Source organism: Lissotriton helveticus, chromosome 4_1, assembly GCF_964261635.1.
Source record: "Lissotriton helveticus chromosome 4_1, aLisHel1.1, whole genome shotgun sequence".
NCBI lineage: Eukaryota > Metazoa > Chordata > Amphibia > Caudata > Salamandridae > Lissotriton > Lissotriton helveticus.
The window spans coordinates 115,647,480-115,791,658 of NC_136063.1; positions in this window are offsets into that span (position 1 = coordinate 115,647,480).

Consider the following 144,179-nt stretch of genomic DNA (forward strand, 5'->3'; position numbering starts at 1 on the left):
GTCTTTGACGTTTTGCAGCCTTTCTCAGTCTTTCTTTCGTTGGCATGGTGAAATGTTGAAATGATCTGCAGTTGAATCTGTGGTAAAATATATTAAAAAATGTTATTAACCACTATTACCCAACAGTACATCAATAACAGTAATCAAAAACTTAAAACACTACTTTACATTTTTACATATAAGATTTTTTAGTGCATGGCAATTTTAGAATACAGAAATAGCAGAAAAGAAATGGAATTTATATTCATGTTACCTGTGCTATCTTATATGTGAATCTGATCTAATTTTATGAGCATATTTTAATATTTTATTGAAGACACTACACATAACCTGTTTTTGAAGGTGTCTTTATTTTTAAATTAAACGGTTTACATTTTTACTTTTTATTTATTATAAATTTTAAAAATAAATGTTTATAGTTCCATAGGATCAAGCAGGTCAGCTTCCCACCCTATGTCATATAATTTGGACAAATCTGCATCCTCATCACGTTCTTCTTCATCCTCAGGATTTAAATCATCCAAGGGATCAACATCCACTGATGTTTCAATTACAAGTTCAATGATGAGGTCAAAATCAACTGATTGCAGATTATCGCTCATGTTGATGTTGTCTTTATCTTTAAAGAAAGATAACAACAATGAGATGTTGCAGAGTAAGAGACAAATCTCAGAGATTATAATAGTAAAATTGTTTAACAAGAGTAACATTTTGCAGCTATTATTTAGCCATGTCCAGCGATGCTGAGCAGGTGAAGCCTATGTCTGATTTTTCAGTGAACAGGACTCATCTCTTCTTAACCCCTTTAGAGCTTGTAAATAAACCTCCCCAGTGCTGCGCTGTCCATTGGAACTAGTGCTGAATGGACGTCCAACGGTCGTGCGCAGCACTGGGGAGGTAGTGGCCGTGACGACCGTTGGCCGACGGCAGCAATTAAGGGGTTAACCTTGGATAAGCCTCACCGACTCTGTGTCCCCTGCACATACTTAAATGTAAAGGGGCAGATTTATGTTAAATGGCACATCCCCAGGCATGCACCAGTTAACGTGCACCGCTGCTCTGCCACCCATGGTGTGCCGCATTTACAATCAGATAGGAGAAAGCTGCGTCAAAACCCTGCGCCTGCTTTAAGCAGGCATAGGTCTTGACGCAACATTGTGGAGATGGGGCACCCCTGAGCCTTGCTGGAGCTGCATCGCACTTGCGATACAACTCCAGCAATGCGCCACCTTTACAGCACAGATACGTCACGCATCTGTGCCATTTTTGCCCCATGCTGCGCCGCATTGTAAATGCAGCACACCATGGGTGGCGGAACAGCGGCGCAGGATGACTGGCACATCCCTGGTGATGCGCCAGTCATCATAAATCTATCCCTAAGCTTCTTATCTTGTTACAGATGAACCGCCATATGTATCATCAAACTATTTTGCATTTCCTAAATAGCGAATTTTAAGGAATAAATAGCAATTCTTTACCATTCCTAATTTGCAATGAGCAAATTGCTAATTGCAAATTACCCATTCATTTCCATGGGCTAGGAGGCTCATAGGAATGAAGGTGCAATTTGCGATTAGCAATTAGCTCATCGCAAATTAGGAATTTTTCCAAGGGTGCAGGGGTGTCTCAAGAACACCCTGCTGCACCCCTGAAAAAGAAATTTGGGGGCATATGGCGCACATACATGCCCTAAGGGCATGTATTGGCGTCATATGGCACCTTTTGTTTTTTGGAAAAAAAGCTTTTTGAAAAGAATTCGCAAATTACCACCAACTAGAAGTTGGTGGTAATTTGCAAATCCTTAATGGCATTTTTTGCATATTTTTTGTTTGATACATTGCATTTAAGGAATCGCAAAATTTGCAAATCCTTCAGTGCAATCGCAAAATAAGGAATAGCAAATATTGCTATTCCTTATTTTGCATCAAACTTGTTTGATACATACCATTTGTCTAATTAGCATTCGCAAAGGCCGAAATTTGCAGAATTTTGATCTTTGCGAATGCTAATTATCTTGATACATATGGCCCCAAGTGAGGCCTGTCTTGCAACATGGTGCATCTTTTGCATCACTGCTGCATCGGTTTCATGTGGCACGTTTTATTTACACCATGACACATCTGCCTAAATGCATCAATTTGTAATTTTGTCGCCTCATAGCAAATCTTTTGCACCGCCGCTGCATCATAAAAGTGACGCACAGTGGCGCAAAAGAGGCATACACCTATCATAAATCTGTCCCTAGCATTTTAAATGATTAATCCAGGATGACGATAAGGTGTGGCCTATCCAGAGGTTTGTTTAAGGTGAGGCCTACTCAGGATTGCAGATTAAAGTTACGCTTGATGAAGAATACAGAGGAGATAATACATGTAAAGGCCTACCAATGAAGTAAGTAATGTCCACTTTATTGCGCCAGTCATCATAAATGTATCCCTAAGCTTCTTATCTTGTTACAGATGAACCGCCATATGTATCATCAAACTATTTTGCATTTCCTAAATAGCGAATTTTAAGGAATAAATAGCGATTCTTTACCATTCCTAATTTGCAATGAGCAAATTGCTAATTGCAAATTACCCATTCATTTCCATGGGCTAGGAGGCTCATAGGAATGAAGGTGCAATTTGCGATTAGCAATTAGCTCATCGCAAATTAGGAATTTTTTCAAGGGTGCAGGGGTGTCTCAAGAACACCCTGCTGCAACCCTGAAAAAGAAATTTGGGGGCATATGGCGCACATAAATGCCCTAAGGGCATGTATTGGCGTCATATGGCACCTTTTGTTTTTTGGAAAAAAAGCTTTTTGAAAAGAATTAGCAAATTACCACAAACTAGAAGTTGGTGGTAGTTTCCAAATCCTTAATGTCATTTTTTACATATTTTTTGTTTGATACATTGCATTTAAGGAATCGCAAAATTTGCAAATCCTTCAGTGCAATCGCAAAATAAGGAATAGCAAATTTTGAATTAAGGACATTTTAAGTCATTTCCACACGTGCAGTGTTTTCAAATTTTGATTTGAAAATCGTTTTTAGGGAAAAGGAATGGTTTGTAAATTTATGACAAGGACATAATGGTGTATGCTTCTTTATAAGGCATTTCACTGTCTCTGATGTCATTTTTCCCATATTACATTATAAGACCTTTCCCCATGGAGCACATTCCTTGTAAATATGCTCCCACCTGTGCATGGTGAATTTAGATTTTGACTGTTTGAGTCACATAGCCATGTCAAAAGTGACCCAAAAAAATTGCAAAGGCTTTAAAAAAACACTTTCATGTGTCTTAAGGACATTTTAAGTCATTTCCCCATGGGCAGTGTTTTGTAAGTGGCGCAAAAGAGGCATACACCTATCATAAATCTGTCCCTAGCATTTTAAATGATTAATTCATGATGACGATAAGGTGTGGCCTATCCAGAGGTTTGTTTAAGGTGAGGCCTACTCAGGATTGCAGATTAAAGTTACGCTTGATGAAGAATACAGAGGAGATAATACATGTAAAGCTCTACCAATGAAGTAAGTGATGTCCACTTCATTGCGCCAGTCATCATAAATGTATCTCTAAGCTTCTTATCTTGTTAGAGATCAACCGCCATATGTATCATCAAACTATTTTGCATTTCCAAAATAGCGAATTTTAAGGAATAAATAGCGATTCTTTACCATTCCTAATTTGCGATGAGCAAATTGCTAATTGCAAATTACCCATTCATTTCCATGGGCCAGGATGCCCATAGGAATGAAGGTGCAATTTGCGATTAGCAATTAGCTCATCGCAAATTAGGAATTTTTCCAAAGGTGCAGGGGTGTCTCAAGAACACCCTGCTGCACCCCTGAAAAAGAAATTTGGGGGCATATGGCGCACATAAAATTTAACAACATCCCTTTACCTCAAAAACGATTTTCAAGTCATAATTTGAAAACACTGCCCACAGGGAAATGACTTAAAATGTCCTTAAGACACATGAAAGTGTTTTTTGAAAGCCTTTGCAATTTTTTTGGGTCACTTTTAACATGGTTATGTAACTCAAACAGTCAAAATCTAAATTTACCATGCACAAGTGTAACCATATTTACAAGGAATATGCCCCACGGAGAAAGGTCTTTTAATGTAATATGGGAAAAATGACAGCAAATGTCCTTAAGACACATAAAAGCGTTTTTTGATTGCCTTTGCAGCATGTTTGTATCACTTTTAACATGGCTATGTAACACAAACATTCAAAATCTAAATTTGCCATGCACAGGTGGGAGCATATTTACAAGCAATTTGCGCCACAGAGAAAGGTCTTACATTGAAATGGGAAAAATAACATCAGAGACAGTCAATTGCCTTATAAAGAAGCATACACCATTATGTCCTTGTCATAAATTTAAAAACAATTTTCCCCAAAAACGATTTTCAAATCATAATTTCAAAACACTGCACATGGGAAAATTACTTAAAATGTCCTTAAGACACATAAAAGCGTTTTTTTGATTGCCTTTGCAGCATGTTTGTATCACTTTTAACATGGCTATGTAACACAAACATTCAAAATCTAAATTTGCCATGCACAGGTGGGAGCATATTTACAAGCAATTTGCGCCACAGAGAAAGGTCTTACATTAAAATGGGAAAAATAACATCAGAGACAGTCAATTGCATTATAAAGAAGCATACACCATTATGTCATTGTCAGAAATATTATAACCATTCATTTTCCTCAAAAACGATTTTCAAGTCATAATTTGAAAAGACTCCACAGCTCCTATGCAGAAAAACACCCTGTCAGTACTAATACTTCACATTTTCTCCAATTACATTTTCTCAAAGAAACAAAATCTATTTGTAAAACACTTGAGACAAAGCAACATTTGAAAAACACAACTTTCTTCATAATTTTCTCCTTAAAGCACACTATTCTCTATCTAAATTAAAGAAATATTTTCTCACCTTAGCAAATACTTTGAGTTTGAAAACAGTCTCAGAAACACACCAATTTGTCTTCAGCAGAGCAAAAGGTATGCACTCCAGAGTCTGCAGCTATCAAAAGCACAGAAATGCTGTAATTCTTCACACATATCTCTCATGTCACCCAATCAAAACTCTTCCCTCACTTTTTTTCAAATGAAAACCCTTCCCCCTCTGCCATTTCATGCCTTTTCTGCATGGCAATCACCTCTTGGAAGACCTGTGGTGTTTGCAAGTTCACAGAACAATGTTTCAATTGAACTCTGAACTCTCAGTGCACCTGCGTATCCACTGCAATCTTTCATTTAATGACTTTTTATTGACCATTCAAAATACATCTTTCAAAGAACTCATCCATGCACCCTAACTTTCTGTTTTCAGCAATCAAAATCCACCAATCACTGTTACTGCTTCATTAACACAGAAACTCCACAGTTTTTTTCATTTTAAAATCTCATTTTTTCAACTGCCATTTCATTGCCACACTTCATCTGACTGCAGCAGAACCTTCTCTCACCATGTTTTCTGTCTGGATTGTTGGACATAGTTATATCCACTGGGCTCACAGGTATGCTGAGAACAGAAATTTACCTAACCTCAATTTACAAGATGTGGAAATTAAGTGGTTTGGCCACAGAGGATTAAAATGTCACCAATTGATACCATTGGTGAAAACCTTTATGCATTTGCCAAAACCTGACCTGTTAATTGTGCACTGTGGAGGTAATGATTTGGGCACTTTGACTGGGGTAGGTCTGGAAATGCTTTTAAAGGACACCTTTGAGCAATTGATGGCACTTTTTCCTCAAACTGCCTTGTTATATTCAAATATATGCCAAAGACAGAAATGGAGGTGGTCAAACCAATTTTGTCCACAAATTGAGAAGTCGAGGAAGCATGTAAACAAATCTGTTTCAGCTTACATGAGAGACCATGGAATGGGCTCCCTGTACAACAATAACTTGCGTTACTACATGCAAGATATCTACAGAGGAGATGGAGTTCACTTCTCAGATGAGGGCAACAGAATTTTCATTCTGAATTTAAGACTGTGCATTGGTACCTACTTATAAGTACCTAAATGTACCATAAACCCAAAAGCTCTTCTCAGAGCTACCCTACATCTGATCACTCACAATTATTATTTTACTCTAACATTTTTCACTAATTTTCAACAAAGTAATCTCCCTGGGGCGCTTCCCGGTACGCGAACCGGGAGCTAACCTCGCAAAATTTTTTAAAAAAAATGTGTTTTTTTCGCACATATAAGCCTCCTCAGCCACCCTCAGAAAACCTAGGGGGTCAAAATAAGTCTACCGTGCCCCCTTCTACCCATTCTGAACATTATTTGCCCTCCATCTTGTATCTTAATTAGACCGAAACACAAAATGGTGGACTCCCGTAACGCTTAAGGTTCGCGAACCGGGGCGCTCACCAGTTCGCGTACCGGGTCGCTCCCTGGGAAGCGCACCATCAAAAAAGGTGGGAAAGTAGTTTACAGAAAAGCAACTGGAGACAATTTCACCAAATATAGATTAGCTCATACTACATACCAATCCCTACCATTTTCACAAATTTGATTGGAATTCCATTTAGCCATTTAGCCTGTAGACCTCTCTAAATACCCTGAGGTAAATTACTTCTCAAAACACATCTGAAGTGTTGGAATTGACAACCAATTAAAATGTTACTTTCATTTTCTACTTTTTTTACCTGACATTTGATTGGTTATGTACCTGAATATATATAAAGAAAGAGAGAGAAACACAGCCATTTTGACTACTACTTCCTGAATTACATTGCAAGATCATTTTAACTCACAACTTAAACTTGTTTTTAGAAGGTGAGATATTATTTTATAAATTTGAAAACATTTTCAGATAGTTATATACTATCCCTCTGTAAGAGTTAGACATTGAGAAAGGCTTCTTTATTATAATTATGGATTGATTTATGTTTCTGTGGTATAATTATGAATTTACTTAGGCTTCTTCACAGGCACTTTTTAATAGTACTACTTCACGCCTGAAACCATACAGTGCCCATAGATTACTTCTCTGTTATAAACTCACAAGTACCTGTCTGAACTTAAACCCAACAGTGCCCTATCACTACTGATATATTTATTTTTTATGCAAATTACAGCAATAAAATGGAAGGTGAGCATAATGTTTCCTTCGAAATTGTTCTGGACAGCAACAATGAACAAGTTATGGAACCCATTGATGACTTAGAATTCATGGATGAGTCACGGGACTATGAATTACTTCAATGTGTAGAATCTGTCGATCATTTACTCCATTATGATGACGGTCAAATGTGGGAACTTATGTTCACTCAACAAGAGGACATATCGGACAGTCAAATGCTAGACGTTCTATTAAATTTTGAAAAACAATCTGAAAAATAAAATTGTATGTAATATTAAAACATTTTTGAGTCTTTAATCATTTTTATATGTAATTCATAAACTAGTTAAATGTTAGAAATGTTATTAAATTTTGAAACACAATCACAATAATAAATAATTGCTTAAAAAATAAAAAAATTAAAAAATAATCAACAAAACCAACAATCAATTAACATACAGTATTTGAAAAGTCTATCATTCATTATAGTACGCTGCCCAGAACGCTTCCCGGTTCGCGAACCGGGCGCTACCCACGCAAAAAAACAAAAAATTATTTTTTTTTTGACCCGCGGGGCCCTTTTAAAGCCTCCACATTAAACCTAGGGGGTCAGGGAGGATATACTATGCCCCCTTATGGTCATTTCCCCCTTTGTTTTGGCCTCCTCTTGTCTCTCAATCCTACCGAGAGACAAGATGGCGGCCGCTCCGGACTGTTTAGAATGTTGACAGACACCGGAGAGCCAATCAGCTTCGCTACGCGAAGTTCCGGTACGCGTAATGTCCGCGAACCTACATACGCACTCACTGATTCCTACGTCTACACACACATTCACTCATTCACCCATACAATCACTCATACATACAGTCACTCATTATTACAACACTATCATATGCACTCATACACCTATGCAGACACTCACACACTGCCACTCATCCATGGAGTTACTCACACACCTAGTCAGTCCTGTAAAGAATCAATCACACTTCCATTTCCTCATCTATACAGTTAAACACAGAACACCATACTTCAGTGACATCACTGATGACATCACTGATGACATCTCAAATGACATCACTGATGACATCTCAAATGACATCACTGATGACATCATGACACAGCAATACCAGTTACTAAATACGCACTCACTGATTCCTACGTCTACACACACATTCAGTCATTCACCCATACAATCACTCATACATACAGTCACTCATTATTACAACACTATCATATGCACTCATACACCTAGTCAGTCCTGTGAAGAATCAATCACACTTCGATTTCCTCATCTATACAGTTAAACACAGAACACCATACTTTTTCACACATATACTAACACATACTTACTCTCTTATACAATCACTGATACAAGTACACATTGATATGCACAGTCACACACCTCCCAGCCAGCCACACACACACTCAGTCTTCCATACATCCACTCATTCTTCAATATGTAAAACATATTTAAACTTTACAAAAACACACAGACACTAGATGATGTCATCAGTGATGTCATTTGAGATGTCATCAGTGATGTCATCAGTGATGTCATTTGAGATGTCATCAGTGATGTCATCAGTGATGTCACTGACCATGTTATGAATGATGTAATATGTGACATCATCAGCAGTGGATTGCGGGTGCGCGATATATAGTTAGTGCAACTAACTATATATGGAATTTCATTGGTTTTATGTCAATAAAATGTCCAGCTAACTATATATGGTCTCTAACCTATGGTTTTTTCAGTGAATTTTCAAGGTTTTGTAAATGCAAATTCCTAACTATATATGGTCTATAACCTATGGTTTTTTCAGTGAATTTCATTGGTTTTTTAAAAGCTAATATCTATAGCTGTAAAATATATTCTTTATTACGTGACGTATCACGTAGCCACGTGAGACGCCTCATGACGCGTCGCATAACCGTGACGTATCGGCTCTGCAGCGCAAACAAAACCCGTAACGTAAGCGTGCCGGAGCACGCTTACAGATATATATATTTTTTTAACCTTAATTAGACAAAATCCACACGTGCACATATCTTGAGGCCTTGCAAAGGCACATCAAACAAACAGTCCCTACAATTTTGCCAAGTTTGTTGGAAATCTATTCCCTTCATTTTTTTTTACTGTTTCTCTTGGTTTTCCCCTTGTTACGCTTACCGGGACGCTACCCGGTACGCGAACCGGACGCTCCAAAAACACAAGATGGCGGACTCCCGTTACGCTGCCGGTTAGCTGCCCGGTTCGCGTACCGGGAAGCGCCTCTACCGCGAAAAATCGCGGGGGACTTTAATATCCCCCTCATCAATCCTAGGGGGTCAGGAGGGGTTTACCTTGCCCCCTTTCCTTCATTTCCCCCTTCTTTTTTCACCACATCTTGTCTCTCGAACCTACCGAGAGACAAGATGGCGGCCGCTCCGGACTGTTTACAATGTTGACAGCTACGGTGCCGGTTAGCTGCCTGGTTAGCTGCCCGGTTCGCGTACCGGGACGCGCCTCTACGGTGTAAAATCGCAAAAAAAAAAAATATATATATTTTTGGGCCCGCGGGGCACTGTAATATCCCCCTCATCAATCCTAGGGGGTCAGGAGGGGTCTACCTTGCCCCCTTTCCTTCATTTCCCCCTTCGTTTTTCACCACATCTTGTCTCTCGATCCTACCGAGAGACAAGATGGCAGCCGCTCCGGACTGTTTAGAATGTTGACAGACACCGGAGAGCCAATCAGCTTCGCTTCGCGAAGTTCCGTTATGTGTCAGGTACGCGAACCGGGGCGCTAACCGGAGCGCTGTCACAGATATATATATTTTTTTAAACGTTAATTTCTCAAAATCCACTGGAGCACATATATTGAGACATAGCAAAGGCACGTCGGGCAAACCATATCTACAATTTTGCCAAGTTTCATGTAAATCTATTCAGCCGTTCGAGCTAAAAGTGAGTCCAACCGCCCTATGGAAAAATGAATGTGAAAAACGCGTTTTGGACCCCCCTTTTTTCTCGGCCCCCCCCTTGAGAAAACCCCCCCAAGTTTTCAGGGGCTGCTCAGGAACAAAATGTGCCATTTTCCTGAAAATGTCAGCCAATTCCGTCCACAAACGCCAAAGTTATTAGACATACAATTTTCAGAAATCCCATAGAGAAAAAATCCTAACTATATATACCCACTGGCTATCGCCAGTAGGTAATATACATATATAAACATATATAATCTGCATATCTATATAAATATAAATGCATGCATACATATACATATATGCATACATATGCATGTTATTTACATGAAAGTTTTAAAAACACTAATAAAAGCAAAGCTAAAAAGCCACCTCATTACAAACAGAATGGCTTTAACTTAAACGAGGGCGAGATCTATTGCATTTTCAATGCTTGTTTACTTTGGTTCTATCAAGAAGGCATTCAGATGTGTCATACATTTGCCATGAATTCTGAATGTTAGCACTCTAGTTGCTCATTAGATCACTGTAGTAAAGCTAGTGCTCACCAGGGAAGTCTGCTGCTAATCATGGTATGCAGCCATTTTCCCGCATTTTTTATCCCGCAGACTTTCAGTCCGCATACCATTATCCCGCAAGGTCATTGACCTCGCATACCATTATCCCGCATTTTTTCAAAACGCATGTGCATTTATCGTGCATGCCTTTACAGAGAATTACGTTTTAAAGGCATGTATGGTAAATGCATTTGCGTTGTGAAAACCACGATGACGAGAGAGGTAAGTGGGTTTGTGTTAATTTTTTCGTGGGTTAGTGATTGTGTAGTGTTGTGTAGTGTAGTGTTGTGTTAGTGTAGTGTAGAGTTGTGGTGGTTGTTTAGTGTAGGGTCATGCTGGGGGTAGTGTTTTAGGGTTTAGGGTTGTGTTGTAGTGTTTGCGTAGTGTAGGGTCATGCTGGGGCTAGTGTTTTAGGGTTTAGGGTAGTGTTGTAGTGTTTGCGTAGTGTAGGGTCATGCTGGGGGTAGTGTTTTAGGGTGTAGGGTAGTGTTGTAGTGTTTGCGTAGTGTAGGGTCATGCTGGGGGTAGTGTTTTAGGGTTTTGGGTAGTGTTGTAGTGTTTGCGTAGTGTAGGGTCATGCTGGGGGTAGTGTTTAGGGTTTAGGGTAGTGTTGTAGTGTTTGCGTAGTGTAGGGTCATGCGGGGGGGTAGTGTTTTAGGGTTTAGGGTAGTGTTGTAGTGTTTGCGTAGTGTAGGGTCATGCTGGGTGTAGTGTTTTAGGGTTTAGGGTAGTGTTGTAGTGTTTGCGTAGTGTAGGGTCATGCTGGGGGTAGTGTTTTAGGGTTTAGGGTAGTGTTGTAGCGTTTGCGTAGTGTAGGGTCATGCTGAGGTGTAGTGTTTTAGGGTTTAGGGTAGTGTTGTAGTGTTTGCGTTGTGTAGGGTCATGCTGGGGGTAGTGTTTTAGGGTTTAGGGTAGTGTTGTAGTGTTTGCGTAGTGTAGGGTCATGCTGGGGGTAGTGTTTTAGGGTTTAGGGTAGTGTTGTAGTGTTTGCGTAGTGTAGGGTCATGCTGGGGGTTGTGTTTTAGGGTTTAGGGTAGTGTTGTAGTGTTTGCGTAGTGTAGGGTCATGCTGGGGGTAGTGTTTTAGGGTTTAGGGTAGTGTTGTAGTGTTTGCATAGTGTAGGGTCATGCTGGGGGTAGTGTTTTAGGGTTTAGGGTAGTGTTGTAGTGTTTGCGTAGTGTAGGGTCATGCTGGGGTGTAGTGTTTTAGGGTTTTGGGTAGTGTTGTAGTGTTTGCGTAGAGTAGGGTCATGCTGGGGGTAGTGTTTTAGGGTTTAGGGTAGTGTTGTAGTGTTTGCGTAGTGTAGGGTCATGCTGGGGGTAGTGTTTTAGGGTGTAGGGTAGTGTTGTAGTGTTTGCGTAGTGTAGGGTCATGCTGGGGGTAGTTTTTTAGGGTTTAGGGTTGTGTTGTAGTGTTTGCGTAGTGTAGGGTCATGCTGGGGCTAGTGTTTTAGGGTTTAGGGTAGTGTTATAGTGTTTGCGTAGTGTAGGGTCATGCTGGGGGTAGTGTTTTACGGTGTAGGGTAGTGTTGTAGTGTTTGCGTAGTGTAGGGTCATGCTGGGGGTAGTGTTTTAGGGTTTTGGGTAGTGTTGTAGTGTTTGCGTAGTGTAGGGTCATGCTGGGGGTAGTGTTTTAGGGTTTAGGGTAGTGTTGTAGTGTTTGCGTAGTGTAGGGTCATGCTGGGTGTAGTGTTTTAGGGTTTAGGGTAGTGTTGTAGTGTTTGCGTAGTGTAGGGTCATGCTGGGGGTAGTGTTTTAGGGTTTAGGGTAGTGTTGTAGTGTTTGCGTAGTGTAGGGTCATGCTGGGGTGTAGTGTTTTAGGGTTTAGGGTAGTGTTGTAGTGTTTGCGTAGTGTAGGGTCATGCTGGGGGTAGTGTTTTAGGGTTTAGGGTAGTGTTGTAGTGTTTGCGTAGTGTAGGGTCATGCTGGGGGTAGTGTTTTAGGGTTTAGGGTAGTGTTGTAGTGTTTGCGTAGTGTAGGGTCATGCTGGGGGTTGTGTTTTAGGGTTTAGGGTAGTGTTGTAGTGTTTGCGTAGTGTAGGGTCATGCTGGGGGTAGTGTTTTAGGGTTTAGGGTAGTGTTGTAGTGTTTGCGTAGTGTAGGGTCATGCTGGGGGTAGTGTTTTAGGGTTTAGGGTAGTGTTGTAGTGTTTGCATAGTGTAGGGTCATGCTGGGGGCAGTGTTTTAGGGTTTAGGGTAGTGTTGTAGTGTTTGCATAGTGTAGGGTCATGCTGGGGTGTAGTGTTTTAGGGTTTTGGGTAATGTTGTAGTGTTTGCGTAGTGTAGGGTCATGCTGGGGGTAGTGTTTTAGGGTTTAGGGTAGTGTTGTAATGTTTGCGTAGTGTAGGGTCATGCTGGGGGTAGTGGTTTAGGGTTTAGGGTAGTGTTGTAGTGTTTGCGTAGTGTAGGGTCATGCTGGGGTGTAGTGTTTTAGGGTTTTGGGTAGTGTTGTAGTGTTTGCGTAGTGTAGGGTCATGCTGGGGGTAGTGTTTTAGGGTTTAGGGTAGTGTTGTAGTGTTTGCGTAGTGTAGGGTCATGCTGGGGTTAGTGTTTTAGGGTTTAGGGTAGTGTTGTAGTGTTTGTGTAGTGTAGGGTCATGCTGGGGGTAGTGTTTTAGGGTTTAGGGTAGTGTTGTAGTGTTTGCGTAGTGTAGGGTCATGCTGGGGTGTAGTGTTTTAGGGTTTTGCGTAGTGTTGTAGTGTTTGCGTAGTGTAGGGTCATGCTGGGGGTAGTGTTTTAGGGTTTAGGGTAGTGTTGTAGTGTTTGTGTAGTGTAGGGTCATGCTGGGGGTAGTGTTTTAGGGTTTAGGGTAGTGTTGTACTGTTTGTGTAGTGTAGGGTCATGCTGGGGGTAGTGTTTTAGGGTTTAGGGTAGTTTAGTTGTTTAGTGTATGCTAAAGGCATATTCGTTCTAAAAGTTTTCGTTATTTTAATTTGCGGCCTTATAGTACATGCAGGATTTTTTTTGCGGACTGATGGTATGCGGGATTTCGTCATATATTCGCTAATCATACTTTCTATGGCAAAATGAACCCCCTCATTTTGTTCCTTTTTAAATTAAATGTTTTAAGAGTTACCACTTTATTCCAATCAAGATGGCTTCAGGTGTGCCATACCTTTGTAATAAGTAGGACTGTTAGAACTCTAGTTGTTCTTTAGAACACTCTGGGACATTCTGTCATTGGGCTATAGTTGGGCTACATCTGGCTGATATTTGGGCTACATTTGGTTTTTTTTGTCTCTGGTGGCCATCTTTGGGCTACATTGGGCTACATTGGGCTACATTGGGCTACATTTGGGCTCCAACATATATATAGCCCAATGTAGCCCAATATATATTTTTCAAAGTAAATTTTCGTAAAAACCACTGGAGCCTATATCTTGAGACATAGCAAAGGCACATCGGGCTACCAGTCCCTACAATTTTGCCAAGTTTGGTGTAAATCCATTCAGCCGTTCGGGCTAAAAGTGAGGCCAACCGCCCTATGGAAAATTGCATGGGAAAAACACGTTTTGGGACGCCACTTTTTTCTCGGCCCCCCCTTGACGAAACCCCCCCAAATTTTCTGGGGCTGCTCAGAAACAAAATGTTCCATTTTCCTGAAAATTTCAGCCAATTCTGTCGTCAAACGCCAAAGTTATTCGACATAGAATTTTCAATATTTCCCATAGGAAAAAAATCCTAACTATATATACCTACTGGCTATCGCCAGTAGGTAATATATATATATATATATATATGTAATATTACCTATATATATATATATATATTCACTGAAAAAACCATAGGTTATAGACCATATATAGTTAGGAATTAGCATTTAAAAAACCTTATTTTACTCACACAAAACCATTGAAATTCCATATATAGTTAGTTGCACTAACTATATATCGCACACCCGCAATCCACTGCTGATCATGTCACATATTACATCATTCATGACATGGTCAGTGACATCACTGATGACATCACTGATGACATCTCAAATGACATCACTGATGACATCTCAAATGACATCACTGATGACATCATCTAGTGTCTGTGTGTTTTTGTAAAGTTTAAATATGTTTTACATATTGAAGAATGAGTGGATGTATAAGTGTCTGGATGAAGGATTTAGTAGGTGCGTGACTGACTGTATGAGTGAGTGATTAAATGTGTCTCACTGAATGCATGGGTTAGTGACTAAACTGTCTTAATTTGTGCATCATTATGTCTGTTGTTCTGTAAACTGCTGCATGTGTTGATCATTAGCTATACGAGAGGCTATATGTGTTATTAATTGGTTGCCCAAGTATTTCTATGGGAGATTGAGTTTGTGTAGGGGTGGCTGGAAGGTGTGTGACTCTATGCATAGATGTGTGAGCAGTTTATTCACTAGGTGTATGAGTTCAAGAGTGCATGTGGAAACAGCTACATGGGCAGTTGACTGTGTGCATGAGTGTATTGATGAGTGAATGGATATCTCAATGCTACATGTCATAGTAAGTACATATGTAAAACACAGTACATGTGAGAGTTGGCATATATAAATAACTGTGCATGAGAGCCACTGAATGAGTGAGTAGTTGTATCGATCATTGTGAACTTGTATCAGGGATTGTATAAGAGAGTAAATATGTGTTAGTATATGTTTCAATAAGTAAGGTGTGTTTAACTGTATAGTTGAAGAAATGGAGGTGAGATTGTTTCTTTGCATGACTGACTGGGTGTGTGAGTAACTCCATGGATGAGTGGCAGTGTGTGAGTGTCTGTATACACTGAGTGTATCTAAGGTTATATTAGAGTCTGAAGAGGTTTATCGTATTAGCACAAGAATGATGTCAAATGAGATGTCATCAGTGATGTCATCAGTGATGTCATTTGAGATGTCATCAGTGATGTCATCAGTGATGTCACTGACCATGTCATGAATGATGTAATATGTGACATGATCAGCAGTGGATTGCGGGTGCGCGATATATAGTTAGTGCAACTAACTATATATGGAATTTCAATGGTTTTGTGTGAGTAAAATAAGGTTTTTTAAATGCTAATTCCTAACTATATATGGTCTATAACCTATGGTTTTTTCAGTGAATTTTCAAGGTTTTGTAAATGCTAATTCCTAACTATATATGGTCTATAACCTATGGTTTTTTCAGTGAATTTCAATGGTTTTTTAATAGCAAATATCATAAGCTGTCGAATGTCAAGTACGTGGTAAGTGAAAACATTTTCGTGTTTATGCACACTGATCTGCTTTGAATGGTGCCCCCCCCCCTCATTTCTATTAGGAGTACTCTCTCTTTGCAGATAGTGAAAGGTAGTTAACGCAGGCCTTTGCCCCCATTGTAATCCGTCGTGCCTGCTTCTCTCTCCATTTGATTGATTGTTATCCAAGTATTTACTGTTTTAGAATTAGTTCTCTTTGGTTCATTCTCTATTTACAAACAAACACAGAGTCGCAATACTCTGTTTAGTCTTTGCAGATAACGAAAAATCGTGTAAAAAAAAAGAAAAGGAATCGAGCAAAATCAGTAGGCCACTAATGGGATCTCTTTTTGACCTCGCTAAAATAGAAACATTAGGAACAACCCCTCATGACAAATACAAAACTAGTGAGATGAACTGAACTCCACACAATGATGGCTGCAAAACAGCTCGGCTCCGCCACCCACCCCGCCCAAAATAACGATAAAGAACGGCTGCCATGATTGGTTGCGGAATGACCACGACGGAGCTACGAAATGGTGCTGCTCTCATGCTAACCCCAGCTTCAGTCTGAAACATCCAGAAACACTGTAGACTACCAATTTGATCAGTTCCGGTAGCGCCCCAATTTAACCCGGTAGAGAAGAACTAGCCCTCCCCTCTTTGACTGATGGTTCTTGTTGCCTGTCCCTTCTGTTGTCATTTAACAGAACTATTTAGCCTGCTGAAAGGGGTTGTGTTCCGACCGCTGGTTGGTGGAGACATTTTGACTATATTCTGTACCTGCGTTGTCGCGTAATGCGTCATATGATGCGCCGCGTTAGCGCATCCGGAAGTCATCCGGGGCGCGCAGCGCGTAACGTAAGCATAACAAGTCATGTGACTTGTTAATAAAACTTTTCATTGGTTCATTTTACTTTTCTTATTGTAATGATGAAAGGCTTGGTCATATGACCTAAAAATTACGCTTTTCATTACTTCCGAACATTATTTTTTCTTAAATATATGTTATAATGTTCCAGGCTAATGTACTTTCCCGGAAATTTTACAACTGTCCTGCAAGTAAAATATATTCTTTTTTCGAGAAAAAGAGCGTTTCTTCGTCCCATGACGGAGCCGTTGAGCAAAAGAGGGTCGACCTGCTGTCTTAGTCGCCGATACGCCTGAATATGAGATTCTTATCGATCACTTTATGTTGCAGGAATAGAAAACACAACAGCCCTTGACCATTTATCTTTACTGCGTTCCTTCGTATTATACCTTTTACCCTTCATGTAATTGGTCTGCTTTATTTCACTTGCCTTTTAATGATTCTAAAACAGTCACTATTATTAAAAACTTTACCAATGTATATACTACTACCATGTTTTCTTTTAAAAACCTTTATTGTGAAAATTTCATTATACAAATACGAGCCTATAACCACGTGGGCCTGCCACAGAGCAAACTGTAATTGTATATGATGAATAGACATTTACACTGTAGAGGAACGTAACGGGCGGGCCATTAGGTTGCAAGAACTAAGGTGTCTAACAGTTACGGAATCGGTGGACGTACATTTTATAATTAAAATACGACAGGGCCAGTTACAATAAAATTATCTAGATATACATTTGCGGGCAAGTACCATGGGTGACGTTAATTCGAACTTTCAACAGTACAGTAATCAATAACACATCAGAACTTAATATCAATAGGGATTTCGAAATATTCAATCAATTCTCGTCCCCGCCCGCCATGTGCTTCAAAACTGCATACGTATCTCGTGATTTCAAGGTTCTGCAACCAGTACACAACAAGGAGTTACGAGTCCCATTTATTCCGGCGCCATTTTGGGCGAGGACGGGCAGGTCCAGGATATAGTCAAAATGTCTCTACCAACCATCGACTATGATGATGTTCATATGCTGTATTTATTAGAGTAACACTCATCTGTCCACATGAAATTAATTTGCCACAATCTAAACATGTCATTTTAATCTTTCCAAAGTTCTTCTAAATATTTGGGACCGTTTCCCTTGCCTCTGAAGCTCTCAGTGCCACTTCTTTGATGAATGTACTAGCAGGTCAGGGGTTCTCCTCCAAATCCCTCTTTTATGCAGCACTATAATTAATTGGTGCCACCTCTCCATATGACGATGCATGGTATAGTTACCACAACTATATTTTTTTTCGGTTCCTCTGGAGAGTTCATCGTGGCAGATGAAGCGTGTAACGTACCGGGCATTTACCTTTTTTTGCATGTACAGGAAAGGAAAAAAAAATCGAGCGTCCGAGTTCTAAGGTGTCCCAGGGCCATTTTAGTGGACCAGGCCCAAATCCAAAGAACAGGCCGCCATTTTGAGAGTCCTCTTGCAGCCGCCTGTCGCTGTAGCATCAAGAGCAGCCGAAACTCAGCTGAATGGCAACTGAAACGGTAAAGGGGCGCCCCACTACAGCAGACGAGCCTCCACCTAGGAAGGCCCATTCACGCCAGCTCCCCCCCCCTTCGGGCACCCCACGCCGTTATTCGGAGCAGTATTGTAGGATGGCCACACCAGTGCGGCAACTTGCTAGACATCACCTCGGTGGTAACCGAATCTCAACGCCTTGTGGTGTCTCCTATTCAGAAAACATTGTTATGCTGCCTTCGACCTATTCGCCGCAAGTGCGCACACAACTCAACTGCATAGCTTGCTAGACACCACCTCGGTGCCATCCGGATCTTGGAATGTCAGCACCTTTTGGTGTCTTCTCTTCAGAAAATATGGTTGCGCTGCCTTTGGCCCCATTCGCACATCGGTCCGCTACTGACGCCATCTCACAGGCTAATGGGGCGCCCCACGCCGAGTTTCAGCATTGTAGAATAACCACACCAGTACAGCAACTTGCTAGACATCACCTCGGTGCCATCCGGATCTCGGCGCCCCACTGCAGATGAAGTGCCTCTCAACTATGAAACCACCACGGTGACATCCGGATCTTGGCGCGTTGTGCTGCCTTCGGCCTATTCGCACATCGGTCCGCTACTGACGCCATCTCACAGGCTAATGGGGCGACCCACGCCGAGTTTCAGCATTGTAGGATGACCACACCAGTACAGCAACTTGCTAGACATCACCTCGGTGCCATCCGGATCTCGGCGCCCCACTGCAGATGAAGTGCCTCTCAACTATGAAACCACCACGGTGACATCCGGATCTTGGCGCGTTGTGCTGCCTTCGGCCTATTCGCACATCGGTCCGCTACTGACGCCATCTCACAGGCTAATGGGGCGACCCACGCCGAGTTTCAGCATTGTAGGATGACCACACCAACTTGCTAGACATCACCTCAGTGCCATCCGAATCTTGGCATCTCAACGCCTAGTGGTATCTTCCATACAAAAAATATTGTTACGCTGCCTTTGGCCCCATTCGCACATCAGTCCGCAACTTAGACATCACCTCGGTGCCATCCGGATCTTGGCATCTCAGCGCCTTGTGGTGTCAGTCAGAAAATATTGTTGCGCTGCCTTTGGCCCCATTCGCACATCGGTCCGCTACTGACGCCATCTCACAGGCCAACGGGGCGCCCCACGCCGACTTTCAACATTGTAGGATGGCCACAGAAGTGCGACAACTTACTAGACACCACCTCGGTGCCATCCGGATCTTGGCGCGTTGTGCTGCCTTCGGCCTATTCGCACATCGGTCCGCTACTGACGCAAACTCACAGGCCAACGGGGCGCCCCACGCCGACTTTCAGCATTGTAGGATGGCCACACCAGTGCTGCAACTTGCTGGACACCACCTCGGTGCCATCCGGATCTTGGCGCGTTGTATTGCCTTCGGCCTATTCGCACATCGGTCCGCTACTGACGCCGCCTCACGTGCCAACGTATTTTCTCCGCATTTTATACCCTATGCCGCATAACAGGTCATGTGACTTGTTTATAAAACTTTTCATTGGTTCATTTTACTTTTAGTTTCCTAATGATGGAAGGCTTGATCATATGACCTAAAAACAACACTTTTCATTGGATGAAAACTTTTTTTTTCCCCCAAACGATGAAAGCCCCACCTTGTTTCTGGATGTTTCAGACTAAACTGGCGTCAGCATGAGAGCACCACCATCTCGTAGCTCCGTCGTGGTCATTCCGCGAGCAATCATGGCAGCCGCTCCCCACCAGAAGCCTGCAGGAGTCGGGGCCCCCAAAACTTTTGATGAATTCTCAAGGCGGAGGGGACGCTTTCGAGAATGGGGTCCAAGACCTAGCAGACAAGCGTCCGATTTCCAAGGTGTCCCAGGGCCATTTCAGTGGACCACGCCCAAAAAGGAAAGCGCCTGCCGCCATTTTGAGAGTCCTGTGGCAGCCGCCTATCGCTGCACCGCAAGAGTGGGCGCAACTCAGCTGAATGGCGGATTCTGACACAGTGGACCAAAAGCGGACGGAATGGCAACTGAAACGGTAAAGGGGCGCCCCACTAAAACAGATGAGACTCCACCTGGAGAGGCCCGTTCACGCCGCCTCCCCCGGGGCGCCCCACGCCGTTATTCGGAGCAGCATTGTAGGATACCAAAACCAGTGCGGCAACTTACTGGACATCACCTTGGTGCCATCGTTCTGCTGCCTTGGAACTATTCGCACAACAGTTTGCTACTGATGACCCACCCCCCGCGACGCCCCACGCCGTTATTTGCTGGGTGGCAACTTACTAGACATCACTTTCGTGTCATCTAGATTTCGGCGCGTTCTGCTGCCTTGGAACTATTCGCACAACAGTTTGCTACTGATGACCCACCCCCCGCGACGCCCCACGCCGGAAATCTGGACGTTGTGCTGCGTTGGGACTATTCGCACAGCCGACCGCTACTTCGTTGTTTTTCCCTAAAAATGTTTATATGTTATTACTATTTTTGTTTTCTTGTATATATTTATAAATTATTAAAGTTTTATAATCTTACTACTTTGTCGGAGTGCTATATATTTTTAATGTGACACATAATTGTAAAAACTTTGATGTACAAAGAGTCATCCCTGGAATCTTCCGCTTCACGCTCGGTCCCCTCCCCAATCACAATACAGGATGGTTTTCAGATAATAGCAACGCTTCTGCTGTGACGGATCTCATCGAGTGTGGGCCTTGATCTACTATAACTCCTTTGAAGAGGGGTGATTCTTTACAGCTGTGGCCATAAACTACATCTGCAGGGCTAGCTGATAGCCTAGGACCGGCCTGGACAATCGGACACAGAGGAAAAGGAGTGTCAGAGGGTGCGGTAGTGAATAGGGCGAAAGGGAGGTGTCGGGCGGGCACAGGGTGTGATTCTCAGGGAAGAGCAGCGCAGATGGGGGGAGGTTTATTACCCATGCATAAGACAGAGAGCGGGGGTGACCACTGCCTGGGTGAGATGCTTGCGAGGGTGGGGAGCCATGCTAAGGATCGACAGCGTGCACAGAGTGGGTCTGGTCAAGGCATCTAAAATGGCTGCCGTGCACGACAAAAGTGTGGCATTTGAAAAAAGACAAGATGGCGCACACAATGTTTTTCAACAATTCCTGATTTCCTTCGAATCGAACGTTAACAGACGTTGGGGCATATTACCAAAGTTAAGCGATATTTATCCCTAACGATGCATTGCAAAGATTTTTTTACCGTCAGAAATTATCGCAGATAAACCTTGCTATTATCAAGGTTTATCGCAAATACGATAAAAAACGACCGCAATGCATTAATATCGCTGAAAACTCAGCGATATTCATGCATTACCGAGCTAATGCTCTTAGCCATGTTATCCACCTCCCATTGGATAACATGGCTAAGAACTGCTCAGGGCAGCTGTTACTTTTTGGAGATATTCGCGCTTATCTCGAATATTTCCAAAAGTTGATAATAGGAGATAGCGATGTTAGCGACTGTTTCCAGTTGCTAACATCTTGGCATGCCCACTTTGCATGTCATTAGTGATAAATATCACTCACATGCAAAGTGGGACCCAAGATGGTCGCTATCTCCTACTAGCCGTCGCTAACTGGTGTTAGCAACAGCTAGGTAATACAGATATAATTTTATCTCCGCGAAGCGGAGCGCTGTTACAGATATATATCTTGTTTTTGAACGTTAATTTCTCAAAATGCACTGAAGCACATATATTGAGACATAGCAAAGGCACATCGGGCTACCAGTCCCTAGGAGATAGCGATGTTAGCGACTGTTTCCAGTCGCTAACATCTTGGCATGCCCACTTTGCATGTCATTAGTGATAAATATCACTCACATGCAAAGTGGGACCCAAGATGGTCGCTATCTCCTACTAGCCGTCGCTAACTGGTGTTAGCAACAGCTAGGTAATACAGATATAATTTTATCTCCGCGAAGCGGAGCGCTGTTACAGATATATATCTTGTTTTTGAACGTTAATTTCTCAAAATGCACTGAAGCATATATATTGAGACATAGCAAAGGCACATCGGGCTACCAGTCCCTAATATTTTACCAAGTTTCGTGCAAATCCATTCAGCCGTTCGATTATTATTATTATTTTTTTTTTTTGCCCCGCGGGGCCCTTTTAAAACCTCCACATCAAACCTAGGGGGTCAGCGAGGATCTACTATGCCCCCTTATGGTCATTTGCCCCTTCGCTTTGGCCTCCTCTTGTCTCTCGATCCTACCGGGAGACAAGATGGCGGCCGCTACGTACTGTTTGGAATGTTTACAGACACCGGAGAGCCAATCAGCTTCGCTTCGCAAAGCTCCGTAACGCGAAAAGTACGCGAAGCGGTGCGCTGTTACAGATATATATCTTTTTTTGAACGTTAATTTCTCAAAATCCACTGAAGCACATATATTGAGACCTAGCAAAGGCACATCGGGCTACCAGTCCCTACAATTTTGCCAAGTTTCGTGCAAATCCATTCAGCCGTTCGATTATTATTATTATTTTTTTTTTTTGCCCCGCGGGGCCCTTTTAAAACCTCCACATCAAACCTAGGGGGTCAGCGAGGATCTACTATTCCCCCTTATGGTCATTTGCCCCTTCGCTTTGGCCTCCTCTTGTCTCTCGATCCTACCGAGAGACAAGATGGCGGCCGCTACGGACTGTTTGGAATGTTGACAGACGCCAGAGAACCAATCAGCTTCGCTTCACAAAGCTCCGTTGCGCGAAAAGTACGCGTCCTAGGCCGCTGCCCGGTCCGCTGTTACAGATATATATCTTTTTTTAAACGTTCATTTCTCAAAATCCACTGGAGCACATATATTGAGACCTACAAAAGGCACATCGGGCTACCAGTCCCTACAATTTTGCCAAGTTTCGTGCAAATCCATTCAGCCGTTCGGGCTAAAAGTGAGGCCAACCGCCCTATGGAAAACTCAATGTTAAAAACATGTTTTGGGACCCCCCTTTTTTCTCGGCCCCCACTGGACGAACCCCCCCCCAAATTTTCAAGGGCTGCTCAGAAACAAAATGTGCCATTTTCCTGAAAATTTCAGCCAATTCCGTCCACAAACGCCAAAGTTATTAGACATAGAATTTTCAAAAAACCCATAGAGAAAAAATCCTAACTATATATACCTACTGGCGACCGCCAGTAGGTAATATATTACCTGCTGGCGGTCGCCAGTAGGTATATATAGTTAGGATTTTTTCCCTATGGTATGTTTGAAAATTCTATGTCTAATAACGTTGGCGTTTGTGGACGGAATTGGCTGAAATTTTCTGGAAAATTGAACATTTTGTTTCTGAGCAGCCCTTGAAAATTTGGGGGGGGTTCGTCCAGGGGGGGCCGAGAAAAAAGGGGGGTCCCAAAACGTGTTTTTAACATTGAGTTTTCCATAGGGCGGTTGGCCTCACTTTTAGCCCGAACGGCTGAATGGATTTGCACGAAACTTGGCAAAATTGTAGGGACTGGTAGCCCGATGTGCCTTTTGTAGGTCTCAATATATGTGCTCCAGTGGATTTTGAGAAATTAACGTTTAAAAAAAGATATATATCTGTAAGCGCGCTCCGGTCCGCGCCCCGGTTCGCGGACCGGGGCGCGTACCGGAACTTCGCGTAGCGAAGCTGATTGGCTCTCCGGTGTCTGTCAACATTCTAAACAGTCCGTAGCGGCCGCCATCTTGTCTCTCGGTAGGATTGAGAGACAAGAGGAGGCCAAAACAAAGGGGGAAATGACCATAAGGGGGCATAGTAGATCCTCCCTGACCCCCTAGGTTTAATGTGGAGGCTTTAAAAGGGCCCCGCGGGGCAAAAAAAAATAAAAAATGTTTTTGTTTTTTTTGCGTGGGTAGCGCCCGGTACGCGAACCGGGAAGCGTTCTGGGCAGCGTACTACAATGAAAAAAGAATGAGAGACTTTTCAAATGCAGTATGTTAATTGATTGTTGGTTTTGTTGATTATTTTTTATTTTCTTTATTTTTTAAGCATTTTTTTTTATTGTGATTGTGTTTCATAATTTATTAAACTTTCTAACATTTCATTGTCAGAAATTTCATAATTATCATGGAATATACATTGTAGTCTCTGAGGGTGTAAAATGTCCTCATTTGCAAGGAGGTTATCTACTGCTTGTACACATTGCAGTAGTTCATTGTCCCAAGTTTCATCGAAAAATTCAATGTCAATTTGATCAATTGTATCAATCAATTCTTGGCTGCTCTCTTGCAGGTCCATTTCAAAAGAAACTTGGTTTTCGCCTTCCATTTTGCCTGAAATTTGGATTAAAAAAATATATATTAGTAGAGATAGGGCAATGTTGGGAATAATTTTAGATAGGCATTTTTTATCAGTGAATTTATCTTTGGGCAGTGTATAGTATCAGAGTGGAAGTAGGAATTTAAAAAAGTGTATGTGATTTAACGTAAGTAAATTCATAATTATACAAGAGAAGCCTAACTCCATCCATAACTATAACAGAGAAGTCTCTCTAAATCTATAACTACTACAGAGGGATAGTATATATCTATCAGAAAAAGTTTACCATATTAACTTATAGTGCACAATATACTTCAGTTTTAAAAATAAAAACTTACCTTTAGAAAGAAGTTGAAGGAATTAGTGAAAATACTATTGAAATGTACAGCAAGAAGTAGTAGTCAAAATGGCTGTGTTTTCTTCTCTTCCTTTATATATATTCAGGTATATAACCAATGAAATGTCAGGTAAAAAAAGTAGAAAATGAAAGTAACATTTTCATTGGTTGTCAATTCCAACACTTCAGATGTGTTTTGTGAAGTAATTTACCTCAGGGTATTTAGAGAGGTCTACAGGCTAAATGACTAAATGGAATTCCAATCAAATTTGTGAAAATGGTAGGGATTGGTATGTAGTATGAGCTAATCTATATTTGGTGAAATTGTCTCCAGTGGCTTTTCTGTGAACTACTTTCCCACCTTTTTTGATGGTGCGCTTCCCAGCGAGCGACCCGGTACGCGAACCGGTGAGCGCCCCGGTACGCGAACCTTAAGCGTTACGGGAGTCCACCATTTTGTGTTTCGGTCGAATTAAGATACAAAATGGAGGGCAAATAATGTTCAGAATGGGTAGAAGGGGGCACGGTAGACTTATCTTGACACCCTAGGTTTTGTGAGGGTGGCTGAGGAGGCTTATATGTGCGGAAAAAAACCATTTTTTTTAAAAATTTCGCGAGGTTAGCTCCCGGTTCGCGTACCGGGTAGCGCCCCGGGGAGCGTACTTTGTTGAAAATTTGTGAAAAATGTTAGAGTAAAATAATAATTGTGAGTGATTAGATGTAGGGTAGCTCTGAGAAGAGCTTTTGGGTTTATGGTACATTTAGGTACTTATAAGTAGGTACCAATGCACATTCTTAAATTCAGAGTGAAAACTCTGTTGCCCTCATCTGAGAAGTGAACTCCATCTCCTCTGTAGATATCTTGCATGTAGTAACGCAAGTTATTGTTGTACAGGGAGCCCATTCCATGGTCTCTCATGTAAGCTGAAACAGATTTGTTTACATGCTTCCTCGACTTCTCAATTTGTGGACAAAATTGGTTTGACCACCTCCATTTCTGTCTTTGGCATATATTTGAATATACCAAGGCAGTCTGAGGAAAAAGTGCCATCAATTGCTCAAAGGTGTCCTTTAAAAGCATTTCCAGACCTACCCCAGTCAAAGTGCCCAAGTCATTACCTCCACAGTGCACAATTAACAGGTCAGGTTTGGGCAAATGCATAAAGGTTTTCACCAATGGTATCAATTGGTGACATTTTAATCCTCTGTGGCCAAACCACTTAATTTCCACATCTTGTAAATTGAGGTTAGGTAAATTCCTGTTTTCAACGTACCTTTGAGCCCAGTGAATATAACTATGTCCAACAATCCAGACAGAAAACATGGTGAGAGAAGGTTCTCCTGCAGTCAGATGAAGTGTGGCAATGAAATGGCAGTTGAAAAAATGAGAGTTTAAAATGAAAAAAACTGTGGAGTTTCTGTGTTCATGAAGCAGTAACAGTGATTGGTGGATTTTGATTGCTGAAAACAGAAAGTTAGGGTGCACGGATGTGTTCTTTGAAAGATGTATTTTGAATGGTCAATAAAAAATCATTAAATGAAAGAATGCACTGGATATGCAGGTGCACTGAGAGTTCAGAGTTCAATTGCAACAAAGTTGTGTGAACTTGCAAACACCAGAAGTCTTCCAATGAGGTGGTTGCCATGCAGAAAAGGCAAGAAATGGCAGAGGGGGGAAGGGTTTTCATTTGAAAAAAAGTGAGGGAAGAGTTTTGATTGGGTGACATGAGAGATATGTGTGAAGATTTACAGCATTTCTGTGCTTTTGATAGCTGCAGACTCTGGAGTGCATACCTTTTGCTCTGCTGAAGACAAATTGGTGTGTTTCTGAGACTGTTTTCAAACTCAAAGTATTTGCTAAGGTGAGAAAATATTTCTTTAATTTAGATAGAGAATAGTGTGCTTTAAGGAGAAAATTATGAATTATGTGGCGCAAATTGCTTGTAAATATGATCCCACATGTGCATGGAAAATTTAGATTTTGAATGTTTGTGTTACATAGCCATGTTAAAAGTGATACAAACATGCTGCAAAGGCAATCAAAAAACGCTTTTATGTGTCTTAAGGACATTTTAGGTAATTTTCCCATGTGCAGTGTTTTGAAATTATGATTTGAAAATCGTTTTTGGGGAAAAGGAATTGTTTTTAAATTTATGACAAGGACATAATGGTGTATGCTTCTTTATACGGCAATTGACTGTCCCTGATGTTATTTTTCCCATTTTAATGTAAGACCTTTCTCTGTGGCGCAAGTTGCTTGTAAATATGCTCAGACCTGTGCATGGGAAATTTAGATTTTAAATGTTTGTGTTACATAGCCATGTTAAAAGTGACCCAACCATGCTGGAAAGGCAATAAAAAAACACTTTCATGTGTCTTAAGGACATTTTAAGTAATTTCCCAGTGGGAAGTGTTTTCAAATTATGAATTGAAAATCGTTTTTGAGGTAAAGGAATGTTGTTAAAATTTATGTGCGCCATATGCCCACAAATTTCGTTTTCAGGGGTGCAGCAGGGTGTTCTTGAGACACCCCTGCACCTTTGGAAAAATTCCTAATTTGCGATGAGCTAATTGCTAATCGCAAATTGCACCTTCATTCCTATGGGCCTCCTGCTCCATGGAAATGAATGGGTAATTTGCAATTAGCAATTTGCTCATCGCAAATTAGGAATGGTAAAGAATCGCTATTTATTCCTTAAAATTCGCTATTTTGGAAATGCAAAATAGTTATATGATACATATGGCGGTTGATGTCTAACAAGATAAGAAGCTTAGGGATACATTTATGATGACTGGCGCAATGAAGTGGACATCACTTACTTCATTGGTAGAGCTTTACATGTATTATGTCCTCTGTATTCTTCATCAAGCGTAACTTTAATCTGCAATCCTGAGTAGGCCTCACCTTAAACAAACCTCTGGATAGGCCACACCTTATCGTCATCCTGAATTAATCATTTAAAATGCTAGGGACAGATTTATGATAGGTGTATGCCTCTTTTGCGCCACTTACAAAACACTGTCCACGGGGAAATGACTTAAAATGTCCTTAAGACACATGAATGTGTTTTTTTAAAGCGTTTGCAATTTTTTGGGGTGACTTTTAACATGGCTATGTGACTCAAACAGTCAAAATCTAAATTCACCATGCACAGGTGGGAGCATATTTACAAGGAATGTGCTCTATGGGGAAAGGTCTTATAATGTAATATGGGAAAAATGACATCAGAGACACTGAAATGCCTTATAGAGAAGCATACACCATTATGTCCTTGTCATAAATTTGCAAACCATTACTTTTCCCCAAAAACGATTTTCAAATCATAATTTGAAAATACTGCACATGTGGAAATTACTTAAAATGTCCTTAATTCTTAAATTTGCTATTCCTTATTTTGCGATTGCACTGAAGGATTTGCAAATTTTGCGATTCCTTAAATGCAATGTATCAAACAAAAAATATGTAAAAAATGATATTAAGGATTTGGAAACTACCACCAACTTCTAGTTTGTGGTAATTTGCGAATTCTTTTCAAAAAGCATATTTTTTCCAAAAAACAAAAGGTGCCATATGACGCCTATACATGTCCTTAGGGCATGTATGTGTGCCATATGCCCCCAAATTTCTTTTTCAGGGGTGTAGCACGGTGTTCTTGAGATACCCCTGCACGCTTGAAAAAATTCCTATTTTGTGATGAGCTAATTGCTAATCGCAAATTGCAACCTTCATTCCTATGAGCCTCCTAGCCCATGGAAGTGAATGGGTAACTTGCAATTAGCAATTTGCTCATTGCAAATTAGGAATGGTAAAGAATTGCTATTTATTCCTTAAAATTCGCTATTTAGGAAATGCAAAATAGTTTGATGGTACATATGGTGGTTCATCTGTAACAAGATAAGAAGCTTAGGGATACATTTATGATGACTGGCGCAATAAAGTGGACATTACTTACTTCATTGGTAGGCCTTTACATGTATTATCTCCTCTGTATTCTTCATCAAGCGTAACTTTAATCTGCAATCCTGAGTAGGCCTCACCTTAAACAAACCTTTGGATAGGCCACACCTTATTGTCATCCTGGATTAATCATTTAAAATGCTAGGGACAGATTTATGATAGGTGTATGCCTCTTTTGTGCCACTGTGCGTCACTTTTATGATGCAGCGGCGGTGCTAATTTGCAATTAGCAATTTGCTCATTGCAAATTAGAAATGGTAAAGAATTGCTATTTATTCCTTAAAATTTGCTATTTAGGAAATGCAAAATAGTTTGATGGTACATATGGTGGTTCATCTGTAACAAGATAAGAAGCTTAGGGATACATTTATGATGACTGGCGCAATAAAGTGCACATTACTTACTTCATTGGTAGGCCTTTACATGTATTATCTCCTCTGTATTCTTCATCAAGCGTAACTTTAATCTGCAATCCTGAGTAGGCCTCACCTTAAACAAACCTTTGGATAGGCCACACCTTATTGTCATCCTGGATTAATCATTTAAAATGCTAGGGACAGATTTATGATAGGTGTATGCCTCTTTTGTGCCACTGTGCGTCACTTTTATGATGCAGCGGCGGTGCTAATTTGCAATTAGCAATTTGCTCATTGCAAATTAGGAATGGTAAAGAATTGCTATTTATTCCTTAAAATTCGCTATTTAGGAAATGCAAAATAGTTTCATGCTACATATGGCGGTTCATCTGTAACAAGATAAGAAGCTTAGGGATAGATTTATGATGACTGGTGCATCACCAGGGATGTGTCAGTCATCCTGCGCCGCTGTTCCGCCACCCATGGTGTGCTGCATTTAGAATGCGGGGCATCATGGGGCAAAAATGGCACAGATGCGTGACGTATCTGTGCTGTAAAGGTAGTGATTGCTGGAGTTGTATCGCAAGTGCGATGCAGCTCAAGCAAGGCTCAGGGGTGCCCCATCTCCACAATGTTGCGTCAAGACCTATGCCTGCTTAAAGCAGGCGAAGGGTTTTGACGAAGCTTTCTCCAATCTGATTGTAAATACGGCACACCATGGGTGGCAGAGTAGTGGTGCACGTTAACTGGTGCATGCCTGGGGATGTGCCATTTAACATAAATCTGCCCCTTTACATTTAAGTATGTGCAGGACACACAGAGTCGGTGAGGCTTATCCAACGTTAAGAAGAGATGAGCCCTGTTCACTGAAAATTTAGACATAGTCTTCACCTGCTCAGCATTGCTGGACATGGCTAAATAATAGCTGCAAAATATTACTCTTGTTAAACAATTTTACTATTATAATCTCTGAGATTTGTCTCTTACTCTGCAACATCTCATTGTTGTTATCTTTCTTTAAAGATAAAGACAACCTCAACATGAGCGACAATCTGCAATCAGTTGATTTTGACCTCATCATTGAACTTGTAATTGAAACATCAGTGGATGTTGATCCCTTGGATGATTTAAATCCTGAGGATGAAGAAGAGCGTGATGAGGATGCAGATTTGTCCGAATTATATGACATAGGATGGGAAGCTGACCTGCTTGAGCCTATGGAAATATAAACATGTATTTTTAAAATTTATAATTAATAAAAAGTAAAAAGGTAAACCGTTTAATTTAAAAATAAAGACACCTTCAAAAGCAGGTTATGTGTAGTGTCTTCAATAAAATATTAAAATATGCTCATAAAATTAGATCAGATTCACATATAAAATAGCACAGGTAACATAAATATAAATGTCATTTCTTTTCTGCTATTTCTGTATTGTAAATTTGCAAGGACTAAAAAATCTTCTATTTAAAATGTCAAGTAGTGTGTTAAGTTTTTGATCACTGTTATTGTTTTACTGTTTGGTAATAATGGTTAATAACATTTTTTATTATATTTTACCACAGATTCAACTGCAGATTATTTCAAGATTTCACCATGCCAACAATAGAAAGACAGAGAAAGGCTGCAAAACGTCAAAGACAGCAGGTGAAACAAAATAAGCAGCCGTCCTCTAACAAAAAGATTTGTCAAGTCACGAAGAATGCACCGGGTAAGAGCACAAAATATTTCATAAGAAATATGTGTAGTAAAAAAAATATTACTACAGAAAATGTTTCAGTCCATAAAACGAGAAGGAATTCAAATGGAAAGGAAAGGCCAATGAAAAATGTTACTGCTAGAGCAAGAGATAACTCTGTGCATGATAGTAGAAGGAAACAACAGTTTAGGGAGATTCGTAAACGAATGTTCCGCAACAGGATAATTGGCAATTTGTTAAAAAATATTAAGAAAGGTCAACAGAAACTGGTTTTTTATAAGAGAAAAAAAAAAGTTGAGAAAGTTATTGATCAGGCATTTGAAATTAAACGTAAGTTATTTATTTTGATAATCAATAGAATTAGGAAGCTAAACAAGGCAATTTATGATTTCAAAAGAAATAGTAGATGGAAGAGAATAGTTAATCGTAGTAATTTTTGTGAAGTTTTTTCTGGAGAATGGATGCATAGTTCAAGCTGTGAGGCATTTTTTAATGAGGAGAGTTATTTCCAGGATAATGATTTGGTGCATGCAGTTGACACCAGTGGTCGTGCTTATGAAGTGAAAGATGGTTGTCCAGTTGAAAAAGAAAAACTTGTGACAACAGAGGCAGAAGAGGTGTTAGGTAATGAGGTTTTAGGAAGACGTGCTAAGGGTCCTGTGTACACCTGTAGTAGTATTTGCAGTGTGCGACAGGATTCCATCAATTTGCTTTGTGATTTTGTACGGTCATTTAATAAGAAAAGTTTGAAGCAGAAAATGATGTTGTTGCAAGAATTAGATCCTTGCAGAGTGAGAGAAGTGACAGGTTTGCATGGTCATTCACTGGCTAGTCTTTCCAGGAGAGTATGCCAGAGTGTTTTTCATCATTTCAGGATGCTAGCAGTGCATCATAATAAAGTGAGGAAATTAGTTAGAATGTTGTATTATGCTAAGAGTCCAGCAATTATGCTTAAACAATTATGCGCTGCTCTTTTGCATGGTTCTGAAATAGATGTGAAGAATATATGTGAAGAAATTGAGTTTTGTTACTTTGGAAGTAAAGAGGAGAATGTTGAAATTGACCAAGAAGAAGCGGGTAATGTGGAAGATAGTGTACAGGTTTCCAGTACAGATAATTTCCAGAGGGAAATTGCGACGTTTCAGGTCAAATCAAGTGAGAGGCCAAATTTCACTTGTGTGTGTTGTCGACGCACTTATTATAAGAATCAGACTAAGTTAGTGGATTTATATGCAAAAAGTGAAAGGGAAAATAATAGTGAATGGAAGGATTTCGCAACATACTTGATGGTAGAAAATTGTTTTGATTTGGGATTGGATCAACGTGTGTGTACTTATTGTTGTAACAAATTAAATCAAAACCAGATGCCTGCTAGAGCAGTTCATAATAATCTAGAATTGATTGAGATTCCTTCTGAATTGAAGGATTTAAATACTTATGAATCTATTTTGATTCAAAGTATCCATCCCTTTCAGGCTATTGTAAGAATGGAGCCAAAGACAGGGAAATTGCCTCCATCAGATTTACAGAGAGGATTAAAGGGAAGAGTTGTTTATTTGCCTCTAGATTTGAAGAAAAACATTAACACAATTGGAGTAGAAAAAGTGGAAGAGGAACCTCTGGTTATCTTAGTTAATGGGGTTCCGACAAAGAATAAGAAAATATGGCAAGATTTAGTAGATGTTAGGAAAGTTAAAAAGGCAACATTGTATTTGAAAAAAAATAATAAATACTATAAGAATGTATATGTTGCAGAAGAGGAAGTAAGTGAGGAAGAGGATAGCGATTTGTGTGCTGGTCAAATTGAGAAAGTAGAACCCTCTACTAGTGAAGAAATATATGAACATTATAGTGTTCATCCTTTGCATTCCAAGGAAGTCATGGGGAATGCTATTGAGTTGTTTCAAATGAAACAAGCCAAAGGGAGTCCCATTAGTGTTTGGGAGGAAAGTTTGGAAGCTCGGTGTTTCCCACAGCTTTTTCCAACAGGTCAGGGAGGAAGATATGATGAGCGACCTCATCAAATTCCTGCTTCTGAATACCGGACTTTGCGATTGTATGCAGGAGATGCTAGGTTTCGACAATGCATTCCCTATTTGTTTCATCTCCTGTTTGAAAGCGATCTGTCTGGACTGTCATATGCAGTGAACCACATCTTGAAAAGTGGTATACACATGCAAAACATCTCGGCAAGTGACTTTATGGATAAAGTCAATGTCCAAGACAGTATTTTGGATTCTCACCTGATTAATCTCATGGCGTGTCAGCGTGGTACTAATGAGTACTGGTACCGTCGTCATGGTGATTTAAAATGTATGTTGAGGAACTTAGGTACTCCCACATGGTTCCTCACTCTGAGCTGTGCCGAGTATGGCTGGGAAGACTTACTTGAATTTCTACGAGAGGCAAATGCTAACGTAGATAACATCAAATTCAAGACACCCGGAGAACTGTGCTCTTTGGATCCAGTCAATGTATGTAGGTACTTCAATCATAGATTTGAAGCTATGATGTCTTTCATCATGAATAAGAAGAATCCACCTCTTGGAGAGGTGTTGGATTTCTTCTGGAGAAAGGAGTACCAAGCAAGAGGTGCTCCTCATATACATATGTTGCTGTGGATCAAGGATGCACCTACATTTGGAACGGATCCAGAAGACTCAGTGATGAGTTTCATCCAACAGTATTGTACGTGTGCTGTTCCAAACGCAAAGGAGAAGAAAAGCCTAAGAGAAAAAGTTCTGCGTTTCCAAAGCCATCGATGTGGAAAGTACTGCCGTCGTAAATTCCGAAACAAGGACAAGTTCTACACTAAATGTCGTTTCGGCTTTCCACGACCGGTGATTTCTAAAGGAAGAGTAAACAGTTTGATGTCTTCGCTGCGACACAATGTCATGAAGAAATCACCTAAAAACACTTACAATTTGAAGAGGAACGAAGAGTCCAAGTACATCAACAACTACAACCCGGTGATTTTGTCCATGTGGAATGCTAACATGGATATACAGTTTGTGGCTGATAACTGTATGGCTGTGGCTCGGTATGTGACGTCTTACATCACCAAAAAAGAGAAGACAGAATTGAAGGATATGTGGGAGGACATTTCCCATGAAAAGAGCCTCAGCAAGAAGTTGTACAGTTTCAGTCTGAAGATGTTGTCGCATCGAGAAATCGGAGCGTACGAATGTTCTGACCGGTTGTCTTCAGCAAGTCTCTATGCCAAGTCCAAGAGTATCGTTTGGGCGAGTCTTGGTCTTGCAGCAACGCGTAATCGAGTTCTCAAACCTGTGCGGGAAATTGAGTATTTGGCGGAAAAGGAGCCAAACAGTACCGACATTTTGAAGACAAACATGTTGGATACATATTATCCAAATCGAAGCAGTCACCTCGAGAATGTTTGTCTGTATGAGGTTCTGCAAAATTACATATTCAAGAGGAACATCAAAGAAGATACTGAGAAAAGAGTGTATGCTGTAATAGGAAGTGAGGGATGTCTGGTCAAGCAAAGAAAATGCCACTTGGTAAACCATCGAAAATTGAGTGGCGAATCTCCTGAAAAAAAGGAGTTTTTCTATTTAGCACTTTTGCAACTTTTCAAGCCTTGGCGTGCAGAAGAGGAACTGCTTGGAGATTTCCTCTGTTACGAAGACTCTTTCAATGCCGCCAAGGAGACCATAGAATGTCCTGCTTTTCCCAAATATGTAGAAATGTTGAATGCGGAAATTGAGCAGGAAGCAACGATTGCAGCCGAGATTGCCAGAGACAGTTCTCAGGACAGTCAGAGTTCTGCTTCATTGAGTCAGGATCCACTAGGAGGACCTGTTATTGAAAATGAAGCTGCCACTGCTATGAATGAAGTGGAAAGAGCCATGGCACATGCTCAAGAGGATGCGGTTAACTTAGAAGAGTTGGAAAGACAACTCAACGTTGAGCAGAGGAAAATATATGACGAAGTTACCATGCAAATTGATCATGGATTAAGTCATGATAAGAAAGAGTGCTCATGTACGTCGTTGAAGCCTGTCCGACTGTACGTGAGTGGAGAAGCGGGAACTGGAAAAAGTTTCCTCATTAAAGCAATTTCATGCTATTTGCAGGAAAGGACAGAGTCATCGCTGTCTTGTGTTGTCACTGCTCCAACTGGACTGGCAGCACATAATATTAAAGGGATTACTTTACATCGTTTACTGATGCTGCCAGTGGAGCATGACAACAAATTACAATATCACAAGCTATCTGGAGATGCTTGTTTTGAAGTTTCAAGAATCTTGAGGAAAATGAAACTTCTTATCATTGACGAAGTAAGCATGGTTTCCAATGTCATGCTTGCCTTTGTGCATTTGAGGATGCAAGAAGTTCTCAAAACAGAGTATGATGTGTTATTTGGTGGCAAACACATCATTGTTTTCGGAGATCTTCTGCAACTGACACCAGTGAAAGGGCAACCTGTGTTCAAAATGCTCACGCATGAAGATACCAGGAAGTGCCTAGGCAGCATTGGCAATGTCAATATATGGTTAAACTTCAATTATGCTGAACTGCATGAAAATATGCGTCAGGCGAAGGATGAAGTTTACAAGACTATTCTACAAGATGTTAGAATTGGAAAAGTGACCGAGCATGGGAAAGAAGCTTTACATGCACGATTACTGTCAAATTTATATCCAGAACAAGATGTTGTGCCTGAGAATATTTTTCAGAAAATTACTGAGAAGAAATCTGGAATATGTTTGATGCCAACTCTTGCAGAATGTGCCAAATTTAACAACAAAATGTTGCATTTAGAAAAGCAAGAGATTGTGAAACTGGAAGCTATTGATAGAGTAGAGCATATGGGATCAACAATTATTTTGTCTGAGAATCTGAAAACAAAATTGGATTCATTAGAGAAGAGTATATCTAAAACTGCAGGTTTTGAAAAGACTCTGAATGTGTGCTTGAACTGCCGTATAATTTTAAGAAGGAATTTACATGTTGAAAGAGGTCTGGTAAATGGATCAATGGGTAATGTTGTTGATTTTGTGAAATACAGAAATAGAGATGGAATTGAATTTTTAAAAATTAAATTTGATGGCATTGAGGAAGTACAGCTAATTGCTCATTGTTCTGCTAGATTTTTGCTTGTAAAAGACTTATATGTTCGCCGTAAGCAGTTTCCTGTTTGCTTGGCATATGCAGTGACAATTCATAAATCGCAAGGTTTAAGTGTAGACAGTGCATTGGTGAATATTGGCAGTTCTGTGTTCAAGGAGGGTATGGCATATGTGGCATTGTCACGAGTTAGAACTTTATCGGGATTGTACTTGATTTAGTGTGATGTCACAAACATTTGTGCGGATCTAGATTGTGTTAAGGAATACAATAGGTTAAGAAGAGAGTATGCGCCACATTTGCCTCAGTATCCTTTGTTTGAGAAACGTGTGGTAGGCCGGAAACGAAGAAATGAGAACAATACTGGGGAGGTTGTAGCAAAAAGACAAAAAGTCAATGAACCTAAAATTACAAGCAGAAACAAAAAGGATTCTGTTGAAGATGTTGTTGGTTTTCAGTTTGAAAACAGTTCTGGTGTCAACTGCTATGCTAATGTAGTGGTTAATGTTTTGTTTTCTCTAAAAAATGTAAAAGAAGAGATTGTGGTCAATTCTGATCAAAGATTTTGCAGTTTGTTAAATTCTGTGTTAGAGAAATGTACCACTGATAGAAGAAACATAGAAAGTGTGTCTGAAATTCGAAATCTGTTAGACAGATGTTCAGGCCAAACACAATTCTCTCAAAATATTCAGCAAGATTGTCAGGAGTTTTTAATGTATATGCTTGATGTATTACATGCTGAAGGTGTAGATGTAGATCAGCTGTTTGGGCTTTCTTATCAATGGCAGCATGACTGCGAGAACTGTATGGTATCAAGTACTACTAGTGTAGACTCAGAAAGATTTATATATTTAACTTTGCCAGACAGTAAATCAGTTTCCTTTAATAAGCTAGTAAAAGCAGCTGATCACAACATGGAGTGTAGCCAATGTAAATCTGAAATGATGTCCACATTATTTATACGAACATATGGCCAGTATGTCATTTTAATGTTCCAACGATGTAGGCCTGATGGAACAAAATTGACAACTTTAATTAAAAATTTTGTAGCTTCGCAGTTGTCAATATCAGGAAGGACTTTTGTAACTGCAACAATTATATATCATGATGGCCCTTCAATAACATCAGGACATTACACAGCTTATTTAAAGTCTAGAAATGGCTGGTCATTCTGCAATGATTCTGTTTTAATTTTCAAAAAAAAATTGCCGTATGACCTTAAAAACTCTTACCTGGTGTTTTTAAAACCAAAATTTTAGGGAAATAATCTCGGGATGTGCTCTGTGGAATTTCAAGAAGTTCTAATGGCTCCTACACAATTTGGCCTTGAGGATAAGTGTATTTCAGAGACATAACTTCTAACCATAGGACTGGACATCATGGAGAAATATGTGCACTTTGAATGAGTTCAGAAAAACGGTTTCTTTTTATAAGCTAATTGAAGCAGCCAATCAAAACATGGAGTAGAGGGAATGTAAGTCTGCAATGCTGTCTACTGTTTTACATTGCTTTGTGATTAAAAGTGATGTAGAGAATTAAATAATTATAGTAGTCATAGAGGTAGTGTAAGTCTGCTTCATAGTAAGCAGTATCAGTGTCATAGGAAATGTAGAACATGACTGAGCAAGAAGGGGAAGATATTACTATTCCAGGATTGTGAAAATGATCTTCAACATTTTAATTCTGAAAGTTGCGGAAATGCCAAATGACGGGATTGGCTTACAAGAAATCCAAGAGTTATAAATGGCTCTGACCAGATTTGGCCTTGTGGAAACTTGTGGTAGAGAGCAAGAAGTCATTTATTGCATGTAACGTGTTTTTAAAAACGATGGAGATTTTCTTTCAGAAAGTGGCGGGCTAAAGTAATAACAGCACAAAAGAGTGTAAGCTGTTCATAGGACATCCTTGGACGTCATGGAAAGTAAGTTAACTTTAAGGAGTTCTGAATTTTCATTTCTTATGTTGTATGGGTTTTTTAAACACAATCATTTTGATTGTGTTTTTTTTTTCCCGCTGTTATATGATGAATACCTTCAAGTCACTGTTTTTAGTGAATTTTGATACATTCTGAGAACAGCAAAAATAAACCATTTAACATGTATAATTAATTCTGTACTGTTTGCATTTATGATGTATATGTAGAACTGTGTAGGAGGCATGGAGAAGCTGAGGCTTCTGTAAGTGTCAAAGTTGTTGCATGCAGTGCTGCACTTCTGCGTACTCTTTCATATGATAGACTACATCTGCACAATGAGATACCTAAGCAAAGGAAACACAAGTGATGTGATTGTGAAATGAGGAAAATAAATTGCACGTATTTCATTTACATCACCTGTGTTTCCTATCATTACGAATCACATTGTGCAGATCAAGTTTAGGTCTGTCCAGGGAAACATAGGAGGTTTGAACTTTGTTGAAGAGTGCAGTGGACATGACTCACTTCATTGGTAGACCTTCACATGTATTATCTCCTCTGTACTCTTCAACAAGTGTAAATCTCATCTGCAACCCTGAGTAGGCCTCACCTGAAACAAACCTCTGGATAGTAGACATCTTATTGGCATCCTGAAGCAATTATTTAAAATTTTAGTGTCTTGCGACACTTTTCTGAAACAACAGCAATGCAAAAGATGCACCATGTTTTAAGATAGGCCTCACTTCATCTGCATCAAGATACTGTTAGTTTAAAATGTATATCTTTAGGACTGTGTAGGGGGCCTGGAGAAGCAGAAGCTTCTGTAAGTGTCAAAGTTGTTGAAAAACTGTTTGTCCTTCAATCTTTTCCCTTGTCTTTTCTAATTTTTAAATACATGTTTTAATATTTTTCAAATGTTTGTTCTCTCTTTCACAGATTGAAAGTATAAAAACAAAAAGTGAGTAAGTTAATGACAATTATAAGGTAAATGTTTTGTACTCTTTTCGTTACATTTCTATCACATTCACCTACTAATAGTTTGACAGCTTCATTTCTTTAACCCTCAGTTTCCTGCCTTTGCTACTTCCCTCATTCCTTTCTCTATTACCTACTTACTCAACTCCTTCCACTCTTTTTCTCAGTCCCTCTCTTCTCATAGTTCCTCACTCTTGTTCACTCACTGCGTCTCTATTACTCTTAGGGTCTTTGACTGATCACTCTATCACTACTTGTTCATAATGCTTTCTCTGTGTAGTTGAAGCACACTAAGGGGAATATTATGAACACAGCCAATAAAATTATTGCTCTTTTTATTGGCAGAAAACTGGTGCAAAAGTGGTTTTAGTGGCAGTTTTCTGCCACAAAAGCAGCTTTAGCGACACATTTCTGCCAATAAAAGCTGCAAAACTTTTATTGCCTATGTTGATGATATGGCTCTATGTTACTTACATTTCTTTGCTGTTTCAATTAATCTTTTTCTGTTATTTTTTGTTTTCTGTTTTCTATTTTTTCTCTCTGTTATTCCTCATGTTTTAATCTTATTGTGAACATTCACTCACATTCTCCAAGAAACTCTTCTTTGTTAATGTTATACTCTCTTTTTTTTTCTTTCACTTCGTTATCTATTTTGTTTTTCACAATTATACCCTCTTCTGTCTTTTCTTCGGTAAATAGATCTATTAAACAGTATCTCTTCTTTACTCCCTATAGCTGTCTTTCTTTTAACATCACTCTCTGTTTCCTTTCCTTATACTTACACTTTTTTTTTTAAAAATTTTTTTTTGATTAGCTCCCGGTCCGCGTACCGGGAAGCTAACCCGGAAGCGAACCAAAAGAAATAGAGCTTGCCAGAGTGCTAAACATTCTAGCAATTTTTTGGGAAAGGGAAGGTAGTTCTGAAAAGAACTTTTTTTTTTATATTTTTGTTGTTTTATATATATTTTTTTTATTTTGTTTTTTTTGTATTTTTTGAACGATTTTATATTTTTTTTGGTTTTTTTGGGGGGGGGGAAACAACAAAAAACAGGCGTTGAAAAGGGCTCAACAGGAGCAAAAAAAATTACTGGGGGCGGTTAGGGCAATCATGGTGTTCATACGCCAGGTTGAGTGCATTGATGCTCATGTTGCCACAAGCTAATAATGCACGACAGTACATACATAAGTGAATCATGTGCCCAAAATTTTCTTGAATATTTGGCACAGTTTCCCGTGCCTCTTCTGGTGTTAAAGAAACCGGTATTGTTGGTCTGGCCACAGGAGTTGGTCTTGGATTATCGTGCATATCCCTTAATTCCGCCCGGCTGTAATTTAGGGGATGTTTCCTCGTCATGTGCCTGTGCATTGTATGATTTCCAAAGCTATATTTTTTGTCCGTCCCTCTGGACAATTGTTCCTTGCATATCAGGCAGGTGACATACCTCGCGTTGACTTTTTTTTGGCCACGAGGTATTGAAAAAAACTGCCAGATGAAACTGGCTTTCTTTCTGGAAACCCGGGGCAACTCTTCTAAAAATTGTGGTTCTTCTCCCTCCTCATCCATTTCTTCCTCTTCCTCCTCAGTGTTGGTCAGGACCTGGGGAGGTGGTCCTCTCTTCCCATGAGGAGGTGGTGGTGGTGGTGGGGGTCCACCAGCTGAAGCTACCAATGAAGCCATTTTCCAACAAGCAAAATAGGTCTTCCTCTCACAATGATGAAAGTCAGAGTGAGGAAAGAAGGAGGGGTTTTCATCATTTGGGAAAAAACAATACTTCTCAACCAATGAAAAGTGTTATTTTTAAGTCACCTGACCTAGCCTTCCATCATTATGAAACCAAAAGTGAAATGAACCAATGAAAAGTTTTATTAACAAGTCACATGACCTCTCACGCTCATGTTACGCGCTGCGGAACGCTCCCCGGTTAGCTTCCGGGTCGCTAAACTTCGCGCCCCGGTCCGCGCCCCGGGACACTTCCGGGTGCGCTAACGCGATACGTCACAAGACGCATTTCGCGGCAACGCGATACGTCGCGCTTTCGCGCCGCGGATCGCTTCCGGGGAGCTGCGTTTCGCGCCTCGGTCCGCGCCCCGGGGCACTTCCGGGTGCGCTAACGCAGTACGTCATAAGACGCATTACGCGGCAACGCGATACCGTCACTATGTTGATTTCTTACCGGTTCGCGTACCGGGTCGCGGAATTAAATTGAGCTAACGGGAAGCTTCCCGGTTCGCGGACCGGGAGCGAAACAAAAAAAATATTTGAAAAAAATTATTAATAAACATATCAAATATATTTTTGGATTTAAAGAAGAATACATTTTACAGCTATAGATATTAGCTTTTAAAAAACCAATGAAATTCACTGAAAAAACCATAGGTTATAGACCATATATAGTTAGGAATTAGCATTTACAAAACCTTGAAAATTCACTGAAAAAACCATAGGTTATAGACCATATATAGTTAGGAATTAGCATTTAAAAAACCTTATTTTACTCACACAAAACCATTGAAATTCCATATATAGTTAGTTGCACTAACTATATATCGCGCACCCGCAATCCACTGCTGATCATGTCACATATTACATCATTCATGACATGGTCAGTGACATCACTGATGACATCACTGATGACATCTCAAATGACATCACTGATGACATCACTGATGACATCTCAAATGACATCACTGATGACATCTCAAATGACATCACTGATGACATCACTGATGACATCTCATTTGACATTACTGATCACATCACTGATGACATCATTCATGTGATAATACGATGAACCTCTTCAGACTCTAATATAACCTTAGATACAATCAGTGTAAACAGACACTCATAGACTGTCACTCATCCATGGAGTTACTCAGACACTTAGTCAGTCATACAAAGAATCAATCACACCTTCATTTCCTCAACTATACAGTTATACACACCTTACTTATTCAAACATATACTAAAACATATTTACTCACTTATACAATCCTGGATACAAGTTCACAATCATCCATACAGCCACTCACACATTCACTGGCTCTTATGCACAGTTATTTATATATGTCAACTCTCACATGTACTGTATTTTACATATGTACTTACTTTAACATGTAGCAGTGAGATATCCATTCACTCACCAATACACTCATGCACACAGTCAACTGCCCATACAGCTGTTTCCACATGCACTTTTGAACCCATACATCTAGTCAATCAACTGCTCACACATCTATGCAGAGAGTCATACACCTCCCAGCCACCCACACACACACTCAGTCTCCCATACAAATGCTTGGGCAACCAATCAATAACCCATATAGTTAATCATATAGCTACTGATCAACACATGCAGCAGTTTACAGAACAACAGACATAATTATGCACAAATTAAGACAGTTTAGTCACTAACCCATGCACTCAGTGAGACACATTTAATCAGTCACTCATACAGTCAGTCATGCCCCTACTAAATCCTTCATCCAGACACTTATACATCCACTCAAGACATATTTTAACTTTACAGAAAAATACAGTCACTGGATGTTGTCATCAGTGATGTCATCAGTGATGTCATTTGAGATGTCATCAGTGATGTCATCAGTGATGTCACTGACCATGTCATGAATGATGTAATATGTGACATGATCAGCAGTGGATTGCGGGTGCGCGATATATAGTTAGTACAACTAACTATATATGGAATTTCAATGGTTTTGTGGGAGTAAAATAAGGTTTTTTAAATGCTAATTCCTAACTATATATGGTCTATAACCTATGGTTTTTTCAGTGAATATATATATATATATATATATATATATATATATAGGTAATATTACCTACTGGCGGTCGCCAGTAGGTATATATAGTTAGGATTTTTTCTCTATGGGATTTTTGAAAATTCTATGTCTAATAACTTTGGCGTTTGTCGACGGAATTGGCTGAAATTTTCAGGAAAATGGAACATTTTGTTTCTGAGCAGCCCCTTAAACTTTGGGGGGGTTTCGTCAAGGGGGGGCTGAGAAAAAAGGGGGGTCCCAAAACGTGTTTTTAACATTGAGTTTTCCATAGGGCGGTTGGCCTCACTTTTAGCCCGAACGGCTGAATGGATTTGCACGAAACTTGGCAAAATTGTAGGGACTGGTAGCCCGATGTGCCTTTGCTAGGTCTCAATATATGTGCTGCAGTGGATTTTGAGAAATTAACGTTCAAAAAAAGATATATATCTGTAACAGCGGACCGGGCAGCGCTCCAGTTCGCGTACTTTTCGCGTTACGGAGCTTTGTGAAGCGAAGCGGATTGGTTCTCCGGCGTCTGTAAACATTCCAAACAGTCCGTAGCGGCCGCCATCTTGTCTCTCGGTAGGATCGAGAGACAAGAGGAGGCCAAAGCGAAGGGGCAAATGACCATAAGGGGGCATAGTAGATCCTCCCTGACCCCCTAGGTTTGATGTGGAGGTTTTAAAAGGGCCCCGCGGGGCAAAAAAAAAGAAACATTTTTTTTTAGTTTTTTTGCGTGGGGAGCGTCCGGTTCGCGAACCGGGAAGCGTTCTGGGGAGCGTACTTTGTTGAAAATTAGTGAAAAAAGTTAGAGTAAAATAATAATTGTGAGTGATCAGATGTAGGGTAGCTCTGAGAAGAGCTTTTGGGTTTATGGTACATTTAGGTACTTATAAGTAGGTACCAATGCACATTCTTAAATTCAGAATGAAAATTCTGTTGCCCTCATCTGAGAAGTGAACTCCATCTCCTCTGTAGATATCTTGCATGTAGTAACACAAGTTATTGTTGTACAAGGAGCCCATTCCATGGTCTCTCATGTAAGCTGAAACAGATTTGTTTACATGCTTCCTCGACTTCTCAATTTGTGGACAAAATTGGTTCGACCACCTCCATTTCTGTCTTTGGCATATATTTGAATATACCAAGGCAGTCTGAGGAAAAAGTGCCATCAATTGCTCAAAGGTGTCCTTTAAAAGCATTTCCAGACCTACCCCAGTCAAAGTGCCCAAATCATTACCTCCACAGTGCACAATTAACAGGTCAGGTTTTGGCAAATGCATAAAGGTTTTCACCAATGGTATCAATTGGTGACATTTTAATCCTCTGTGGCCAAACCACTTAATTTCCACATCTTGTAAATTGAGGTTAGGTAAATTCCTGTTCTCAGCATACCTCTGAGCCCAATAGATGTAACTATGTCCAACAATCCAGACAGAAAACATGGTGAGAGAAGGTTCTCCTGCAGTCAGATGAAGTGTGGCAATGAAATGGCAGTTGAAAAAATAAGAGTGTAAAATGAAAAAAACTGTGGCGTTTCTGTGTTAATGAAGCAGTAAGAGTGATTGGTGGATTTTGAATACTGAAAACAGAAAGTTAGGGTGCATGGATGAGTTCTTTGAAAGATGTATTTTGAGTGGTGAAGAAAAAATCATTAAATGAAAGAATGCACTGGATATGCAGGTGCACTGAGAGTTCAGAGTTCAATTGCAACATTGTTGTGTGAACTTGCAAACACCAGAGGTCTTCCAAGAGGTGGTTGCTATGCATAAAAAGCAGAGAGGGCAGAGGGGGGAAGGGTTTTAATTTGAAAAAAAGTGAGGGAAGAGTTTTGATTGGGTGACATGAGAGATATGTGTGAAGAATTACAGCATTTCTGTGCTTTTGATAGCTGCAGACTCTGGAGTGCATACCTTTTGCTCTGCTGAAGACAAATTGGTGTGTTTCTGAGACTGTTTTGAAACTCAAAGTATTTGCTTAGGTGAGAAAAGATTTCTTTAATTTAGATACAGAATAGTGTGCTTTAAGGAGAAAATTATGAAGAAAGTTGTGTTTTTCAAATGTTGCTTTGTGTCAAGTGTTTTACAAATAGATTTTGTTTCTTTGAGAAATTGTAATTGGAGAAAATGTATTAGTACTGACAGGGTTTTTATGTGCATAGGAGCTGTGGAGTGTTTTCAAATTATGACTTGTAAAACGTTTTTGAGGAAAAGGAATGGTTTTAATATTTATGACAAGGACATAATGGTGTATGCTTCTTTATAAGGCAATTGAGTGTCTCTGATGTTATTTTTTCCATTTTAATGTAAGACCTTTCCCTGTGGAGCAAATTGCTTGTAAATATGCTCCCACCTGTGCATGGCAAATTTAGATTTTGAATGTTTGCGTTACATAGCCGTGTTAAAAGTGACCCAAGCATGCTGCAAAGGCAATCAAAAAACGCTTTCATGTGTCTTAAGGACATTTTAAGTCATTTCCCCATGTGGAGTGTTTTTAAATTATGACTTGAAAATCGTTTTTGGGGAAAAGGAATGCTTTTAAAATTTATGACAAGGACATAATGATGTATGCTTCTTTATAAGGCATTTCAGTGTCTCTGAAGTTATTTTTCCAATATTAAATTAAAAGACCTTTCCCCGTGGAGCAAATTCCTTGTAAATATGCTCCCACCTGTGCATGGTAAATTTAAATTTTGACTGTTTGAGTTACATAGCCATGTTAAAAGTGACCCAAAAAAGTTGCAAAGGCTTTAAAAAAACACTTTCATGTGTCTTGAGGACATTTTAAGTCATTTCGCCGTGGGCAGTGTTTTCAAATTATGAGTTGAAAATCGTTTTTGAGGTAAAGGAATGTTTTTAAAATTTATGTGCGCCATATGCCTCCAAATTTCTTTTTCAGGGGTGCAGAAGGGTGTTCTTGAGAGACCCCTGCACCCTCGAAAAAATTCCAAATTTGCGATGAGCTACATGCTAATCGCAAATTGCACCTTCATTCCTATGGGTCTCCTGCTCCATGGAAATGAATGGGTAATTTGCAATTAGCAATTTGCTCATCGCAAATTAGGAATGGAAAAGAATCGCTATTTATTCCTTAAAGTTCGCTATTTAGGAAATGCAAAAAACTTTGATGATACATATGGCGGTTCATCTCTAACAAGATAAGAAGCTTAGGGATAGATTTATGATGACTGGCGCATCACCAGGGATGTGCCAGTCATCCTGCGTCGCTGTTCCGACACCCATGGTGTGCTGCATTTACAATGCGGCGCACCATGGGGCAAAAACACCACAGATGCGTGACGCATCTGTGCCGTAAAGGTGGCGCATTGCTGGAGTTGTATCGCAAGTGTGATGAAGCTCCAGCAAGGCTCAGGGGTGCCCCTGTCGTAGGGTTTCTGTTCTCACACAGAACTAAGCACAGAGGATTGGAACCTCGGCGAATTAGGGTGCCCCAAAACTGACCTTAGTACCCAAAAACCCCCTAACAAGCTAGGTACAGTGTCACATTGGATATAACAAACTCCCAATCTTTAGACAATTCAGAACATGAACTTACAGTACCTCAGGATACGTGGAACTCATGAACACTCGGTTGTTATATATTCATTACAAACGAGAACATGGAGTTAAGAAGAACACATGTGCATTTGAAATGTTTATTTACTAATGCCGTCTTCTCAGGCGTAGTATCTTAGATAATACAAGTACACATATTATCAGTAGCAAAATTACCAGCATGGTTACTAGTACATCAAAAGCAAATGGTGACAGTATGTTAACATGCTGTAAATTAATAAGAGTTAGCAACACTTATATTTCACCCTCCCTAATACACATATTATATTATTTGTTAAGAAGGTCTCTTTGGGTTGGTTTAGGGCGGGCCCATACCTTAGTGTCCTAGATTTGAAGGAATCACATCAGCATACACCAGCTCTCTCTTCATGTGAACCGCATCAAGTGTTGTGTATGTGTGTTCGGCAAAGCAATATAAAACGCGCCTCATGCCCAGAATTGGCAGAAGCTGCACTTATGTTATGACTATGAAGTCGTGGAGATCAGACCTCATAACAATTCTGTATCGTGTTGTTCTTGAAACTTCAGCACTCGCTGTACAGATATAGTTTAACAAGCAAAGCAGATAGTAGAGCAATAACATATTATTGTCATGTAAACCACGATGAACTACTAGGTTGAAAGCTAAAGCAACAACTAAGTGTCGTGTGCAGAAGTTGCAAAAAAGGAAAAATGGCGTTTAAACCGGTAATGAGCCCATGCTAACTTAACACGGTGTAAAGATATCCAGGATCTACATGACACCCCCCCATGATCCGGAAACGAATTGAATAAGATAATAGAAGTGCCATTTCATGAGAGCAGATTGAACTTTATATGTGCACGGTCCACAAGGTAAAACATTAAAAACTAGCAAAATTTAATGCTAAAAAAAAATAAAACAGCCAACTACTTTATCGAGGCTTAAGCCAATAGGCAAGCTAAATAATAAAAACTTGACAAATAAGTAAATGAATTGTCAATGAAATGCTAGTACTCAGCATATCAAACATGAAAAAGGTCTATGACATAACTGTGTATGCAAAATAAGCTGCAACAGCCTCCAATAGGAAGTCACCGTCTTCATCCGAAAACAGTTCAGCCATCCAACTTAAAAGCGGAAAAGAACATACGTGCTCTCCCAGCACCGGATCCTCTATCACCATCAGAGGACAGCTCGGTGGGTTTTCAAGAAAGCTCTGTTCCAAGAAAGACTGTGTTGCCGCCAGTAAATTCCAGGGACCAATTAGTCCATGCATCAATGCCACAGCCATAATCCTTTCGCCAGGACAAACCAACTCGTGAGTAATGATAGCACTCATTAGCTGATTAAAGTCGACGTCAGGAGAAACCGGTCAGCAGAGACACAAATCAATGGCCCAATCGAAATCACAGGTTAGGCAGTGAAATACAGGTTGGACACCGGTGAAGTAGGAGAATCGAAAAGATAATCCATATGCCGTGCTTAATATCGCCAACGGCATTGTGCCATAATATTCAAGCATGCGATTGCGGAACAGCGTCAGCAGCTGCAGGGCGGGACCTTGCACAGGAAGGACATCCATATTTAAAAATGTAAAAAAACACAAGAGCGCCCGCTGCTAATGCAAGTAAAACTGGGAATCCACCAAACAAAGTGGAAAAAATAGAATGAAAGAAAGCAGGGATGACTCCAAAGATTTTCTCAAATGAAGTCACGAGACACTGCTAACAACTTTAAAAAAATGTGCCAGGTCCTTTGTGGAGGACGCGTTAAAGATAGTCCGAACCATCTCGGTGAAATGCAAAGGCGAATCAGTATTTAAAAGGGCCTGCACCTCTGTACGGGTGTTCGCTATGTGAAGGACGAAAGTTTTACGGGCCAAACTCAAGGCCACCTCTCTCTGAGACAAAAGAGCCCTTATTCTTGCCATGCCGTTGAAATCTGCACCCAAGGTTGGTATTTGTGGCCAGATTGAAAACTCCCTATGTTCATGTGTGGGAGGAAATAGAACATTTCTGCAGCAAATAACCCGTTCACTTACTGTTACGATAAAAGGAATACTTGTAATTAACCCACAACAATCTTCATTATTGAGCATCAAATAACTACCATTTTCAAACAACTTGAACGTGGGGATGATAGCAGGAACTGGCGTGCCTTGCAACACGCAAGCCATATTTGGTCGGTCTTTGTTGTATGAACCGTGTAACTGTATGTGCCTACACATTAGTGAATGATCTGGCGTCTCAGTGCATTCCTCTCCATTCAGATAAACTTCTTGGTCATCTTTGAAACATCTGTATGTGTATGGAAGCGACCAGACCTCATGAAGAAAACCACTACCTAAAGGTTCATAACGACCTATTGGTACATATTTCATACAATTTGAAAACTTATATAAAGCAAAACGCAGCGTTATTAAACCGTGGATAAGGCACGTTGCAGCATTGGCCTCTGCCACTGAAAAAGGCAAAGATTCTAACCTTTCAATATGTAACATTGAAAAGGAAGCATCACGCATTGACAGCAAGCGCTGTTTGTTAGTCAAATTGAATGGGGCAAATAAAGAAGAAACATTCATGTATCCCCAGGGAACTTTACCATTTTTCAGAGTTTGAAGGGTCCAAGCAAATTGCAAGAATCTGAACTACGTTGCCAAAGCAGCCAACCTTTTGGATTTATACTGGAAATGTTAAAGGAAGAATTACGGAGTAGGGCCTGTAAATCACTAATGGACAACCGAGTAAAATTACTCCAACCATCATATTCCTCTAACTCCGGGATAGTAGGGGTGTTTAATTTTTTAGAAGTAGCCAATCCAAAGCATGTGGTCTGGGAAATTGTTTCATTCAGAAACAACATATCATTCGGGATGAGACATGCACGGTGCAAAGCCTCAGTGCCTTGTACCTGCCAGGTTTGTGAACCCCAAACTGATGTAGATCCTTGATATCTTTACACCGTGTTAATTTAGCATGGGCTCATTACCGGTTTAAACGCCATTTTTCCTTTTTTGCAACTTCTGCACACGACACTTAGTTGTTGCTTTAGATTTCAGCCTACGTGCGTCAAGACGTATGCCTGCTTCAACCAGGCGCAGGGTTTTGACGCAGCTTTGTCCTATTTGATTGTAAATGCGGCACACCATGGGTGGCAGAGCAGCGGTGCACGTTAACTGGTGCATTCCTAGGGATGTGCTAGTTAACATCAATCTGCCCCTTTACATTTAAGTATGTGCAGGGGACACAGAGTCGGTGAGGCTTATCCAAGGTTAAGATGAGATGAGTCCTGTTCACTGAAAAATTGGACATAGGCTTCACCTCCTCAGCATCGCTGGACATGGCTAAATAATAGCTGCAAAATGTTACTCTTGTTAAACAATTTTACTATTATAATCTCTGAGATTTGTCTCTTACTCTGCAACATCTCATTGTTGTTATCTTTCTTTAAAGATAAAGACAACATCAACATGAGCGACAATCAGCAATCAGTTGATTTCGACCTCATCATTGAACTCGTAATTGAAACATCAGTGGATGTTGATCCCTTGGATGATTTAAATCCTGAGGATGAAGAAGAACGTGATGAGGATGCAGATTTGTCAGAATTGTATGACATAGGATGGGAAGCTGACGTGCTTGAGCCTATGGAACTATAAACATTTATTTAAAAAATTTATAACAAATAAAAAGTAAAAATGTAAACCGTTTAATTTAAAAATAAAGACACCTTCAAAAACAGGTTATGTGTAGTGTCTTCAATAAAATATTAAAATATGCTCATAAAATTAGATCAGATTCACATATAAAACAGCACAGGTAAAATGAATATAAATTTTATTTCTTTTCTGTTATTTCTGTGATTTAAATTTGCCAAGCACTAAAAAATCTTCTATGTAAAAATGTTAAGTAGTGTGTTAAGTTTTTGATGACTGTTATTGATTTACTGTTGGGTAATAGTGGTTAATAACATTTTTTATTATATTTTACCACAGATTCAACTGCAGATCATTTGAAGATTTCAGCATGCCAACCAAAGAAAGACTGAGAAAGGCTGCAAAACGTCAAAGACAGCAGGTTAATGAAAAAAAGCAGCAGTCCTCTAACAAAAATATTTGTCAAGTCACCAAGAAAGCACCGGGTAAGAGTACAAAAACATTCATAAGAAATATCTGTAGTAAAAAAAATATTACTACAGAAAATGTTTCAGTCCAGAAAAGGAGAAGCAATTCAAACGGAAAGGAAAGGCCAATGAAAATTGTTACTGCTAGAGCAAGAGATAACTCTGTGCATGATAGTAGAAGGAAACAACAGTTTAGGGACATTCGTAAACGAATGTTCCGCAACAGGATAATTGGCAATTTGTTAAAAAATATTAAGAAAGGTGAACAGAAAGTGGTTTTTTATAAGAGAAAAAAAATAGTTGAGAAAGTCATTGATCAGGCATTTGAAATTAAACGTAAGTTATTTATTTTGATAATCAATAGAATTAGGAAGGTAAACAAGGCAATTTATGATTTCAAAAGAAATAGTAGATGGAAGAGAATAGTTAATCGTAGTAATTTTTGTGAAGTTTTTTCTGGAGAATGGATGCATAGTTCAAGCTCTGAGGCATTTTTTAATGAGGAGAGTTATTTCCAGGATAATGATTTGGTGCATGCAGTTGACACCAGTGGTCGAGCTTATGAAGTGAAAGATGGTTGTCCAGTTGAAAAAGAAAAACTTGTGACAACAGAGATAGAAGAGGTGTTAGGTAATGAGGTTTTAGGAAGACGTCCTAAGGGTCCTGTGTACACCTGGAAGTGTAGTAGTATTTGCAGTGTACGACAGGATTCCATCAATTTGCTTTGTGATTTTATACGGTCATTTAATAAGAAAAGTTTGAAGCAGAAAATGAAGTTGTTGCAAGAATTAGATCCTTGCAGAGTGAGAGAAGTGACAGGTTTGCATGGGCATTCACTGGCTTGTCTTTCCAGGAGAGTATGCCAGAGTGTTTTTCATCATTTCAGGATGCTAGCAGTGCATCATAATAAAGTGAGGAAATTACTTAGAATGTTGTATTATGCTAACAGTCCAGCAATTATGCTTAAACAATTATGCACTGCTCTTTTGCATGGTTCTGAAATAGATGTGAAGAATATATGTGAAGAAATTGAGTTTTGTTACTTTGGAAGTAAAGAGGAGAATGTTGAAATTGACCAAGAAGAAGAGAGTAATGTGGAAGATAGTGTACAGGTTTCCAGTACAGATAATTTCCAGAGGGAAATTGCAACCTTTGAGGTGAAATCAAGTGAGAGGCCAAATTTCACTTGTGTGTGTTGTCGACGCACTTATTATAAGAATCAGACTAAGTTAGTGGATTTATATGCAAAAAGTGAAAGGGAAAATAATAGTGAATGGAAGGATTTTACAACATACTTGATGGTAGAAAATTGTTTTGATTTGGGATTGGATCAACGTGTGTGTACTTATTGTTGTAACAAATTAAATCAAAACCAGATGCCTGCTAGAGCAGTTCATAATAATCTGGAATTGGTTGAGATTCCTTCTGAATTGAAGGATTTAAATACTTATGAATCTATTTTGATTCAAAGTATCCATCCCTTTCAGGCTATTGTAAGAATGGAGCCAAAGACAGGGAAATTGCCTCCATCAGATTTACAGAGAGGATTAAAGGGAAGAGTTGTTTATTTGCCTCTAGATTTGAAGAAAAACATTAACACAATTGGAGTAGAAAAAGTGGAAGAGGAACCTCTGGTTATCTTAGTTAATGGGGTTCCGACAAAGAATAAGAAAATATGGCAAGATTTAGTGGATGTTAGGAAAGTCAAAAAGGCAACATTGTATTTGAAAAAAAATAATAAATACTATAAAAATGTATATGTTGCAGAAGAGGAAGTAAGTGAGGAAGAGGATAGCGATTTGTGTGCTGGTCAAATTGAGAAAGTAGAACCCTGTACTAGTGAAGAAATATATGAACATTATAGTGTTCATCCTTTGCATTCCAAGGAAGTCATGGGGAATGCTATTGAGTTGTTTCAAATGAAACAAGCCAAAGGGAGTCCCATTAGTGTTTGGGAGGAAAGTTTGGAAGCTCGGTGTTTCCCACAGCTTTTTCCAACAGGTCAGGGAGGAAGATATGATGAGCGACCTCATCAAATTCCTGCTTCTGAATACCGGACTTTGCGATTGTATGCAGGAGATGCTAGGTTTCGACAATGCATTCCCTATTTGTTTCATCTCCTGTTTGAAAGCGATCTGTCTGGACTGTCATATGCAGTGAACCACATCTTGAAAAGTGGTATACACATGCAAAACATGTCGGCAAGTGACTTTATGGATAAAGTCAATGTCCAAGACAGTATTTTGGATTCTCACCTGATTAATCTCATGGCGTGTCAGCGTGGTACTAATGAGTACTGGTACCGTCGTCATGGTGATTTAAAATGTATGCTGAGGAACTTAGGAACTCCCACATGGTTCCTCACTCTGAGCTGTGCCGAGTATGGCTGGGAAGACTTACTTGAATTTCTACGAGAGGCAAATGCAAACATCGAAAACATCGAATTCAAGACACCCGGAGAACTGTGCTCTTTGGATCCAGTCAATGTATGCAGGTACTTCAATCATAGATTTGAAGCTATGATGTCTTTCATCATGAATAAGAAGAATCCACCTCTTGGAGAGGTGTTGGATTTCTTCTGGAGAAAGGAGTACCAAGCAAGAGGTGCTCCTCATATACATATGCTGCTGTGGATCAAGGATGCACCTAAATTTGGAACGGATCCAGAAGAGTCAGTGATGAGTTTCATACAACAGTATTCTACGTGTGCTGTTCCAAACGCAAAGGAGAAGAAAAGCCTAAGAGAAAAAGTTCTACGTTTCCAAAGCCATCGATGTGGAAAGTACTGTCGTCGTAAATTCCGAAACAAGGACAAGTTCTACACCAAATGTCGTTTCGGCTTTCCACGACCGGTGATTTCTAAAGGAAGAGTAAACAGTTTGATGTCTTCGCTGCGACATAATGTGATGAAGAAATCACCTAAAAACACATACAATTTGAAGAGGAACGAAGAGTCCAAGTACATCAACGACTACAACCCGGTGATTTTGTCCATGTGGAATGTTAACATGGATATACAGTTTGTGGCTGATAACTGTATGGCTGTGGCTCGGTATGTGACATCTTACATCACCAAAAAAGAGAAGACAGAATTGAAGGATATGTGGGAGGACATTTCACATGAAAAGAGCCTGAGCAAGAAGTTGTACAGTTTCAGTCTGAAGATGTTGTCGCATCGAGAAATCGGAGCTTACGAATGCTCTGATCGGTTGTCTTCAGCAAGTCTCTATGCCAAGTCCAGGAGTATCGTTTGGGCGAGTCTTGGTCTTGCTGCAACGCGTAATCGAGTTCTGAAACCTGTGCGGGAAATTGAGTATTTGGCGGAAAAGGAGCCAAACAGTACCGACATTTTGAAGACCAACATGTTGGATACATATTATCCAAATCGAAGCAAACACCTCGACAATGTTTGTCTGTATGAGGTTCTTCAAAATTACATATTCAAGAGGAACATCAAAGAAGATACTGAGAAAGGAGTGTATGCTGTAATAGGAAGTGAGGGATGTCTGGTCAAGCAAAGAAAATGCCACTTGGTAAACCATCGAAAATTGAGTGGCGAATCTCCTGAAAAAAAGGAGTTTTTCTATTTAGCACTTTTGCAACTTTTCAAGCCTTGGCGTGCAGAAGAGGAACTGCTTGGAGATTTCCTCTGTTACAAAGACTCTTTCAATGCTGCCAAGGAGACCATACAATGTCCTGCTTTTCCCAAATATGTAGAAATGTTGAATGCGGAAATTGAGCAGGAAGCAACGATTGCAGCCGAGATTGCCAGAGACAGTTCTCAGGACAGTCAGAGTTCTGCTTCATTGAGTCAGGATCCACTAGGAGGACCTGTTATCGAAAATGAAGCTGCCACTGCTATGAATGAAGTGGAAAGAGCCATGGCACATGCTCAGGAGGATGCGGTTAACTTAGAAGAGTTGGAAAGACAACTCAACGTTGAGCAGAGGAAAATATATGACGAAGTTACCATGCAAATTGATCATGGATTAAGTCATGAGAAGAAAGAGTGTTCATGTACGTTGTTGAAGCCTGTCCGACTGTACGTGAGTGGAGAAGCGGGAACTGGAAAAAGTTTCCTTATTAAAGCAATTTCATGCTATTTGCAGGAAAGGACAGAGTCATCGCTGTCTTGTGTTGTCACCGCTCCAACTGGACTGGCAGCACATAACATTAAAGGGATTACTTTACATCGTTTACTGATGCTGCCAGTGGAGCATGACAACAGATTACAATATCACAAGCTATCTGGAGATGCTTGTTTTGAAGTTTCAAGAATCTTGAGGAAAATGAAACTTCTTATCATTGACGAAGTAAGCATGGTTTCCAATGTCATGCTTGCGTTTGTGCATTTGACAATGCAAGAAGTTCTCAAAACAGAGTATGATGTGTTATTTGGTGGCAAACACATCATTGTTTTCGGAGATCTTCTGCAGCTGACACCAGTGAAAGGGCAACCTGTGTTCAAAATGTTCACGCATGAAGATACCAGGAAGTGCCTAGGGAGCATTGGCAACGTCAATATATGGTTAAACTTCAATTATGCTGAACTGCATGAAAATATGCGTCAGGCGAAGGATGAAGTTTACAAGAGTATTCTACAAGATGTTAGAATTGGAAAAGTGACCGAGCATGGGAAAGAAGCTTTACATGCACGATTACTGTCAAATTTATATCCAGAACAAGATGTTGTGCCTGAGAATATTTTTCAGAAAATTACTGAGAAGAAATCTGGAATATGTTTGATGCCAACTCTTGCAGAATGTGCCAAATTCAACAACAAAATGTTGCATTTGGAAAAGCAGGAGATTGTGAAACTAGAAGCTATTGACAGAGTAGAGCATATGGGATCAACAATTATTTTGTCTGAGAATTTGAAATCAAAATTGGATTCATTAGAGAAGACTATATCTAAAACTGCAGGTTTTGAAAAGACTCTGAATGTGTGCTTGAACTGCCGTATAATTTTAAGAAGGAATTTACATGTTGAAAGAGGTCTGGTAAATGGATCAATGGGTAATGTTGTTGATTTTGTGAAATACAGAAATAGAGATGGAATTGAATTTTTAAAAATTAAATTTGATGGCATTGAGGAAGTACAGCTAATTGGTCGTTGCTCTGCTAGATTTTTGCTTGTAAAAGACTTATATGTTCGCCGTAAGCAGTTTCCTGTTTGCTTGGCATATGCGGTGACAATCCATAAATCGCAAGGTTTAAGTGTAGACAGTGCATTGGTGAATATTGGCAGTTCTGTGTTCAAGGAGGGTATGGCATATGTGGCATTGTCAAGAGTTAGAACTTTATCGGGATTGTACTTGATTGAGTGTGATGTCACAAACATTTGTGCGGATCTAGATTGTGTTAAGGAATACAATAGGTTAAGAAGAGAGTATGCGCCACATTTGCCTCAATATCCTTTGTTTGAGAAACGTGTGGTAGGCCGGAAACGAAGAAATGTGACAAATACTAGGGAGGTTGCAGCAAAAAGACAAAAAGTCGATGAACCTGAAATTATAAGCAGAAACAAAAAGGATTCTGTTGAAGATGTTGTTGGTTTTCAATTTGAAAACAGTTCTGGTGTCAACTGCTATGCTAATGTAGTGGTTAATGTTTTGTTTTCTCTAGAAAATGTAAAAGAAGAGATTGTGGTCAATTCTGATCAAAGATTTTGCAGTTTGTTAAATTCTGTGTTAGAGAAATGTAGCACAGATAGAACAAAAATAGAAAGTGTGTCTGAAATTCGAAATCTGTTAGACAGATGTTCAGGCCAAACACAATTCTCTCAAAATATTCAGCAAGATTGTCAGGAGTTTTTAATGTATATACTTGATGTATTGCATGCTGAAGGTGTAGATGTAGATCACCTGTTTGGGCTTTCTTATCAATGGCAGCATGACTGCGAGAACTGTAGGGTATCAAGTAGTACTAGTGTAGACTCAGAACGATTTATATATTTAACTTTGCCAGACAGTAAATCAGTCTCTTTTAATAAACTAGTAAAAGCAGCTGATCACAACATGGAGTGTAGCCAATGTAAATCTGAAATGATGTCCACATTATTTATACGAACATATGGCCAGTATGTTATTTTAATGTTCCAACGATGTAGGCCTGATGGAACAAAATTGACAACTTTAATTAAAAATTTTGTGGCTTCACAGTTGTCAATATCAGGAAGGACTTTTGTAACTGCAGCAATTATATATCATGACGGTCCTTCAATAACATCAGGACATTACACAGCTTATTTAAAGTCTAGAAACAGCTGGTCATTCTGCAATGATTCTGTTTTAATTTTAAAAAAAAAATTGCCGTATGACCTTAAAAACTCTTACCTGGTATTTTTAAAACCAAAATTTTAGGGAAAGAATCTCGGGATGTGCTCTGAGGAATTTCAAGAAGTTCTAATGGCTCCTACACAATTTGGCCTTGAGGATAAGTGTAGTACAGAGACATAACTTCTTACCATAACACTGGACGTCATGTTGAAATAACTGCACTTTGAATGAATTCAGAAAAACTGTTTCTTTTTATAAGCAAATTCAAGCAGCCAATCAAAACATGGAGTAGAGGGAATGTAAGTCTGCAATGCTGTCTACTGTTTTATATTGCTTTGTGATTAAAAGTGATGTAGAGAATTTAATAATTGTAGTAGTCATAGAGATAGTGTAAGTCTGCTTTATAGTAAGCAGTATCAGTGTCATAGGAAATGTAGAACATGAGTGAGCAAGAAAGGTAAGATATTAGTAATCCAGGATTGTGAAAATGATCTTCAACATTTTAATTCTGAAAGTTGCGGAAATACAACATGACGGGATTGGCTTACAAGAATTCCAAGAGTTATAAATGGCTCTGACACGATTTGGCCTTATGGAAACGTGTGGTAGAGAGCGAGAAGTCATTTATTGTATGTAACATGTTTTTGAAAACGATGGATGTTTTCTTTCAGAAAGTGGCGGGTTGTATGGGTTTTTAAAACACAATCATTTTGATTGTGGTTTTTTTCCCCGCTGTTATATGATGAATACCTTCAAGTCACTGTTTTTAGTGAAATTTGATACATTCTGAGAACAGCAAAAATAAACCATTTAACATGTATAATTAATTCTGTTCTGTTTGCATTTATGATGTACATGTAGAACTGTGTAGGAGGCATGGAGAAGGTGAGGCTTCTGTAAGTGTCAAAGTTGTTGCATACAGTGCTCATATTCTACGTAGTCTTTCATATGATAGACTACATTTCCACTATGAGATACCTAAGCAAAGGCAACACAGGTAATGTGATTGTGAAATGAGGAAAATAAACTCCACATTTTTCAATTACATCACCTGTGTTTCCTAAGTTTACGAATGACATTGTGCAGATGAAGTTTAGGTCTGTCCACGGACACAGAAGAGGTCTAGCCTTTGTTCAAGAGTAAAGTGGACATGACTTACTTCATTAGTAGGCGTTCACATGTATTATCTCCTCTGTATTCTTCAATAAGTGTAAATTTGATCTGCAACCCTGAGTAGGCCTCACCTTAAACAAACCTCTGGATAGGCCACACCTTATTGTCATCCTGAATCAATTATTTAACATGTTAGGGACAGATTTATGATAGGTGTATGCCTCTTTTGCGCCACTGTGCGTCACTTTTGTGACGCAGTCGCGGTTGAAAAGATTTGCTATGAGGGGACAAAATTATAAAATGATGAATCTAGGCAGATGTGTCATGCTGTAAAAAAACAATGCCACACGAAACCGATGCAGCAGTCATGCAAAAGATGCACAATGTTGCAAGATAGGACTCACTTCATCTGCATCAAGATACTATTAGTTTAAAATGTATATTTTTAGGACTGTGTAGGGGCATGGAGAAGCAGAGGCTTCTGTAAGTGTCAAAGTTCTTGAAAAACTATTTGTCCTTCAATCTTTTCCCTTGTTTTTTCTAATTTATTAAAAACATGTTTTAATATTTTTCAAATGTTTGTTCTCTCTTTCACAGATTTTTTAGTATAAAAAGAACAAATGACTAAGTTAACGACAATTATAAGGTAAATGTTTTGTACTCTTTTTGTTATATTTCTATCACATTTAACTTCTATTACTTCCACTGCTTCATTTGTTTAAGAATCACTTTCCTGCCTTTGCTACTTCCCTCATTCCTTTCTCTATTACTTAATTACTCTACTCCTTCACTATTTTTCTTAGTCCCTCTCTTCTCATACTTCTTCACTCTTGGTCACTCACTCTGTCTCTATTACTTTCACTGTTTCTGACTGATCTAAAAATTTTTTTTTTTAAAAGAACAGTAAGTATAAGGGAAGGAAACAGACAGTTATGTTAAAAGAAAGACAGCTATAGGGAGTAAACTAGGGATACTGTTACCCGTAATCCTCTGCTGATGATGTCACTGACCATGTCATGAATGATGTAATATGTGACATCATCAGCAGTGTATTACGGGTAATAGTATCTCTAGTTTACTCCCCTATAGCTGTCTTTCTTTTAACATAACTGTCTGTTTCCTTCCCTTATACTTACTGTTCTTTTTTTTTTTTTTTTTTTTTGGTTCGCTCCCGGTTCGCGTACCGGCGAGCGAACTGGGAAGCGAACCAAGAAAAATAGAGGTTGGCAGAGTTCCAAATATTCTACCAATTTTTTAATAACGGGGAGGTAGTTCTGAAAAGAACTTTTTTTTTTATTGTTTTTGTTGTTTTATATTTTTTTATTATTTTTCTGAACATTTTTTTACTTTTTTTGAATTTTTCTGAACGGTTTTATATATTTTTTTGTTTTTTTGGGGGGGAAACGAAAACGATTCATTGTAAAGGGCTCAACAGGAGCAACAAAAAAAAAGAATTTATTATTTGGGGCGTTTCGGACAAACTGGAAGATGATTGTCAATAGCTCTGTTGATCAGAGTGATGCTACTTTCTCTGTAGCAAATGAATCCATTGCAATGTACGCAGATTTGTTTTACTTCCCCAAATCTCATTTGTATATTTGGCACCATCTCCCTGCCCTCTGGTCCCGTCACTTCCGGTACAACAGATCTTCTGGCCATAATAGGGGGATTATCTAGATCGTTACGAAACTGTGCAGCACTGTAGTTGTTAGGATGCCAACCTAGTCATATGGCGATGCATTGTGTAGTTTCCGTAACTGTATTTCTTCTCGGTCCCTCTGGACAGTCTATCTTGACATATAAGGCAAGTTACGTATCTTGCATTTACTTTTTTCTGGCCTTTGGGAATTTTAAAAAATTGCCAAATGAAGTTTTCTTTCCGGTGAGACCTCCTGGGCTCTTCAGGCAAAAACTGCCTCTCTTCCTGCTCTTCCTCCTCTTCCTCTTCTTCCTCTTCTTGCTGAATTATAACTTCAGCAGGTGGTCCTCTCTTCCTTGGATGTGGTGGAGGTGGTGGGGAAGCACCAGCTGAAGCTACTAAAGAAGCCATTGCTCACTGCTAACAAAGGGTCTTTCTCTCACAAAGATGAAAGTCAGAGTGAGGAAAGAAGGAGGGGTTTTCATCATTTGGGAAAAACAATAGTTCTCAACCAATAAAAAGTGTTAATTTTAGATTACATGACCTAGTCTTACATCATTAGGAAACCAAAAGTGAAATGAACCAATGAAAGTGTTATTACCAAGTCACATGACCTGCTGTGTTTACGTTACGCGCTTTGCGCCGCCTCCCGGTTTGCTTCCGTGAACCTGCGCTTCGCGCCTCGGTTCGCTTTCGGGTACGCTAACGTAGCACGTCATATGACGTATCACGCGACAACGCGAAACGTCATGCGGACGCGAGGCGTCACGATGTTGTTTTCTAACGCGGCAGTTGCGCTAAAGGAACGTTTACCGGTTCGCAGACTATTTCGCGGCATCAAGGTCACCTAACGGGAAACTTCCCGATTCGCGAAGCGGGAGCGAAGAAAAAAAAATATTTAAAACATTTTTTATTAATAAACATATAAAATATATTTTTGGATTTAAAGAAGAATACATTTTACAGCTACAGATATTAGCTTTTAAAAAACCAATGAAATTCACTGAAAAAACCATAGGTTATAGACCATATATAGTTAGGAATTAGCATTTACAAAACCTTGAAAATTCACTGAAAAAAACATAGGTTATAGACCATATATAGTTAGGAATTAGCATTTAAAAAACCTTATTTTACTCACACAAAACCATTGAAATTCCATATATAGTTAGTTTCACTAACTATATATCGCGCACCCGCAATCCACTGCTGATGATGTCACATATTACATCATTCATGACATGGTCAGTGACATCACTGATGACATCACTAATGACATCTCAAATGACATCACTGATGACATCACTGATGACATCTCAAATTACATCACTGATAACATCTCACATGACATCACTGATGACATCTCAAATGACATCACTGATGACATCACTGATGACATCTCATTTGACATCAATGGTCACATCACTGATGATATCATTCATGTGACAATACAATGCATCTCCTCACACTTTAATATAATCTCTGTTACACCCAGTGTTAAATACAGAATATAATTTTTTAAACCATTGACACACCAATACTAGTTACTACATACGCCCTCACTGATTCCTACGTCTACACACACATTCACTCATTCACCCATACAATCATTTATACATACAATCACTCATCTTTACAACACTATCATATGCACTCATACACCTATACAGACACTCACACTCTGCCACTCATCCATGGAGTTACTCACACACCTAGTCAGTCCTGTAAAGAATCAATCACACTTCCATTTTCTAATCTATACAGTTAAACATAGAGTACCTTACATTTTCAAACATATACTAACACATACTTACTCTCTTATACAATCATTGATACAAGAACACATTGATCTGCACAGAGTCACACATCTCCCAGCCAGCCACACATACACTCAGTCTCCCATACAAATACTTGGACAATCAATCAATAACCCTTATAGTTACTCATATAGCTACTGATCAACACATGCAGCAGTTTACAGAACAAAAGACATAATGATGCACAAATTAAGACAGTTTAGTCACTAACCCATGCACTCAGTGAGACACATTTAATCACTCACTCATACATTCAGTCATGCACCTACTAAATCCTTCGTCCAGACACTTATACATCTACTCATTCTTCAATATGTAAGACATATTTTAACTTTATAGAAACATACAGTCACTGGATGTTGTCATCAGTGATGTCATCAGTGATGTCATTTGAGATGTCATCAGTGATGTCATCAGTGATGTCACTGACCATGTCATGAATGATGTAATATGTGACATCATCAGCGGTGGATTGCGGGTGCGCGATATATAGTTAGTGCAACTAACTATATATGGAATTTCAATGGTTTTGTGTGAGTAAAATAAGGTTATATATATATATATTACCTACTGGCGGTCGCCAGTAGGTATATATAGTTAGGATTTTTTCTCTATGGGATTTTTGAAAATTCTATGTCTAATAACTTTGGCGTTTGTGGACGGAATTGGCTGAAATTTTCAGGAAAATTGAACATTTTGTTTCTGAGCAGCCCCTGAAAATTTGGGGGGGTTTCGTCAAGGGGGGGCCGAGAAAAAAGGGGGGTCCCAAAACGTGTTTTTAACATTGAGTTTTCCATAGGGCGGTTGGCCTCACTTTTAGCCCGAACGGCTGAATGGATTTGCACGAAACTTGGCAAAATTGTAGGGACTGGTAGCCCGATGTGCCTTTGCTAGGTCTCAATATATGTGCTCCCGTGGATTTTGAGAAATTAACGTTCAAAAAAAGATATATATCTGTAACAGCGGACCGGGCAGCGCTCCAGTTCGCGTACTTTTCGTGTTATGGAGCTTTGTGAAGCGAAGCTGATTGGTTCTCCGGCGTCTGTAAACATTCCAAACCAGTCCGTAGCGGCCGACATCTTGTCTCTCGGTAGGATCGAGAGACAAGAGGAGGCCAAAGCGAAGGGGAAAATGACCATAAGGGGGCATAGTAGATCCTCCCTGACCCCCTAGGTTTGATGTGGAGGTTTTAAAAGGGCCCCGCGGGGCAAAAAAAATAAAATAATAATAATCGAACGGCTGAATGGATTTGCACGAAACTTGGCAAAATTGTAGGGACTGGTAGCTCGATGTGCCTTTGCTAGGTCTCAATATATGTGCTCCAGTGGATTTTGAGAAATTAACGTTCAAAAAAAGATATATATCTGTAACAGCGGAACGGGCAGCGCTCCAGTTCGCGTACTTTTCGCGTTACGAAGCTTTGTGAAACGAAGCTGATTGGTTCTCCGGCGTCTGTAAACATTCCAAACAGTCCGTAGCGGCCGCCATCTTGTCTCTCGGTAGGATCGAGAGACAAGAGGAGGCCAAAGCGAAGGGGCAAATGACCATAAGGGGGCATAGTAGATCCTCCCTGACCCCATAGGTTTGATGTGGAGGCTTTAAAAGGGCTCCGCGGGGCAAAAAAATACAAAAAAAACGTTTTTTTGGTGGGGTGCGCCCGGGTAGCGTAACGGGAAGCGGACTGGGGAGCGTACTACAAGGAATGAAGAATGATTGACTTTTTAACTTATTGTATGTTTATAGACTTTTTTTTTACTTTTTTTTCTGCTGAGTGACGTCTCGGCCTATCTTCACGGGATGCAGTCCCTACCATCTCGGCGTTTAAGCCCAGGGGGACCGGTAGTGTGGGAGAGATAACGGGGCATATTATCAAGGGGGTTTATCTCCGCTCTTTTGGCTTTAAAAGCCAAGAAAGCGGAGATAAAATTATCTCCGTATTACCTAGCTGTCGCTAACACCAGTTAGCGACCGCTAGTAGGAGATAGCGACCATCTTGGGCCCCACTTTGCATGTCAGTGATATTTATCACTAATGACATGCAAAGTGGGCATGCCAAGATGTTAGCGACTGGAAACAGTCGCTAACATCGCTATCTCCTATTACCAACTTTTGGAGATATTCGCGCTAAGCGCCAATATCTCCAAAAAGTAACACCTGCCCTGAGCAGTTCTTAGCCATGTTATCCAATGGGAGGTGGATAACATGGCTAAGAGCATTAGCTCGGTAATGCATGAATATCGCTGACTTTTCAGCGATATTAATGCATTGCGGCCGTTTTTTATCGCATTTGCGATAAACCTTGATAATAGCAAGGTTTATCTGCGATAATTTCTGACGATGCTTAGCGGTAAAAAATTCGTTGCTAAGCATCGTTAGGGATAAATATCGCTTAACTTTGGTAATATGCCCCAACGTCTGTTAACGTTTGATTCGAAGGAAATCAGGAAGTGTTGAAAAACATTGTCTGCGCCATCTTGCCTTTTTTCAAATGCCACACTTTTGTCGTGCACGGCAGCCATTTTAGATGACTTGACCAGACCCACTCTCTGCACGCTGTCGATCCTTAGCATGGCTCCCCACCCTCGCAAGCATCTCCCCCAGGCACTGGTCACCCCCGCTCTCTGTCTTATGCATGGGCAATAAACCTCCCCCCATCTGCGCTGCTCTTCCCTGAGAATCACACCCTGTGCCCGCCCGACACCTCCCTTTCGCCCTATTCACTACCGCACCCTCTGACACTCCTCTTCCTCTGTGTCCGATTGTCCAGGCCGGTCCCAGGCTATCAGCTAGCCCTGCAGATGTAGTTTATGGCTCCAGCTGTAAAGAATCACCCCTCTTCAAAGGAGTTATAGTAGATCAAGGCCCACACCCGATGAGATCAGTCACACCACACACGTTCCTACTATCTGAAAACCATCCTGTATTGTGATTGGGGAGGGGACCAAGCCTGAAGCGGAAGATTCCAGGGATGACTCTTTGTACATCAAAGTTTTTACAATTATGTGTCACATTAAAAATATATAGCACTCCAACAAAGTAGTAGGATTATAAAACTTTAATAACTTATAAATATATACAACAAAACAAAAACAGTAAAAACATTTAAACATTTTTAGGGAAAAAGAAGGAAGTAGCGATCGGTAGTGCGAATAGTCCCAAGGCAGCACAACGTCCAGATTTCTGGACGGCACCCAGGTGATGTTGCCTGGGTGCCGCACTGATTTCGGTATCCGGCGTGGGGCGTCGCGGGGGGTGGGTCATCAGTAGCGGTCTGTTGTGCGAATAGTTCCAAGGCAGCAGAACGATGGCACCAAGGTGATGTCCAGTAAGTTGCCGCCCTCCGAATAACGGCGTGGGGCGCCCCGGGGGGGGGGGGGGGAGGCGGCGTGAACGGGCCTCCCCAGGTGGAGCCTCGTCTGCTGTAGTGGGGTGCCCCTTTACCGTTTCAGTTGCCATTCCGTCCGCTTTTGGTCCACTGTGTCAAAATCCGCAATTCAGCTGAGTTGCCGCCCTCCGAATAACGGCGTGGGGCGCCCCGGGGGGGGGGGAGGCGGCGTGAACGGGCCTCCCCAGGTGGAGCCTCGTCTGCTGTAGTGGGGCGCCCCTTTACCGTTTCAGTTGCCATTCCGTCCGCTTTTGGTCCACTGTGTCAAAATCCGCAATTCAGCTGAGTTGCGCCCACTCTTGCGGTGCAGCGATAGGCGGCTGTCACAGGACTCTCAAAATGGCGGCAGGCTCTTTCCTTTTTGGGCCTGGTCCACTGAAATGGCCCTGGGACACCTTGGAAATCGGACGCTTGTCTGCTAGGTCTTGGACCCCATTCTCGAAAGCGTCCCCTCCGCCTTGAGGATTCTACAAAAGTCTTGGGGGCCCCCGACTCCTGCAGGCTTCCGGTGGGGAGCGGCTGCCATGATTGCTCGCGGAATGACCACGACGGAGCCACGAGATGGTGGTGCTTTCATGCTGACGCCAGCTTCAGTCTGAAACATCCAGAAACAAGGTGGGGCTTTCATCGTTTGGGAAAAAAAAATAGTTTTCATCCAATGAAAAGTGTTATTTTTAGGTCATATGATCAAGCCTTCCATCATTAGGAAACCAAAAGTAAAATGAACCAATGAAAAGTTTTATAAACAAGTCACATGACCTGTTATGCGGCATAGGGTATAAAAAGCGTAGAAAATCCGTTGGCACGTGAGGCGGCGTCAGTAGCGGACCGATGTGCGAATAGGCCGAAGGCAGCACAACGCGCCAAGATCCGGATGGCACCGAGGTGGTGTCCAGCAAGTTGTCGCACTGGTGTGGCCATCCTACAATGCTGAAAGTCGGCGTGGGGCGCCCCGTTGGCCTGTGAGATGGCGGCAGTAGCGGACCGATGTGCGAATGGGGCCAAAGGCAGCGCAACAATATTTTCTGAATAGAAGACACCACAAGGCGCTGAGATGCCAAGATCCGGATAGCACCGAGGTGGTGTCTAGCAAGTTGTCGCACTGGTGTGGCCATCCTACAATGCTGAAAGTCGGCGTGGGGCGCCCCGTTGGCCTGTGAGATGGCGGCAGTAGCGGACCGATGTGCGAATGGGGCCAAAGGCAGCGCAACAATATTTTCTGAATAGAAGACACCACAAGGCGCTGAGATGCCAAGATCCGGATGGCACCGAGGTGGTGTCTAGCAAGTTGCTGCACTGGTGTGGCCATCCTACAATGCTGAAAGTCGGCGTGGGGCGCCCAGTTGGCCTGTGAGATGGCGTCAGTAGCGGACCGATGTGCGAATGGGGCCAAAGGCAGCGCAACAATATTTTCGGAATAGAAGACACCACAAGGCGCTGAGATGCCAAGATCCGGATGGCACCGAGGTGGTGTCTAGCAAGTTGTCGCACTGGTGTGGCCATCCTACAATGCTGAAAGTCGGCGTGGGGCGCCCCGTTGGCCTGTGAGATGGCGGCAGTAGCGGACCGATGTGCGAATGGGGCCAAAGGCAGCGCAACAATATTTTCTGAATAGAAGACACCACAAGGCGCTGAGATGCCAAGATCCGGATGGCACCGAGGTGGTGTCTAGCAAGTTGCCGCACTGGTGTGGCCATCCTACAATGCTGAAAGTCGGCGTGGGGCGCCCCGTTGGCCTGTGAGATGGCGTCAGTAGTGGACCGATGTGCGAATGGGGCCAAAGGCAGCGCAACAATATTTTCGGAATAGAAGACACCACAAGGCGCTGAGATTCGGTTAGCACCGAGGTGGTGTCTAGCAAGCTATGCAGCTGAGTTGCGTGCGCACTTGCGGCGAATAGGTCGAAGGCAGCACAACAATGTTTTCTGAATAGAAGACACCACAAGGCGCTGAGATTCGGTAGGCACCGAGGTGGTGTCTAGCAAGTTGCCGTACTGGTGTGGCCATCCTACAATCCTGCTCCGAATAACGGCGTGGGGTGCCCGAAGGGGGGGGGGGAGGCGGCGTGAACGGGCCTTCCTAGGTGGAGGCTCGTCTGCTGTAGTGGGGCGCCCCTTTACCGTTTCAGTTGCCATTCAGCTGAGTTTCGGCCACTCTTGATGCTACAGCGACAGGCGGCTGCAAGAGGACTCTCAAAATGGCGGCCTGTTCTTTGGATTTGGGCCTGGTCCACTAAAATGGCCCTGGGACACCTTAGAACTCGGACGCTCGAATTTTTTTTCCTTTCCTCTACATGCAAAAAAAGGTAAATGCCCGGTACGTTACACGCTTCATCTGCCACGATGTACTCTCCAGAGGAACCGAAAAAAAATATAGTTATGGTAACTATACCATGCATCGTCATATGGAGAGGTGGCACCGATTAATTATAGTGCTGCATAAAAGAGAGATTTGGAGGAGAACCCCCGACCTGCCAGTACATTCATCAAAGAAGTGGCACTGACAGCATCAGAGGCAAGGGAAACGGTCCCAAATATTTAGAAGAACTTTGGAAAGATTAAAATGACATGTTTAGATTGTGGCAAATTAATTTCATGTGGACAGATGAGTGTTATTCTAATAAATACAGCATATGAACATCATCATAGTCGATGGTTGGTAGAGACATTTTGACTATATCCTGGACCTGCCCGTCCTCGCCCAAAATGGCGCCGGAATAAATGGGACTCGTAACTCCTTGTTGTGTACTGGTTGCACAACCTTGATATCACGAGATACGTATGCAGTTTTGAAGCACATGGCGGGCGGGGACGAGAATAGATTGAATATTTCGATATCCCTATTGATATTAAGTTCTGATGTGTTATTGATTACTGTACTATTGAAAGTTCGAATTAACATCACCCATGGTACTTGCCCGCAAATGTATATCTAGATAATTTTATTGTAACTGGCCCTGTCGTATTTTAATTATAAAATGTACGTCCACCGATTCCGCAACTGTTAGACACTTTAGTTCTTGCAACCTAATGGCCCGCCCGTTACGTTCCTCTACAGTGTAAATGTCTACTCATCATATACGATTACAGTTTGCTCCGTGGCCGGCCCACGTGGTTATAGGCCCGTATTTGTATAATGACATTTTCACAATAAAGGTTTTTAAAAGAAAACATGGTAGTAGTACATACATTGGTAAAGTTTTTAATAATAGTCACTGTTTTAGAATCAGTAAAAGGCAAGTGAAATAAAGCAGACCAATTACATGAAGGGTAAAAGGTATAATGCGCAGGAACGCAGTAAAGATAAATGGTCAAGGGCTGTTGTGTTTTCTACTCCTGCAACATAAAGTGATCGATAAGAATCTCATATTCAGGCGTATCGGCGACTAAGACAGCAGGCCGACCCTCTTTTGCTCAACGGCTCCGTCATGGGACGAAGAAACGCCCTTTTTCTCGAAAAAGGAATATATTTTACTTGCAGGACAGTTGTAAATTTTCCGGGAAAGTACATTAGCCTGGAACATTATAACATATATTTAAGAAAAAATAATGTTCGAAAGTAATAAAAAGCGTAATTTTTAGGTCATATGACCAAGCCTTTCATCATTAGAATAAGAAAAGTAAAATGAACCAATGAAAAGTTTTATTAACAAGTCACATGACCTGTTATGCTTACGTTACGCGCTGCGCGTCGCGCCCCGGATCACTTCCGGATGCGCTAACGCGGCACGTCATATGATGCATTACGCGACAACGCAGGTCCAGAATATAGTCAAAATGTCTCCACCAACCAGCGGTCGGAACACAACCCCTTTCAGCAGGCTAAATAGTTCTGTTAAATGACAACAGAAGGGACAGGCAACAAGAACCATCAGTGAAAGAGGGGAGGGCTAGTTCTTCTCTACCGGGTCACGTTGGGGCGCTACCGGAACTGATCGAATTGGTAGTCTACAGTGTTTCTTGATGTTGCCGACCTGAAGCTGGCGTTAGCATGAGAGCACCACCATTTCGTAGCTCCGTCGTGGCCATTCGACGAGCAATAATGCTAGCCGCTCCCCACCAGAAGCCTGCGGGAGTCGGGGGCCCCCAAGACTTTTGTAGAATCTTCAAGGCTGAGGGGACGCTTTCGAGAATGGAGCCCAATCTCTAGCAGACAAGCGTCCGAGTTCCAAGGTGTCGCAGGGCAATTTTAGTGGACCACGCTCAAATCTGAAGAGCCGGCCGCCATTTTGAGAGTACTGTGGCAGCCGGCTATCGCTGCACCGCAAGAGCGGGAGCAACTCAACTACATGGTGAGCGAGACGCTGTAGTCGAAAGAGCGGGCGGTAAACAGCTGAATAGCGGAAGAGGCACAGTGTAGCAAAAGCGGGCGGAATGGCAACTGAAATGGTAAAGGGGCGCCCCACTACAGCGTGTCTTTAGGTGAAACGGATTGTGGGACAAGGTCAAGAATGGAAGAGTTACCAAAAGGCAAAACGTTCCGCTTGATCCCGGGAGCCGGCCACCTATGTCGGGGGCGATCTCAGGCTACACCAGGAGAACACGACTTGGGGAGGGAGCCGGAGCCAAGCGCCCCCTCCGAGTCCGCGCCATCACACCGTCCCTCGGGGGCCTCCGTCAAGCGGTTCAGGGTGGCACCGCATTACATTGTTCACAAATGCAGTCACGTCCTCAAACAGCCCCCACTTTACTTTGAGAATAGTGAAGTTTATCGTTATTTTGGGTGGGGTGGGTGGCGGAGCCGAGCTGTATTGCAGCCATCATGGTGTGGAGTTCAGTTCATCTCAATAGTTTCGTGTTTGTCATGAGGGGTTGTTCCTAATGTTTCTATTTTAGCGAGGTCAAAAAGAGATCTCATTAGTGGCCTACTGATTTTGCTCGATTCCTTTTGTTTTTTTACACGATTTTTCGCTATCTGCAAAGACTAAACAGAGTATTGCGACTCTGTGCTTGTTTGTAAATAGAGAATGAACCAAAGAGAACCAATTCTAAAACAGTAAATGCTTGGATAACAATCAATCGAATGGAGAGAGAAGCAGGCACGACGGATTACAACGGGGGCAAAGGCCTGCGTTAACTACCCTTCATTATCTGCAAAGAGAGAGTACTCCTAATAGAAATGAGGGGGAGGGGGGGGCAGCATTCAAAGCAGATCAGTGTGCATAAACACGAAAATGTTTTTACTTACCACGTACTTGACATTCGACAGCTTATGATATTTGCTATTAAAAAACCATTGAAATTCACTGAAAAAACCATAGGTTAGAGACCATATATAGTTAGGAATTAGCATTTAAAAAACCTTGAAAATTCACTGAAAAAACCATAGGTTATAGACCATATATAGTTAGGGATGTCATCAGTGATGTCATCAGTGATGTCATTTGAGATGTCATCAGTGATGTCATTTGAGATGTCATCAGTGATGTCATCAGTGATGTCACTGACCATGTCATGAATGATGTAATATGTGACATCATCAGCAGTGGATTGCGGGTGCGCGATATATAGTTAGTGCAACTAACTATATATGGAATTTCAATGGTTTTGTGTGAGTAAAATAAGGTTTTTTAAATGCTAATCCCTAACTATATATGGTCTATAACCTATGGTTTTTTCAGTGAATATATATATATATATATATTCACTGAAAAAACCATAGGTTATAGACCATATATAGTTAGGAATTAGCATTTAAAAAACCTTATTTTACTCACACAAAACCATTGAAATTCCATATATAGTTAGTTGCACTAACTATATATCGCGCACCCGCAATCCACTGCTGATGATGTCACATATTACATCATTCATGACATGGTCAGTGACATCACTGATGACATCACTGATGACATCTCAAATGACATCACTGATGACATCACTGATGACATCTCATTTGACATCAATGACCACATCACTGATGATATCATTCATGTGACAATACAATGCATCTCCTCACATTTTAATATAACCTCTGTTTCACCCAGTGTTAAATACAGAATATAATTTTTGAAACCATTGACACACCAATACTAGTTACTACATACGCACTCACTGATTCCTACGTCTACACACACCTTCACTCATTCACCCATACTATCATTCATACATACAATCACTCATCTTTACAACACTATCATATGCACTCATACACCTATACAGACACTCACAGTCTGCCACTCATCCATGGAGTTACTCACACACCTAGTCAGTCCTGTAAAGAATCAATGACACTTCCATTTTCTTGTCTATACAGTTAAACATAGAGCACCTTACATTTTCAAACATATACTAACACATACTTACCTTGTTATACAATCATTGATACAAGTACACATTGATCTGCACAGAGTCACACACCTCCCAGCCAGCCACACACACACTCAGTCTCCCATACAAATACTTGGACAATCAATCAGTAACCCATATAGTTAATCATATAGCTACTGATCAAAACATGCAGCAGTTTACAGAACAACAGACATAATGATGCACAAATTAAGACACTTTAGTCACTAACCCATGCACTCAGTGAGACACATTTAATCACTCACTCATGCATTCAGTCATGCACCTACTAAATCCTTTGTCCAGACACTTATACTTCCACTCATTCTTCAATATGTAAGACACATTTTAACTTTACAGAAACATACAGTCACTGGATGTTGTCATCAGTGATGTCATCAGTGATGTCATTTGAGATGTCATCAGTGATGTCATCAGTGATGTCACTGACCATGTCATGAATGATGTAATATGTGACATCATCAGCAGTGGATTGCAGGTGCGCGATATATAGTTAGTGCAACTAACTATATATGGAATTTCAATGGTTTTGTGTGAGTAAAATAAGGTTTTTTAAATGCTAATTCCTAACTATATATGGTCTATAACCTATGGTTTTTTCAGTGAATTTTCAAGGTTTTGTAAATGCTAATTCCTAACTATATATGGTCTATAACCTATGGTTTTTTCAGTGAATTTCAATGGTTTTTTAATAGCAAATATCATAAGCTGTCGAATGTCAAGTACGTGGTAAGTGAAAACATTTTCGTGTTTATGCACACTGATCTGCTTTGAATGGTGCCCCCCCCCCTCATTTCTATTAGGAGTACTCTCTCTTTGCAGATAGTGAAAGGTAGTTAACGCAGGTCTTTGCCCCCATTGTAATCCGTCGTGCCTGCTTCTCTCTCCATTTGATTCATTGTTATCCAAGTATTTACTGTTTTAGAATTAGTTCTCTTTGGTTCATTCTCTATTTACAAACAAACACAGAGTCGCAATACTCTGTTTAGTCTTTGCAGATAACGAAAAATCGTGTAAAAAAAAAGAAAAAGAATCGAGCAAAATCAGTAGGCCACTAATGGGATCTCTTTTTGACCTCGCAAAAATAGAAACATTAGGAACAACCCCTCATGACAAATACAAAACTAGTGAGATGAACTGAACTCCACACAATGATGGCTGCAAAACAGCTCGGCTCCGCCACCCACCCCGCCCAAAATAACGATAAAGAACGGCTGCCATGATTGGTTGCGGAATGACCACGACGGAGCTACGAAATGGTGCTGCTCTCATGCTAACCCCAGCTTCAGTCTGAAACATCCAGAAACACTGTAGACTACCAATTCGATCAGTTCCGGTAGCGCCCCAATGTAACCCGGTAGAGAAGAACTAGCCCTCCCCTCTTTGACTGATGGTTCTTGTTGCCTGTCCCTTCTGTTGTCATTTAACAGAACTATTTAGCCTGCTGAAAGGGGTTGTGTTCCGACCGCTGGTTGGTGGAGACATTTTGACTATATTCTGTACCTGCGTTGTCGCGTAATGCGTCATATGACGCGCCGCGTTAGCGCATCCGGAAGTCATCCGGGGCGCGCAGCGCGTAACGTAAGCATAACAAGTCATGTGACTTGTTAATAAAACTTTTCATTGGTTCATTTTACTTTTCTTATTGTAATGATGAAAGGCTTGATCATATGACCTAAAAATTACGCTTTTCATTACTTCCGAACATTATTTTTTCTTAAATATATGTTATAATGTTCCAGGCTAATGTACTTTCCCGGAAATTTTACAACTGTCCTGCAAGTAAAATATATTCTTTTTTCGAGAAAAAGAGCGTTTCTTCGTCCCATGACGGAGCCGTTGAGCAAAAGAGGGTCGCCCTGCTGTCTTAGTCGCCGATACGCCTGAATATGAGATTCTTATCGATCACTTTATGTTGCAGGAATAGAAAACACAACAGCCCTTGACCATTTATCTTTACTGCGTTCCTTCGTATTATACCTTTTACCCTTCATGTAATTGGTCTGCTTTATTTCACTTGCCTTTTAATGATTCTAAAACAGTGACTATTATTAAAAACTTTACCAATGTATATACTACTACCATGTTTTCTTTTAAAAACCTTTATTGTGAAAATTTCATTATACAAATACGAGCCTATAACCACGTGGGCCGGCCACGGAGCAAACTGTAATCGTATATGATGAATAGACATTTACACTGTAGAGGAACGTAACTGGCGGGCCATTAGGTTGCAAAAACTAAGGTGTCTAACAGTTACGGAATCGGTGGACGTACATTTTATAATTAAAATACGACAGGGCCAGTTACAATAAAATTATCTAGATATACATTTGCGGGCAAGTACCATGGGTGACGTTAATTCGAACTTTCAACAGTACAGTAATCAATAACACATCAGAACTTAATATCAATAGGGATGTCGAAATATTCAATCAATTCTCGTCCCCGCCCGCCATGTGCTTCAAAACTGCATACGTATCTCGTGATTTCAAGGTTCTGCAACCAGTACACAACAAGGAGTTACGAGTCCCATTTATTCTGGCGCCATTTTGGGCGAGGACGGGCAGGTCCAGGATATAGTCAAAATGTCTCTACCAACCATCGACTATGATGATGTTCATATGCTGTATTTATTAGAGTAACACTCAGATGTCCACATGAAATAAATTTGCCACAATCTAAACATGTCATTTTAATCTTTCCAAAGTTCTTCTAAATATTTGGGACCGTTTCCCTTGCCTCTGAAGCTCTCAGTGCCACTTCTTTGATGAATGTACTAGCAGGTCAGGGGTTCTCCTCCAAATCTCTCTTTTATGCAGCACTATAATTAATTGTTGCCACCTCTCCATATGACGATGCATGGTATAGTTACCACAACTATATTTTTTTTCGGTTCCTCTAGAGAGTTCATCGTGGCAGATGAAGCGTGTAACGTACCGGGCATTTACCTTTTTTTGCATGTACAGGAAAGGAAAAAAAAATCGAGCGTCCGAGTTCTAAGGTGTCCCAGGGCCATTTTAGTGGACCAGGCCCAAATCCAAAGAACAGGCCGCCATTTTGAGAGTCCTGTTGCAGCCGCCTGTCGCTGTAGCATCAAGAGCAGCCGAAACTCAGCTGAATGGCAACTGAAACGGTAAAGGGGCGCCCCACTACAGCAGACGAGCCAGGCCCAAATCCAAAGAACTGCTATCTCACAGGCTAATGGGGCGACCCACGCCGAGTTTCAGCATTGTAGGATGACCACACAAGTACAGCAACTTGCTAGACATCACCTCGGTGCCATCCGGATCTCGGCGCCCCACTGCAGATGAAGTGCCTCTCAACTATGAAACCACCACGGTGACATCCGGATCTTGGCGCGTTGTGCTGCCTTCGGCCTATTCGCACATCGGTCCGCTACTGACGCCATCTCACAGGCTAATGGGGTGACCCACGCCGAGTTTCAGCATTGTAGGATGACCACAGCAACTTGCTAGACATCACCTCAGTGCCATCCGAATCTTGGCATCTCAACGCCTAGTGGTATCTTCCATACAAAAAATATTGTTACGCTGCCTTTGGCCCCATTCGCACACCAGTCCGCAACTTAGACATCACCTCGGTGCCATCCGGATCTTGGCATCTCAGCGCCTTGTGGTGTCAGTCAGAAAATATTGTTGTGCTGCCTTCGGCCTATTCGCAAATCCAAAGAACTGCTATCTCACAGGCTAATGGGGCGACCCACGCCGAGTTTCAGCATTGTAGGATGACCACACAAGTACAGCAACTTGCTAGACATCACCTCGGTGCCATCCGGATCTCGGCGCCCCACTGCAGATGAAGTGCCTCTCAACTATGAAACCACCACGGTGACATCCGGATCTTGGCGCGTTGTGCTGCCTTCGGCCTATTCGCACATCGGTCCGCTACTGACGCCATCTCACAGGCTAATGGGGTGACCCACGCCGAGTTTCAGCATTGTAGGATGACCACACCAACTTGCTAGACATCACCTCAGTGCCATCCGAATCTTGGCATCTCAACGCCTAGTGGTATCTTCCATACAAAAAATATTGTTACGCTGCCTTTGGCCCCATTCGCACACCAGTCCGCAACTTAGACATCACCTCGGTGCCATCCGGATCTTGGCATCTCAGCGCCTTGTGGTGTCAGTCAGAAAATATTGTTGTGCTGCCTTCGGCCTATTCGCACATCGGTCCGCTACTGACGCCATCTCACAGGCCAACGGGGCGCCCCACGCCGACTTTCAGCATTGTAGGATGGCCACACCAGTACCACAACTTGCAAGACACCACCTCGGTGCCATCCGGATCTTGGCATCTCAGCGCCTTGTGGTCTCTTCTACACCGGAAATATAGTAGAAAATATTGTTGCGCTGCCTTTAGCCCCATTCACACATCAGTCCGCTACTGACACCATCTCACAGGCCAACGGGGCGCCCCACGCCGACTTTCAACATTGTAGGATGGCCACAGAAGTGCGACAACTTACTAGACACCACCTCGGTGCCATCCGGATCTTGGCGCGTTGTGCTGCCTTCGGCCTATTCGCACATCGGTCCGCTACTGACGCAAACTCACAGGCCAACGGGGCGCCCCACGCCGACTTTCAGCATTGTAGGATGGCCACACCAGTGCGGCAACTTCCTACACACCACCTCGGTGCCATCCGGATCTTCGCGCGTAGTGAAGCTGCAGCAGCTGCAAATAAGCTTCAGACAGTGTTACAACCGCTGCTCAGAACTCTCAACTATGACACCACCTCGATGCCATCCGGATCTTGGCGCGTTGTGTTGCCTTCGGCCTATTCGCACATCGGTCCGCTACTGACACCGCCTCACGTGCCAACGTATTTTCTCCACATTTTATACCCTATGCCGCATAACAGGTCATGTGACTTCTTTATAAAACTTTTCATTGGTTCATTTTACTTTTGGTTTCCTAATGATGGAAGGCTTGATCATATGACCTAAAAACAACACTTTTCATTGGATGAAAACTTTTTTTTCCCCCCAAACGATGAAAGCCCCACCTTGTTTCTGGATGTTTCAGACTGAAGCTGGCGTCACCATGAGAGCACCACCATCTCGTAGCTCCGTCGTGGTCATTCCGCGAGCAATCATGGCAGCCGCTCCCCACCAGAAGCCTGCAGGAGTCGGGGCCCCCAAAACTTTTGATGAATTCTCAAGGCGGAGGGGACGCTTTCGAGAATGGGGTCCAAGACCTAGCAGACAAGCGTCCGATTTCCAAGGTGTCCCAGGGCCATTTCAGTGGACCAGGCCCAAAAAGGAAACAGCCTGCCGCCATTTTGAGAGTCCTGTGGCAGCCGCCTATCGCTGCACCGCAAGAGTGGGCGCAACTCAGCTGAATGGCGGATTTTGACACAGTGGACCAAAAGCGGACGGAATGGCAACTGAAACGGTAAAGGGGCGCCCCACTACAACAGATGACACTCCACCTGGAGAGGCCCGTTCACGCCGCCTCCCCCGGGGCGCCCCACGCCGTTATTCGGAGCAGCATTGTAGGATACCAAAACCAGTGCGGCAACTTACTGGACATCACCTTGGTGCCATCGTTCTGCTGCCTTGGAACTATTCGCACAACAGTTTGCTACTGATGACCCACCCCCCGCGACGCCCCACGCCGTTATTTGCTGGGTGGCAACTTACTAGACATCACTTTTGTGTCATCTAGATTTCGGCGCGTTCTGCTGCCTTGGAACTATTCGCACAACAGTTTGCTACTGATCACCCACCCCCCGCGACGCCCCACGCCGGAAATCTGGACGTTGTGCTGCGTTGGGACTATTCGCACAGCCGACCGCTACTTCGTTGTTTTTCTCTAAAAATGTTTATATGTTATTACTATTTTTGTTTTCTTGTATATATTTATAAATTATTAAAGTTTTATAATCTTACTACTTTGTCGGAGTGCTATATATTTTTAATGTGACACATAATTGTAAAAACTTTGATGTACAAAGAGTCATCCCTGGAATCTTCCGCTTCACGCTCGGTCCCCTCCCCAATCACAATACAGGATGGTTTTCAGATAATAGCAACGCTTCTGCTGTGACGGATCTCATCGAGTGTGGGCCTTGATCTACTATAACTCCTTTGAAGACGGGTGATTCTTTACAGCTGTGGCCATAAACTACATCTGCAGGGCTAGCTGATAGCCTAGGACCGGCCTGGACAATCGGACACAGAGGAAAAGGAGTGTCAGAGGGTGCGGTAGTGAATAGGGCGAAAGGGAGGTGTCGGGCGGGCACAGGGTGTGATTCTCAGGGAAGAACAGCGCAGATGGGGGGAGGTTTATTACCCATGCATAAAACAGAGAGCGGGGGTGACCACTGCCTGGGGGAGATGCTTGCGAGGGTGGGGAGCCATGGTAAGGATCGACAGCGTTCACAGAGTGGATCTGGTCAAGGCATCTAAAATGGCTGCCGTGCACGACAAAAGTGTGGCATTTGAAAAAAGACAAGATGGCGCACACAATGTTTTTCAACAATTCCTGATTTCCTTCGAATCGAACGTTAACAGACGTTGGGGCATATTACCAAAGTTAAGCGATATTTATCCCTAACGATGCATTGCAAAGATTTTTTTACCGTCAGAAATTATCGCAGATAAACCTTGCTATTATCAAGGTTTATCGCAAATACGATAAAAAACGAGCGCAATGCATTAATGTCGCTGAAAACTCCGCGATATTCATGCATTACCGAGCTAATGCTCTTAGCCATGTTATCCACCTCCCATTGGATAACATGGCTAAGAACTGCTCAGGGCAGCTGTTACTTTTTGGAGATATTCGCGCTTATCTCGAATATTTCCAAAAGTTGATAATAGGAGATAGCGATGTTAGCGACTGTTTCCAGTCGCTAACATCTTGGCATGCCCACTTTGCATGTCATTAGTGATAAATATCACTCACATGCAAAGTGGGACCCAAGATGGTCGCTATCTCCTACTAGCCGTCGCTAACTGGTGTTAGCAACAGCTAGGTAATACACATATAATTTTATCTCCGCGAAGCGGAGCGCTGTTACAGATATATATCTTGTTTTTGAACGTTAATTTCTCAAAATGCACTGAAGCACATATATTGAGACATAGCAAAGGCACATCGGGCTACCAGTCCCTAATATTTTACCAAGTTTCGTGCAAATCCATTCAGCCGTTCGATTATTATTATTATTATTTTTTTTTGCCCCGCGGGGCCCTTTTAAAACCTCCACATCAAACCTAGGGGGTCAGCGAGGATCTACTATGCCCCCTTATGGTCATCAGCCGTTCGATTATTATTATTATTTTTTTTTTTGCCCCGCGGGGCCCTTTTAAAACCTCCACATCAAACCTAGGGGGTCAGCGAGGATCTACTATGCCCCCTTATGGTCATTTGCCCCTTCGCTTTGGCCTCCTCTTGTCTCTCGATCCTACCGAGAGACAAGATGGCGGCCGCTACGTACTGTTTGGAATGTTTACAGACACCGGAGAGCCAATCAGCTTCGCTTCGCAAAGCTCCGTAACGCGAAAAGTACGCGAAGCGGTGCGCTGTTACAGATATATATCTTTTTTTGAACGTTAATTTCTCAAAATCCACTGAAGCACATATATTGAGACCTAGCAAAGGCACATCGGGCTACCAGTCCCTACAATTTTGCCAAGTTTCGTGCAAATCCATTCAGCCGTTCGATTATTATTATTATTATTTTTTTTTGCCCCGCGGGGCCCTTTTAAAACCTCCACATCAAACCTAGGGGGTCAGCGAGGATCTACTATGCCCCCTTATAGTTATTTCCCCCTTTGTTTTGACCTCCTCTTGTCTCTCGATCCTACCGAGAGACAAGATGGCGGCCGCTACGGACTGTTTGGAATGTTGACAGACGCCGGAGAACCAATCAGCTTCGCTTCACAAAGCTCCGTTGCGCGAAAAGTACGCGTCCTGGGCCGCTGCCCAGTCCGCTGTTACAGATATATATCTTTTTTTAAACGTTAATTTCTCAAAATCCACTGGAGCACATATATTGAGACCTACAAAAGGCACATCGGGCTACCAGTCCCTACAATTTTGCCAAGTTTCGTGCAAATCCATTCAGCCGTTCGGGCTAAAAGTGAGGCCAACCGCCCTATGGAAAACTCAATGTTAAAAACACGTTTTGGGACCCCCCTTTTTTCTCGACCCCCCCTGGACGAAACCCCCCCCAATTTTCAGGGGCTGCTCAGAAACAAAATGTGCCATTTTCCTGAAAATTTCAGCCAATTCCGTCCACAAACGCCAAAGTTATTAGACATAGAATTTTCAAAAAACCCATAGAGAAAAAATCCTAACTATATATACCTACTGGCGACCGCCAGTAGGTAATATATATATATATATATATATATATATATATATATATAAAAGTTCTATGGCAAAATGAAACCCCTCATTTTGTTCCTTTTCAAATTAAATGTTTTAAGTGTTAACACTTTATTCCAATCAAGATGACTTCAGGTGTGCCATACTTTTGTCATAAGTAAGACTGTTAGCGCTCTAGTTGTTCTTTAGAACACTCTGGGACATTCTGTCATTGGGCTATAGTTGGGCTACATCTGGCTGATATTTGGGCTACATTTGTTTTTTTTTGTCTCTGGTGGCCATCTTTGGGCTACATTGGGCTACATTGGGCTACATTTGGGCTCTAACATATATATAGCCCAATGTAGCCCAATATATATTTTTTCAAAGTAAATTTTCGTAAAAACCACTGGAGCACATATCTTGAGACATAGCAAAGGCACACCGGGCTACCAGTCCCTACAATTTTGCCAAGTTTGGTGAAAATCCATTTAGCCGTTCGAGCTAAAAGTGCGACAGACCGCCCTATGGAAATTAACATGGGGAAAACACGTTTTGGGACCCCCCTTTTATCTCGGCCCCCGCTTGACGAATCCCCCCCAAACTTCCAGGGAGGGACCGGAGTGCCGCGAGGCAAAGTTGCTGAACAATTCAGGCAGATTCCTCAACCGGCGCCAAAGTTATTCCCAATAGAATGTTGCGATTTTCCTATGGAAATCAATCCTAACTATAGATACCTACTGGCGACCGCCAGTAGGTAATATATATATATAAATATATATATATATATATTACCTACTGGTGTAGGTATTTATAGTTAGGATTGTTTTCCATAGGAAATCCGCACCATTCTATTGGGATTAACTTTGGCGCAGATTGAGGAATCTGCCTGTAATTTTCCTCAAATTTGCCTCGCTGCGCTCCGCTCCTTTCCTGAAAGTTTGGGGGGGATTCGTGAAGCGGGGGCCGCGATACAACGTGTTTTCTCCATGTTAATTTCCATAGGGTGGCTGGACTCACTTTTAGCCCGAACGGCTGAATGGATTCACACCAAACTTGGCAAAATTGTAGGGACTGGTAGCCCGATGTGCCTTTGCTATGTCTCAAGATATGTGCTCCAGAGGATTTTGAGTAATTTAGGTTAAAAAATATATATATCTATAAGTGCGCCCCGGTACGCGCACCGGGGAGCGTACCAGCGCGTAACGTGAGTTCACGCGTGGAAAGCTGATTGGCTCTCGGGCGTCTGTCAACATTCTAAACAGTCCGGTGCGGCCACCATCTTGTGTCTCGGTATGATCGAGACACAAGAGATGGCAAAAACAAAGGGGGAAATGACCAAAAGGAAGCAGGGTAGAGCCCCCCCTGACCCCCTAGGTTTGATGTGGGTGCCATAAAAGGGCCCCGTGGGGCAAAAAAAAAAAAATAATTACCAGGGAGCGTACTTTAGTGAAAAATAGTGAAAAAAGTTAGTGTAAAATATTCATTTGCAGTGATCAGAGGAAGGGTAGCTCTGAAAAGAGCTTTTGGGTTCTGTGGCTGATTTAGGTACCTACAAGTACATCCCACACACACCCACACGCACACACCCCACACACACACCCACACACACACTCCTCACACACACACACACACACATCCCACACACACACACACCCCACATACATAACCCTCACACCCCCACACCCACACACCCCCAACACACACCTCACACATCCACACCTCCACCCACACCCAAACACCCCACACACCCACACACACACCTTACACCCCCACACCCCCACACCCCCCCACACACCCACATCCACACACACACCTCACCCCCCCACACACACACACCTCACAGACACATCCCACACATCCCCCCACACCTCACCCCCCACACACACCTCTGACACACACCCCACACACACACACACACACACCACACACACACCTCTCTCACACCCACACCCACACACACACACATCCACACACACACCCCCCACACACACACCCCCCTCACAGCCACACATCCCACCCACACCCACACACCCCACATACACACCATACACACACACCCACACCGCCAAACACACTACCACACACACCCACACACCCCATATACACACCCGACACACACCCACATATCCTACACACACAAACACACCCCACAGACACACACCCCACACACACACACCCACACCCACACATCCCACACACCCACACACACACTCCTCACACACACACCCACACATCCCACACACACACACATCCCACACACATACCCCCCACACCCACACACCCCCTACTCACACCTCACACACCCACACCTCCACCCACACCCAAACACCCCACACACCCACACACACACCTTACACACCCACCCCCCCACCCACACCCACACACCCCACACACCCACACCCACACACACCTCACCCCCCCACACACACACACACCTCACAGACACACCCCACACATCCCCCCCACACACCTCACCCCCCCCCACACACACACGTACCGGGGAGCGTACCATGGTGAAAACCCAGTGAAATAGTAAAATAATAATTTAAAGTGCTTAGAGGTAGGGTCGCTCTGAATAGAGTTGTTGTGTTGTTTGGGTGTTTTAAGTACCAACATGTAGGTACCAATGCAGAGTCTTAAATTTAATGTACACCGTTTCCTCTGTAGATATCTTGCATGTTGTTACAGAAGTTATTGTGGTATATGGAATCCATATCATAGTCTGTCAGGAAAGCAGAAATAGATACTTTAAGCACTCCCTGAGAAGGCCTAGGGGATCATGTGTAGTCTATCCTGCTCCCTTATGATGATGAACATGAGTAAACTTACCATGTAAGACAAAAAAGTTGCACAGAATACTATAAGTATCACTTTATATTATAATCATTTTGGTGGTACTTCATGAATTACATATAAAAATGAATAATGTCTCAAACAATTTTTGATTAATAAATATAAATTTATTCTTCTGATTCTTTTTCAAAATGTAATAAAACTTCTAACATTATATTGTCTGGAATGTCCTCATAATTATCATTGCATGATTCAATTTGTTCCAAACAGTCAATTAATTGTTGGTCTATAGAGTCATCCATGAAATCCAAGACATCTTTTTTTTCATCTGGATTGTTTTCAATCTTTACTTCGAAAGAAATAACATTGGGTTGTTGTTTTTCTTCCATTTTCTTTCTGTAAATTGCATAAAAAATAACTTTATCAGTTGAGTTAGGGTACTTTTGGGTTTAAGTTCAGACAGGTATTTCTGAGTTTTTAACAGTGAAGCGAATTTTCGGCAGTGTATGGTTTTAGGCAGGAAGTAGAACTATTAAAAAGTGCATGTCATGAAGCCTAAGTAAATTTATAATTATACCAGAGAAGCCTAACTCAATCCATAACTATTACAAAGAAGCCTATCTCAATCTATAACTATTACATAGGGACAGTAAAAAACTATCAGAAAACGTTTTTCCAATTTAAGTTAAAGTGCAGAACATAGTTGCCCTTACAAATTACCAACTTACCTTTCAGAAAGGAGTTGATGTTTTCAGAGGAAATCTTTTATAAATGTACCTCAGGTAATACTAGTCAAAATGGCCGTGTTTCCCTCTCATTTTTAATATATATTCATGTCTATAACCAATGAAATGTCAGCACATAAAAATACAAAATGAAAGTAACATTTTCATTGGTTGCAAATTCTAACACTTTCATATGTGTTTTAGTCATGTAATTTACCTCAGGATATTTAGACAGGGCTACAGGCCAAATGGCTCAATGGAATTCCACCAAATTTGGGAAAATGGTAGGGACTGGTATGTACTAGGGCCTATTCTATATTTGGTGAAAGGCTCGCCAGTGGTTTATATGTAAATTAAATTTCAAAATTTTTGGGGAGTGCTCACCGGTGCGCGCCCCGGTACGCGTACCGGCAGCGCTACGGGAGTCCTGTGTTTCGGTAGATTTGAGACACAAGATGGAGGACAAACAACGTTGGGAATGGGTAAAAGGGGGCACGGTAGACACTCCCTGACCCCCTAGGTTTTCTGAGGGGGGCTTAGGAGGCCCATATAGGCCCAAAAAAACCAATTTTTTTTTAAATGTTCGTGGGGGGAGCGCCCGGTACGCGCACCGGGGAGCGTACTTCAGTGAAAAACAGTGAAAAAAGTTAGAGAAAATTAATCATCTTGAGTGATCAGAGGTAGGGTAGCTCTGAAAAGAGCTTTTGGGTTCTGTGGCTGATTTAGGTACCTACAAGTAGGTTCTAATGCACAGTCTTATATTCAGGAGGAATATTCTATTCCCCTCATCTGAGAAGTGCACACCATCTCCTCTGTAGATATCGTGCATGTTGTAACGCAAGTTATTGTTGTATATTGAACCCATTCCATAGTCTCTCATGTAAGCAGAAACAGATTTATTCACATGTTTCCGTGCTTTCTCAAATTGTGGACAAAATTGGTTGGACCACTTCCATTTATGTCTTTGGCATATATTGGAAAATACCAAGGCAGTTTGAGGAAAAAGTGTCATCAATTCCTCAAAGGTGTCCTTTAAAAGCATTTCCAGACCTACCCCAGTCAAAGTGCCTAAGTCATTTCCACCACAGTGCAGAATTATGAGGTGAGGGTGTGGCAGATGCAGAAAGGTTTTCACCAATGGTATCAATTGATGACATCTCAATCCTCTCTGGCCAATCCATTTGATGTTCATATTTGGTAAATCAAGGTTGTGAAAATTTCTGGTAGCTGCATACCTTTGAGCCCAGTGGATGTAGCTATGTCCAATACTCCAGACAGAATACATGGTAAGAGGAGGTTCTGGTGCAGTCAGATGAAGTGTGGGAATGAAATGGCAGTTGGAACAGTAGGAGTTTGCAAAATAAAACTGTGTACTTTCAGTGCTCTTGAATCACAAGCAATGATTGGTGGATTCAGATAGTTGAAAACTGAAAGTTAGGGTGCATGGTTCTGTTTTGTGAAAGAAGCAATTTGAATGGTTAAGAAAAAGTCATTTAAAGAAACATTGCACTGGATAAGCTGGGGTATTGAGAGGTCAAACATCCTTGCTAAGGTCAATTGCAACATTGTAGAATAAACTTTTAAACCTGAGAGCTCAGTGAGGAGGGAGTTGCTATGGTAACAGGTAGAAAGGGCTGAGTGGGGGAAGGGTGTTGATTTGAAAATAGAGAGGGAAGAGTTTTGATTGGTTACCATGAGGAATATGTGTGTAGAATTAGAGTTTATCTGTGCCATTCATGGTTGCAGTGCCTGGAGTACATACCTTTTACTCTGCTAAAGAAATATTGGTGTGTGTGTCTGACACTGTTCTCAATCTCCTAAAGCATTTGCAAAGGTGAGTAATGATTCATTTAATATAGATAGAGACTTGTATACTCTATGGAGAAGATTTGGAAGCAAATTGTGTTTTTTTAATGTTGCTTTGTGTCATGCTTTTTGATAATGCTTGGTAAAAAGTTTTTACTGCATAGAGGAATTGTATTTTGTAAAATTGTGAAGTTTCAGTAGTGACATGGAATGCTTGTACATAGGACCTGTGCTGTGTTTCTTAAATGTGATGTCAAAAACTATTTTGGGGAAAATGAATGGCTTTTACAATTTTTAGAAGGAATAAATAATGTCTGCATGCTTAAAGAAATACATTTGACCCTTTCACAATGATGTTACCTGTGTTAACTCAGTGTAGGAAGCACATTGAGGTTCTTTGCATAGAGGAATTGTATTTTGTAAAATTGTGAAGTTTCAGTAGTGACATGGAATGCTTGTACATAGGACCTGTGCTGTGTTTCTTAAATATGATGTCAAAAACGATTTTGGGGGAAATGAATGGCTTTTACATTTTTGAGAAGGAATAAATAGTGTCTGCATGCTTAAATAAATAAATGTGACCCTTTCACAATGATGTTACCTATGTTAACTCAGAGTAGGAAGCACATTGAGTTTCTTTGCTGTTGGTTTGTGTCATGTTTTTTGATAATGCTTGGTATCAACATTTGCAAGATAGAGGATTTGTATTCTGTGAAAGAGTGAGGTTTCAGTAGTGAAATTGAATGTTTGTACATAGGTCCTGTGCTGTGTTTCTTAAATGTGATGTGAAAAACGATTTTGGGGAAAATGAATGGCTTTTACATTTTTGAGAAGGAATAAATAGTGTCTGCATGATTAAATAAATATATTTGAACCTTTCACAATGATGTCACCTGTGTTACCTCAGATTAGGAAGTAGATTGTGCAGATGAGGTGAGGCATGTCCAGAGGTACAGAGGAGGTGAGGCCTGTGTTCAAGACTGTAGTGGGAGAGAGGCCTTTCCTGGGGAGCATAGGTGGTGAGGCCTGTGTCTAAGAGTGCAGTGGACTAGACTTCATGAAGCCTATCCTCCACTGCACTCTTAGACACAGTGCTCACCTTCTTTGTACCCCTGAACAGACCTCTCTTCCACTACACTCTTCAATACAGGCCTCAACTCCTATGTACCCCTGGACAATCCTCACCTCATCTGCAACCCTGAATAGACTTCAACTAATCTGCATCCTTAGACAGGCCTCAGCTTATTTACACCCCTGGACATGCGTAACCTCATTTTCACCCTGTTACCATCAATTATACTCAATACATTGAGGCCTGTCCAGAGGACACAGATGAGGTAAGGCTTGTCCAAGGGTCAGAGGAGGTCAGGCCTCTCCACTGTACTCATGGACACTGAATGCTTGTAAATAGGACCTGCGCTCTGTGTCTAAAATGTTGTACTATTGTATACTATTGTATATAGTAGTATTTGTAGTGTGCGACAGGAATCAATTGATTTGTTTTGTAATTTCTTACGTACATATACTAAGAAAAGTCTAAAACAGAAAATGAAGATGTTGCAAGACTTAGATCCTTGCAGAGTGAGAGAAAACACAGGTTTGCAAGGGCATTCACTGGCTTGTCTTTCTAGAAAAGTCTGTCAGAGTGTTTATCATCATTTTAGGATGTTAGCAGTGCATCATAACAAAATGAGGAAATTAGTGAGAAGGTTGTATTATGCAAAAAGTCCAGCACTTAAGCTTAAACAATTAAACAGTGCTCTTTTGCATGGAACTGAATTAGATGTGAAGAAGATTTGTGAAGAAATTGAGATTTGTTATTTTGGTGAAAAAGAGGACAGTGTAGAAATTGACAAAGAAATTCAAGGTAATGTGGAAGACAATGTACAGATTTCAAGTACAGAAAATTGTGACCAGGAAATTACCAGGTTTAAGTTGAAATCAAGTGAAAGGCCGAATTTTACTTGTGTGTATTGTCGACGAACTCATTATAAGCATCAAACTAGATTAGTTGATTTATACGTAAAAAGTGAAAAGATAAATAATTATGAGTGGAAGGATTTTGCAACTTATTTGTGGGTGGAGAATTCTTCTGATTTGAGTTCTGATCAGCGTATTTGTAAATATTGTTATGATAAATTAAATCAAAACATAATGCCTGCTAGAGCTGTTCATAATAATCTGGAGTTGGTAGACATTCTTCCTGAATTGATGGATTTAAATACATATGAGTCTATTTTGATTCAATGTGTCCATCCTTTTCAGGCAATTGTTCGCATGGAGCCTCCTTCAGATTTACAGAGAGGATTAAAGGGAAGAGTTGTTTATTTGCCTCTAGATTTCAAGAAAAATATTGATACAATTGGTGTAGAGAAAGTGGAAGAGGAACCTCTGGTTATTCTAGTTAATGGGGTTCCGACAAAGAGTAAGAAAATCTGGCAAGATTTAGTGGATGTTAGGAAAGTCAAAAAGCAACGTTGTATTTGGTCAAAAACAATGAGTACTACAAACATGTATGTGTTGGAGCAGAGGAAACAGCTGCAGATGAAGACAGTGATTGTTCAGCTGGCCAAATTGAAAAAGTTGATGTGTCTAGAAGTGAAGAAATATATGAACATTATACTGTTCATCCTTTGCATTCCAAAGAAGTGATTGGGAATGCAATTGACTTGTTTCAAATGGAAGCAGCAAAAGGAAGTCCCATTAGTGTATGGGAAGAAAAGAAAGTTTGGAAGCTCGTTGTTTTCCACAGTTATTTCCAACAGGTCAAGGTGGACGATATGACGATCGACCACTTCAAATTCCTGCATCTGAATACCGGACTTTAAGATTATATGCTGAAGATCCAAGGTTTCGTCAATGCATTCCATATTTGTTTCATCTACTGTATTAAAGTGACTTGTCTGGGCTTTCTTATGCAGTAAACCATATACTTTTGCAAAATGTTTCGGCGAGGGACTTTATGGAGAAAGTCAATCTGCAATCTGCAAGATAATATTTTGGAATCTCATCTAATCAATCTCATGGCATGTCAGCGTGGTAAAAATGAGTATTAGTACCGTTGTCATGGGGAATTGAAATGTATGCAAAGAAACTTAGGAACTCCTACATGGTTCCTCACTCTTAGCTGTGCTGCGTATGCATGGGACGACTTACTTCAATTTCTACGAGAGGCAAATGCAAATATACAAAATATAGAATTCAAAACTGCTGGAGAACTGTGTTCTTTGGATCCAGTGAATGTATGCAGATATTTCAATCATAGATTTGAAGCTATGATGTCTTTTATTACCAACAAAAAAAATCCTCCCCTTGGAGAGGTTTTGGATTTCTTTTGGAGAAAGGAGTATCAAGCGAGAGGTGCTCCTCATATACATATGTTGTTGTGGATTAAAGATGCACCCAAATTGGGAACAGATTCGGATGAGACAGTGAGGAGCTTCATTGAAGAGTATTCAACATGTGCTGTTCCAAAAACAGCCGAAGAAAACAGTTTAAGGCAACAAGTTTTACGCTTTCAATCCCATCGTTGTGGAAAGTACTGTCGTCGAAAATTCAGAAACAAGGACAAGTTCTACACAAAATGTCGTTTCGGGTTTCCACGACCAGTGATTTCTAAAGGAAGAGTAAATAATTTGATGTCTTCTCTGTGACATACTGTGACGAGGAAGTCACCAAAAAATACATTCAATTTAAAAAGAAACGAAGAGTCCAAGTACATCAACGACTACAACCCAGTGATTTTGTCCATGTGGAATGCTAACATGGATATTCAGTTTGTTGCTGACAACTCTATTGCTGTGGCTCGATATGTGACATCTTACATCACAAAAAAAGAAAAGACAGAACTGAAGGAAATGTGGGAGGATATTTCACATGAAAAGAGTCTAAGCAAGAAATTATACAGTTACAGTCTGAAGATGTTGTCACATCGAGAAATTGGGGCATATGAATGTTCTGATCGATTGTCATCAGCAAGTCTATATGCCAAATCTAGAACCATCATTTGGGTGAGTCTAGGTCTTGCTGCATCATGAAACCGAGTTTTGAAATCTGTACAAGAAATAGAGTATTTGGCGGAGAAAGAACCAGAAAGTACAGATATTTTGAAGACAAACATGTTGGATACATACTATCCAAATAGAAGTCCGTCCTTACCTTGAGAACGCTTGTCTCTATGAAGTTCTGCAAAGATATATTTATAAGAGGAACATCAGAGAAGATATCAATAATGGAATATATGCTGTCATTGGGTGTGAAGGATGTCTAGTGAAGCAGAGAAAAGGCCATTTGATTAATCATCGAAAATTGAGTTGCTAAAATCCAGAGAAAAGGAACTTTTACTATTTAGCTCTTTTGCAACTCTTTAAGCCATGGCGTACAGAAGAGGAGATTTTCTCTGTTACGAAGATTCTTTTAATGCAACCAAGGATACCATAGAATGTCCTGTTTTTCCAAATTATCTGCAAATGTTGAACGAAGAGATAGAGCAAGAAGCCACAATTGCTGTAGAGATTGCTAGAGACAGTTCTCAAGACAGTCAGAGTTCTACTTCATTGAGTCAGGATCCACTAGGAGGACCAATTATCCCAAATGAAGCTGCCACTGCCATGGATGAGGTGGAAAGAACTATGGAACAAGCTCAAGATGATGTAGTTAACTTAGAAGATTTGGTGAAACAACTAAACCTTGAGCAGAAGCAGATATATGACGAAGTCACAGAACAGATTGAACATGGATTCAGTCATGAGAAAAAACAGTGCTCATGTACATCATTTAAGCCTGTCCAACTGTACGTGAGTGGAGAAGCGGGAACTGGAAAAAGTTTTCTGATCAAAGCAATTGCAACTTATCTGCAGAAAAGGACTGAATCACCGCTATCTTGTGTTGTTACCGCTCCAACTGGGCTTGCAGCACATAATATTAAAGGGATTACTTTACATTGTTTACTGATGCTGCCAATGGAGCATGATAACAAATTGCAATACCACAAGCTATCCGGAGATGCGTGTTCCGAAGTTTCGAGAGTCCTGAAGAAAATGAAACTTCTTATCATTGATGAAGTAAGCATGGTCTCAAATCTAATGCTTGCTTTTGTGCATTTGAGAAAGCAAGACATTCTTAGAACAGAGTATGATGTGTTATTTGGAGGGAAACACATTATTGTTTTTGGAGATCTACTGCAGTTGACTCCAGTGAAAGGACAACCAGTGTTTAAAATGGTCACGCATGAAGACACCAGGAAGTGCCTAGGAAGCATTGGAAACGTTAATATATGGTTAAATTTCAAATATGCAGAACTACTCCAAAATATGCGGCAGGCAAAGGATGAAGATTATAAAAATATTCTACAAGATGTAAGAATCGGAAAAGTAAGTCAGCATGGGAAAGAAGCTTTACATGGACGATTAATTTCAAATTTGTACCCAAATGAAAACATTCTTCCAGAGAATATTTTTAAGAAAATTAACAAGAAGAAATCTGGGATATGTTTGATGCCAACTCTGAAAGAATGTTCCATGTTCAACAACAAAATGTTAAGGTTAGAAAATGAAGAGATAGTGAAACTGGAAGCTATAGATAAAATAGAGCATATGGGAGCAACAATTATTTTGTCTGAAAATTTGAAATCATAATTGGATTCATTAGAGAAGACTATATCTAAAACTGCTGGTTTTGAAAAGACTCTGAATGTGTGTTTAAATTGTCATATCATTTTGAGAAGGAATTTAAATGTTGAAAGAGGTCTGGTAAATGGAGCAATGGGTCATGTTGTTGATTTTGTGAATTACAAAAATAGAGATGGAATTGAAATTTTAAAAATTAAATTTGATGGCATTGACGAAATAGAACAAATTTGTCGTTGTTCAGCTAGATTTTTGCTTGTGAAAGACTTATATGTTCGCAGAAAACAGTTTCCTGTTTGTTTGGCATATGCGGTGACAATCCATAAATCTCAAGGTTTAAGTGTAGATAGTGCTTTGGTGAACATTGGAAGTTCTGTGTTTAAAGAGGGTATGGCATATGTGGCATTATCACGAGTCAGAACTTTATCAGGATTGTACTTGATTGAGTGTGATGACACAAAAATTTGAGCAGATCTAGATTGTGTTAAAGAATACAATAGGTTAAGAAGAGAGTATGTTCCACATTTGCCTCAATATTCTCTGTTTGAAAAACGTGTGGTAGGCCGAAAAAGAAGAAATGAGAATAATTGCAGTGAGGTAGTAACAAAATGACAAAAAGTAGATGAAACTGTAATTGTAAGCAGAAGGAAAAAGGATTCTGTTGAAGATGTTGTTGGATTTCAGTTTGAAAACAGTTCTGGTGTCAACTGCTATGCTACTGTAGTGGTTAATGTTGTTTTTTTTCTTCAAAATATACAAGAACAGATTGTTGAAAATCGGGATCAAACATTCTGCTGTTTATTGAATTCTGTGTTTGAGAAATGTAGCAGTGATAGAGCAAAAATAGAAAGTGTTTCAGAAATCAGAAGTCTTCTAGACATATGTTCTGGTCAAAATCAATTTTCACAGAATATTCAGCAGGATTGTCAGGAATTTTTAATGTATATGTTTGATGTATTGGAAGATGAAGGTGTAGATATAAAAAATCTTTTTAGCCTTTCTTATCAATGGCAGCATGACTGCAACAACTGTAGTTTATCAAGTAGTACTAGAATAGACACTGAAAGATTTATATATTTGACTTTACCAGACTGCAAATCAGTGTCTTTTAATAATCTAGTTAAAGCAGCGGATCACAATGTGGTGTGTACCCAATGTAAGTCTGCAATGCTGTCCACATTATTTTTACAAACTTATGGTAAATATGTCATTTTAATGTTCCAACGATGTAGACCTGATGGAAGTAAATTGTCAACTTCTATTAAAAATTTTGTGGCTTCTCAGTTATCAATTTCAGGAAGAACTTTTGCAACTGTAGCTATTATTTATCATGACGGTCCTTCAACAACATCAGGGCATTACACATGCTATTTAAAATGTCGTAAAGGTTGGACCCACTGTAATGACACTCATTTGACTTTCAAACAACGTTTGCCTTTAGACTTAAAAAATTCATACCTAGTGTTTTTAGAACCAAAATTTAAGTAAAGGTAATTGCCCTATGAAGACGGGAGCAGTTAATAAAAGTTAGTCCGCTGTTTAAAATTATATTGTGAGTAAAAGTGATGAAGATAATATAAAAATTATAGTTCTCATAAAGGTACGGTAAGTGGATCGCATATTAAGTGATATCAGTATTATAGGAAATGTTCAACATGAGAGAGCCAGAGATGGAATTATGAATATTTAAATATTGTTCAAATGTTGTTTGAGCCTTTCTTTCAGAACGTCGGGAAAACAGTAATTTTAGAATTTGTTTTAAGTAATTTGAAAATATACTGATACATCTGACACTATTTGGCCTTAAGGAAAAGTGAAGGAATGAGCAAAGAGTCATGACTGAAAAAAAGGAGTATATGAAAACATTAAAACATATTTCAGATGTTCTTCGAGCTTTTCTTCTAGAAAGTCGATGAAATGGAATTTTTAGAGAACAGCAGAGTACTTTCCAACGAAAAGGACCTTCATGATGTACTATTTGGCCTAAAGGAAAAGTAGGTGAATGAAGGATTAGTGTACATTTGTGATTTTTAAGTTTAGATGTTTTTTTTTAAAACACAATCTTTTTGATTGTGGTTTTTTTTCCCGCTGTCATATGATGAGTAGTTTGAACTCACTGTTTTAAGTGAAATTCAATATATTCTGAGAACAGCAAAAATAAACTATGTAACATGTTGTACAAGATGTTCTATAGTTTGTATTGTGTAATTTAAATTGTATTTCCATTGTCTCACACTCACTTTGCTTTTTGCATCCTCTTTCAGCTCTTTTTACTCACTTATAATGTCTTTCTCTCACTCTGTTTCACACCCATTTGTTTACTGCACTTCTTTCACAACCCCTCATTTTCATTTCAACTGTCTGCATCCCCTTTCTCCCTTGCACCACTTTTCAGCTTTCAGTCTCTCTGCTTTACTTCCCTTTTCCGTCTTTTCCTCCTTTGCTCTTCTAGTAATTCCTCTTTACTCACTCAGCAGTATTGTCGCACTCTATCACTATAACTCACCCACTCTCCCTCGCTTATCTTTTTTTGCTCCTTTTTTTTACCTCTTCTCTCTATTTTCCATTCACTACCTCTATGTCCTCATTCCCTCACTCTCCTTGTGTTATGTTCACTTGTGTTTATCTACCTTCTATCATTTCTCTTACAACAACTTCACTGCTCCTCTCTCATCGTTCTTCATCCCATTTCTTTTACTCTGGTTTCATTACTACCCCTCATTTCCTATCTTTCACTGTCCTTCTCTTTACTTTCATCACCGAATCACTTTCTCTCAGTACCACTGTTTTAGTCCTCTTCTCCTCTCTTTCCTTTTTTTGCTCCCTTACTCATTTCCTTTCCTCACTCATTGTACTCCACTTCACTCAGTCCTTCTCTTAGTCTCTCTGTCTACTAACTTCCTCACTCCTTTTCCCTCAATCCTTCTATATTATCCTCTCTCCCTTCATGCCTTCACTCTATGACTCTCCTTCACTTACTATCAGTTATCTTCCATTCCTCATTCTTCTAAATGCATCCTTAATTAGACTCCTTTCCCTCTCAGTCATTATCTTTTTACTTACTCCTGTTTCCTGATTTAGTTTTGCTAACTCACATTCTTTTAGTATCTTTCTTACCTTCAGTTCATTTCTCTCTTCTTCTCTTCCTCTCTGTCAGTGAATCTATATGCCTTACTCTTAGTAATTTGCTCTCCTTCTATTTCTTTTTCCCTCTTTTTGTCCTTCTACCTTACTTTATTTCCCTTTCTGTGTCCTTTACTCTTACTTTATTTCTAAATACACTGTTATGATTTTTAACCTCTTCATTTGTATCTTTTATTTTAAAATACATATTTTACTAATTATAACTTATTTTTTCTTCTCTCTTTCACAGATACAAAGTGTAGTAAAAAAATGTAATTAAAGTTACATTAATTATATGGTAAGTGTGACTAAAAAAATGTAGTTTGTCATCACCCTTTGCTTTAACCTCACTACTATTTTCTCACCCTACCTAACTCCTGTTTCTTTACTCTGCTTCCCTCACTTATTCTTATCCTCCATGTTTACTCCCCTTTCCCTAACTCCCCTCCCACATTCAACTTCTTTCAGTCCCCATTCTTTACTTCCCAAACCCTCTGTTCCCTTCCTTTGCTCCCTCACGCATTCTCTTTCCCTTAATCATTTACTTCACTCCTACACACACACCTCACCCCCCCACCACACACACACACCTCTGACACACACACCACACACACACCACACACACACCTCACACACACACACCCACACACACACTCCTCACACACACACACCCATACATCCCACACACACACACACACACACCCCACACCCATATCCCCCACACACCCCCACACATACCTCACACACCCACACATTCACCCACAGCCAAACACCCCACACACCCACACCCACACACACACCTTACACACCCACACCCCCACCTACCCCCACACATCCCCACCCACACACACCTCACCCCCCCTCACACACACACACGCCTCACAGACACACCCCACACATCCCCCACACACACCTCAACCCCCACACACACACCACTGACACACACCCCACACACACACACACACCACACACACACCTCACACACACACAAACACCCACACACACACTCCTCACACACACACACCCACACACACCCCCACACACACACACACTCACACACACACCCCACACACACACCCACACATCCTACACACACACACCACACACACATACCCCCCCACACACACCCACCCCCACACACACACACCACACACACACACACTCATTATTATTATTATTTTTTTTGAGGGGGTGCACGCCCCGCTACACGTACCGGTACACGTACCGGTACGCGTACCCTGGAGAAAAAAAAGAAAGACAGAGATTTTTTTTAAATGTAGCATGTTTATATAAATTGGAGGTAGTTCTGAAAAGAACTGTTTTTTTTATTATTTTTGTTGTTTTCTTTTTTTATTGTTTTTTTGAACATTTTTTACTTTTTTTGGCTTTTCTGAACAATTTTATATTTTTTTGTAGTTTTTCTGGGGTCAAACAAAACACAGGGAATTGCAAACAGCTCAACTGGAGCAAAAAAAAAATAGAAAAAAATTAAAGTTGCTTGCTGCAGTGATGGTTGTCTGCAGCTCGATTGAGTAAAGTGATGCTTTGCTCACCATATGAAATTGTTTTGTTGCAATATTTGCAAACAAATTTAAAATTTGCAAACCTGGTTTGTACATTAGGGACCATCTCCCTAGCCTCTGCATCCGATAGAGTGGGTTGATTGCAGGCGCTTGAAGAAAAAGGACGGGGAGGGTTCCTGGTCAGTTCCCTGACCTCTGCTGCCGAATAATTGTTTGGGTGCTTCCTCTGCATATGTCGAATCATAGTGTGGTTCCCAAAAGAATACTTCTTATGTGGGTTCCCTCTTGACAGTTGTTCGCTACAGATGAGGCAAGTCACAATTAGCTGCATTCACTTTTTTTGCACCCCTTGGTATCTTGAAAAAGTTCCAAATAAAATGTTCCTTGGGTCTGTATGGGGGATTGTCCTCAGGCAGGAATGTGTTCCTCCTCTCCTCCTCCTCCTCTTCGTCCTCCTCTTCTTCTTGACCACCAATGTGGTCTTGTGGTGGTCCTTGTGGTTGTGGTGGAGGTGGTGGTGGTGCAGATGCACCTGCAGCTGCTACTAGTGAAGTCATTTCTCACAGAATGAATGCAGGTCTTCTTCACTCAAACAACAAAGTGAGAATGAGGAAAAAAGGTGGGGTCTTTCATCATTTGGAAAACAAAACTGTTGTGAACCAATCAAAAGTGTTATTTCCAGGTCTCATGACCTGGGCTTTCTCATCATTTGGAAACCAAAAGTGTTCTGAACCAATCAAAAGTGTTATTTTCAGGTCAAATGACCCGATGCGCTTACGCTACGCACCCCGGTGCGTGCCCGGGGGCGCTTACGTTGCGCAATCGTATGCGCTGGGGTGCTTCAGGGTACGCTTTCGCAGTGCGTCATATGATGCATCACGCGGCTACGCGATACGACACCATGTTGTTTTCGTTCACGGGAATAGCGCTAACGGGACGCTCACCGGTACGTTCCCCCGGGGCGCGCCGAAGCACTGCACTTACCGGTAAGCGCATCGGGAGCGCTCCGGGGCAAAAACAAAAAAAAATAATAATACTATTACATAATTATACAATATAAAATTCGTTATAAAAAATATTACTTTTCATACCAATAGAGATTTGCTATTAAAAAAACATTGAAATTCACTGAAAAAAACCATAGGTTTCACACCAGTTATAGTTAGGAATTAGCATTTAAAAAACCTATTAAATTCAGTTAGCTGGAAATTTTACTTGCATAAAACCATTGAAATTCCCACGTTATAGTTAGTTGAACTCACTATAACTTGCGCGTGGATGGTGTCATCATTGATGTCTTGAGTGATGTCACTGACCATGTCATGAGTGATGTAATATGTGACGTCATCAGCAGTGCATTGCACGCGCAAGTTATGGTGAGTCCAACTAACTATAACGTGGGAATTTAAATGGTTTTATGCGAGTAAAATTTCCAGATAACTATAACTGGTGTGAAACCTATGGTTTTTTCAGTGAATATATATATATATATATATATATATATATATGTATTTATACATATTCACTGAAAAAACACAGGTTTCAGGGATGTCATAGTTAGTTGAACATTTCACTCATAGAAAACCAGAGAGATTTGGCTGTTACAGTTTGTTAGGCTAACTATAACTCGCACCCCTGCAATGCACTGCTGATGACATCACATATTACATCATTCATGACATGGTCACTGACATCACTGATGACATCTCAAATGACATCACTGATGACATCATCCAGTGAATGTGTGTATTTCTGTAAAGTTTAAATATGTTATATATATATATTCACTGAAAAAACCATAGGTTATAGACCATATATAGTTAGGAATTAGCATTTACAAAACCTTGAAAATTCACTGAAAAAACCATAGGTTATAGACCATATATAGTTAGGAATTAGCATTTAAAAAACCTTATTTTACTCACACAAAACCATTGAAATTCCATATATAGTTAGTTGCACTAACTATATATCGCGCACCCGCAATCCACTGCTGATCATGTCACATATTACATCATTCATGACATGGTCAGTGACATCACTGATGACATCACTGATGACATCTCAAATGACATCACTGATGACATCACTGATGACAACATCCAGTGACTGTATGTTTCTGTAAAGTTAAAATATGTCTTACATATTGAAGAATGAGTGGATGTATAAGTGTCTGGATGAAGGATTTAGTAGGTGCGTGACTGACTGTATGAGTGAGTGATTAAATGTGTCTCACTGAATGCATGGGTTAGTGACTAAACTGTCTTAATTTGTGCATCATTATGTCTGTTGTTCTGTAAACTGCTGCATGTGTTGATCATTAGCTATACGAGAGGCTATATGTGTTATTAATTGGTTGCCCAAGTATTTATATGGGAGATTGAGTTTGTGTGGGGGTGGCTGGAAGGTGTGTGACTCTATGCATAGATGTGTGAGCAGTTTATTCACTAGGTGTATGAGTTCAAGAGTGCATGTGGAAACAGCTACATAGGCAGTTGACTGTGTGCATGAGTGAATGGATATCTCAATGCTACATGTCATAGTAAGTACATATGTAAAACACAGTACATGTGAGAGTTGGCATATATAAATAACTGTGCATGAGAGCCACTGAATGAGTGAGTGGTTGTATCGATCATTGTGAACTTGTATCAGGGATTGTATAAGAGAGTAAATATGTGTTAGTATATGTTTCAATAAGTAAGGTGTGTTTAACTGTATAGTTGAAGAAATGGAGGTGAGATTGTTTCTTTGCATGACTGACTGGGTGTGTGAGTAACTCCATGGATGAGTGGCAGTGTGTGAGTGTCTGTATACACTGAGTGTATCTAAGGTTATATTAGAGTCTGAAGAGGTTTATCGTATTAGCACAAGAATGATGTCATTTGAGATGTCATCAGTGATGTCACTGACCATGTCATGAATGATGTAATATGTGACATGATCAGCAGTGGATTGCGGGTGCGCGATATATAGTTAGTGCAACTAACTATATATGGAATTTCAATGGTTTTGTGTGAGTAAAATAAGGTTTTTTAAATGCTAATTCCTAACTATATATGGTCTATAACCTATGGTTTTTTCAGTGAATTTTCAAGGTTTTGTAAATGCTAATTCCTAACTATATATGGTCTATAACCTATGGTTTTTTCAGTGAATTTCAATGGTTTTTTAATAGCAAATATCATAAGCTGTCGATTGTCAAGTGCGTGGTAAGTGAAAACATGTTCGCGTTTATGCACACTGATCTGCTTTGAATGGTGCCCCCCCCCTCATTTCTATTAGGAGTACTCTCTCTTTGCAGATAGTGAAAGGTAGTTAACGCAGGCCTTTGCCCCCGTTGTAATCCGTCGTGCCTGCTTCTCTCTCCATTTGATTGATTGTTATCCAAGTATTTACTGTTTTAGAATTAGTTCTCTTTGGTTCATTCTCTATTTACAAACAAACACAGAGTCGCAATACTCTGTTTAGTCTTTGCAGATAACGAAAAATCGTGTAAAAAAAAAGAAAAGGAATCGAGCAAAATCAGTAGGCCACTAATGGGATCTCTTTTTGACCTCGCTAACATAGAAACATTAGGAACAACCCCTCATGACAAATACAAAACTAGTGAGATGAACTGAACTCCACACAATGATGGCTGCAAAACAGCTCGGCTCCGCCACCCACCCCGCCCAAAATAACGATAAAGAACGGCTGCCATGATTGGTTGGGGAATGACCACGACGGAGCTACAAAATGGTGCTGCTCTCATGCTAACCCCATCTTCAGTCTGAAACATCCAGAAACACTGTAGACTACCAATTCGATCAGTTCCGGTAGCGCCCCAATGTAACCCGGTAGAGAAGAACTAGCCCTCCCCTCTTTGACTGATGGTTCTTGTTGCCTGTCCCTTCTGTTGTCATTTAACAGAACTATTTAGCCTGCTGAAAGGGGTTGTGTTCCGACCGCTGGTTGGTGGAGACATTTTGACTATATTCTGTACCTGCGTTGTCGCGTAATGCGTCATATGACACGCCGCGTTAGCGCATCCGGAAGTCATCCGGGGCGCGCAGCGCGTAACGTAAGCATAACAAGTCATGTGACTTGTTAATAAAACTTTTCATTGGTTCATTTTACTTTTCTTATTGTAATGATGAAAGGCTTGGTCATATGACCTAAAAATTACGCTTTTCATTACTTCCGAACATTATTTTTTCTTAAATATATGTTATAATGTTCCAGGCTAATGTACTTTCCCGGAAATTGTACAACTGTCCTGCAAGTAAAATATATTCTTTTTTCGAGAAAAAGAGTGTTTCTTCGTCCCATGACGGAGCCGTTGAGCAAAAGAGGGTCGACCTGCTGTCTTAGTCGCCGATACGCCTGAATATGAGATTCTTATCGATCACTTTATGTTGCAGGAATAGAAAACACAACAGCCCTTGACCATTTATCTTTACTGCGTTCCTTCGTATTATACCTTTTACCCTTCATGTAATTGGTCTGCTTTATTTCACTTGCCTTTTAATGATTCTAAAACAGTCACTATTATTAAAAACTTTACCAATGTATATACTACTACCATGTTTTCTTTTAAAAACCTTTATTGTGAAAATTTCATTATACAAATACTTGCCTATAACCACGTGGGCCTGCCACAGAGCAAACTGTAATCGTATATGATGAATAGACATTTACACTGTAGAGGAACGTAACGGGCGGGCCATTAGGTTGCAAGAACTAAGGTGTCTAACAGTTACGGAATCGGTGGACGTACATTTTATAATTAAAATACGACAGGGCCAGTTACAATAAAATTATCTAGATATACATTTGCGGGCAAGTACCATGGGTGACGTTAATTCGAACTTTCAACAGTACAGTAATCAATAACACATCAGAACTTAATATCAATAGGGATGTCGAAATATTCAATCAATTCTCGTCCCCGCCCGCCATGTGCTTCAAAACTGCATACGTATCTCGTGATTTCAAGGTTCTGCAACCAGTACACAACAAGGAGTTACGAGTCCCATTTATTAAGGCGCCATTTTGGGCGAGGACGGGCAGGTCCAGGATATAGTCAAAATGTCTCTACCAACCATCGACTATGATGATGTTCATATGCTGTATTTATTAGAGTAACACTCATCTGTCCACATGAAATTAATTTGCCACAATCTAACCATGTCATTTTAATCTTTCCAAAGTTCTTCTAAATATTTGGGACCGTTTCCCTTGCCTCTGAAGCTCTCAGTGCCACTTCTTTGATGAATGTACTAGCAGGTCAGGGGTTCTCCTCCAAATCTCTCTTTTATGCAGCACTATAATTAATTGGTGCCACCTCTCCATATGACGATGCATGTTATAGTTACCACAACTATATTTTTTTTCGGTTCCTCTGGAGAGTTCATCGTGGCAGATGAAGCGTGTAACGTACCGGGCATTTACCTTTTTTTGCATGTACAGGAAAGGAAAAAAAAATCGAGCGTCCGAGTTCTAAGGTGTCCCAGGGCCATTTTAGTGGACCAGGCCCAAATCCAAAGAACAGGCCGCCATTTTGAGAGTCCTCTTGCAGCCGCCTGTCGCTGTAGCATCAAGAGCAGCCAAAACTCAGCTGAATGGCAACTGAAACGGTAAAGGGGCGCCCCACTACAGCAGACGAGCCTCCACCTAGGAAGGCCCATTCACGCCGGCCCCCCCCCCCTTCGGGCACCCCACGCCGTTATTCGGAGCAGTATTGTAGGATGGCCACACCAGTGCGGCAACTTGCTAGACATCACCTCGGTGGTAACCGAATCTCAACGCCTTGTGGTGTCTTCTATTCAGAAAACATTGTTATGCTGCCTTCGACCTATTCTCCGCAAGTGCGCACACAACTCAACTGCATAGCTTGCTAGACACCACCTCGGTGCCATCCGGATCTTGGAATGTCAGCACCTTTTGGTGTCTTCTCTTCAGAAAATATTGTTGCGCTGCCTTTGGCCCCATTCGCACATCAGTCCGCTACTGACGTCATCTCACAGGCTAATGGGGCGCCCCACGCCGACTTTCAGCATTGTAGAATGACCACACCAGTACAGCAACTTGCTAGACATCACCTCGGTGCCATCCGGATCTCGGCGCCCCACTGCAGATGAAGTGCCTCTCAACTATGAAACCACCACGGTGACATCCGGATCTTAGCGCGTTGTGCTGCCTTCGGCCTATTCGCACATCGGTCCGCTACTGACGCCATCTCACAGGCTAATGGGGCGACCCACGCCGAGTTTCAGCATTGTAGGATGACCACACCAGTACAGCAACTTGCTAGACATCACCTCGGTGCCATCCGAATCTTGGCATCTCAACGCCTAGTGGTATCTTCCATACAAAAAATATTGTTACGCTGCCTTTGGCCCCATTCGCACATCAGTCCGCAACTTAGACATCACCTCGGTGCCATCCGGATCTTGGCATCTCAGCGCCTTGTGGTGTCTTCTACTCCGAAAATATTGTAGAAAATATTGTTGCGCTGCCTTTGGCCCCATTCGCACATCAGTCCGCTACTGACACCATCTCACAGGCCAACAGGGCGCCCCACGCCGACTTTTACCATTGTAGGATGGCCACACCAGTGCCACAACTTGCTAGACACCACCTCGGTGCCATCCGGATCTTGGCATCTCAGCGACTTGTGGTGTCAGTCAGAAAATATTGTTGCGCTGCCTTTGGCCCCATTCGCACATCGGTCCGCGACTGACGCCATCTCACAGGCCAACGGGGCGCCCCACGCCGACTTTCAACATTGTAGGATGGCCACACCAGTGCGGCAACTTACTAGACACCACCTCGGTGCCATCCGGATCTTGGCGCGTTGTGCTGCCTTCGGCCTATTCGCACATCGGTCCACTACTGACGCAAACTCACAGGCCAACGGGGCGCCCCACGCCGACTTTCAGCATTGTAGGATGGCCACACCAGTGCTGCAACTTGCTGGACACCACCTCGGTGCCATCCGGATCTTGACGCGTTGTATTGCCTTCGGCCTATTCGCACATCGGTCCGCTACTGACGCCGCCTGACGTGCCAACGTATTTTCTCCGCATTTTATACCCTATGCCGCATAACAGGTCATGTGACTTGTTTATAAAACTTTTCATTGGTTCATTTTACTTTTGGTTTCCTAATGATGGAAGGCTTGATCATATGACCTAAAAACAACACTTTTCATTGGATGAAAACTTTTTTTTTTCCCCAAACGATGAAAGCCCCACCTTGTTTCTGGATGTTTCAGACTAAACTGGCGTCAGCATGAGAGCACCACCATCTCGTAGCTCCGTCGTGGTCATTCCGCGAGCAATCATGGCAGCCGCTCCCCACCAGAAGCCTGCAGGAGTCGGGGCCCCCAAAACTTTTGATGAATTCTCAAGGCGGAGGGGACGCTTTCGAGAATGGGGTCCAAGACCTAGCAGACAAGCGTCCGATTTCCAAGGTGTCCCAGGGCCATTTCAGTGCACCAGGCCCAAAAAGGAAAGAGCCTGCCGCCATTTTGAGAGTCCTGTGACAGCCGCCTATCGCTGCACCGCAAGAGTGGGCGCAACTCAGCTGAATTGCGGCTTTTGACACAGTGGACCAAAAACGGACGGAATGGCAACTGAAACGGTAAAGGGGCGCCCCACTACAACAGATGAGACTCCACCTGGAGAGGCCCGTTCACGCCGCCTCCCCCGGGGCGCCCCACGCCGTTATTCGGAGCAGCATTGTAGGATACCAAAACCAGTGCGGCAACTTACTGGACATCACCTTGGTGCCATCGTTCTGCTGCCTTGGAACTATTCGCACAACAGTTTGCTACTGATGACCCACCCCCCGCGACGCCCCACGCCGTTATTTGCTGGATGGCAACTTACTAGACATCACTTTCGTGTCATCTAGATTTCGGCGCGTTCTGCTGCCTTGGAACTATTCGCACAACAGTTTGCTACTGATGACCCACCCCCCGCGACGCCCCACACCGGAAATCTGGACGTTGTGCTGCGTTGGGACTATTCGCACAGCCGACCGCTACTTCGTTGTTTTTCCCTAAAAATGTTTATATGTTATTACTATTTTTGTTTTCTTGTATATATTTATAAATTATTAAAGTTTTATAATCTTACTACTTTGTCGGAGTGCTATATATTTTTAATGTGACACATAATTGTAAAAACTTTGATGTACAAAGAGTCATCCCTGGAATCTTCCGCTTCACGCTCGGTCCCCTCCCCAATCACAATACAGGATGGTTTTCAGATAATAGCAACGCTTCTGCTGTGACGGATCTCATCGAGTGTGGACCTTGATCTACTATAACTCCTTTGAAGAGGGGTGATTCTTTACAGCTGTGGCCATAAACTACATCTGCAGGGCTAGCTGATAGCCTAGGACCGGCCTGGACAATCGGACACAGAGGAAAAGGAGTGTCAGAGGGTGAGGTAGTGAATAGGGCGAAAGGGAGGTGTCGGGCGGGCACAGGGTGTGATTCTCAGGGAAGAGCAGCGCAGATGGGGGGAGGTTTATTACCCATGCATAACACAGACAGCGGAGGTGACCACTGCCTGGGTGAGATGCTTGCGAGGGTGGGGAGCCATGCTAAGGATCGACAGCGTGCACAGAGTGGGTCTGGTCAAGGCATCTAAAATGGCTGCCGTGCACGACAAAAGTGTGGCATTTGAAAAAAGACAAGATGGCGCAGACAATGTTTTTCAACACTTCCTGATTTCCTTCGAATCGAACGTTAACAGACGTTGGGGCATATTACCAAAGTTAAACGATATTTATCCCTAACGATGCATTGCAAAGATTTTTTTACCGTCAGAAATTATCGCAGATAAACCTTGCTATTATCAAGGTTTATCGCAAATACGATAAAAAACGACCGCAATGCATTAATATCGCTGAAAACTCCGCGATATTCATGCATTACCGAGCTAATGCTCTTAGCCATGTTATCCACCTCCCATTGGATAACATGGCTAAGAACTGCTCAGGGCAGCTGTTACTTTTTGTAGATATTCGCGCTTATCTCGAATATTTCCAAAAGTTGATAATAGGAGATAGCGATGTTAGCGACTGTTTCCAGTCGCTAACATCTTGGCATGCCCACTTTGCATGTCATTAGTGATAAACATCACTCACATGCAAAGTGGGGCCCAAGATGGTCGCTATCTCCTACTAGCCGTCGCTAACTGGTGTTAGCAACAGCTAGGTAATACAGATATAATTTTATCTCCGCGAAGCGGAGCGCTGTTACAGATATATATCTTGTTTTTGAACGTTAATTTCTCAAAATGCACTGAAGCACATATATTGAGACCTAGCAAAGGCACATCGGGCTACCAGTCCCTAATATTTTACCAAGTTTCGTGCAAATCCATTCAGCCGTTCGATTATTATTATTATTTTTTTTTTTTGCCCCGCGGGGCCCTTTTAAAACCTCCACATCAAACTTAGGAGGTCAGCGAGGATCTACTATGCCCCCTTATGGTCATTTGCCCCTTCGCTTTGGCCTCCTCTTGTCTCTCGATCCTACCGAGAGACAAGATGGCGGCCGCTACGTACTGTTTGGAATGTTTACAGACACCGGAGAGCCAATCAGCTTCGCTTCGCAAAGCTCCGTAACGCGAAAAGTACGCGAAGCGGTGCGCTGTTACAGATATATATCTTTTTTTGAACGTTAATTTCTCAAAATCCACTGAAGCACATATATTGAGACCTAGCAAAGGCACATCGGGCTACCAGTCCCTACAATTTTGCCAAGTTTCGTGCAAATCCATTCAGCCGTTCGATTATTATTATTATTATTTTTTTTGCCCCGCGGGGCACTTTTAAAACCTCCACATCAAACCTACGGGGTCAGCGAGGATCTACTATTCCCCCTTATGGTCATTTGCCCCTTCGCTTTGGCCTCCTCTTGTCTCTCGATCCTACCGAGAGACAAGATGGCGGCCGCTACGGACTGTTTGGAATGTTGACAGACGCCGGAGAACCAATCAGCTTCGCTTCACAAAGCTCCGTTGCGGGAAAAGTACGCATCCTGGAGCGCTGCCCGGTCCGCTGTTACAGATATATATCTTTTTTTAAATGTTAATTTCTCAAAATCCACTGTAGCACATATATTGAGACCTACAAAAGGCACATCGGGCTACCAGTCCCTACAATTTTGCCAAGTTTCATGCAAATCCATTCAGCCGTTCGGGCTAAAAGTGAGGCCAACCGCCCTATGGAAAACTCAATGTTAAAAACACGTTTTGGGACCCCCCTTTTTTCTCAGCCCCCCCTTGACGAACACCCCCCACATTTTCAAGGGCTGCTCAGAAACAAAATGTTCAATTTTCCTGAAAATTTCAGCCAATTCCGTCCACAAACGCCAAAGTTATTAGACATAGAATTTTCAAAAATCCCATAGAGAAAAAATCCTAACTATATATACCTACTGGCGACCGCCAGTAGGTAATATATATGTATATATATATTACCTACTGGCGGTCGCCAGTAGGTATATATAGTTAGGATTTTTTCTCTATGACATTTTTGAAAATTCTATGTCTAATAACTTTGGAGATTGTGGACGGAATTGGCTGAAATTTTCAGGAAAATGGCACATTTTGTTTCTGAGCAGCCCTTGGAAATTTGGGGGGGGTTCGTCAAGGGGGGCCGAGAAAAAAGGGGGGTCCCAAAACGTGTTTTTAACATTGAGTTTTCCATAGGGCGGTTGGCCTCACTTTTAGCCCGAACGGCTGAATGGATTTGCACGAAACTTGGCAAAATTGTAGGGACTGGTAGCCCGATGTGCCTTTTGTAGGTCTCAATATATGTGCTACAGTGGATTTTGAGAAATTAACGTTTAAAAAAAGATATATATCTGTAACAGCGGACCGGGCAGCGCTCCAGGACGCGTACTTTTCGCGCAACGGAGCTTTGTGAAGCGAAGCTGATTGGTTCTCCGGCGTCTGTCAACATTCCAAACAGTCCGTAGCGGCCGCCATCTTGTCTCTCGGTAGGATCGAGAGACAAGAGGAGGCCAAAGCGAAGGGGCAAATTACCATAAGGGGGAATAGTAGATCCTCGCTGACCCCCTAGGTTTGATGTGGAGGTTTTAAAAGGGCCCCGCGGGGCAAAAAAAAAAAATAATAATAATAATCGAACGGCTGAATGGATTTGCACGAAACTTGGTAAAATATTAGGGACTGGTAGCCCAATGTGCCTTTGCTAGGTCTCAATATATGTGCTCTAGTGGATTTTGAGAAATTAACGTTCAAAAAAAGATATATATCTGTAACAGCGCTCCGCTTCGCGTAACGGAGGTTTGCGAAGCTGATTGGTCATTCTGTCACTGGGCTATAGTTGGGCTACATCTGGCTGATATTTGGGCTACATTTGTTTTTTTTGTCTCTGGCGGCCATCTTTGGGCTACATTGGGCTACATTGGGCTTCATTGGGCTTCATTGGGCTACATTGGGCTACATTTGGGCTCCAACATATATATAGGCCAATGTAGCCCAATATATATTTTTCAAAGTTAATTTTCGTAAAAACCACTGGAGCATATATCTTGAGACATAGCAAAGGCACATCGGGCTACCAGTCCCTACAATTTTGCCAAGTTTCGTGGAAATCCATTCAGCCGTTCGAGCTAAAAGTGAGTCCAACCGCCCTATGGAAATGAAGGAAATGAATGGGTAATTTGTAATTAGCAAATAGCTAATCGCAAACTAGGAATGGTAAAGAATCGCTATTTATTCCTTAAAGTTCGCTATTTAGGAAATGCAAAAAACTTTGATGATACATATGGCGGTTCATCTCTAACAAGATAAGATGCATAGGGATAGATTTATGATGACTGGCGCATCACCAGGGATGTGTTAGTCATTCTGTGCCGCTGTTCCGTCACCTATGGTGTGCTGCATTTACAATGCGGCGCATCATGGGGCAATAACAGCACAGATGCGTGATGTATCTGTGCCGTAAAGGTGGCACATTGCTGGAGTTGTATCGCAAGTGTGATGAAGCTCCAGCAAGGGTCGGGGGTGCCCCTGTCGCAGGGTTTCTGTTCTCACACAGAACTGTGGACAGAGGATTGGAACCTCGGTGAATTAGGGTGTCCCAAAACTCACCTAAGTAATCAAAAACCCCTTAGCAAGCTAGGTACAGTGTCACATTGGATATAACAAACTCTCAATGTTTAGACAATCCAGAATATGAACTTATAGTACCTCAGGATACGTGGAACTCATGAACAGTCGGTCGTTATATATTTCTTAGAAACCAGAACATGGAGTTAAGAAGAACACATGTGTATTTGAAATGTTTATTTACTAATGCCGTCTTCTCAGGCGTAGTATCTTAGATAATACAAGTACACATATTATCAGTAGCAAAATTACCAGCATAGTTACTAGTACATAAAAAGCGAATGGTGACAGTATGTTAACATGCTGTAAATGAATAAGAGTTATCAACACTTATAAGCAGCCACGGGCCGTGGAGGGAGTTACGGTGGGGCAGGGAGGCGGGGAGGGGGAGGGGCAGGGTGGAGAGGGCTCCACCCTGCCCCTCCCCCTCCCCGCCTCCCTGCCCCATCGTAACTCCCTCCACGGCCCGCGGCTGCTTATATCTCACCCTCCCTAATACACATATTATATTATTTGCTAAGAAGGTCTCTTTGTGTTGGTTTAGGGCGTGCCCATACTTTAGTGTCTTAGATTTGAAGGAATCACATCAGCATACACCAGCTCTCTCTTCATGTGAACCGCATCAAGTGTTGTGTATGTGTGTTCGGCAAAGCAATATAAAACCCGCCTCATGCCCAGAATTGGCAGAAGCTGCACTTATGTTATGAGTATGAAGTCGTGGAGATCAGACCTCATAACAATTCTGTATCGTGTTGTTCTTGAAACTTCAGCACTCGCTGTACAGATATAGTTTAACAAGTAAAGCAGATAGTAGGGCAATAACATATTATTCTCATGTAAATCACGATGAACTATTAGGTTGAAAGCTAAAGCAACAACTAAGTGTCGTGTGCAGAAGTTGCAAAAAAGGAAAAATGGCGTTTAAACCGGTAATGAGCCCATGCTAACTTAACACGGTGTAAAGATATCCAGGACCTAGATGACACCTCCCCATGATCCGGAAACGAACTGAATAAGATAATAGAATTGCCATCTCATGAGAGCAGATTGCAACTTTATATGTGGACGGTCCGCAAGGTAAAATATTAAAAACTAGGAAAATTTAATGCTAAAGAAAAATAAAACAGCCAAGTACTTTATCGAGTCTTAAGCCAATAGGCAAGCTAAATAATAAAAAATTGACAAATAAGTCAATGAATTGTCAATGAAATGCTAGTACTCAGCATATCAAAAATTAAAAAGGTCTATGACATAACTGTGTATGCAAAATAGGCTGCAACAGCCTCCAATAGGTAGTCACCGTCTTCATCCGAAAACAGTTCAGCCATCCAACTTAAAAGCGGAAAAGAACATACGTGCTCTCCCAGCACCGGATCCTCTATCACCATCAGAGGACAGCTCGGTGGGTTTTCAAGAAAGCTCTGTTCCAAGAAAGACTGTGTTGCCGCCAGTAAATTCCAGGGACCAATTAGTCCATGCATCAATGCCACAGCCATAATCCTTTCGCCAGGACAAACCAACTCGTGAGTAATGATAGGAGTCATCAGCTGATTAAAGTCGACGTCAGGAGAAACCGGTCCGCAGAGACACAAATCAATGGCCCAATCGAAATCACAGGTCAGGCAGTGAAATACAGGCTGGACACAGGTGAAGTAGGAGAATCGAAAAGATAATCCATATGCCGTGCTTAATATCGCCAACGGCATTGTGCCATAATATTCTAGCATGCGATTGCGGAACAGTGTCAGCAGCTGCAGGGCGGGAGGTTGCATAGGAGGGACATCCATATTTAAAAATGTAAAAAAGCACAAGAGCGTCCGCTGGTAATGCAAGTAAAAATGCCAATCCACGAACCAGAGTGGAGAAAATAGAATGAAAGGAAGCAGGGATGACTCCAAAGATTTTCTCAAATGAAGTCACGAGACCACTGGTAACAACTTTAAAAAAGTGCGCCAGGGACTTTGTGGAGGATGCGTTAAAGATAGTCGGAAACATGTTGCTGAAATTGAAAGGCAAATCTTAATTGAAAAGGGTGTGCACCTCTGTACGGGTGTTCGCTATGTGAAGTACAAAAGTTTCACGGGCCGAACTCAAGGCCACCTCTCTCTGAGACAAAAGAGCTCTTATTCTTGCCATGCCGTTGAAACGTGTCCCAAGGTTGGTATTTGTGGCCAGATTGAAAACTCCCTATGTTCATGTGTGGGAGGAAATAGAACATTTCTGCAGCAAATAACCCGTTCACTTACTGTTACGATAAAAGGAATACTTTTAATTAACTCAGAATAATCTTCATTATTGAGCATCAAATAACTACCATTTTCCAACAACTTGAACGTGGGGATGATAGCAGGAACTGGCGTGCCTTGCAACACGCAAGCCATATTTGGTCGGTGTTTGTTGCATGAACCGTGTAACTGTATGTGCCTACACATTAGTGAATGATGTGGCGTCTCAGTGCATTCCTCTCCATTCAGATAAACTTCTTGATCATCTTTGAAACATCTGTATGTGTATGGAAGCGACCAGACCTCATGAAGAAAAGCACTACCTAAAGGTTCATAACGACCTATTGGTATATATTTCATACAATTTGAAAACTTATATAAAGCAAAAGGCAGCGTTATTAAACCGTGGATAAGGCACGTTGCCAAAAAACCCGCAATCCTCTGCTGATGATGTCACTGAGCATGTCATGAATGATGTAATATGTGACATCATCAGCAGTGGATTACGGGTAATAGTATCTCTAGTTTACTCCCCTATAGCTGTCTTTCTTTTAACATAAGTGTCTGTTTCCTTCCCTTATACTTACTGTTTTTGGTTCGCTTCCGGTTCGCGTACCGGCGAGCGAACTGGGAAGCGAACTAAGAGAAATAGAGGTTGGCACAGTTCCAAATATTGTACCAATTTTTTAATAACGGGGAGGTAGTTCTGAAAAGAACTTTTTTTTTTATTGTTTTTGTTGTTTTATATCTTTTTTATTATTTTTCTGAACATTTTTTTACTTTTTTTGAATTTTTCTGAACAGTTTTATATTTTTTGGGGTTTTTCTTGGAGGGGCAATGAAAACGATTCATTGTAAAGGGCTCAACAGGAGCAACAAAACAAAAAAAAAGTATTTATTATTTTGGGCGTTTCGTACAAACTTGCATATGATAGTCAATAGCTCTGTTGATCAGAGTGATGCTTCTTTCTCCGTAGCAAATGAATCCATCGCAATGTACGCAGACGTGTTTTACTTCACCAAATCTCATTTGTATATTTGGCACTATCTCCCTGCCCTCTGGTCCCGTTACTTCCGGTACAACAGATCTTCTGGCCATAATAGGGAGATTATCTAGGTCGTTCCGAAACTGTGCAGCACTGTAGTTGTTAGGATGCCACCTAGTCATATGGCGATGCATTGTGTAGTTTCCGAAACTGTATTTTTTCTCGGTCCCTCTGGACAGTCTATCTTGACATATAAGGCAAGTTACGTATCTTGCATTTACTTTTTTCTGACCTTTGGGAATTTTAAAAAATTGCCAAATGAAGTTTTCTTTCCGGTGAGACGTCCTGGGCTCCTCAGGCAAAAACTGCCTCTCTTCGTGCTCGTCGTCCTGTTCCTCTTCTTCCTCTTCTTGTTGAATTATAACTTGAGCAGGTGGTCCACTCTTCCTTGGATGTGGTGGAGGTGGTGGGAAAGCACCAGCTGAAGCTACTAAAGAAGCCATTGCTCAGTGATCACAAAGGGTCTTTCTCTCACAATGATGAAAGTCAGAGTGAGGAAAGAAGGAGGGATTTTCATCATTTGGGAAAAACAAGAGTTCTCAACCAATGAAAAGTGTTCATTTTAGATTATATGACCTAGTCTTACATCATTAGGAAACCAAAAGTGAAATGAACCAATGAAAAGTGTTATTACCAAGTCACATGACCTGCTGTGTTTACGTTAAGCGCTTTGCAGGGCCTCCCGGTTTGCTTCCAGAAACCTGCGCTTTGCGACTCGCTTCGCGTACCAGTTCGCTAACGTAGCACGTCATATGACGTATCACGCGACAACGTGAAACGTCATGCGGACGGGAGGCGTCACAATGTTGTTTTCTAACGCGGCAGTTGCGGTAAAGAAACGTTTACCGGCTCGCGGTCTATTTCGCGGCATCAAGGTCAGCTAACGGGAAGCTTCCCGATTCGCGAAGCGGGAACGAAGAAAAAAAAATATTTAAAAACAAAATTATTCATAAACATATAAAATATATTTTTGGATTTAAAGAAGAATACATTTTACAGCTACAGATATTAGCTGTTAAAAAACCAATGAAATTCACTGAAAAAACCATAGGTTATAGACCATATATAGTTAGGAATTAGCATTTACAAAACCTTGAAAATTCACTGAAAAAACCATAGGTTATAGACCATATATAGTTAGGAATTAGCATTTACAAAACCTTATTTTACTCACACAAAACCATTGAAATTCCATATATAGTTAGTTGCACTAACTATATATCGCGCACCCGCAATCCACTGCTGATGATGTCACATATTACATCATTCATGACATGGTCAATGACATCACTGATGACATCACTGATGACATCTCAAATGACATCACTGATGACATCACTGACGACATCTCAAATGACATCACTGATAACATCTCAAATGACATCACTGATAACATCACTGATGACATCTCAAATGACATCACTGATGACATCACTGATGACATCATCCAGTGACTGTGTGTTTCTGTAAAGTTAAAATGTGTCTTACATATTGAAGAATGAGTGGAAGTATAAGTGTCTGGACAAAGGATTTAGTAGGTGCATGACTGAATGTATGAGTGAGTGATTAAATGTGTCTCACTGAGTGCATGGGTTAGTGACTAAACTATCTTAATTTGAGCATCATTATGTCTGTTGTTCTGTAAACTGCTGCATGTGTTGATCAGTAGCTATATGATTAACTATATGGGTTACTGATTGATTGTCCAAGTATTTGTATGGGAGACTGAGTGTGTGTGTGGCTGGCTGGCTGGGAGGTGTGTGACTCTGTGCAGATCAATGTGTACTTGTATCAATGATTCTATAAGAAGGTAAGTATGTGTTAGTATATGTTTGAAAATGTAAGGTGCTCTATGTTTAACTGTATAGACAAGAAAATGGAAGTGTCATTGATTCTTTAACAGGACTGACTACGTGTTTGAGTAACTCCATGGATGAGTGGCAGACTGTGAGTGTCTGTATAGGTGTATGAGTGCATATGATAGTGTTGTAAAGATGAGTGATTGTATGTATGAATGATTGTATGGGTGAATGAGTGAATGTGTGTGTAGACATAGGAATCAGTGAGTGCGTATGTAGTAAGTAGTATTGGTGTGTCAATGGTTTCAAAAATTATACTCTGTATTTAACACTGGGTGAAACAGAGGTTATATTAAAATGTGAGGAGATGCATTGTATTGTCACATGAATGATATCATCAGTGATGTGGTCATTGATGTCAAATCAGATGTCATCAGTGATGTCATCAGTGATGTCATTTGAGATGTCATCAGTGATGTCATCAGTGATGTCACTGACCATGTCATGAATGATGTAATATGTGACATCATCAGCAGTGGATTGCGGGTGCGCGATATATAGTTAGTGCAACTAACTATATATGGAATTTCAATGGTTTTGTGTGAGTAAAATAAGGTTTTGTAAATGCTAATTCCTAACTATATATGGTCTATAACCTATGTTTTTTTCAGTGAATATATATATATATGTGCCAAGGTGTATTGAAAAATTAGTGGGTGTATACGTGTCTGAATGGATGATTTAGTAGGTGCATGACTGACTGTATAAGTGAGTGATTAAACATGTCTTATTGAATGCATGGGTTACTGACTAAACTGTGTGAATGTCTTTATTAGTCTTTCAGTTGGTGTGTAAGCAGCTGCATGGGTTGGTGAGTAGCTGCAAGAGCTTCTATATGGGTTATTGATTGATTGTCTGAGTAACTATATGGGTGACTGAGTGTCTGTGTAGGTGGGTGGGCAGTGTGTGACTCTGTGCATAGATGTGTGAGTAGGTGGTTCACTGGGTATAGGGGTTCAAGAGTACATCTGGGAAGGGCTGTATGTGTGGGTGAGTAATTGTATGGGTGTGTTGGTGAGTGAATGGATGTCTCAGTGGTACATGTGTGGGTAACAACATATGTGAAAAGCAGTATATGTGAGTGTTGGAGTATATAAATGACTATATGTGAGAATGAATGTGAGAGTGGCTGTATGGATGAGTGAGTGCTGTATCAGTAATTGTATAAGAGAGTAAGTATGTGTTAGTATCTGTATGAATAAGTGAGGTGGTGTGTGTATAACTGTATAAGTGAGTAAAGGGGAGTGTGATTAATTCTTTGCATGACTTAAAAGGTGTGTGAGTAACTCTATGGATGAGTGACGGTGTGTGACTGTCTGTATAGATGTATGAGTGCAAATAATAGTGCTGTATTGGTGAGTGACTGCATGTATGAGTGACTGTATGGGTGACTGAGTGGATGTGTGTGTAGACCTAGGAATCAATGAGTAGGTATGTAGTAACTGATATTGGTGTGTCTATGGTTTTCAAAATGGTAGTCTGTATATTAGAGTGAGTGTATCAAAGGTTATATTAGGGCATGAGGAGGTGCATCAGACTATCACACGGATGATGTCATCAGTGATGTCATCAGTGATATAATTTGAGATGTCGTCAGTGATATCATCAGTGATGTCACTGACTATGTCATGAATGTGGGGTGTGAGTTTCCCTAATTTCCCTGATTTTGAAAATTGACTATAACGTCTGTGAAACCTGCGGTCTTTTCAGTAAATTTCTATGGTTTTTTAAATGCTAATTTCTAACTATAACATCCCTGAAACCAGTGGCTTTTTCATTGAATTTCTAAGGTTTTTTAAATGCTAATTTCTAACTATGATGTCCCTGAAACCTATAGTTTTTTCAGTGAATTTCAAAGGTTTTTTAAATGATAATGTCTTATTATGCCTACAGAGGTAGGACATGTGCAAAAAGAGGGAGAAAGTCACAGAAAGTAGAAAGAGAAATGAAGAAAGAGGCAACAGAAATCCAGAAATATGAAGGAAAGTATAGAAAGAAGCAAGAGATATGCAGAGAGAACCAACAGAGGTGCAGAAAGAGGCCTTGTTGCAAAGTCATCCTGTGACCCCAACTTTTTGCTGATTGGTACTGGTGGTAACTGACTCTGACTAACCAGGCCCAGAGCCAGTGCTATGCTGAAAGAAACTTAGAATACAATGAAAACTCTAACATACACTAGGGTACGCTATGGGTTGGGGTACCCCTGTGATTGACATGATCTCCCCTGTAAAGCCCTAGTACATAATAGGGCAGGGGGATTATAACTACCTCTCAGAGGTGCAGAAGGAGGCAAGAAAAGTGAAGAAAGAAGCAACAGAGGTGCCGAAACAGGCTAGAGAGGTGCAGAAAGAATCAAGTGACGTACAAAAAGAGGTAAGTAAGGTGCAGGAAGAGGGAAGAGGGGTGGAGATAGAGACAAAAGAGGTGCAGAAAAAATTTAGGAGGGGTGCAGAAAGAGGCAAGAGTGATACAGAAAGAAGCAACAGAAGTGCATAAACATGCAAGAGAAGTACAGAAATGAGCAAGAGAAGTGCAGAAAGAGATAAGTGAGGTACAGAAAGAAGCAAGAGCAGTGCAGAGAGAACCAACAGATGTGCAAAAGAAGGCAAGAGGGTACAGAAAGAGATAGGTGAGGTGCACAAAGAGGCAAGCAAGGTACAGAAAAAGTCAGGAGGGATACAGAAAGAAGGAAGAAAAGAACAGAAAAAGGCAATAGAAGTGCTGTAAGAAGCAACAGAGGTATATGAAGAAGCAAGAGAAGTGCAGTAAGAGGCAAGTAAGGTGCAGAAAGAGGGAACAGAGGTGGAGATAGAGGTAAAAGAGGTGTAAAAATGTAGGAGGGGTGCAGAAAGAAGAAAGAGAAGTGCATAAAGAAGTAACAGAGGTGCTGAAAGAGCAGTAAAGGGTGCAGAAAGTGCCAGAGAAGTGCAGAAAGAGGCAGCAGAGGTGCAGATAAAGGCAAGAGAGATGTAGAAAGAGAGAAGAGGTGCTGAAAGAGGTGAGGGAGGTGCAGAAAGGGGCAAGAGATCTGCAGAAAAAAGGAACAGATGTGCTGTAAGAGGCAATTGAGGTATTGAAAGAAGCAAGAGAGGTGCAGCACGAGGCAATAACAGTGCAGAAAGAAGCAACAGAGGTGCACACAGAGGCAAGAGAGCTACAGAAACAGCCAAGTAGGGTGCAGAAAGGGGGAACAGGGATGCAGAAAGATGCCAGAGAGGTGCAGAAAGAGAAAAGAGGGGTGCAGAAAGAGACAAGAGATCTGCAGAAAAAAGAAACAGAGGAACTGAAAGAGGCAAGTTAGATGCAGATAGAGGCAAAAGATCTGTAGAAAAAAGCAACAGAGGCGCTGAAAGTGGCAAGTGAGGTACAGAAAGTAGTGAGAGAGATGCAGAAAGAAGGAAGAGATGTGCAGAAAGAAATAGCAGAGGTGTTGAAAGAGTCAAGAGAGGTGCAGAAAAAAACAACAGAGGTGCGGAAAGAGTGAAGAATGCTGCAGAAAGAAACAAGAGCGATGCAGAAAGGTGTAATAGAAGAGCAGTGAAGAAAGGACTAAGGGAACTAAGAGAAGTGCAGAAAGAAGCAACAGAGTTGCAGAAGGTGGCACAAAAAATGCAGAAAGAAGTAAGAGAAGTGGAGAAAGAAGCAACAAAGGTGCTGAAAGAGGCACAAAGGGTACAGAAAGAGTCAAGAGATGTGCAGAAACAAGCAACAGAGATACAACAAGAGGCAAGAGTGGTGCAGAAAGAGGGAAGAGAGGTGTAGAAAGAGGCTACAGTGTTGCTGAAGAGGGTAGGTGGGTGCAGATAGAGGCAAAATGGGTGCAGAAACAGGCAAGAAACATGTAGAAAGAGGCAAGAGAAGTTCTTAACCCCTTCCACGCTCATGAGGAGCTCAGCTCGTCATGAGTTACACCTGTCGTACGCTCATGACGAGCTGAGCTCGTCATGTAACGCGTTTTTTTTAAAACCTCCTCGCACAGCGGGAAAACCGCTAGCACGCAAGGTGTTAAAGAAGCAACAGAGATGTAAAAAAAGCAGGAAAAGTGCAAAGAGGCAAGTAAGATGCAGAAACAGGCAAGGAAGGTACAGCTAGAGACAACAGGGTTGCACAAAGAAGCAAGATAGATGCGGAAAGAAACATACAAAAGTGCAGAGTAAAGCAACAGGGTGCAGAAAGAGGCAAGAGAAGTGCAGAAATAAGCAACAGAGGTGCAGAAAGAAGCAAGAGAACTGCAGAAAAAGCAAGAAAAGTACAGGAAGAGGCAGAAGAGGTACATAAAGAGACAACAAAGGTGCAGAAAGAAGCAAAACAGAAAGTGCCAAATGAAGCGAGGTGCATAAAGAGCCAAGAGAGGTACAAACATAGGTAGGAGAGGTGCATAAACAGGCAATAGAAGTGCAGAAAGAGGCAAGAGAATTGCTGAAAGGAGCATCAGAGGTGTAGAAAGAGCAAGAAAAGTGCAGAAAGAGGAAAGTGAGATGCAGAAACAGGCAAGAAAGGTACAGAATGAGGGAAGACAAGTGCCGAAAGAGACAACATGGGTGCAGAAAGAAGCAAGACATGTGCATAAAGAAGCATGGAGAGTGCCGAATGCAGCAACAGGGGTGCAGGAAAGAGAAGTGCATTAAGAAGCAACAGAGGTAGAGAAGAAGGCAAGAGTTCTGCAGAAAAGGCAAGAGAGTTGTAGAAACAAGCAAAAGAGGTTCAGAAAGAGGGAACAGAGGTGCAGACAGAGACAAGAGAAGTGCAGAAACAGGTACAAGGGGTGCTGAAAGATGCAAGAGGGATGCAGAAATGTGCAAGATAGTTGTGGACAGAAGCAAGAGCAGTGCAAAAAGACCAACAGACGTGCTAAAAGTGGCAAGTCAGGTACAGAAGGAGGAAATAGCACTGCAGAAAGAGGCAAAATAGATGCAGAAACTGGCAAAAGAGGTACAAAAAGAGGGAACAGGTGGGCAGACTGAGGCAAGAGAGGTGTAGAAAGAGGGAAGAGGTGTGCAGAAAAAGAAAAGAGTGATGCAGTAAATTGGAACAGAGGTGCATGAAGAAGCCAGAGCAGTGTAGAAAGCACCAACACAGGCACAGAAAGAGGCAAGAGGGGTACAGAAAGAGGCAAGTGAAGTGCAAAACAAAGCCAAAGAGGTGCAGAAAGAACCAACACAGGTGGTACAACAGGCAAGAGGGGTGCAGAAAGGGGTAGGAGAGGTGCACAAATCGGCAAGAGGGATTCAAAAAGAGTCAGGAGGGGTGCAGAAAGAAGAAAACAGCAGAAAGAAGCAATAGAGGTGCTGAAAGAGGCAAAAAGCTGCAGAAAGAGACAAGACACTTGAAGAAAGAAGGAACAGAGGTACAGAAAGAGGCAATAGTGGTGCAGAAACAGGGAAGGGGGTGTAGAAAGAGGCAAAAGAGTTGCACAAATAAGGAAGAGGGTTGCAGAAACAGGCAAAAGGTGTGCAGAAAGAAGCAAGTGAGGTACAGAAAGAGGCAAGAGAGGTGCACAAAGAGGCAAAGGAGTTACAGAAGGAGGCAAGTGAAGTGCAGAAGGAGGCAAGAGAACTGTAGAAAGAGGCAATAGAGGTGCCGAAAGAGGCAAGTGAGGTGCAGAAAAAAGCAAGATAAGTGCAGAAAGAAGCAACAGAAGTGCATAAATAATGAAGAGGGGTGGAGAGAGAGGCAAGAGGGGTGCTAAAAGAAGCAGGATAGGTGCAGAAAGAAACAAAAGAAGTGCAGAACAAAGGAACAGAGGTGCAAAAAGGGGCAATAAGGGTGCAGAAAGACATAAGAAGGGTACAGAAAGAAGCAAATGAGGTACAAAAAAAAGCAAGATAAGTGCAGAAAGCAACAACAGAAGTGCAGAAAGAGGGAAGAGGGGTGGAGAGAGAGGCAAGAGGGGTGATGTAAGTAGCAAGATAGGTGCAGAAAGAAACAAAAGAAGTGCAGAACAAAAGAACAGAGTAGCAGAAAGAGGCAAAAAAGGTGCATAAAGATGTAAGAGGGATAGAAAGCAGTAAATGAGGTACAGAAAGAAGCAACAGATGTTCAGAAAGAGGAAAGAGAGGTGCAGAAAGTACAAGAGATTTGCCGAAAAAGGCAAGAGTAGTACAGAGAAAGAAGAAAACATGCAAAAAGAAGTAACAGAAATGCAGAAAGAGGCAAGAGAGGCGCAGAGGGAAGCAGGAGTGGCTTGCACACCAATACTACCAATTTAACACCCACATTTAGCAATACGTAACAGGTGACCATTCTAGATTTGGAAAGGGCCTTCCACCACGCTATTACACTTGTTGCTGCATTTTTGGTAACGTTTGAGCTAGAAACAAGGCTTTTTTTGTACAAATCTGCAGGTTAGGGAGCAGATGAGTAATTATGTGGCTAATGCAGAAAATGTATAATTGTGCAAAAGTCGGTGCAGCCAAACAGTCACATAATTCCAGTGGCCCTGCTCATACTTCTGACTAGGTCCACAAGTGCTCCTCAGTGATTCCATCTTTTTTTGTCTCATTGACTTAATACTTTACATTCTATGGAAAAGAGGAAGACTAAACCTGAGGTTTCCACTCCACAACACAGACTACCATACCACATAATTACTGTCCATCACACATAATCCCACTCTACATACTTCCTGTACACTAAATGCCACATACTTTCTGTCCACATACTTTCACTGCACAAGATACCACATCATTTAACTACACACAACGTACATCCACTCCACCCCAAAAAAGTTAGTAAAAAAGCTTGCATTTACAACACCAATAGCTCTAATTCTCGCAAATGCAAAACCTATTACATTGCAAACACTTGTTTAACTAGTAGTCGCGTTGCAGAGTGGTGGAGAAAGGGTGCTGGGCCTCTGACCAGCCCTCAGGAATTCCACTAAGTAGGACTTCTCTTGGCTTCTAGTCCCTCAGGAGTAAATTGGACTTCATCCCCCATACGTAGTCTGCCAGGAGGTCCATTTGCAGAGTGGTGGACAAAGGGAGGGCATGGCCTCCAAAGTCGTCTTAGCAATCCCACTATGTGGGAGTTACTAGAGGTAAAAAGAGGGGTCCACAAGTGCTCCTATTACCTCCAGTAAGTCCCACAAAGCAGGACTGCCAAGTTCTCATAGCAAGCCACGCCCCCTTTGCCTACCACTCTGCAAACACGCTCCCCGGACTGCTCTTGGATGGGGATTGAAGCCTCCTTCACTGATGGGGGTCCTTTAGGGGCCAACTAGCCTACCGCTTACCTCCAGTAAGCCCCACACAGTGGGATTGCTGAGAGGTGAACAAGGGCTATGCCCCCTTTCCCACCACTCTGCAAACGCACCTCCTGGTTGGTTCTAAGTTAGGGTATTAAGTGCCCTTCATTTCTGAGCGTCCCTGGGGGCCAAATTATCCCACCAGGTACCTCCAGTAAGTGCCACACACCTAGATTGCTAAGAGTGGTCCAAGGCTACGCCCCCTTTATACACCACTCTGCAAATGCATCTCTTGTCACACTGCTGCTCAAGGGATGAAGTCCACTTGTGTCCTGAGGTCATCAGCACACAAGTGGACTTCATCACCCCACCAGGAGAGTGCCAAGAGGCATGTTTTGCAGAGTGGTGTAAAATGGGGCGTGGCCTCAGATCACCTCTTTGCAATCCAGCTGTGTGGCGCTTACTGGAGGTACCTGGTGGGCATGTTGACCGGCAGGGACCCTCAGTATTCAAGGGGACTTTAATCGTTCAATTTAGAATGCACCAGGGGTGCGTTTGCAGAGTGGTGCAGCAAGTGGGCGGGGCTTCCGGTGCAATGACAGCTTTTTTAATATACACTGCCTTTTATTTTTCTAGTTTGTTGGACCTGTACCTTTGAGAAATATATTTGCTCATCATCACACCCATAAAGAGATTCCCTCACCCAAACTGTTAGAACATGTAGTTTTAACTTCATATATCTACTGAATAAACTATTCACACATCTTTGGACAGTCACACACCCTTCACCGAACCACACACACTTTCACACTACCATTCAAATACTCAGTTAAATAATCAATAACTAATATAGACTTTCACATAGCTAGTAACCAACTGTAGAATCCGTTTACACAACAATTGACAAAGTGATACAGATATTCACACAGTTTAGTCACTATCCACTATATTTAGTGAGACATTATAAATTGGGCAAGTAAACAGTCAATTACACTGCTACTAAATCCTCCATCCAAATATTTATTTATATATCCACTCATTCTTCAATGCAAATTGCTATATATATAATGTATATTTAAATAACGAAGCAAACCACATTCACTGGATGATGTCATCAGTGATGTCATCAGTGATGTTATTTGAGATGTCATCAGTGATGTCACTGACCATGTCATGAATGATGTAATATGTGACATCATCAACAGTGGATTGCGGGTGCACGATATATACTTAGTACAACTAACTATATAGGAGCAATTTCAATGGTTTTGTATGAGTAAAATGTCCAGCTAACTATAACACCACTAAAACTAATAGTTTTTTGAGTGAATGTATATATATATATATATATATATATATATATATATATATATATATATATATATATATATATATATATATATATGAGATTCCGAAACGAAATCGCAGCTCCTTGCCGCGAGCCCAAATCGTGGAGGGATTACGTCACTTCAGGGAAGCAGTCCTGAAGATATTTGAGGCAGAAAACGTCTTGACAGCAGTTTCGGCAATAGACGAGACGAACCCAATGATGGTGCAAAATTCTTTATTGTAGCCCAAACACCACACCGACCATAACGCGTTTCAGCCCGCAAAGGGCCTTGATCAATTCACTGAAAAAAAACATAGGTTTCACACACGTTATAGATAGGAATTCGCATTTTAAAAACCTTTGAAATTCACTGAAAAAACCATAGGTTTCACACCAGTTATAGTTAGCTGGTCATTTTACTCATACAAAACCTTTGAAATTCCCCCGTTATAGTTAGTTCAGCTAACTATAACTCGCACGCCCGCAATGCACTGCTGATGATGTCACATATTACATCACTCATGACATGGTCAGTGACATCACTCATGACATCACTGATGACATTTCAAATATATATACCTTGAGAAGGAAATCAAAATTTGTGCCAATTACACCTAGAGATAACATTGATGTATTTAGTGATCTAGTCAAAGGGGATCTAGATAAATTACTAGGAAATCGAACAGTTTGCAGAAATGTAAGCAAAGATTAAGAGCCTTCAGCAAAACGCTGACATTGTAATTAAACCCTCAGATAAGGCTGGGAATGTCGTTCTTATGCCTAGAGATCTATACATGGAGGAGGCAAAGAGACAACTTTTGGATGAAACATGCTACTGCAAAGTAGACAAACGGTATCTAGCGAATGTACAGGAGACTTATTTATTTATTTATTTATTTATTTATTTTTTAAATTCTTTATTTCGGCATAAATGCCATAAAAGAGCAATGCATACTTTACATTACATTTCATTGAGTTATACATATCATTACATAAAAACAGTAGTTAAAAGGAAAAAATACAATACAAGTTGGGAGTTAATTGAAGCGGAAAGAATACATTCACAAGTCAGAGAGTGGACCGTCTTATCAATTCCAAGCAAATCAGTTCAATTACAGTTGATGCCCCATTTTTTTCCTTAGATAGAAAATAGAAAGTAGGAATCTACTGACACTAAATATTATCTGTTGAGATGTATTTGTTGTTAGGATTCTCAGAGCCTGTGAACATGACCTCAAGCCTAAAAGTAGGCAGATAGGTTTGATCCATCTCTTTCTTGCCTGAGCGTAAAGAGGGCAAAAAAGGAGGATATGTTGCTCGTTTTCAATCTGGTTATGATCACACATAGAGCAATTTTCGTCCATTACTGGGGTTCCTACATCACGTTTCCTAGCCCAACGAGCCAAAGTAGTTTTAATTAATACGTTTCCATATCGAAACTTTAAGAATAGGGTTTTGGCAAGTGGGGGCTCTATTTCATCCATAAAAATCTCGTACAGAGGCTCGTCTTTAAAATTTAGGAACTTTGAAACCAAGGTCCCACTAGTTCTATTACTTACAGTCCTATTTAATATGAAGCTCCAAAAGGCCCTTTTTAAAATTAATTTGGGGTTGACGGGTAATTGCTCAGGGTTCTCCCAAAAATGTTTCAGCCCTATAATGCTCAACCAGGTCCTAATATGCCTTAACCATGGGGTGGCAGCCTGGCTGTCAAGGATCATAACTTCTTTTAGCCCGTCTCTATAGTCTTGAAGTTCAGGGACATGCCATAATCTAACCCACAGCATTAAGGGTCGAATCAGAACATGGTGATCGGTTCTTTTGAAGTTTAGGTCCAGTTCCAAGGGCACTAGTGGAGTACCTCTCGGAACCCTTACCAAACTTCGCATAAAGTTGTTGTCTAGGACACTAAAAGTTTCCTTGGAGCCGGGACCCCATATTTCTGCCCCGTAAAGGACTGATGATTGGACCTTAGATTTAAATAATTCCATCACTGGGGACACCGCTTTACTAGTGCTCAGACTTTGCTCCCTAAGAATTGGTTTAGCATTCTGAGCAAAGATCAATTTACTTTTATCCATTTGGGCTTTCCAAGTAAAGTTTGAATCCAGGGTCACCCCCAGATATGAAAAATGGGGGACTGATTCCAACTTTTCACCATTTAATGTTAGACAGCCCTTATCTGGTTTTATCGGATTTAGGGCCATATATTTGGTCTTCTTCCCATTGATTTCCAACCCCTTTTGGCTACAATATTCATTAAAAGTGTCTATCAATGTCTGTAAGCCATTTTTCGTTTGGGAAATCAAAATGGTATCATCAGCAAATAGTAGCGATGTCACCTTTTCGCCGTTCAATTTAGGAGAGTCATTTTTACATCTCTCTAAAAAGGAGGGAATGTCATTTACAAAAATGGAGAAGAGCGTCGGAGCCAGGACACAGCCCTGGCGGACTCCACGCTCGATGGGTATCTTTTGAGTTAGTTCACCATTTAGGCCCCATCTAATTCTAGCGAAATTCCCTGCATGCAGCTCTTTAATCTGAGTGACAAGATTATTTGGCATGCCTGCTGCACTCAAGGTTTTCCATAAGAGATTGCGAGGCACCAGATCAAATGCTGCCCTTAGATCAACAAAGGCAACATATAAATGGCACCTTTTAATCACCACGTACTTCCAATAGAGGCAGCAGAATCTAAAAATCTGATCTATTGTGCTGACTTTAGATCTGAATCCAGCTTGGAATTTGGTCAAAAATGTATTTTCATCTAGCCAATTACTCACGCGTAATAAAATATGTCGTGAGTAAATTTTCTGTAAGATGTCCATTAAACTTATTGGCCGGTAATTACATGGGTCCATCCTATCTCCTTTTTTAAAAATTAAAACAATTTCCGCTCCCTTCCAACTTTCAGAAAATTCTAAAGTGCAAGCGAATGTGTTGCACAGATAATTAATATAGGGTGCCCATACTCCTAAGTCATGCTTGTATAAGTCCCCCGGGATCTTATCCAAGCCTGGGGCTTTTCCTGATTTAATTTAGGTTATTGCCAGCTCTGTTTCGCCTAGAGTAAAAACCAGCTGGTCTACTGGAGATTTGTAGTTTGCCACATCCATGTCCATATTTGGTTCATCGTATTTTTTATATAGATTCGTAAAATGAGTGACCCAAGTTTGCTCGTCCAAAAAAACGTCCTTGACCACCCTACCTACATGATTCCCGTTTGCGACCAGCCTCCAGAAAGCCACATTATCACGCGATCTGGCGGCTAGGAACAAATCGGCCCATTTGTCTTCCTCCCATGCCATCTTTGAGGCCCTTTGAACAGATTTATAATTATTCCTTGCTTTTTTTACATCTAATGAAGATTTGGCCTTGATTGCGATTAATAATTCCCTCTTTGACTCTCTACAGGATCTGTCATACCATGGCTTACTATGAGACAGATTCTGAGTCTTCTGTTGGTTTTTTTGGGGCATTTTGGTGACTAGCAATTGTAAGTCAGCAAAAAATTTTTGATGTAATGGCAGGAATGTAGTTTTTGTTTCATCCTCACCCATTGCCGCTAAATAGGGTCCAAAGGTCCCAGCCAGAAGTGAATATATTTCACTAAGGATGTCACTGTGGTCCAGTATGAGTGGCCATTTCAGGGATCTTCTGTTATTACTAATATGAATCTCAGGGTTATTAGCGCCACTTTCCTCAGTTATACATTGCTCAGCCATATTATTAAAAAGTAAGACATCTAACGTCAAAATTAGGGGGAAGTGATCACTTTCGAACCGTTCCATTACTTCAAGATCCAGGAGGTTTGGCCAGAGAGGAATAGAAGCAATACCAAAATCTAAGTTGCTTTTATAGTTATTCCTGGTAAATGTTGGTTTCTTAGAGCTATCAGATGGTAGCCTCCCATTACAAGCCCTAAGAGAGTGTTCCGTACATAAACTAATCAGTTGGAGTCTCAAAGTTGAGCATTTAACCGATTTAACATTTTCCAGAATAGGGATTTTGTTTGCCTGGTCTTCCTCGTCAAAGATTTCGCTAAGAGACTTATTACAAACAACTAGAGCACTGGTGAGACAAAAGGTTATTAACATGGGATAAAGAAAGATATCTCTATAAGGAAAATCCCAAAACACCAACTTTTTACCTATTGCAGAAAGTGCACAAGAACATGTCAAAGCCACCAGGGAGGCCCATAGTTTCATCCATAGACCGCCTCTTCGAACACACAAGTATCTATATAGTCCATTTTCTCTTTTCATATGTAAAGGAATTATCTTCCTATGTGAGAGACACCACTGATTTTATTCACAAAATCTCTGAAATCAGATTGGATGAGCACTGCTGGCTGGTATGTCTTGATGTCAAGTCCCTTTATACCAGCATTAGGCACAATGATGGCATCAAGGTATGCTAGTTTTTTCTGAAACAGCACAAATTGGAATATCTGGAACATTCCCTTATGTCATTGGAAATGATCCGGCTGTGTCTGAACGAAAATGTGTTTATATTTGACAGAGTACATTACAGACAACAACAGGGGACTTCTATGGGCACCTGCTTCGCCCCAAGCTATGCCAACCTCATGGTTGGCTGGTGGGAGAAGCAGGTGCTCTGGAACGACCTTACAGAGAAATGGGCATTGAATGTGGTTAAATGGATGAGATACATAGACGACGTCTTCTTTATCTGGCGGGGGTCTGAGATTAATTTGAATTGTTTTATTGATTGTCTAAATATCAACAATGTAAACTTAAAATTTACGAGACATTACAGCAGGCACTCTGTAGATTTCTTAGATGTCAGAGTTACCAAGGTAAACAACCAATTGACCACTACACTTTTTCGCAAAGATACAGCAGGGAACTCGTTACTCCACTCCTCCAGTGCTCACCCCCCAAGCTTTAAGAGTTAATAAGATGTCAAGAGAAGAGGCACTAACTCCCAAAACCAGTACGTCTACGACCAGTCCTGAAACCCCTAAAGTAAGATTCATAACAAAATATTGCAGCCAGTCCAACCAAATACGGAAAATACTGAATAATAGATGGGATATATTAAGGCAAGTTCCCATCTTTAGGAATGTCGTCGGTACTACTCCGGGCATTTCGTACAGACGAGGCCAGTCTTTGAAAGACTGTCTAGTACAGAGTCATCTATCTCCGAAAGATACTGACTGGTTAAAAACTATGAAAGGGTTCAGGAAATGTGGGAATTGTAAGGCGTGCAAGTACAGTCAGAACTGTAACGAGATCTTCCTACCTAAAACGAAAATGAAATGAAAGATTAATACCCTAATCACGTGCACTACAGAGTTTGTGGTGTACCTTATTCGCTGCCCTTGTAACTTATGGTACATAGGGTCAACCACAGCATCTGTAAAAAACGCTTTCTAGAACATTGGCGTGCGATAACCAATCAGGACTTCTCGTACAGCACTGGGAGAAACTTTAGTTGATTCCACCAGCATGACGTATCAAAAGCAAGTCATATAGGGATTGCCACGATTAAAAGTAATATCAGAGGTGGAGACAGATTGGGAGCACTACGCAAATTAGAATCACGGTTGATTCTATTGGCAGGCACCCTCTTTCCCGATGGTTTAAACATGGTTGAGGAGTTACATTCCCACCTTTAAAAAAGTATAACCTACATAGACATTGGAATTGATAGTAGGAGAGATGAATTCTCACCATATACATTTAACTTTTAAACTTCCCCTTCCCGTACACCCTCACACCTTTGTCACTTAAACCAGCTAGATTAACTATAGAAAATATTCTGTAAGGATGCACGTGTCCTTTGGTCCTCGAAGTATTAATATGGATATCAGAGACTAACCTAATGCTTATCTTTTTCATAGTAAACCAATACTTTTTCCTTTTTCTTTTCCTTTTCTAGGTTTGGAATCGGAGATAACCTAAACAACCTCCTGCTGTACTTGTTCACACCATTAGTTAATTAATCACTGTTTATTGTTACTGTACCAATATTGGCTTAATGTGAATGTACACACATGCATATATTGATTGTTCAAGCTGGATATATGGTACTACACCGTAATTTGTTTTTGAGATATGTATTCTAAAAGCTAATTCCTAACTATATAACTCCTGAAACATATGGTTTTTTCACTGAATTTCAAAGGTTTTTTTAAATGCTAATTCCTAACTATATAAGGCCTGAAACCTATGGTTTTTTCAGTGAATATATATATATATACATATATATATGTAAAAGCAGAATTCAGGTCAGAGAATCCAGACGAGCCCGTAGTTCTTCCAAAGTAAATTTTATTCGGCAAAACCAAAAGTCGAGGGATAACGCGTTTCGAACAACAAGTTGTCCTTGGTCACATGACCCGCGTTTGTCTCAAACCACCTTTTAAAGGTGTAACCAAACAAATTCATAGAAATAGAAAACATCTTTTTTTCTCTATATGCTCAATAATTCTTGATACACAATAGTTCTAATATCAGTTACTGTCATTGATATTCAGTGAAACACTCAATTCTGTCCATTGTGATTTTGTGTGTGAATACATTATTTCATAAGTGAAAATATAAAACTCCAGCTTAATATTTTAATACAATTCAAGTATTGCTAAATTCATTAATTGGTCCAGGATTATGGTTTAGTACCAATGCAAAAATATGGAATTAGCTATCATACCAGTCCCTACCATTTTCCCAAATTTGGTGGAATTCCATTCAGCCATTTGGCCTGTAGCCCTGTCTAAATATCCTGAGGTAAATTACATAACAAAAACACATCTGAAGTGTTAGAATTGACAACCAATTAAAATGTTACTTTCATTTTCTATTTTTTTTCCTGACATTTGATTGGTTATGTACATGAATATAAATGAAAAATGAGAGGGAAACACGGCCATTTTGACTACAACTACCTGAGGTACATCTTGAAAGGATTTTCACATTTTTTCTTCTCCACCTCTCTCTAAAGTAAGTTGATAATTTGTAAGGGGCACTTTAAGTTAATTTGTAAAAACGTTTTCTGATAATTATTTACTGTCCCTCTGCTATAGTTATAGATAGAGATAGGCTCCTCTGTTATATTTATAAATTGACTTAGGCTTCTCTGCTATAATTATGAATTTACCTACGCTTCTTCACAGGCACTTTTTAATATTTCTACTTCCTGCCTGTTACCATACATTGCCCAAAGTTAACTTCACTATTAAAAAATCAAAACTACCTGTCTGAACTTAAAACCAACAGTGCCATATTTCTACTGATTTTTTTTAAAGTAAATTTCAGCACAAAATGGAAGGAGAACAGAACATTTCCTTTGAAATTGTCCTAGAGATGAACAATGAGGAAATCATTGAACCCATTGACTTGGAATTCATGGATGAATCACGGGACCATGAACTTCTACAATGTGTAGAATCTGTGGATTTGTTAATTCAATATGAGGACGTTTCTGACAGTCAAATGTTGGAAGTTATGTTCACTCAACAAGAGAACATTTCGGACAGTCAAATGTTAGACGTTCTCTTAAATTTTGAAAAAGAATCAGAAAAATAAATGTATATTTAATAATCAAAAATTGTTCAAGACATTATTCATTATTATATGTAATTCATAAACTAGTACCAAATTGATTATAATATAAAGTTAGACTTATAGTATACTGTGCAACGTATTTGTGTTACATAGTAATTTTGCTCATAGTTACTTCCTTTCTCCCACTATATTATCTCCAATGTGTATTTGACATCTCTTTTTCATCTCCTGCCTCCATGTTGTTTCTGCTTCCCTGACAGACTATGGTATAGATTCCATATACATACCACAATAACTTCTATAACAACATGCAAATTATCTACAGAGGAAACAGTGTACATTGGATTTAAGACTCTGCATTGGTACCTACATGTTGGTACTTAAATCACCCACACAACACAACAACTCTATTCAGAGATACGCTACCTCTAAGCACTTTAAATTATTATTTTAGTGTATCACTGAGTTTTCCCCATGTGTGGGGGTGGGGGAGGTGTGTGGGGGATGTGCGGAGGGTGTCTGTGAGGTGTGTTTGTGTGTGTCTGTGTGTCTAGGGGGGATGAGGTGTATAGGTGTGTGGGGTATATGGATGTGGGTGGGGATATTGGTATGTAAGGTGTGTGTGTGGGGTGTTTGAGTATAGGTGGGAGTGTGGGTGTGTGAGGTGTGTGTGGGGTGTGTGTGGGTGTGGGAGGTATGTGTTTAGGATGTGTATGTATGTATGAGATGTGTGGATGTGTCTGTGAGTTGTCTCTGTGTGTGTTGGGGGAGATGTGTGTGTGGGATGTGTGTGGTGTGTCTGTGAGATATTTGTGTGTATGTGCATGTGTGTGTGTGTGTGGTGGAAGGGGGGTGAGGTGTGTGTTTGAGTGTGGGTGTGTGGGATGTGGGTGTAGCTGTGGATGTGTAAGGTGTCGATGTGGGGGTGTGGGGTGTTTGACTGTGGGTGGAAGTGTGCATGTGTGAAGTGTGTGTGGGGAGTGTGTGGGTGTGTGAGTGTGGGGTTGGGTGCATGTGGGTGTGTGTGGGACACACTTGTAGGTACCTAAAACAGCCACAGAACCCAAAAGCTCTTTTCAGAGCTACCCTACATGTAATCACTCCAAATGATTATTTTACACTATTATTTTCACTATTTTTCACCTAAGTACGCTCCCTCGTACGCTTTTATCTCGGCCCCCGCTTGACGAATCCCCCCCCCAAACTTTCAGGGAAGGACCGGAGCGCCGCGAGGCAGAGTTGCTGAAAAATTCAGGCAGATTCCTCAACCGGCGCCAAAGTTATTCCCAATAGAATGTTGCGATTTCCCTATGGAAATCAATCCTAACTATATATACCTACTGGCGACCGCCGGGGTGAAGTCTTGATTAAAAAGGCTTAAAAGTTATTCCTGGTGTGCCGCCTCTTTTGTTTGCCAATATATATATATATATATATATATATATATATATATATCCACCAAGATTTACGCGCAGCCCTTAGCAGCGTAAAAGCCGACCACAACAGCATGATTTCAGGTCTTTATTTCCAGGCAAGAAGATTTCAACAAGCAGGATGGCATAACGCGTTTCGAGGTCAGTTACCTCTTCATCAGTCTTAAACTCTTAATTTCGACTTCTAGGGCCACAATGCCTCTTACTGCGCTTCCAGCATTATTCCTTTCTCCAATGTCGATCGTGGCAAACTCTCCACAGCGTCAGCCCTAGCCAAATGCAATATGCTTTCAATCGGCAGAGTTTAATTCTCATTTTAATCCGATGGCCTGAGCGACACCGGAGCAGGTTACGACCACCCCGGATAACATCTCCTTACTTGCCGTCACGGAATGGTTCACAATTTCATGTTGTGCTTTTAGGAAGTCCTTAAGCAAACTCTAGCTGTTTCATAAGTTTACGTCAATGGTGAGGTGGGCCACACACGGGGCCCTTCCATTCAGCCCTTTCAGTAACAAATGTTTTGAGCCGGCGGGCGCTTCTATACTTGTTTCTCACAAAACTGCAAAATCCTGACAAAAGAAGCGCCTCTCCCTTGCGAGTCTGGGTCGGTTCACGGGGTGTGTCAGACACTCCAAAAAATCCACCAAGATTTACGCGCAGCCCTTAGCAGCGTAAAAGCCGACCACAACAGCATGATTTCAGGTCTTTTATTTCCAGGCAAGATGATTTCAACAAGCAGGATGGCATAACGCGTTTCGAGGTCAGTTACCTGTTCATCATATGCATAGTCTCAGGGGTGGGCTCGTTAGACATTTAAAACGTAGCTGGGACATTGAAGAAGGACAACAGTCCATACATTTTAAAGAGACAGTCAGTAAATGCATTATTTACGGTATTATTCGAGTTAAGGCAAAAAAGTGTCCAAAATCAATCTTTTATATTGTTAAGTGCAGATGTTCACTTTCCATATCGTTGGTTTGCCTTAACCCACTTTTACAGTCTTAAACTCTTAATTTCGACTTCTAGGGCCACAATGCCTCTTACTGCGCTTCCAGCAATATTCCTTTCTCCAATGTCGATCGTGGCAAACTCTACACAGCGTCAGCCCTAGCCAAATGCAATATGCTTTCAATCGGCAGAGTTTAATTCTCATTTTAATCCGATGGCCAGAGCGACACCGGAGCAGGTTACGACCACCCCGGATAACATCTCCTTACTTGCCGTCACGGAATTGTTCACAATTTCATGTTGTGCTTTTAGGAAGTCCTTAAGCAAACTCTAGCTGTTTCATAAGTTTACGTCAATGGTGAGGCGGGCCACACACGGGACCCTTCCATTCAGCCCTTTCAGTAACAAATGTTTTCAGCCGGCGGGCGCTTCTATACTTGTTTCTCACAAAACTGCAAAATCCTGACAAAAGAAGCGCCTCTCCCTTGCGAGTCTGGGTCGGTTCACGGGGTGTGTCAGACACTCCAAAAAATCCACCAAGATTTACGCGCAGCCCTTAGCAGCGTAAAAGCCGACCACAACAGCATGATTTCAGGTCTTTTATTTCCAGGCAAGATGATTTCAACAAGCAGGATGGCATAACGCGTTTCGAGGTCAGTTACCTCTTCATCATATGCATAGTCTCAGGGGTGGGCTCGTTAGACATTTAAAACGTAGCTGGGACATTGAAGAAGGACAACAGTCCATACATTTTAAAGAGACAGTCAGTAAATGCATTATTTACGGTATTATTCGAGTAAAGGCAAAAAAGTGTCCAAAATCAATCTTTTATATTGTTAAGTGCAGATGTTCACTTTCCATATCGTTGGTTTGCCTTAACCCACTTTTACAGTCTTAAACTCTTAATTTCGACTTCTAGGTCCACAATGCCTCTTACTGCGCTTCCAGCATTATTCCTTTCTCCAATTTCGATCGTGGCAAACTCTCCACAGCGTCAGCCCTAGCCAAATGCAATATGCTTTCAATCGGCAGAGTTTAATTCTCATTTTAATCCGATGGCCAGAGCGACACCGGAGCAGGTTACGACCACCCCGGATAACATCTCCTTACTTGCCGTCACGGAATTGTTCACAATTTCATGTTGTGCTTTTAGGAAGTCCTTAAGCAAACTCTAGCTGTTTCATAAGTTTACGTCAATGGTGAGGCGGGCCACACACGGGGCCCTTCCATTCAGCCCTTTCAGTAACATATGTTTTCAGCCGGCGGGCGCTTCTATACTTGTTTCTCACAAAACTGCAAAATCCTGACAAAAGAAGCGCCTCTCCCTTGCAAGTCTGGGTCGGTTCACCTAAGTACGCTCCCTCGTACGCTTTTATATCGGCCCCCGCTTGACGAATCCGCCCCAAACTTTTAGGGAAGGACCGGAGCGCCGCGAGGCAGAGTTGCTGAAAAAGTCAGGCAGATTCCTCAACCGGCGCCAAAGTTATTCCCAATAGAATGTTGCGATTTCCCTATGGAAATCAATCCTAACTATATATACCTACTGGCGACCGCCAGTAGGTAATATATATATATATATATATATATATATATATATATATATATATATATATATATATATATATATTCACTGATTCACTGAAAAAAACATAGGTTATAGACCATATATAGTTAGGAATTAGCATTTACAAAACCTTGAAAATTCACTGAAAAAACCATAGGTTATAGACCATATATAGTTAGGAATTAGCATTTACAAAACCTTATTTTACTCACACAAAACCATTGAAATTCGCATATATAGTTAGTTGTACTAACTATATATCGCGCACCCGCAATCCACTGCTGATCATGTCACATATTACATCATTCATGACATGGTCAGTGACATCACTGATGACATCACTGATGACATCTCAAATGACATCACTGATGACATCACTGATGACATCTCAAATGACATCACTGATGACAACATCCAAAATAATACTTTTCATTGGTTTAGAACTATTTTTTTTCCAAAATGATGAAAGCCTAGACCTTTTTTCTCACTCTGACTTTCAACTTTGTGAGAGGAAGACCCATTTTGCTTACTAACAAAAATGGCTTCAGTAGTAGCTGCAGCTGGTGCACCCCCACCACCACCACCACCTCCTAGGAAGAGAGGACCACCTCCTCAGGTTATCCTTCAGCAAGAGGAGGAAGAAGAGGAAGAAGAGGAAGAGGATCAAGTGGAGAGGCACTTTTTGCCTGAAGAACCAAGGAGGTCCCATGTAAGAGAGGATTACATCTGGCAATTTTATTCATTTCCCCGGGGCCAAAAAGAAAGTAAATGCCCGTTATGTTACTTGTCTTATCTGCAAAAAAGATTTGTCCAGAGGGACTGATAAGAAATATAGTTATGGCAATTTCACCATGCATCGCCACATGGCACCCTATTAATTATAGTGCTGCGCAGGTACGTCACCTGCAGGATAACCCCCCTCCTGTGGCCAGAACATCAAATGAAGAGGCAGTGACGGGACCAGAGGCGAGGGAGACGGTCTCAAATATCCAGCTGAAGTTTGGGAATGTGAAACAAGTGTGTGTTTATTGCGGCCAATTGATTTGCTACAGAGAAAGTAGCATAAATGTAATCAATGTTGCTATTGACAATCATAATTGTCCAAAACGCCCCAGAAAATAAATTATCTTTTTTTTTTGTTGCTCCTGTTGAGCCCTTTATAATGAATCATTTTCGTTTCCCCCACCCCAAAAAAAACAAAAAAAATATAAAACCGTTCAAAAAATACAAAAAAAGTAAAAAAATGTTCAGAAAAATAATAAAAAAATGTAAAACAACAAAAATAATAAAAAAAAGTTATTTTCAGAACTACCTCCCCTTTATAAAAAATTGCTAGAATGTTTAGCACTCTGGCAACCTCTATTTCTTTTGATTCGCTTCCCGGTTCGCGCGCCGGTACGCGAACCGGAAGCGAAATAAAAAAAAAAATTTAAAAAAAGGAAGAGTGAGTATAAGGGAAGGAAACAGAGAGTAATGTTAAAAGAAAGACATCTAGAGGGAGTAACACAGAGATACTGTTTAATACATCTATTTACCAAAGAAAAGATGTAAGAGGGTATAATTGAGAAACACAAAATAGATAAGGAAGTGAAAGAAAAAAAGGAGAGTAGAAGAATAATAAACAAGAGTTTCTTGGAGAATATGAGTGAATGTTCAAATTTAAAAGAAAAACATTAAAGGATGTGGAATGAGAGGTAGGGATAGAACCGGACTAAAAGAACAACCCTGAGGGAAAGTGTTAAGAAAAGAGTGAGTGAAAGTAAATAGGAATAAAACAAGATGTATGACAGTGACTAAGGTTAAAACATGTGGAATAACAGAGAGAAAAAACAGAAAGCAGAAAAGCAGAAGTGAGAGAAAAGGAATAATTGAAACAGCAAAGAAATGTAAATAACCTAGTGTGCTTGAACTACAGGGAGAAAGCATAATGAACAAGTAGTGAAAGAGTGATCAGTCAGAGACAGTAAGAGTAATAGAGACGGAGTGAGTGAACAGGAGTGAGGAACTATGAGAACAGAGGGACTGAGAAAAGGAGTGGAAGGAGTAGAGTAAGTAAGTAATAGAGAAAGGAATGAGGGAAGTAGCAAAGGCAGGAAACTGAGGGTTAAAGAAATGAAGCAGTGGAACTAATAGAAGTTAAATGTGATAGAAATGTAACGAAAAGAGTACAAAACACTTACCTTATCATTGTCGTTAACTTAGTCACTTGTTATTTTTATATTTTCAATCTGTGAAAGAAAGAACAAAAACTTGAAAAATATTAAAACATGTATTTAAAAATTAAAAAAGACAAGGGAAAAGATTGAAAATCATCCAATTTTACAAAGAAATAAAGTTAGAGATAAACATGCAGAAAAAAAGAGAAAGAAACGGTGATAGACAGTCAGAGACACAAAGAAATTGTAATAGAATAAATTACTAAGAGAGAAAAAAGGAAGATACTTTCAGTGACAGAAAAGAAGGATAAAAGAGAAAACTAAATTGAAGTTGTGTAAGCTACTAAAAGAAAGTGAGTAAGGTAAACTATATAAGGAAAGGGTGAATAAGGAAAAGAGAGTGAGGGAGAGAGGAGACAGAGGAAGTGAAGGAAAGAGTGTCAGATACAGACTGAGTGAGGCAACAAAGAAAGATAAATGAGTGAGGGTGAGTTATACTAACTGATTGCACCAAAAAAGGAGAACCCAAAAATATGTAATTTAGAAAACAAAGGGAGGAAAGATGGAAAAGACAAGCGAAGCACAAGGTCTAAAAGCTGAAAAATGGTGCAAGGGAGAAAAGAAAAAGCAGAGTTGGATTAGGGAAACAAAGGTTGAAAGATAAGTGGAGTTAGATAGCAAGGGTGAAAGAGCATAAAACAAAAGGCAATGTGAGTATGTAAGGAGGATTGATAGAAGGTAGTAAAAGATGAGTGAGCATGAGATAAGACGAGTACAAATTAAAATTCACTATACAAAGTACAGAATTAATTATACATGTTAAATGGTTTATTTTTGCTGTTCTCAGAATATATCAAATTTCACTAAAAACAGTGAGTTGAAGATATTCATCATATAACAGCGGGGAAAAAAAACACAATCAAAATGATTGTGTTTAAAAAACCCATATAACAGAACCAATCAGAAATCAGAACTCCTTAAAAGTAACTTACTTTCCATGACGTCGAAGGATGTCCTATGAACAGCTTATACTCTGTTGTGCTGTTATTATTTTCAGCCCGCCACTTTCTGAAAGAAAAGCTCCATCGTTTTGACAAATATGTTACATACAATAAATGACTTCTCCTCAAGGCCAAATCGTGTAAGAGCCATTTATAACTCTTGGAATTCTTCTAAGCAAATCCCGTCATTTTCTTTTTCCACAACTTTTAGAAAGAAAACGATCAAGATCACTTTATCAATCCTGTACTAGTAATATCTCACCCTTCTTGCTCACTCATGTTCCACATTTCCTATGACATTGATACTGATTACTATGAGGCACACTTACACTACCTCTATGACTACTAAAATTATTTAATTCTCTACATCACTTTTAATCACAAAGCAATTTAAAACAGTACATAACATTATATCAACTCCTAGAATCATTATAGGCCAGTTACCTACCCAAAATTCTCTCTTCTGAAAACAGAAAGTAAGAATATTTTTAAGTCAAAAGGCAACATTGTTTCATAGTCAAATGTGAATCATTTCCAAAACATCAGCTTTTTTTACATTTTAAATAAGCTGTGTAATAAGCGGATGTTGTCAAAGGACCATTATGTCATATAATAGCTGCAGTTACAAATGTTCTTCCTAAAATCAACGACTGTGTAGCCACAACATTTGTAATTAAAGTTGAAAACTTACTTTCATCAGGTTTATATAGTTGGAATTTTAAAATGACATTATAACCAAATGTTTTTACAAATAATGTATACAGCATTGCAGACTTACATTACCTCTACTCCATGTTTTGATTGGCTGCTTGAATTAGCTTATTAAAAGAAACAGTTTTTCTGAACTCATTCAAAGTGCAGTTATATTTCCATGACGTCAAGTGTTATGGTAAGAACACTGTTTGCTTTGGGAAATACTCTGTTGTCCTTTAACTAATCCGTGCCCACCACTTTCTGTAAGAAAACCTTCTTTTTTTTCAGGAACTACTTAAAACTCAAAAATAACTTTTTACTCTGTACTACACTTATCCTCAAGGCCAAATAGTGTAGGAGCCATTAGAACCTCTTGAAATTCCTCAGAGCAAATCCCGAGATTCTTTCCCTAAAATTTTGGTTGTAAAAACACCAGGTAAGAATTTTTAAGGTCAAAAGGCAATTTTTTTTTAAAGTTAAAACAGAATCATTGCAGAATGACCAGCCATTTCTAGACTTCAAATAAGCTGTGTAATGTCCTGATGTTGTTGAAGGACCGTCATGATATATAATTGCTGTAGTTACAAAAGTCCTTCCTGATATTGACAACTGCGAAGCCACAACATTTTTAATTAAAGTTGTCAATTTTGTTCCATCAGGCCTACATCGTTGGAACATTAAAATGACATACTGGCCATATGTTCGTATAAATAATGTGGACATCATTGCAGACTTACATTGGCTACACTCCATGTTGTGATCGGCTGCTTTTACTAGCTTATTAAAGGACACTGATTTACTGTCTGGCAAAGTTAAATATATAAATCTTTCTGAGTCTACACTAGTACTACTTGATACCCTACAGTTCTCACAGTCATGCTGCCATTGATAAGAATGGCCAAACAGATGATCTACATCTACACCTTCATCTTGCAATACATCAAGAATATATATTAAAACTCCTGACAATCTTGCTGAATATTTTGAGAGAATTGCGTTTGACCTGAACATTTGTCTAACAGATTTCGAATTTCAAACACACTTTCTATTTTTGTTCTATCAGTGCTACATTTCTCTAACACAGAGTTCAGTAAACAGCAAAAACTTTGATCCGAATTGATCACAATCTGTTCTTTTAAAGTTTCTAGAGAAAACACAACATTAACCACTACATTAGCATAGCAGTTGACACCAGAACTATTTTCAAATTGAAAACCAACAACATCTTCAACAGAATCCATTTTCTTTCTGCTTATAATTTCGGGTTCATCGACTTTTCGTCTTTTTGCTACAACCTCCCCACTATTGGTCACATTTCTTCGTTTCCGGCCTACCACACGTTTCTCAAACAAAGGATATTGAGGCAAATGTGGCGCATACTCTCTTCTTAACCTATTGTATTCCTTAACACAATCTAGATCCGCACAAATGTTTGTGACATCACTCTCAATCAAGTATAATCCCGATAAAGTTCTGACTCGTGACAATGCCACATATGCCATTCCCTCCTTGAACACAGAACTGCCAATATTCACCAATGCACTGTCTACACTTAAACCTTGTGATTTATGGATTGTCACCGCATATGCCAAGCAAACAGGAAACTGCTTACGGCGAACATATAAGTCTTTTACAAGCAAAAATCTAGCACAGCAACGACCAATTAACTGTACTTCCTCAATGCCATCAAATTTAATTTTTAAAAATTCAATTCCATCTCTATTTCTGTATTTCTCAAAATCAACAACATTACCCATTGATCCATTTACCAGACCTCTTTCAACATGTAAATTCCTACTCAAAATGATACGGCAATTTAAGCACACATTCAGAGTCTTTTCAAAACCAGCAGTTTTAGATATAGTCTTCTCTAATGAATCCAATTTAGATTTCAAATTCTCAGACAAAATAATTGTTGCTCCCATATGCTCTATTCTGTCAATAGCTTCCAGTTTCACAATCTGTTGGTTTTCTAAATTCAACATTTTGTCGTTGAAGATGGCACATTCTGCAAGAGTTGGCATCAAACATATTCCAAATTTCTTCTCAGTAATTTTCCGAAAAATATTCTCTGGCAGAACGTCTTCTTCTGGATACAAATTTGACAGTATTCGTGCATGTAAAGCTTCTTTCCCATGCTCGGTCACTTTTCCGACTCTAACATCTTGTAGAATATTCTTATAATCTTCATCCTTCGCTTGACGCATATTTTCACGCAGTTCAGCATAATTAAAGTTTAACCATATATTCACTGAAAAAACCATAGGTTATAGACCATATATAGTTAGGAATTAGCATTTAGAAAACCTTATTTTACTCACACAAAACCATTGAAATTCCATATATAGTTAGTTGCACTAACTATATATCGCGCACCCGCAATCCACTGCTGATGATGTCACATATTACATCATTCATGACATGGTCAGTGACATCACTGATGACATCACTGATGACAACATCCAGTGATTATGTGTTTCTGTAAAGTTTAAATATGTTTTACATATTGAAGAATGAGTGGATGTATAAGTGTCTGAATGAAGGTTTTAGTAGGTGCGTGATTGACTGTATGAGTGAGTGATTAAATGCGTCTTACTGAATGCACGGGTTAGTGACTAAACTGTCTTAATTTGTGCATCATTATGTCTGTTGTGATGTAAACTGCTGCATGTGTTGATCATTAGCTATACGAGAGGCTATATGTGTTATTAATTGGTTGCCCAAGTATTTCTATGGGAGATTGAGTTTGTGTGGGGGTGGCTGGAAGGTGTGTGACTCTGTGCATAGATGTGTGAGCAGTTTATTCACTAGGTGTATGAGTTCAAGAGTGCATGTGGAAACAGCTACATGGGCAGTTGACTGTGTGCATGAGTGTATTGATGAGTGAATGGATATCTCAATGCTACATGTCATAGTAAGTACATATGTAAAACACAGTACATGTGAGAGTTGGCATATATAAATAACTGTGCATGAGAGCCACTGAGTGAGTGGTTGTATCGATCATTGTGAACTTGTATCAGGGATTGTATAAGAGAGTAAATATGTGTCAGTATATGTTTCAATAAGTAAGGTGTGTATAACTGTATAGTTGAAGAAATGGAGGTGAGATTGTTTCTTTGCATGACTGACTGGGTGTGTGAGTAACTCCATGGATGAGTGGCAGTGTGTGAGTGTCTGTATACACTGAGTGTATCTAAGGTTATATTAGAGTCTGAAGAAGTTTATCGTATTAGCACAAGAATGATGCCAAATGAGACGTCATCAGTGATGTCATCAGTGATGTCATTTGAGATGTCATCAGTGATGTCATCAGTGATGTCACTGACCATGTCATGAATGATGTAATATGTGACATCATCAGCAGTGGATTGCGGGTGCGCGATATATAGTTAGTGCAACTAACTATATATGGAATTTCAATGGTTTTGTGTGAGTAAAATAAGGTTTTCTAAATGCTAATTCCTAACTATATATGGTCTATAACCTATGGTTTTTTCAGTGAATTTTCAAGGTTTTGTAAATGCTAATTCCTAACTATATATGGTCTATAACCTATGGTTTTTTCTGTGAATTTCATTGGTTTTTTAACAGCTAATATCTGTAGCTGTAAAATGTATTCTTCTTTAAATCCAAAAATATATTTTATATGTTTATGAATAATTTTTTTTTTTAATATTTTTTTTTCTTCGTTCCCGCTTCGCGAATCGGGAAGCTTCCCGTTAGCTGACCTTGATGCCGCGAAATAGACCGCGAGCCGGTAAACGTTTCTTTACCGCAAGTGCCGCGTTAGAAAACAACATCGTGACGCCTCCCGTCCGCATGACGTTTCACGTTGTCGCGTGATACGTCATATGACGTGCTACGTTAGCGAACTGGTACGCGAAGCGAGTCGCAAAGCGCAGGTTTCTGGAAGCAAACCGGGAGGCCCTGCAAAGCGCTTAACGTAAACACAGCAAGTCATGTGACTTGGTAATAACACTTTTCATTGGTTCATTTCACTTTTGGTTTCCTAATGATGTAAGACTAGGTCATATAATCTAAAATGAACACTTTTGATTGGTTGAGAACTCTTGTTTTTCCCAAATGATGAAAATCCCTCCTTCTTTCCTCACTCTGACTTTCATCATTGTGAGAGAAAGACCCTTTGTGATCACTGAGCAATGGCTTCTTTAGTAGCTTCAGCTGGTGCTTCCCCACCACCTCCACCACATCCAAGGAAGAGTGGACCACCTGCTCAAGTTCTAATTCAACAAGAAGAAGAAGAAGAGGAACAGGAGGACGAGCACGAAGAGAGGCAGTTTTTGCCTGAGCAGCCCAGGACGTCTCACCGGAAAGAAAACTTCATTTGGCAATTTTTTAAAATTCCCAAAGGTCAGAAAAAAGTAAATGCAAGATACGTAACTTGCCTTATATGTCAAGATAGACTGTCCAGAGGGACCGACAAAAAATACAGTTTCGGAAACTACACAATGCATCGCCATATGACTAGGTGGCATCCTAACAACTACAGTGCTGCACAGTTTCGGAACGACCTAGATAATCTCCCTATTATGGCCAGAAGATCTGTTGTACCGGAAGTAACGGGACCAGAGGGCAGGGAGATGGTGCCAAATATACAAATGAGATTTGGTGATGTAAAACACATCTGCGCATTTTGCGATGGATTCATTTCCTACGGAGAAAAAAGCATCACTCTGATCAACAGAGCTATTGACTATCATATGCAAGTTTGTCCGAAACGCCCAAAATAATAAATACTTCTTTTTTTTGTTTTGTTGCTCCTGTTGAGCCCTTTACAATGAATCGTTTTCATTGCCCCCTCCAAGAAAAACCCCCAAAAATATAAAACTGTTCCGAAAAATTCAAAAACAGTAAAAAAATGTTCAGAAAAATAAAAAAAAAAGTTCTTTTCAGAACTACCTCCCCGTTATTAAAAAATTGGTACAATATTTGGAATTGTGCCAACCTCTATTTCTCTTAGTTCGCTTCCTAGTTCGCTCGCTGGTACGCGAACCGGAAGCGAACCAAAAACAGTAAGTATAAGGGAAGGAAACAGACACTTATGTTAAAAGAAACACAGCTATAAGGGAGTAAACTAGAGATACCATTACCCGTAATCCACTGCTGATGATGTCACATATTACATCATTCATGACATGCTCAGTGACATCATCAGCAGAGGATTGCGGGTTTTTTGGCAACATGCCTTATCCACGGTTTAATAACGCTGCCTTTTGCTTTATATAAGTTTTCAAATTGTATGAAATATATACCAATAGGTCGTTATGAACCTTTAGGTAGTGCTTTTCTTCATGAGGTCTGGTCGCTTCCATACACATACAGATGTTTCAAAGATGATCAAGAAGTTTATCTGAATGGAGAGGAATGCACTGAGACGCCAGATCATTCACTAATGTGTAGGCACATACAGTTACACGGTTCATGCAACAAACACCGACCAAATATGGCTTGCGTGTTGCAAGGCACGCCAGTTCCTGCTATCATCCCCACGTTCAAGTTGTTGGAAAATGGTAGTTATTTGATGCTCAATAATGAAGATTGTTCTGAGTTAATTAAAAGTATTCCTTTTATCGTAACAGTAAGTGAACGGGTTATTTGCTGCAGAAATGTTCTATTTCCTCCCACACATGAACATAGGGAGTTTTCAATCTGGCCACAAATACCAACCTTGGGACACGTTTCAACGGCATGGCAAGAATAAGAGCTCTTTTGTCTCAGAGAGAGGTGGCCTTGAGTTCGGCCCGTGAAACTTTCGTACTTCACATAGCGAACACCCATACAGAGGTGCACACCCTTTTCAATTAAGATTTGCCTTTCAATTTCAGCAACATGTTTCCGACTATCTTTAACGCATCCTCCACAAAGTCCCTGGCACACTTTTTTAAAGTTGTTACCAGTGGTCTCGTGACTTCATTTGAGAAAATCTTTGGAGTCATCCCTGCTTCCTTTCATTGTATTTTCTGCACTCTGGTTCGTAGATTGGCATTTTTACTTGCATTACCAGCGGACGCTCTTGTGCTTTTTTACATTTTTAAATATGGATGTCCCTCCTATGCAACCTCCGACCCTGCAGCTGCTGACACTGTTCCGCAATCGCATGCTAGAATATTATGGCACAATGCCGTTGGCGATATTAAGCACGGCATATGGATTATCTTTTCGGTTCTCCTACTTCACCTGTGTCCAGCCTGTATTTCACTGCCTGACCTGTGATTTCGATTGGGCCATTGATTTGTGTCTCTGCGGACCGGTTTCTCCTGACGTCGACTTTAATCAGCTGATGACTCCTATCATTACTCACGAGTTGGTTTGTCCTGGCGAAAGGATTATGGCTGTGGCATTGATGCATGGACTACTTGGTCCCTGGAATTTACTGGCGGCAGCACAGTCTTTCTTGGAACAGAGCTTTCTTGAAAACCCACCGAGCTGTCCTCTGATGGTGATAGAGGATCCGGTGCTGGGAGAGCACGTATGTTCTTTTCCGCTTTTAAATTGGATGGCTGAACTGTTTTCGGATGAAGACGGTGACTTCCTATTGGAGGCTGTTGCAGCTTATTTTGCATACACAGTTATGTCATAGACCTTTTTCATGTTTGATATGCTGAGTACTAGCATTTCATTGACAATTCATTGACTTATTTGTCAAGTTTTTATTATTTACCTTGCCTATTGGCTTAAGACTCGATAAAGTACTTGGCTGTTTTATTTTTCTTTAGCATTACATTTTCCTAGTTTTTAATGCTTTACCTTGCGGACCGTCCACATATAAACTTGCAATCTGCTCTCATGAGATGGCACTTCTATTATCTTATTCAGTTCGTTTCCGGATCATGAGGAGGTGTCATCTAGGTCCTGGATATCTTTACACCGTGTTAAGTTAGCATGGGCTCATTACCGGTTTAAACGCCATTTTTCCTTTTTTGCAACTTCTGCACACGACACTTAGTTGTTGCTTTAGCTTTCCACCTAGTAGTTCATCGTGGTTTACATGAGAATAATATGTTATTGGTCTACTATCTGCTTTACTTGTTAAACTATATCTGTACAGCGAGTGCTAAAGTTTCAAGAACAACACGATACAGAATTGTTATGAGGTCTGATCTCCACGACTTCATACTCATAACATAAGTGCAACTTCTGCCAATTCTGGGCATGAGGCGGGTTTTATATTGCTTTGCCGAACACACATACACAACAGTTGATGCGGTTCACATGAAGAGAGAGCTGGTGTATGCTGATGTGATTCCTTCAAATCTAAGACACTAAAGTATGGGCACGCCCTAAACCAACACAAAGAGACCTTCTTAGCAAATAATATAATATGTGTATTAGGGAGGGTGAGATATAAGCAGCCGCGGGCCGTGGAGGGAGTTACGATGGGGCAGGGAGGCGGGGAGGGGGAGAAGCAGGGTGGAGCCCTCTCTACCTTGCCCCTCCCCCTCCCCGCCTCCCTGCCCCACCGTAACTCCCTCCACGGCCCGCGGCTGCTTATAAGTGTTGCTAACTCTTATTCATTTACAGCATGTTAACATACTGTCACCATTCGCTTTTTATGTACTAGTAACTATGCTGGTAATTTTGCTACTGATAATATGTGTACTTGTATTCTCCACCCTGCTTCTCCCCCTCCCCGCCTCCCTGCCTCACCGTAACTCCCTCCACGGCCCGCGGCTGCTTATAAGTGTTGCTAACTCTTATTCATTTACAGCATGTTAACATACTATCACCATTCACTTTTTATGTACTAGTAACTATGCTGGTAATTTTGCTACTGATAATATGTGTACTTTTATTATCTAAGATACTACGCCTGAGAAGACGGCATTAGTAAATAAACATTTCAAATACACATCTGTTCTTCTTAACTCCATGTTCTGGTTTCTAAGAAATCTATAACGACCGACTGTTCATGAGTTCCACGTATCCTGAGGTACTATAAGTTCATATTCTGGATTGTCTAAACATTGAGAGTTTGTTATATCCAATGTGACACTGTACCTAGCTTGCTAAGGAGTTTTTGATTACTAACGTGAGTTTTGGGACACCCTAATTCGCCGAGGTTCCAATCCTCTGTCCACAGTTCTGTGTGAGAACAGAAACCCTGCGACAGGGGCACCCCCGACCCTTGCTGGAGCTTCATCACACTTGCGATACAACTCCAGCAATGCATTCGCCGAGGTTCCAATCCTCTGTCCACAGTTCTGTGTGAGAACAGAAACCCTGCGACAGGGGCACCCCCGACCCTTGCTGGAGCTTCATCACACTTGCGATACAACTCCAGCAATGCGCCACCTTTACGGCACAGATACATCACGCATCTGTGCTGTTTTTGCCCCATGA